Source organism: Candoia aspera, chromosome 2 (assembly GCF_035149785.1).
Source record: "Candoia aspera isolate rCanAsp1 chromosome 2, rCanAsp1.hap2, whole genome shotgun sequence".
In the NCBI taxonomy this organism is placed as follows: Eukaryota; Metazoa; Chordata; class Lepidosauria; order Squamata; family Boidae; genus Candoia; species Candoia aspera.
Genome location: NC_086154.1, coordinates 15,236,125 through 15,380,303, shown reverse-complemented (window position 1 = coordinate 15,380,303; position 144,179 = coordinate 15,236,125). Strand labels below are relative to the sequence as shown.

The 144,179-nt window shown below is 43.6% G+C and overlaps 3 protein-coding genes across 3 annotated transcripts; 2 read left to right on the top strand and 1 right to left on the bottom strand.

Moving 5' to 3' along the window:
- Positions 1-5,691: 5,691 nt before the first annotated feature.
- Positions 5,692-22,501, bottom strand: LOC134492193 (neural proliferation differentiation and control protein 1-like). The gene is made up of 9 exons (XM_063296381.1): positions 22,429-22,501; positions 18,378-18,530; positions 15,225-15,338; positions 12,840-13,055; positions 11,808-11,874; positions 11,450-11,534; positions 10,882-10,958; positions 9,106-9,199; positions 5,692-5,757 (listed from the first exon to the last, which is right to left on the bottom strand). The coding sequence occupies exons 1-9, from the start codon at positions 22,499-22,501 to the stop codon at positions 5,692-5,694; spliced, it is 945 nt and encodes a 314-aa protein (XP_063152451.1).
- A 73,325-nt stretch (positions 22,502-95,826) lies between these two features.
- On the top strand, positions 95,827-101,265 carry LSM2 (LSM2 homolog, U6 small nuclear RNA and mRNA degradation associated). The gene is made up of 5 exons (XM_063291293.1): positions 95,827-95,923; positions 97,557-97,624; positions 97,829-97,859; positions 99,279-99,338; positions 100,061-101,265. Exons 1-5 carry the CDS (start codon positions 95,921-95,923, stop codon positions 100,184-100,186), a joined length of 288 nt encoding a protein of 95 aa, XP_063147363.1. The 5' UTR covers positions 95,827-95,920; the 3' UTR covers positions 100,187-101,265.
- Positions 101,266-106,126: 4,861 nt separating this feature from the next.
- VARS1 (valyl-tRNA synthetase 1) lies at positions 106,127-140,133 on the top strand. Its single transcript, XM_063291292.1, has 31 exons — positions 106,127-106,185; positions 108,559-108,931; positions 111,140-111,283; positions 113,302-113,452; positions 113,732-113,868; positions 115,240-115,315; positions 116,367-116,467; positions 117,203-117,330; positions 118,355-118,519; positions 119,197-119,278; positions 120,201-120,320; positions 120,409-120,517; positions 120,624-120,712; positions 121,736-121,826; positions 122,343-122,467; positions 122,680-122,783; positions 124,077-124,235; positions 125,207-125,297; positions 125,755-125,860; positions 126,916-126,986; positions 127,073-127,198; positions 128,516-128,620; positions 130,757-130,825; positions 131,607-131,685; positions 131,799-131,926; positions 132,044-132,199; positions 133,637-133,846; positions 134,610-134,721; positions 136,627-136,802; positions 139,130-139,279; positions 139,906-140,133. The coding sequence occupies exons 2-31, from the start codon at positions 108,578-108,580 to the stop codon at positions 139,972-139,974; spliced, it is 3,783 nt and encodes a 1,260-aa protein (XP_063147362.1). The 5' UTR covers positions 106,127-106,185; positions 108,559-108,577; the 3' UTR covers positions 139,975-140,133.
- The last annotated feature ends 4,046 nt before the right edge of the window (positions 140,134-144,179 follow it).

The following is a 144,179-nucleotide window of genomic DNA, read 5'->3' as shown; positions in this document are numbered from 1 at the left end:
ATGGTTTATTTAACTGCAGTTTGTTGAATAAATTACAATTGGCTGGTTTTGCACAACACACTAAAGTCTATATTATCGTCTGCAAGCCACAGTAGCTAGCTTTGGACATCATGCTAGGGCATAATCTGGTTTGTTTTGGCTTGGTGTGGCTTAGTCAGGCTAAGCCAGAGTTTTAGAATAGGTGATATGATCATTTCATGGATTCCTCTCAGCTTCCAAGTCTGGCTTGCTCTGAAGTAGACAGAACTTGAAGTCAACTTCAGAAGGAGTTTCTGCAATCCGTTTAACTGCAGGAAATGCCAGGGAAAGGAGATCAAGCTCATCCACAAGAAGACAGAATTCGGTTTTAACATAACATACAAATGCAGCCAATGTACATTCACATGTTCCTGAATGAAGAGTCATCAAACCTCCTCATCTAAGAGATTGAATTTTTAAGAGATGAAAAATAATTCAATAATTTTCTAGTAACCCATGTTAGCTACAATGATTAAGGTATCTCTCAAGTCACCAAAATAAACTCATTCACTCATTCACTCATTTTAATTATATTTTCATTAAGTTAAATTAGCCAATGTGGTGAAGGCATTGGACTAGAAGTAGGGAGACACTTCAGCCACAAAGCTCCCTAGATGACTTTGGGCCAGTCATTCTCTTGCAGCCCAACTTACCTCGTGGTGGTATTGTTCGGAGAAAAATTGAAGAAGGGAACACTGTATCTCACCTTTCTCAAGAAAAGGTGGAATATAAATCTCACAGATAAATTGAATTAATTAATTTAGGGGAATTAGCCTTCAAAGAACAAGTGTAGCCCTTGGCCTGCAAAAATTCTGCATTCCTGCTGGATGTATCTACTTAGAACTAAGTTCTATCAAGTTCACTTGAGCTTCTTAACACAGAAGTATACATCCACAGTTAACCTGCCCATAGTGCCTGCCCTTTTATTATGGCTTGCTCCTGGGGGCCGGTATTGGCAATTCACCTTCTATGCTCTCCAATAAATGATCTCAGTTGTCTTTTACTTCCATCTTCTACACCAGCCTTTCTCAACCTTTTGACCCCGGAGGAACCCTTGAAATCTTTTTCAGGCCTTGGGGAACCCCTGCACGTTCAGGCTCAGATACAGGCTGGAAGTTACAAAATTATTATATTCGTTTCATGGGTAGGCCTGTCTAGATGCACGAACAGTGTTCTTAAACCAAAAATAAAGAATGAAACTGACCTCTTTAATGTGAAGTTGCGAGAATTTGAAATAATTTTTTAACTAAATCATGATCTCCCAGGGAACCCCTAGGGACCTCTCATGGAACCCTGGTTGAGGAACCCTGGTCTACACAGTGACCACTTGATTTAATTATCCAGCAAACGTGAAGTATGCACTTTGATTTAGGAAAGCTCTCCACCCTTCTTTCAAGGCGATCGTTCTCAGATGGGCTGGACTACAACTTCCATCAGCCCATGGGTCATCTTCAGTAGATGTATTCAACAATAGAAGTGCCACACTCAGGAGGACTGCCTTAAATCTACCCTGCCTGGCACATGCCCTTCCTTTGGGCTATTATTCACCAGCTTGGATGAGTCAAAGCAGGACTTGGTGAAGCTGAAGTGGGTAATGTGGTGTGGCAGGAATCCCCCACCTGTTCCCTCCTCTGTCCATGCTCGACCAGTTTAGGGAACACTCCTGGTGGGCACCTCACTTAGTCCTGCATTCCTCCCTCAGTGGGAGGAATAAAACTCCAACCCAAACGTCATAACTGTTGACGCCAGCAATGGGGGCAAATTCTAAATTATTGCTAGTAGTTCAGCTCCTTTCAGTTGCAAATGTGCTAAGTTGTGGTTTGTCTAATCATGGTTTGTTGAACAAACCCAATGGGCTGGGATTACATAAAGCCACACATCACGCTTTAAAACAATGATGGCTGGGTCCACACAATCTGGGCTGCTTAATTCAAATGACTACTAGATCGCAGCAAAGAGAGATTTGCTGTATCTCTTTTCTGCCTTCTAGTAGCCCTGAAGATTTTTGCAGCCCAGCGCCAGCAACTCTACCTTAAGCCAAAACACTAGGCCAACATTACACTAACGGGAACACCCTATTTCTTCCCTGAAGGCAAATTTAAACTAGGACATTAATTGCCATCACATGTGGAGCCAACTTCCAGGTTAAAAAGGCCTTTAAAGTACTAGACCAGTGTTTCTCAGTCTTGGCAAGATCAAGTGTAGAACCTTGGCAAATTTAAGTTAGATGGACTTCAACTCCCAGAATTCCCCAGCCAGCCATGCTGGCTCGGGTATTGTTGGGAGTTGAAGTTCACCCATCTTAAAGTTGCCAAGGTTGAGAAACAGCGTACTAAACTAATTTTGGGGTAAAGTTTTTTTTTTGAACCAACAGAAGGGCTATACAAGTAGACTGATTCCTGACCATGATAAAGGGATGGAATATGTGAAATAAAGTGATTGCCCCCTCTAAATTGCATGGGATAATGAAAGGAAAGGGGCTTTGTTGTGGTTAAGGACAGCAATGTAGCAAATTATATTATGTCTATGATAGCTTGAAGTTTTCTGGAGCGGTGCCTTCACTCAGCCAGGATCACTTGGACTTTTGGGAGGCATGGATGTGCCCATTGAATCCCCAGAAATTGAAGCTGATCCTGATCTTGAGCATATATTTGGATTACCCATGTTTGCCATCTGCTGCAGTAAGCAGGATTCTACTCTGCAGCTCGTGGGGCATCTGGATGGACCCAAGGAACAGGTGGGAACAGGTGAGATAAATGGAGGTTGCTGAGATCCACTCTGGGTCAGGAAAGGCAAAGATGGCAGTCTGGCAGTCCTGTACACACAACTGTCAGGTTGCACCTGTCTGCTAGTTTCAGCTCACTTCTGCAGGTGCAATGCATATAGAGCAGTGTTTCTCAACCTCAGCAACTTGAAGGTGTGTGGACTTCAACTCCCACAACTCCCCAGCCTAGCTGGGAAGTCCACACACCTTCAAGTTGCTGAGGTTGAGAAACACTGATACAGAGGGTCCAACATCACCAGGACTATCCCCATCTAGAATAACAGCTACTCCTCGTTTGCAAATGAAATCCAGTGAATTGCATACAGGTATCATTTTTTCCCTGCATGGCTTAGTAAGACTGAGGAGGAATAAAAACTCTGAAACAAGTTGTCTGCAACACCGAATGTATATTGTGTGCTCATGCCTTGTGTCCATTCTGTGCACACAATCTAGGTAGACCACTCAAAATTAGATGGCTGGGAAGGAGGAAATGTGAGCCCATTCACAAGACAGGGATACGAGGACAGTGCTGTTATTTGAAGTAGCAGATTAGAAGGTCTTTTATCATCCCTTTTCTCTCATAAACGAGGGTGCCTTTTCTAAGACACGAAGAAATGTGCTAAGGTTAAGATGATTCCCACTAAGACACACGATCACATTGTTTCTCAAAAGTAGGCACGTTCGTCTCCAGTTTAGAATTGCTTTTTCCCGTTTGCGTATTAGCTTGATGGAGAGCTTCAGCTAGTTCCTAACGAGTGTGTGTATGTGTACACCAGCCCACATTTAAGTGACAGACATAGAGAACATGCAAGCTACCCAGCATTTTTGGATTCCATGCGCATACTTGTGTATGCACAAATGGGAAAGAGGTCTGTCTGTGACGTCCATGCAACAGACCAGGAGAAGAGCAGATTTCATGCTTGAACGGGGCAGTTGAGGGGTGGTGGTGCAGCTGCCCTTTTTGACCAAGGTTCAGCGTTATACAGGTTGAGGGGAAAGTGGCCAATTGGGCATCAATATATGTACAATTATAGCCAACCTAAACAAACCACTCAGATGAAGCTGTTGGGACTCGTGTCTATGAGTCAATATTTTCTGATCAGAGCATTCCACCTACGGTATCCCAGGTACTATGTTCCTGACACTCACAAAGATGCAGCATAATGTGTGAGGCATGGATCCTGACACACACACACACGGATCTCTCATAAGGAGCCGTTCATGCGAATGAGAGCTTCTTGCATGGCAATTTCTTAGCCAGGGGGAAGGGAATTCCATTGCCCCAGGACCTACACATCCAAAGAATGAATTTGAAATAACCAAAGGGATCATTTCAAGGCAGAAACATGAATCAAGTTAAAAGACATAACCTGAAGAGCTCTTTCAGTATTTTGGATTCCTCTACATATTCCTATTGACTTGACCGCTGACTTCAGTAGATCAAAAATAATGAGGGAAAATAGTACATTGACATGCAAAGGGTGGGACTAGGCGTATGTGTTGGGGGTGGGGTGATATTAAATGAGCATCTTGTCCCCCAGCTTTTTGGAGTTTGTTTGCAGTCCTGAAGAAAAAGCATTCTACAGAAACATCTTACTGCTGCTCCCTCTCCCTCCTTTACACCATCCCAAAATGTGCTGCCACAAAGAGATCCACCTATTGAAAGGTCATCAAAGCAGAGAAGACTTCTGTAATCTCTTCCAAGATGGCACATCAATGACTCCAGCAACTAAGTCAAGTCAGGTGCTGCAGAGGAAGTCATAGACAAACAGGATTTAGATGGGTATGCATGTTATTAAATACTGTACAGTGTATGATATCCAATCCACACAGGGCATCTGCCACACTTTGTGATTGTCAGATAGTTGAAGAGTAGAAAAGGACGAGGAAGGAAAAACAACATCGTTTTCAGCTGGCTCAAGGGTGGGTGGAGAGACCGTCAGCTCAGGAGTGGTGGACCGTCCTTTGACTTTGCTTCCTGTAGGTCTGGCAGTTACAGCAGCTGGGATACAGCTTGGTATTTTAGCATCGGTCATTGCCTGGGGCTCTTAGAAACAACAGCATTGGTTTATAAATAAATAAAAAAAGACCACCAGGTCACTAGCCCCAGTTCTGTTGAACTTGCCAGCAAAAACTCAGGTAGAAGGACTGGTGGCCTTGGATAGATGTATGCAATATTTTTTTTCATTTAAAATGACATCTATCCAGCAACAGGACCCAGATTACTTATGCAGTTGTGATGGGATTAGGGCTGTTCCAACCATGGAGCAAAGTGAGGCAGGAGACTTAAATTATCATCATGAAAATGCAGCAAATTATATATTGTTGCTATTATTATTATTATTATTATTATTGTTATTATTGTTATTATTATTGCCAGGGAGAGGTGTTTGTGGGATTTTCTGCCTCTGATGACCAAACAAATTGAGTAGCCCAAGACGGAATGGACACCATTGATCAGCAAAATGCTTTGGGCCAACCTTAGATCAGAGTAGACATCCAAGTGTGCCTATGCATTCTCTTTTATACATGACAAATGAAGCCTTCTGCTCCTTAGATCTCCTTAGCTAGACTGGATACAATAAACCCTTGCAGTTCAAGCGTTGATGGAATCAGGAGAACTTGAATCAAGATCTCCAGATGATAGTAGAAACTCCCAGGATAATAGTTCGTTGCCAGAAGACCTTGAAATGAAGCAGAGCTATGATAGAAAATCTCCTAAAAGCCGGGAAGCGTTCCCATAGTATTAGCATAAGAGGATATAGGAACACGTGGTATGGATATGATCTTCCCTCAAAGGAAGAGGATGGAGAAATGGCACCTTGTGGGTGTTTGTAAGTTTCAATCTTCCCTATGTTGATCCAAAGATGGCAATATAGATGAGGGAAGGAAGAAAAAAGGGAATGAAATTAGGGGGGACATCGCTGTAGGGTAGAGGTGTCGAACAGAGGGTTGTGGATCTCCATTTCTCCACTCTGGAAAGAGAAGAGGACATAAATTAGTCAATTCATTCTTTTCAAAAGGGGGGAAATGCTATACTTCAGGTCAAAGTCTCCTGTGCTGCCATCTCCATCAGGGGATAGGCAAACTGCACATTTGAACATGTCCCTTTGAAAACAGTGAGAACTTGTTTTCATGCATACCCCAATAGCAACTCAAAGGAAAAGATGTTAGGTTAGCTTTATCTTCCTATGCAGGGAGAGTTTTCTGTTCATTCTCCATCAAAAGAGCATTCACAACTGATTTTCCTAGCTGTAGTGTGAGTAATGTTGTCCTGCAAAAAAGGTACCTGCCTGATCCTGCACTTAGCTAATCCCTTTGTAATGGAAAGCTACATATATTACCTATGAAATGTGAGACTTCCAGTACGCCAACAGATCTACTGTTTATCTCTTACAATTGTGCAGAGTTATTAAATCAGGGAAGCCACAGTTTCAGGCCAACTGGGCAAACTCTAATACTGGAAATTATCCAAGCATCCAAGCTGCTTACTGGCTCTCCAGATCCTGAAACCTCATGTACAGGCCAAGGGTGCTGATAGGGATTGGTACAGTTGGGCATATCAAGAGGCTCATGATCAGCCCCTGAAGCCATGTCACTTTTTTTGCTTTGCAGTTGCTACTGAAGCAAACCTGTGTGAACAAAAGAATGGAACCACAGGTTTGGCTGGGGGAAGGATGGTCAGTGAGCCCTCAAAGAGAGAATTCACTGAAGACATCTCAGCCAAAGTCCACCCAGACCTGGAGGTGAGACTTCAAGCTAGAACTTTGCCTAAACATGCAAATCATAAATATCTCTGGGTTTCTATCTTGTTCTTTGACCTCCTTGCTTGTGCTCTGGTTTTAAACGTCCTTCAGATGGGTAAATCTGGTTAGTTACTGGATGGGACTATTAGGATGGAGAAGAGGAGACCCGACTTGGAAGTTTAAAAACAGAAAAACCCAGGAAGTGGCAATGGCAAACCACTTGATTATTTTATCATTTTTTTTTAACACAAACCCCATGCACAGAGCTGATTCTGATTGACCCTTTCCATCCTGACATTATTTAATTCTGACAAACGAGAGTCCCCTTTTGGTTGTTTTGCTATGTGCTGGTCACCACTTTATATTCTGTATTTATATATTTGTTTATTGTTCTACGATGAGGTTTTTAATTTTTTTTAATGTATTGCTTGTTTTTTACTCCATATGCTGCCCAGGGTCACATTGTTTGAGCTGGGTGGCCTTATAAATCTTATGCATCAAACCAATCAATGAATGATGCAGTAGGCAAGAATCTTATAGTGGGCAATTTGTCGTCACCCTCCATTCTCCAGCCAGAAATCTGTTAGGCAGAACTTTCTCTGGACCTTCCCCACCAAAGTGGGTGGGAACTACTTAAGATTATGCAGTCCTTATTGAACAGCCTCCCCCCTGAGATTATTTATTTATTTCTCAAATTTCTATCACCGCCCATCTCCCCCAAAAAAGGGGACTCTGGGCAGTTTACAATAAAAGAACAATTAAAACCATAAAAATGGTTTTTTTATGTCTCTCTTGGCCTTCTGGAAGGCTGTTAAGATCTGGTTTTCCCCCCAGGCGTTAGAGCTGTGATGCTAGGGGAGCCCAATATACGTGTGTATGTGTCGTGGGATTGTTAGCTGTACCACAGTATCTTTTTGTTTTGGATTGTTTTCAACTGTATCTTTGTTCAGTTAAAGGTTTTTTTTTTATTTTTTACATGTTTGTGTGTGAGAACTGGCTGTGAGCTGTCCAGAGTTATGCATTTAAGATGGCTATATGATTTTTAGAAGGGAAAAAATGTCACCTCCTGTTCCATTTAGCAAAGCTTCAGCATCAAACCTATCAAACTACAGCTCAGAGAGGTGGGCTTAGTGTCACTTAGGAACAAAATATCCCATTTTATCATATAACCTGGAGCACCACAACCTGTGATACCTAGGCAAGATATTCCCTAGCTCCTTTTCTCCAGCCCCTGGGGCCGTCCGCAGTCTGACCACTGAACTGGTGGCAAACTGCCAAATTACGATGGCTTGTCTCCCTAATTTGGTTTTCAAAAATAAGCAGAAAAATAGGTGTGATTTCATGCCTCTATTTTTACTGAAAAGGACAGGAAAAAAACTGAAAGGGAATCGAATATTCTGGTGTCTCTGCTTTCACATGGTGGTGCTTCCCACCATCCCAAAACTATGTTTACCAAGGGCAGACCATGCCTGCACAAAGATTGTCCACCCCTGATACAAATATTAACCATTCTGATATATTAGAACAATTCCTCTACAACCCCTGCTATCCCTGTATACAGCTATCTAATATTACAATGCTGAACAGGCAAAGGATCTTTATCAGCAAAAATACGCAGGGGAAGGGTGGAAGAACTGTGGTTTATAGCCATAAAACTAGTTTCTTGGCTGTGCCTAAGGGTATGGGTTTGGAGGTGGGAGATGCCGGGGGTTGGAGACGGCTAAGCTGTCAATGCAAAATACATATCCCCGCAATCTCAAAAGGAACTACTAGAAAGTTAACCCAAAACCAATATTTTTCTAAGAAAAATACAGTACAGTGTTTTTTCTTGAAGGTCGTCCTAGTGGCTTTCGTTCCTGCTAGATGTTAGGCCTCCAGAGCGGATTACATAAAAACTCATTAAAATAATAACAACCAATTACATGAAAGGTAGTCTTGGAAGCACCTTCGTTGCTTATTGAGCGAGTTTGTTAGAAGTATATGCAAAGGTGTATCTCAGCTCCAGTTGTTTTGTTTAGCAGGACACCTGAGGCTTTGTTGTTGCCTCTTGCTCTCTTACCACTCATGGGCAGTGAAGCAACCGGCATGCCTGGGAGGATTTCCTGCCCAAACCCTTGTGAAATGCTGGGGTGGGGAGACCCAACCTCACCACCTCACTAACGTATTTTAGGAATGCAGGGAAGGCTTTGGGATTAGCAGGTCGATCAACATGTTAAGGACAACGTCCACCTGTGAAAGTAAAAACTGTTGTTGATCTTGCTTAAAATGAAAGCGGGCCGTTTCAGGCAGCTTGGCAAAAATCACTAAGAAGGGCTGGTCCTCATGGTCAGGGCCAGCTCTGCTATTAGGTAGATAATGGATTATCATGCAATGGTTTTATTTCTCTCTTTTGACTCTAAGGTTTTTCTTGCCTGGAAGGTGAGATTTTCTCAGGTGTCAGAATAACTTGGTGGGCATTTTGACTTTGGAGGGCTTATTTGCCTCCAGCAGCGAGAGGTTTTGAGGCAGCCGAGCCCACAACCCCAGCTGGCAGCCATCTTTGCTTGTCCAGCCCAGACTGAACACACATATACATACTGGGGCCAGTCCAGGACATTCATATACAGTGTAGTCGCCATTTTCAGTCTCTGATTCTGTAGGGAACTGCTCCACTGCTTTGGGAGAGTCTCTCCTGGGGAGGAAGACACAAAATAAAGAGGTGGGGTGTTAAGGAGGTAGAAGCAAATGACTCGAGTCCTCTTCTGTTAGCCGCACCAGGTAGACCAGACCAGGAAGTCAATTCCCCAGGAAGGCTAAAGCTCCTTTTATTGAGATTGGCTATAACAACAGGATCTTGCAAGGCTGATTGCAAGGATCTTGCAAGGCTCCTCCTTCTTATCCTCCAGAGAATTAGGGAGGCATCTGCCTGAGTTGCTTCTGAATGTTATCTCATTGTTCTGGACTTAAAAAATGTTTCAGCCCCTTTAGCCAAGGGAATGGTTCCTGCATTTCTCAGTCAAGGTCATCTTCCATTTTGTCTACACTAAAGCTCTCCCAAATCTCTGCCCTGCCTTTACTGTAACCAGAATCCTCCAATTCCATCATCCCCAGGTATCAGGGCAATATAGAGGAGGGGTGTAAGTGTGGGAGACACTAACCAATTCAATTACCTAACCCCATCTTCCCAAAACATACTTCATATGTCCTTTCATGTCATAGGTAGTCCTCGACTTATGACCACAATTGGGACTGGAACTTCTGTTGCTAAGCAAGGCAGTGTTAAGTGAGTCACGCCTGATTTTACGACCTTTTTTGCTGCAGTAGTTAAGTGAATCACCATGGTTGATAAGCAAATCACCGTGGTCATTAAGTGAATCTGGCTTCCCCCAATGACTTTGTTTGTCAGAAGCTGGCTGGGAAGTTTGCAAATGGTGATCATGTGACCCCGGAATGCTGCAACTGTTGTAAGTGCGAGCCAGTTGCCAAGTGCCTGAATTTCAATCATGTGACCGCAGAGATGCTGCAATGTTCGTAAGTGCGAGGACTGGTCGTAACTCCTTTTTCCAGCGCTGTTGTAACTTCGAATGGTTGCTAAACAAATGGTCATAAGTTGAGGATTACCTGTATATGGGCCTGGCCCTCCATGCATAAGAGAAGGAGCTGATTCAAATAAAATCACTTCATAGTTAAGCATTGATTAGGAAGCAGTATAAGAGAACAAGGAAGTTCCTACTAAGAATATGTTGTCTCAGTTTTTTTTTTAATCTTCTGTGCAAATTTATGCCAGTTTTAATTTTTTGGGTTAACACATAAAATCTTAAACAAGTGTATAAATTTTACATCATGTGGTTAAGTGTTGGAAATATACTATTCTAGATCATAGACAGATAATGGTAATGGGGCAGAGGTGAACACACTGTATATGACAAGGAGAATATTTTTAATATCGTATTATTTTAATATCTTATTTTATTTAACAAGATATGCATGGAGGTTTGTGCATGATGGAGTGTGTACCGTGTGTGTGTGTGCACACACACACACTCACACACCTATAATATTTAATTTCCCACCTATGGTCTGAAATAAAACCTATCACAGACACTGGACCCCTCCTGAAGTTAAGTGTCTCCTGAACAATCAAGAGTTCATCTGCCCAGCACTGGGAGATCTGTTTCCCAGCCCTGGAGAAAAACCTTTCAGAGAGGTCCCCAACCCAGAGACCTTTCCTCTTCAGGTAAGGGAGACAGAAGTTCTGCTCTCCTGTGCCCTCTCCCATTGAGACATGGTCCTTCCCATCCTGAACCTTGCTCCATCCTCATAGCTGTTCCATGCCCTCCCACTTCCAGGAAAGTTCTAGAGAAGAACACTTACTCCTCACCAGTAAGAAGTTTCTTCTGATGTTGGTAGTGGTGAACTTGACAAGACTGTGCTAGCCTGGAATCCATATACTGAGAAGGGTGAAACAGAAGGTGATTAAGAAGAGCCTTATTAGATCAGTAAAACTGATCTAGTCAAGCATCCCATTTCCTCCACCAACCCAGTGTCTCCTGAAAGCCCATAAGCCGTACTGTAGAGCCATAGCTTTATTTCCTCTGCAGGCAATAATGCCAGTTCAGCCTGACTCTGATCCCTGGGGTAATCTATAGCTGCCATCATGTTGAATAGTGTTTAATAGCCTCCTCCTCCTCTTCCTCCTCCTCCTCCACCACCACCACCTCCATGAATTCGTTAAATTCATCTTCATTTCCATTCAATCTAACACAATATATTAAGCCCCATTTGGCTGAGTTCATACAATACGCAAAGCCAGGAACTATGATTTCCAAAGCACAATAGCTGGCTTCACACAACAAGCTGTCAAAATATGCTACAGCTTAACATGTCCTGTGAGCAAGGCCTCCATCTTCTATTAGTGAATTCCATTGCAAAGCCAACTTACTGCACTGGGTTGATGGTATCGGTACTGGTTTCCTCGAGTAGCTGTGTAAGCCATCTTTTGAGCCAAGCGTACCTCTTTCTGAAGCCTGGAAATTAATCATAGGATATTTTGACTGAACCACAACAAAAACTTTATGAATAACCCCAATGCACGGTTCTCATTTTCCTGATTTACAGATCATTACATCTGCAGCCTATTTCATCCACAGCACTGGGAAAAATAAGGAGCAAAGGAATTCCTGAGAACATGCGCAGAGTTCCGCTCATCTCTGAATGTCGATAAGACATAGATATCAAAATAGTGATAATTACAATAATGAAGAAACAATGTATGAAAAAGGGGACAATCAGATTCATACCTGTACCAGCAAATGGCTGCAACCACCAATCCAGAGACCCCTGTCACCGTGCACATGACCACAAGAGCTGAAAGGAGCACAATTAACTCTTTGAGTGCTGCATCCACAGGGATATGATGAAGCACTGCTTTTCTAGCTGTGCAAACACACGCATCCCACCATTCAGCTGCCCCAAGCTCTCATCCTCATCCTTGCCCCAACTTTTCTGATCTCTTGAAGATCAAATTAATGACAACAGGTACCACAAACGTCTTTAGAACTGACAATGAAGTTATCAAAGTGGTGGGCGGCTTCTGCCTTTTAGGATCAACCATCAACAGTAAAGGAACAAGCGGTCAAGAAATATACCGCAGACTAGCACTTGGTAGAGCAGCCGTGAAGGCCAGGAAGGAAAAGATATTCAAATGCCGTGATGGGTCTCTACCAACAAAGATCAACAAGCCATGGCATTCCCTGTGACACTATATGGAAGCAAAAGTTGGGCTTTGAAGAAGCAGAATGGGAAGAATATTGACACTTTTGAACTTTGGTGTTGGAGGCTCAAATTATCCTACTTTGGACACATGATGCAAAGACCCAGCTCTTTAGAGAAGGATCTGATGCTGGGAAAGGTGGAAGGAAAAAGAAGAAGAGGATGACCAGCAGCAAGGTAGATGGACTCATTTACAGTGGTGATGGGGGCATGTTGGAAGACCTGCAAGACCAGGTTAGGGACAGATCCTTATGGAGAACATCTATGTATGTGGTTGCTAAGAGTTGACAATGACTTGATGGCACATAATCAATCAATCAAAATCCAAACCCACAAAACCATCCCCAACATGAGCTCACCCAGCCGCCCTATCCAACATATTTAGGTAGGACTTGGTTTGGGAAGGCTGCCTTGGACTCTTCTCTAAATCAAAGAACACAAGGCATGTTGGAAGACCTGAAGGACCAAGTTAGGGATGGATCGTCATGGAGAAAATCTTTCTATGTGGTCAGTAGGACTTGACAATGACTTTATGGCAATCGATTAATCAATCTACTCACTAAGAGTCACGGCTTTATTCATGCTAGTAGCTGGAGGACGGGACCTCTGCTTGAAGTCCACTCTCACTCTCCTTGGTGGTGTGGTGACCGAAACCGGAGTGATTTCATACGACTCAGAAGGAACTGGAGAAGTATTTTTGGAATAGGAGACACTTGTGGGAAGAGAAGTGGGGAAGCTAGTTGGAGAGCTGGGTGGTTCAAATACCTCAGTAATGCCTGTAAAATCAGCAACACATTAATTTGGAGAATGCCATTTTTCTGCCTGCTTTCCACCTCTTCTAGCAGATCCTGCAAATTTCTCTAAGACTTTGTGATAGCTTCATGGATCTAGCAGCAGGGCTAAGCCTAAAATTATGCCCTTTGGCCATAAGCCATTCTAAACGTTTTTGGAAGTGTGGTCCAGTAAGCAGTGTTGCCCCAGGAGATAAGGAGGTGACAAATATGTAACATTCCGTCTTTTAATCTATGAGTCAATTCTTACTATAGGTGATTATCCATAATAAATATAATATACATCCCTATCCACTCAATTTTTTCCTTCCTTTGTTTATTTATTTTCTATCCCGCCTTTATTATTTTTGTAAATAACTCAAGGCAGCGAACATACCTAATACTCCTTCCTCCTCCTATTTTCCCCACAACAACAACACTGTTGAGCTGAGTTGGGCTGAGAGAGGCTGATTGGCCCAAGGTCACCCAGCCAGCTTTCATGCCTAAGGCAGGACTAGAACTCACAGCCTCCTGGTTTCTAGCCCGGCGCCTTAACCACTAGACCAAACTGGCTCCCTTCATGGTGCAGAATAGAAGAGGAAACATCCGTTATCCTCCTGTCATCCCTATTCTGCTGTTGTTATGTATATAAGAGGGTTAAAACTGGAAGAACTGAAGGCCACTTCCTTTGGGCCTGGTCATGCTAAGTCCCTCCAGTATAGTTTCCTGTGGCTCTGGAAAATTCTGTCCCTTTTTGGTAGAGAGAGAATGTAAATTCTTGTCTGTAGTTCATGTGCTTCTCTCTCTCCTTTCTTTTCCCTGCCTTTTACCCTGTTTTTGCCAATTAATGATTTTTTTTACATTTGTTGATTTTAATCAATAAGCCCAAGGAATACTTTTGCTAGCTGAACTGAGTGGTGTGTGTGCTTGCTCTCATCTGGAATCAGGGAATGACTGGGAGAGTGCTGGATGAAATTTAAACTGGAAATTATCTCATTTTCCAACACAGCTAAGAGATAACAAATAGATAGTGGATGTAATCATAAGGCGTATCTATCTTACCCAGGCAGTACAAGGGTCAGGGAGATGGGGAAATAAAAGATATGGAGTGGAGAGCAAGATTTCTGATGAGTGCTTTGGGTCAAACTTTTTGAAAAGTAGACATGACCAAGTTTGGTGTGTGAGGTATGCATTAAACCAAGCTTCAAGCCCTCCAAATTCTATGCCAAAATTTCCATGACGGTGGCGATCACAAGATGCCGTATGGCCCAACATTTTCTTGAGTCATGAGTCAATTCAATGCATGGCATTGTTATGCAAATACTAAATGCACTTAGACATGAATGCAAAGCTGAATCTAATGTTATAATTCTGCATACACAGTATTTAATGCTGGTTAGATTGAGTAGAATAAACCACGCATGTTCAACGAACTGCCGAAGGAGTTGCAGAGGAAAAGGCACGTAGCTGAATATAACTATTCTGTGATCAAAGTAGGGCTCTTTGGTCCCATATCATTCCTACAGTATGGGAAATCATTGGATTATTGGGTTTTATCTCATCATGGACCTCTATTCCTGTCTATATTTCAGGCATTCATTAAAGTTGAATATGTAAATTAAACTTTTGCAGCAGACAAGTGACATGACAGATACGTTCACTGCCTATGAAGATAAATCATTTGACAACATTGAACAGAAGCAATGTCTCTGTATAGCATCTAACACGCTGCTTATCAAGGGTGAAGAGAGAGAAAACACTAACATGAACTTAAAAACAGGCTGTCTCTGAAATATAGATAAGTTCTATAGTTCAGTCCTGCAGCCCCTGCTTAGGTCCCCTGGTTCAATCCCCCCTTCGTCTGAGGAAGACCCGAGTCTAAGATCATGGGGAACTGCTCCTAAGATACACAGATCCAGAAGGTGGAACTGTACGGACACCGGGCCTTTCTAGACAAAAGCGTTCCGCTTCCATCTTTCCTCCTTCCCAGCTTTTCTATGGAAAGAAGAATGAGGGAAGAGCTGGTGGGAAAGTTAAGAGAATTGCTGAAGAGAAATGGGCCCCTTGTACCAAGTCCTCGCGTTAGATAGGGAGGTAGTGCCACACACTCCTGGAAACACCCCACACGGTCTGTTCCCTGCTGGGAGAAGAGGAAAAGTTGGCGAGTTTGCGTACCAGATAGAGTAGTCTCCATCGTGGACAGCTGCAGTGCCTTTTCATGCTTCGCCAGAAGGTAACGCAGAAGACCAGGCAAATCTTTAGGTCTCTTCTGAGTTTTCGGTTTGCTTTCTGAAAGAGAGGAGAGGGAGAGGGAAAATGAGGCCGGTAAACCCCACGGTGTTTAATGTTTGATGTCCAGTGGATTGATTCCGATGGACGTCCCACTGCACTCTTTTGAGACATGATGCTTTGCAGAGCAAGCTAAGTAATAAAAGCAGATCTCTGCTCAGCTGAGTGTGCAGCCAAGATGCCAACAGACAGACCAGAAGTGAAGAGAGGAGCAAATAGGTTGGAAGAAAGAAGAGCTACAAGAAAAAGTTGCAGTGGAAGGAGTAGGATATTCCCCTACATTGTGGCTGGAAATTCTGGGATTTTATTTGCCCTTGGCAACTCACTGTCTGGCTAAACATAGGGGAGCAGGAGATGCAAAGGCAATAATTTCACTGGGATATCATGTCCCTTTAAATGATGCATTGATATACAGTTAGTCCTCGACTTATGACCACAGTTGGGACTGGAACTCCCATCTCAAAGTGATACGGTTGTTAAATGAGCCATGCCTGATTTTTTGACCTTTTCTGCTGCAGTCATTAAGTGAATCATGCAGTCATTAAATGAATCACACAGTCATTAAGTGAGCCACATGGTTCCCCATTGATTTTGCTTGTTGGGAGCCAGCTGGGAAGCTCACAAATGGTGATCATGTGCCCCCAGGATGCTGCAACCGTCATAAATACATGCCGGGTGCTAAGCACCCGAATTTTGATCACGTGACTGCGGGGACATGGCAACAGTTGTAAGTGCGAGGACTGGTTGTAAGTAACTTTTTTCAGTGTTGTAACTTCGAACGGTCATTAAAAAGGTGGTTGTAAGTCAAGGACAACCTGTATACTGCCTTGTGTGGAAGGAATAACCTTGAGGAAGAGGAGAACAGTATACAATGTATACTGCATTGTATAAAGGAGTCAATGCAGTACACAGGTAGTCCCTGACTTACGACAACTGCAATCAAGACAACTATCAGATAAAAGAATCTGAGTCTGGGGAGAACTGTAATTTGAGAGAGCATCTCAGACAGGACCCTTCCTAGTTCTCACAAAAACAAAGTGAGGGAGGGGGAAAATTTATTCAGACTTGCAAGATTCTATTACTGTACCCTTATAATAAAAGTAATATTAGCATTCATACATTTCCTAGTCTGGTCTACCTTGAAGGGCTGGCATGTACATGCACCTGAGTCAAGATATATCTGCTTCTCATCAGAAATGTTACTTCTAAAAATCAGGATAGGAAGGGGAATGGAATGTGATGAAATTCAAATATACTTCTTAAAAATAAAACAAAAAGCCAACAACTCATCCTTTTCCCAGTGGTTAACTTTTCCAAGAGCCCTGTTTCATTAAATGGGTTTTTGCCTGTTTTTTGCTGGTTGCAAACCATTTGGTGATGATGAGTTATGAGAAGCAGTATAAAAATACTTCAGAAAAATAAAGAGATATGCCAGCATCTCTCTCTCCCCCCGCCAAAAAAAGCCCCTTCTTCCTTCTCACTGGAGGAAGGGGAGGTGTCAGAGGAAAAGAATACAGAGCCTGGGATTCCTGTTTTGACCCAGGGCTTAGATCAGGGAAATGAAGTTGATCCAGTCCTTACGGCATTTGCAGAGTTTGCAACTCTTGTTCTCTGATCCTGATCAGCAGCTTCTGACCCCTTAACAATCCTCCGATCTCCAAGTGGTGGTAGAGAGAATGCAGACTGCAAGTTCAGACTCCTGGAGAGAAAATCTCTTTGGGTGTCAGAATCATAAGCACTGAACAAAACTAGTAGCAGCTGGCTGTGGGGGACCTTATAAGCCATGATCAGAGGCAGAGATGGTTGCTGGAAGCATTCCTTTCAGCCCATCTTGCATACTAATGGCCAGAAACTTCAACTGTGAACCGTTCACATGGATGCATCGACCTTCAGCTGTAACCCAACCGTGTAAACATTGCAGTCCTATTCCGCTGCTGTGCTCTGTTTCTTGATTCTTGACCTACAGACTGGTTTTAGATGATGCTTTGGAATGAAAACATCTGTGGGGTTAATTTAGTAGCTCTTGACCTTGGTCCACAGACTATTCTCTCTCTGGCTCCCCATGTCACTTTGGGTCAGAACATCTTCCTAAAATATAAGATGTATTGCAAAGGACAAAAGCTAGAAAATAGGGAGAGTTGGAATGTATAGATGAAATGCAGAGGATATTGTACATTTACAGTGATGAAGGGCCATGCTGGCTAGACATTATAGAAATGGTTTGTTTTGGTTTGTGCCTCTGAGTCAGTGTTGACTCCTGGCAACTGCCTGGACAAGTCTCTGTAGTTTTCTTGGCAAGATTTTGGAAATGGTTTGCCACTGCCTTCTTCCTAGGGAGTGGGACTGGCCCAAAGAGGGAGGGACTGGCCCAAAGTCACCCAGTTGGCTTTGTGTCTAAGGCAGAACTAGAACTCACGGTCTCCCAGTTTCTAGCTTGATGCCTTAACCGCTACACCAAACTGACTCACACAGAAACATTGGCCCCACACATGGCCAATGGCTGTGGGTGATAGGAACTGTAGTGCCACAATACATATAGGGCTATAATGTCCCACTCCTCATGAATATTATGACTCTAAAAGCCCAGAATGAAGGCTCTGTTTAGCTGCAAATCTTACTCTCATGAAATGCTGTAGTAGGAGTTTGGGAGAACAAGCCATGACTGTGGGAGATTTTGCCATCAGATTCCTCATTCTTCAACACAATTTAATAGCACCAGCACAATTTAATACTGGAATATCATGATTTGGTTGGGGAGAGACATTCCTCCCTGTGTTTTTGCCCAGCCAATTTTACCACCCCAACAAATGAATATTTGCATCTCTAGAGAAAAAACATTACTATTTTAATTTTTCTTCCTTCAGTGCAGCAGTGAAAGATGGATTCCGCCACCAGCCTATGTCCATCATTAAACTCCGGGTTGAAAAGCCTCTTGGCTGTCATGAACTCCTTGGTAAAGTTGCCTTGTTCTTCCCAGTAAAATTTTGGAAAACTCTGTGCCCGCTAACATGTCAAGCTTCCAAAGCCCACAGGACTTACCATGCTTAGGGCCCTTTTTTGGCACACAGTTGCCACTGGAATCCTCTTCATAACCAGGGAAGCAGGAGCCACAACTTGGCGCCCCATCTGGCCCACAACCCAGTCGCTGGTGAAGTAGGCAGTTGATTTTGTACCTGGCAGGGCACAGGGGGTCTGCAAAAGAGAGCATACAAAGTGAGAAGGAAAACTTGCTTCAAGGAGGGCAGGCAGTTCTCTGTGCTTTGCCAAGAAATTTCACTCTCAGCCCAAACTACCTCCACCTCCTTCCCCATTTTAGGAATTCAGGAACCCTGACTTGTAAGGTCCAAGCAACGTTTGCTACGATGAATGCCCATGCTTGCCGGGAATTACAGGAATTATCATACAATCACAGAATGGATGAGTTGTAAGGGACATTGGAGAATATCTAATCCAAATCAATTATCAAGTGATGGTATTCCCTGTGACACTCCATGGAAGTGAAAGTTGGACTTTGAAGAAACAGGATAGGAAGCATATTGACGCTTTTGAACTTTGATGTTGGAGAACACTGCTGAGAATACCGTGGACAGCCAAGAAAACAAACATATGGTTCATCGAACAAATTGACCCAGAGTTCTCACTCAAGGCCCAAATGACCAGGCTCAGATTATCCTACTCTGGACACATTATGCAAAGACTTAACTCTCTGCAGAAGGCTCTGATGCTGGGAAAGGTGGAAGGAAAGAGTAGAAGAGAAGGACCAGCAGCAAGGGGGATGGACTCAGTTACAGTGGCAATGGGGGCACTGTTGGTAGACCAGATTAGGAAGAGATAGTAATGGACACAATCTATCTATGTGGTCAACAATGACTTGATGGCACATAATCACTCAATCAAAATCCAAACCCACAAAACCATCCCCAACATGAGCTCACCCAGCCACCCTGTCCAACATGTTTAGGTAGGACTTGGTTTGGGAAGGCTGCCTTGGACTCTTCTCTAAATCAAGGAACACAGGGGTTTTCTACACAACAACAAAACATTGGCAGCCCAGACAGTGTGCCTTTTCAGTAGTGGTGTCTACTCTTGGAATGCTGTCCCTCCTGATATTCAGTCAGCCCTGATCCTGCTGGCTTTTATAATGGCCTTAAAACGTGGTTATTTCCCCATGTTTTGGGCTAAGATAAGCAAGTTTCCAATGGAAGAGGGTATGATTGTGTGCCAGGTTCCTCATGATTATTTACGTTTACTGATCACTGTTGTTTTATCCTGACTGTTTTTTGTTAACTGCCCAAACTTGCACTTTTTGAATTAGGCAGCCATATAAATTCATTCATTCATTCATTCATTTAATCAATCAATCAATTCTTTCTGAGAGTGCCTTGGACTGCAAGAAGATCAAACCAGTCCATCCTCCAGGAAATAAAGCCAGACTGCTCACTTGAGGGAATGGTATTAAAGGCAAAACTGAAGTACTTTGGCCACATAATGAGAAGAAGGGACACCCTGGAGAAGATGCTGATGCTAGGGAGAGTGGAGGGCAAAAGGAAGAGGGGCCGACCAAGGGCAAGGTGGATGGATGATATTCTAGAGGTGACGGACTCGTCCCTGGGGGAGCTGGGGGTGTTGACGACCGACAGGAAGCTCTGGCGTGGGCTGGTCCATGAAGCCACGAAGAGTCGGAAGCGACTAAACAAATAAACAACAACAACAACAAGTTTCAGCTTCTCTTGCCTGGCACCTAGGGTGCAGTGGTTAGCCAAGTGAGTGGTGGGGTGGAATTCTCAAATCCAATTTCCTTCTCCACTGTGAATTCAAGAATTAGCCTAACCCTTCAAACCTCTCTTCTCTAATTTCAAGATGATCAAGATGAAGCATTCCAGACATTAATGATCCTGGATCCCCATCACGCAACCTGTTGTCACCAAGGTGTCCAGTGACATCTGCCCTACTCATTCTACATTTTATTTGTTTAAGTAAAAATAAGTAAACTGGACACTAGCATGTTGAAAGGCAAAGATCCACCCTCAACCATATTTATGCTTCAGCCACATGGAGACTTTCAGAGCTGTTGGAGAGTGGGTGGCCTTAGAAAACAAACAAACAAACAAACAAACGTCTTAGAAAGCAACATTATGGGTGACTGCAGATCAGTTCTCGACCAGAAAAAAAAAAAAGGCAAAGTTACACTTGAGAAAGTAGCATCCTAGAAGTTGTATTAGCAAGTTTGCCATGAGTGGTTTGTGATTTGCCAGTCTCGGCAGTGACCGTTTTGCGTGTGTGCATATAAGATGCTTTCAAAATTCCAAATATGCACCTCAGTTAAAAAATTCTGAGGACCTAATAGATAGCTATTATGGACCTTCTTGGTGGTGCCTTGCTATAATATGGTGCAACCATAGCAGTACTTCCAAATGTCAGTGAGGTTCCAGACTATCCCTCACCACTACTACTAAGTTCTTTGATGTGTGCACCTCCCTAAACTGACCAAGTGAGGCTAGGTCACATAGGGAAGCATTGCTTAAGAGAAAATAAATAATTGCATTATCTCTAATCATATTATGTGTGATGAAACAAAGCTTTTCATCAGACCCTGGAAGAATAAGTAAAATGTACTGGACAATCCTACCAGGAGAAAAGATGTACCGGAAATGGGGCGGGGGGTGGTGGTGCTTGAAAGGTCAGATCTTGGGACTCTACCTGTCCCACCTCTGAAAGGTCAGGTCCCCACCTGTCTCACCTCTGATGACCAGTGTACCTTTGCCATCAGCCTTTTATGAAATATTGCAGGATCAATAACTTCAGTGCCATCCAACCATTGTTTTGAACGGTGCACAAAAAGGGGCTGAAGACAAAGCGAGCACAAATCTTTTAACAGCAGCCCTTTCCTGCTTGATTAATTCCACTAAAATAAAAGGTAATTCCCCCCAAAGCCTGCAACAGAGGCAGGCTGACCCAGTGCTGATTCCTAGCTGCAGTCTTATTCCTCCCTTCTCTCTTAGGAGCTCTTTTTAAATGAAGATTCCCTGAAAATGCTTCTGTGTTTCTTTCCATTTTATACTAGGGTATGCACTGATACAGAGGGATTGGTCCTGTTTGTGACTGAAGTTTTGGAACAGGAGATTGGGGCTGGAAATAGGATGGCCAACTCATTCCACCCCTCTTACAGGGCCGCTGTGGGCTTTCTGCAGGCAGAAATCAAACTAGTAAAGCAGCACCTAGCCTTGCATCTCTGTATAGACATGAGCTGCACCTGTTGAACATCTCCCGGTCATCAATTTGTTAAAAGTACTTCTTAGAGAAGAGGAAAGAGGCTAGCTCTTGCTAATGGGTGAATTGGTGAAGTGGAACGAAGAGTTTTGGTTGGAGATGGAAGGTGGCATATGAAGGGTGAGTCACAAGCAGGATGCCTTTGTTCTGTAACAGCCACAACCGTTGTGCCCAGTGAATTATAAGGATGGAGGCTGGAAGCAAACTTGTGATCTTTGAAAAGGAGAGACAGTTTCCTGGGATAGAAGAACAGAATTCTAGATGGGGCATCAGCAGGAATTAAGCTGAGCCAAGTCGTTGAAGCCAAGACAAATTTCTAGAGCCTCTCAAGGACAAGGTGTCTATTGAGTGCCCCCCTCCATAATCCAGTCCCCAATCTATTTGCAATTTACCTGGAGGGTCTTCTGGTCCAAGGGCGTTGATTTGAAGAAAGCAATATTAGATCTCTTAGCATTAGTTGAGTAAGTTAAAGCAAAGATACAACGAAACCTTGGTTCCTTCTTATCCTAGAATCAAGCCTAGCTTTAAATCACTGCATTCCATTTCTCCATCCATCCATCCATCCCACCCACCAAGTATCCAGCAACCAACCTCCATTTATTCCTTCCTTCCAAATATTTACAGTTCTCCCGTTTTTCTTCGTAGCCTTCTGCTTGGAGTGGAATATTTATCCCTCCTTCTGTTTTCTCCCCGCCCTTCCTTCTGCTCTTAAATTTATCTGCTTTCTCTCCCTTCAGCAGGCACTCCCCTGCTCTCCTCTCCCAAATCCCCCAATATACATCCCTCCCCAGCCCCCACTCCCAGCCAGGTGCCCCCTCACCTGCTTCCCAGTTGGCCCCTGTAGCAGCCAGGATGGCGAAAAACCCCAGCCATCGTATGGCTTTGCTCAGCATCATCGCCTTTCAAAGAGATAAATGAATCAGAGCGGGGGAGGGTAAGTAGTAAGCTCCCCCCTTGCTATAGAGGGGGCTGTGCCCCTTAGCAGCTTTTGGCATGTGGCCGAATACGAGAGAAGACCTGCTGGCCGGCGGGCGGGGAAGGACTGCGGATATTTATGAATGAACCGAGGATTGGAGGGTGGATGGGGAGGGGGTGGATAAGGATGGAGAATTCGACTGAAGAAAAATGTCCCTGAATATTGCGCTTACCAGAGAGGGTAAAGGGGACAGAGTGATGGATGGATAGCTTTAGATTGACAAGTTAATTGGATGGGCTTATGTACTTGGCATAATGGATCAACTAAAATCAATGCACAGCTGGATACAGGTCTGGGAATCATCCAGCTACTACTGGCTGAGGCCAGGGTAGAGGGGAAGCATGCTATAATATTTCCATTGTATGTTTTGGTGCCCACATCATTCACGTTGTATAAATATTTTCTGGAATCCCAATGTCCCTATACCGTTGTGGCTGATATATCTTAAGGTAGTATTCACACTGCATTTCTGAACTAAAGTTTTCAGGAGTACCACAAGGCTTAAAAGCACCTTGTAATACTTCTGCAGGAACGTACACTTTGGAAAAATAAAAGGTAAACTTAAGTTGTACACCAGCAAGATTCATATGATTGCAGTGGTATAAAAATCTGATCAATCAATCCATCAAGTGTCAGCATATATGAACACATGAACACATGAATCACAGTTATGCAGACTTATAGCCCCATCCATGCCAATTTAAGTTTGATATGAGACATAGGCTACTATCCTATATACATTTACCTGGCAGTAAGTTTTACTGACCTCAGCGAGACTTATTTTTGACTAGTGCACTATGATCTGCATTTCTAAAACGAATGTAAACAGAATTCTGTGTCAATGCTTCATGCAACTCCTTCAAGAAGGAATTGCTTCACCATTGTAAGGCATGCAATCTTATACACATAGAGTGCAATCGTATACATATCTATACAATAATAAGTAAGCCCCATTGAGTTGATCAGAATTTACTTGCTGATAAGTGTTCATAATGTTGCAGCTTGATAACACACGAAGAAATCCTTCCTTCAGATTCTAGGATTATCCACTCACATCAAAATGAATAATTCATCCAGATTTAACAAGCAGCAACTTTATATTTGGAAGTTTGGTATCAGAGTCACTGACTGTATTCACACCTTACAAAAGTGATAACGTGCTTTGCTTTTGACTTAGAGGATTTCCCCACAAACACCTAACTGCAGAGCCGGTTTAGCGTAATGGTTAAGGCACAAGGCTAGAAACAGGGAGACCATGAATTTTAGTCCCGCCGTAGATGCAAAGCCAGCTGGGTGACCTTGGGCCAGTCACTCCCTCTCAGCCCTAGGAAGGAGGCAATGGCAAACCACTTCCGAAAATCCTTGCCAAGAAAACTGCAGGGACTAGTCCAGGCAGTCGCCAGGAATCAACACTGACTCAAAGGTGTGTGTGTGTGTGTGTGTGTGTGTGTGAGAGAGAGAGAGAGAGAGAGAGAGAGAGAAAGAATGAAGAGAGATGAGAGAAGGCCAAGAATGTATGAATGCTGAATGAGTGGGGACTAAACTGAAAAGCGTATGAAAAATACCAAAGAGGTAGGACTGGTCATTTAGAGAAAATCATAGAAACATAGAATCGTTAGGTTGAATGAGGCCTTGTGGATATTCTAGCTCAATTCTCTGCCCAGAGTAGGAATCCTTAGATCCTCCCAGACATAGGGCTGCCCAACTTTACACAGGTAGTTCCAGAGAGTCAGTTTGGTGTAGCAGTGAAGGCTCCAGGCTAGAAACCAGGCGGCCGTGAGTTCTAGTCCTGCCTTAGGCATGAAGCCAGCTGGGTGACCTTGGGCCAGTCCCTCTCTCAGCCCTAGGAAGAAGAAGAGGAAGGCAGCAAGGGCAAACCAATTCCAAAAAGCCTTGCCAAGAAAACTGCAGAGACTAGTCCAGGCAGTCACCAGGAGTCAAAAACTGACTTGAACACACACACACACATACGCACACACTATCAATAGTCCAGACATGCCCTTCATTTTATCTCTGGCCCATGAATATGAAAATTTCAATTAACCTTAGATGTATCAATGTTAAAGTAGTATTTTTGCCCTTATTCCAGCCCCTTTGGAGAGCTGTTTAAAGTATGGGAAATCTGTTATGCTTTGCCCCCATTGCCCTGGAGACAAAGTCAGTGACCAGAAGCAGGTGTGATCACAGCCGCACTTCTAGTCTGTCTCACACTGTCCTTCCCCTCCAGCCCCTGGTCAGCCTTGTTGCTGCTGCTAACTCCCTGAGGGCGGGGTGCGGCAGTGCTGTGCTGTGCTGGTGGTCAATCAGAACTGAGCCATAGCGATAGCACCAGGCTCCTCAGCTGGCAGCAAGTGCTTTAACTCCACTTCTGTACAACTTCTGTAGTATAGACAAAGCTGAAATAGCAGAATTATGGAATGACGGGACCAACTCCCTCTGCCGTTGCCTTCTAAACAGAGCAGGGAGAAATCTGGAAATTGACATTCCTAGATAAAGAAAGGAAAGAAGGGGAGAAAAATCTTAAGTAAAAGTACTGCTTGTGACTTAGCACCCTTTTCTCTCTCTCTCTCTCCTTTTCAAAACTTTATTCAGCTCAGGTTATGACAGAACAGGCTATTGGAAGAAGACACAGAAAAGAGGTTAGGGATGACAGAGAGAATCCTGCAACTAGACTTGCCCAGTTCTGCAACAGGACCGTAATTGGTGGATATTTTTTCCACCATCTGCTTACGGGCAGAAGGAACTACAGCAAAGCTGCAGCATGCTTTGCCAACTGCATGCTGCATGTGCAAAATGCAGGCCAGCACCATTCATCACTAAGTAGCAACACATGCAATACAGGTAGTCCTTGCTTAATGACCACAATTGGGACAGGGATTTTGGTTGTTAAGTGAAGCAGTCATTAAGCAAATCCGACCCAATTTTACAACCTTTTTTGCAGTGGCTGTTAAGTGAATCACCGCAGATGCTAAGCAAACCATGTGGTTGTTAAGCGAATCATGCGGTTCCCCATTGATTTTGCTTGCCAGAAGCCAGCTGGGAAGGTCAAAAATGGTGTTCACTTTACCATGGGACACTGCGATGGTCATAAATGCAAACCAGTTGCCAAGTGCCCAAATCATAATCATGTGACTGCAGGGACACTGCAACAGTCATATGCGTGAGGATTGGTTGTAAGTTGGCTTTTTCAGCACTGTTGTAAGTCTGAACCATCACTAAATGAATGCTTGTTAAGCAAGGACTACCTGTAAAGTTGCAGTACTGATCAGCAAGAGGGGAGGCAGATCTCATTGTTTTCTGCAACTCAGTGTTGAGTGAATAATGCTTTAAACACAGCAATGGGAAAAGGCCCTTGGAATGTTGTGCAAACTCAGCAATCATAAAGCATGGTTTATTTTTTTAGCTAAAGGTAGGTATCTAGCCAATCATCACGGTTGATCCATATTGGATCAACTAGCCAACCCTAACTGACCTATGAACTATGTAGGTGGTGTCCATGTAGGATTAATTCTTGGCACAATGGAAGAAAAATGAAGTAAAACGCACAGAAAAGAAAGAAAATTAGTAAGGGTTGTGAAAAGGATGAGTGGAAGAACAACCAAAATACAATTTTAAATTTGGAACGAAAAAACTGAGAGAACCAAAAGCAAAAAGAGAGAAAGGATCAGAGACTGAAACTATTTAGAGAGCAGATATGAGAATGAAAAGATACAGGTTTTGAAAGTATGGATCCTATAACAGTGAACTTTAAAACATTTTGTTGAAAATAGAAGCCACTAGCCTGGATGGATTAGTTTGGAAAGAAACAGGATGTGATACTCTGAGCATTGCAATAGAGGCCAGTGCAGAGGATATTTTCTGTACTTTCTCTCATTGCAGAAGACCAAAAGAGATCATAAAAAAATTGAAAAACAGAATCATTTAATATGAAGATAAAAGATCATATATGAAAAACAAAAGTATTCGAGTTATCCAGAAACCGAAAACAGTATTTATCGGAAGATTCTTGTTTCTCTTAATGGGCCTTGATATCTCTCTGATAAGATTAAAGGATATGTAGACAAAAACAACTTTGAACACTGCATCGGTCATCCACCTGATGCAATCAGGAAGTAGAAAGGAACATAAACGTTCTGTAAATGATTCTTGAGAAGATAAACGCTCCTTATTTAGCAATCCCACCATATAGATCTATTCCTTCAGTTTCAGGGTCCTCCTCATCAGGACTATTAATGGGACATTAACTGCAGTCTCCCTCATGAATGGAAACTTCTCAGCTAATTGCCCTGTGGCCTGATTTGAAAGATTTTCAGAGATGAGATGAGTGAAGAGGAAAGAGGAATAGCAGTTTAAATTCAGCACTAGAGTCAGGCATGTCCATTACCACAACTGTCTTCAGAATTTCCAGGAATATGGAACTGTGCAAGACAAGGCAACATTATTATATCTTGCAATGGAAGGATTGCTTTATGTAAGGTGGGTCCCTATTCACATGTCTCCTTTTGCATAGGAAAAAAGCCAACAAAAATGTAATCTCTTCCTGGAAGAACCATCAGGCTTCCTCAAAGATTTACCTTTAAAAATGTTATTAGTAACTTGTCAAGAAAGGCCCACTATTTAGCTTAAAGTGGTGGAAATGCTGCAGGTCAATGCAACAGTAGACAGACAGGTGTGTAGTACGCACAGTAGCTGTTACGGATCCTCAGATGTTAATACAGGAGTCCCTGGCTTTCCTCAGCTCAAGGGCTGGGACAGGTTTTGCATAGGATTATACTCCAAAAAAATGGATGGAGCCAAGGTTCAGTTTTGGGAGGAGCTGGGCTTTTGAAATGACTGCCTTAAGTAGCTGCAAGACCTAAGGCATCTATGTTGACCCTTAATTTCTACCCAAATGCGAAGCATCTGGAAAGTTTGGGACCCAGCTTCTCTGAGGAGCTTTGGACACCATAAAAACAATGATGTGTATTTATTTATTTTATATCCCGCCTTTATTATTTTTATAAATAACTCAAGGAGGCAGACATGAAAGTTGGGCTGAGAGGAAGTGACTGGCCCAAGGTCACCCAGCCGCCTTCCATGCCTAAGGTGGGACTAGAACTCACAGACTCCTGGCTTCTAGCCCATTGCCTTAACCAGTAGACCCAACTGGCTCTCTCATATATGTTGGGCCATATATGGGCTTCTGCCCACATTTTTTGGCAGCCTGGAGTTAGTAAGACAGAATTCAGTAAAGAAGAGGCTATGTGTTGGTTAAAGCACCAGGCTAGAAACCAGGAGACCATGAGATCTAGTCCTGCCTTCAGCATTAAGCCTTCAGGGTGACTTTGGGCAGTCCCCCTCTCTCAGCCCTAGGAAGAAGAAAGAACGGCAAACAACTTCCAAAAAACAGTTGCCAAGAAAACTGCAGGGACTTCTCCAGGCAGTCACCAAGAGTCAAGACTGACTCAAAGGGACATATTTCTTCAACTTTAAAATGGTTGTTGGTCCTTCCTTGCTCTCTCTACAAATCCAGTCAAGTCTCTTTGTCATCAAGAATCCAACTGCTTTTATTTTTGTAGGAAACCACCACAAAGAGAAATATTTATTACGGTTCATAAGTAAGACCATGGAGCAGTGGGAGCAGTTATTTCTAATTTTTTTTTTAAATTTGCATGCCATCCTTTACAATCACATTTTCCTGGGTAGATCACAAGGCATTAAAATCTCTCTTCATGAGCAGGAATCCCATTGTATTCTTTTTTTTTAAGAAAACCACCACAAAGAGAAATATTTATTCCAGTTCATAAGTAAGACCATGGAGCAGTGGGGGCAGTTATTTCTGCTCTGTCTCCTTCAGTACAGGCCCAACTGAATATTGAGACTCTGCCCATGGTTACGGCGATGGTTGAGCGGTATCTGAAGCTTCTCTTCCCCTCAGTGGTCCAGCTCCCACCAGGGGAAGGGACCTGTGTGGCCAGTCCCCATGGCGAAGGGGCCGCCACGGATGTTTCCGAAAGAGGAGCTGGGGTATTTTCAGAAGGAGCAGGGATGGGGTGTGGGGCAGAAGGAAGCCCTTCTAATAGCATGAAGAAGTAGATCCAGCCTGCCCAGATATTTTTATCTGTTATTTACGTTCATATTTTTTGCGTGTTTTGGACAGGATCCTGCAAAAAAGCATAGAAAATTAGAATTTCATTTATTTAGTCACGTTTGTATGTCACCTACCGAGGGGGGCTCTGAGTGACATTAGACGCCACCAGTATGCTTCAACAAGTTGTGTGTTACTTGGGGCCATTTCTCTTCTTCCACCGGGTAAAAGTGTAGCTCTCTGGCAGAAGCATCTGCAGGGAGGTTAAGATGGTGGCTGTCACTACATGATCACATCCCACCGCCTCATGCCTATAAAAAAAAGTGGCAGGGCTTTGTGCAGTTGCAGCCACCATTGTGACTTTTTTGACCTATCATGGGTGGCCATGCTCTCCTGCTACTAAGGCATAAAGATTAGACTCTTCACCAGAATGAAGGAAATGTTCATGGAGCAACAAAATAATTTTGCTACTTCTCCGTTTTCATTTTTATAGGAATCCAACCGGTGCTCCCCATCCCAGTACAGAGATGGAGAAAGCACTACCTGTTGAACTACTAACAGGTTGCACAACAGTTCTGGCAAAAAATGCCTGCCAGAAAGGAAACAAACAAAACCCAAACCACCCCAGGTTTTCTCCTTGCTTCACAAGGCCTGGTGCAGCCATGTCATCTGTATTTCAGTACCAATGGTTTCCATAGCAACTATTACTCCTGGTTGCCATACGTTCTTCCAGCCCAGGCTCCCTTGTTGCCATGGCAATGGAACGACATGGGGGAGGAGAATAGGCTTCATCCCTCTTGGTGAAAGAATGATGCAGTTATTGATGAGATGAGATGGGCAATAAAAACAACCATTTCCAGCTGAATATTGCAGAGAAAATTGGAGAGAAGAGGAATTCTGGGCTAATTTGGTCAAGTTAAGTAGGTTATACTGAAGAAAAAGTGGTTTATGTTTACAGTGCAAAAGTGGCCTTGGCCTAAAATTTGGCAGAAGAAGGTGACAAGAAAAATGGCAATGATGATGGACAAATAAGAGACAATAGAATGATATTTATCTCCTCATCGTGGCAGCTGAAGGCAGAAGGATCGCAGTGACGCGTATGCATAAAATTAATAACATGCAAGCAAAGCAATGAATTTCTAGTATCAAGTTTCCCCATTCTGTCCCCTGTCTTGAAAGAGAAATTCATTCAGAAATCAAGGTAAATTCAAGGTTTGCTTTCTTTTGCAAAGCAACCACCGTAAAACCAACCCTCCACATGCTAAGCCAGCTTGTTTTGCTTCTTCATAAATAATGGGAGGGAGCAGCTTGTTATTGTTATGACTGGGCATTTGAGCTGTCACTCAGAAGATGAGGACAGAGGGCATCACCTCCCATTTTATCTTCTGGGGGTTTGGGGGGTGAAGAAAGAGGGAATGGAGGAGGGTTGGTAGAAGGATGGATCTGAATGCTCCACGTCCGAGCCCAAGGAAATCACCCGACTGTCCAAGTCACAGAGCTAGGAATAGATGTTTATTGCCAAGAAAAGCAAACATTAGCAGTTTATAGATCTGTGTTTCTCAAGCGCGGCAACTTTAAGACTGGTGGACTTCAACTCCCAGAATTCCCCAGCCAGCATGGATGGCTAGGGAATTCTGGGCAACTCCCAGAAGTCACCCATCTTAAAGTTGCCACAGTTGAGAAATATTGTATAGATACTGTGTAAAATACACATTGGTAAAGGCCGTCCTGCTATGGGAGTTAAGAGCAGACTTCAAAGAAGCTAACTCAAATTGTTTACAATGCAACGTGTTAAAAGATAACGTTTTAAAAAGTGATGGTGCTGTTCTGTATTTTCCTTGGGTTCTGTCAGGCAATGTTATTTCATTCCCACACGTGTGCGCACACACAGAGCCAGCATGGTGCAGTGGTGAAGGTTCTGGACTAGGAATGGGGAGATCCAGCTTCCACTCCTCCTTTGGCACAGAACAGGATGTTAAAATATCTCAGAATCGAATTATCTCAGAACAATCACCTATCCAAATAGAAGAGAAAAGCAAAAGAATTGCCAAATTGGGAAAAGGTTTGGTGATGGCAGCAAAAGCCATAAATCTGTTCAAAATCTCCACAGAGTATTGTGATTATGCTTTAATGCTGGAAAGCTGGCAATAAACAGAAAGAAAACCATTAACAGCTAAACCTGGATTTAGCAGCAGCAACCAACTACAAAGAAGAAGAAAAAAGCAGTTTTTAGATCTTTATTTTGGAAAGGGGTGGAATTTCAGCAGGTGGCCTTGCAGAAGATTAGTGAGGAGATAGTAGCATGGACCTGTTTCTCTTAGCTCACAGAACTTTATATTCCCATGTAATGGTTGATACAGAATTAAGCAAGCATTTATGTTAAGGGCCATCCTTTGTTTTGTCCTGTCTTTGGTATGGGACCCTTGTGTCGAGTGGGGTGATCTTTCTCATCTTCAGTAGAAAACCTTGAGATGGTCTCATTGCCACCTGGTATCAACAAAGACCCTCCGTAACCTTGAGGGTCTCATCCTTGGCAAAGCATTTCAAGAACAAATTCACATAAACTAATCTTCCCTGCCCTCTGCAAAATCAAGTGAGAGGAAGCCACTGAAAATAAGTGTGATTAATTACGGTTTGGAGTCTATATAAGCTGGTCTGAAGCTCCCAGGAGATGGAACTTTGATGCAGACCTATCTGGGAGGTGCTGCATCTTTGACGGCTTTGAAGCAGGCCCACTTGCCACCATTATTTCCTGATTGGCAGAAGCAGTGTAAGTTCTTTCTTCTTCTTTTTGTTCTTCAGTATTCTTGAATATTCTTTGATTGCTGTCTTATGTTATATCATTACGTTATTTTCTCATACCGCTTTGGAGTAAAGCCTTAAGGACCCGTTCTGCTTCACCGGTGCTTCCAAATCCAAACGTACCTGTAGCCCAACCCTGCTGGGCTGGAGACAAAGCAACATGCCTTGTTACTCTGAAGTGAAAATACTCCACTCTCCCTGGACTTTATTTACAACATTCTTTAATTCTTTATTATTTTAAAAAAACAGATATAGGAAATCACAATGAATCTTGTACATTTGTACAAAAGCCACATGTCATTTTCAGTAACACAGCTAGGGCTGAATCTTGGGGCCAAAAAGACATGTCTCAAATGGACACCCAGAGATGCAAAACCTGTTGATAGATTTCCTCTTCGTTAGTTTAATATGTTGTAGTGTAACTCAGGCAATTGTAACGAAGTTCAGGTGAGGGGCTGCATTTTTCTCTAAGCTTTTCTGTATAAAATGGCTTCTCTGTTGTATTTCTGTTCATAGCATGGTCAAGCAAAGCCATAGACCAGCGTTTCCCAACTTTGGCAACTTTAAGAGGTGTGGACTTCAACTCCCAGAATTCTTCAGGCAGCTTGCTGGCTAGGGAATTCTGGGAGTTGAAGTCCACATCTCTTAAAGTTGCCAAGGTTGAGAAAACTGCCATGGACTTTTAATAACTAGCTTCTGCACTTTCCCCCTTTGCTTACTTCTGAAAATTAACTGTTTTTTTCGTGCAGTTTATGTCAAGAACTTTGTCACTTTTCCTTAAGAAGTGCTTTGCTAGGGCCAGCCATCTAGTGGGGTGTGTGTGTGTGATGACTCAGCTGATACTATCTCACATAAACTTTTGATAACTACTATTTCTTGAGGATAGGTATAAACAACCTTATAAACAGTGGCAGAACCACCACCCCTCTCGGGGATGAATTCAGCACCGGTAGAATCCAACTGCACATCATCTCCCAGGAAGCCTTCTCTAACCAGGAGGGACATGGGTTCAGCACACAGATGGCTGAACTAACAGTTCTAAGAACCCTACCCACTTCATCAGGGCCAACGGGATCGAACTCATCCCTGATAACTAGGCCAGACTGAGCTTCAGTCACCTTCACAGGCTCTGGGAAGCAAATCTGAGTGACAGTTGCCTACAATGTTCCTCACAGTAGACCCTAAAAAACCCTCCAGCTTCACCCTCCCTTCCCAGAGTAGCAGAGTCACTTCTTCAGCAGGAAGGGCCTGAAACTGTTGTGGCACCATTTGTGGTCCATTGTCACTAACTATTCTGGAACATCTGTTCTCACAAAGCCTTTTCTCGGTACAACTGTGGCATGCATGGGTGTTAATTACCCTGGACACTAGGTAAAATTTACAAGATGGGGCAGTATAAAGGATGCGCTATGCCTTACTTGATTGTTTGTTGATTGTTACTTTTGTTTGTTCAAAAGGTTGCCCTTTGTTAAACTGCGTGGTTGGACCAAGTTGTACGGTAATGAAGACTATCAAACTGTGTTTATAACTGAGCCTTTGTACAATCTTCTTGTTTGATTCTTGTACCTATTTTCTAATGTTGTAATCCATTTCTAAATTTCTCCTGTTCCATAGCAATTATTTCTGTCATGCTTTTTATACGGGAATGTTCTCTCTTGGTCATTACCGGAAATCCCTGATTAAGCCTATTGAGACATGACTTTGTCGGTTTGAATAGCCTTCCTTGAAAACTTCTCTTTTCCCCCCAGATATCCATGTTTTGGTGAAGGTTGCTTGGCCTTCACGCAGCTGGAAAGGAAAGGTTGTATCCTGCTGTGAAACTTAGGATGCTGCTCTGTAATTATCCTCAAAAGATAAAGTTAGTGATATATGATATAAACTTTAATTTCCTTCAAATCAGCCCCAACCCCTGGTGACTTCAAAGGCCCATACATGTGGCTTTCTTGGAACACTGCAACAGTGGTTGGTCATTATCTTGTTCCAGGGTGTTTATTCAACTTTCCAGTCTAGTCTACAGCCCTGGAAGTCTCTGATGGTTTGTTGTCACTGTCTTCCATTAAAGCATTTAAAGTTTACTTTCCTCACCAGTTAATATTTGGAGCCACTTCTTGGTGGTTGATGAAAGGAAAAAGAGCAGATTCAGAATTTTAACCAGTGGTTGCAGGTGAGGGAAGCAATTTCAGGATAGGAAAATCATTACAGAGTGGGAACAGCAGTTATTTTAGATTATTATGTTTAGATTTGTTCCATTGGTTTTGTATGTGTTGTTTTTTTCCAGATTTTAAATTTTTTATTATTTTTTATGATGAAACATAACCACCAAAATGTAATACATAGTAAAAAATGATAATAGTAATGATTGTGACAGTACAATATTGACAGAACAATCAAGGAAATTAATACATAATAGTGATTCAGTGTACTAAAAGATAGAAAAAATGAAAACTGTCAATCTTTTAACATATTATTAAACCCAGACTATAGTGAAACATATCGCTCCATTTTCTCATTTTTACAATAAAAGCACATTTCAAAAATAAGGAACACTTCTCTTGGATCTATTCTTTAACATTACAATAGCATTTCTTCCCCGTTATGTAGTATAATTATCTTTGCTGAACCCGGAATTGATAGAATTCATCATAAAATGTCAAATTCCTTATTTTGGGAGTATACAGTAATGCATCATATTTACATTTGAACTACTATATTTTTCCCCAAAGTTATTCTATGCTCATCATATATTGCAATGCAGGCACAAATGGGTACTTGAGTTGTGATGTCATCACGCACATGTCATCATTTTTGCATCACTGTAGTCGTCTGGTGATGCCTTTGAGGATAGCCTATCTGAGAAGGGGCAATACTATTATACCTTCTGTATTCTTCATGGGCAACTAACTGGCCTGGAAAGCTTGTAGTGCTAGGAACTCAAGGGGAAGGGGTAGTGGGTGTGACCCAGAGAGAAAGAGGTCACTGTCACAAACTCACTCATTATGTTTTAGAGTGAAAGTTCCAAAGAGAGAGTTTGTCTTATAATTGTAGGTTTTTCCCTCCCCATGACCTTCAATACTACAGGTAGTCCTCACTTAATGACCAAAATTGGGACCAGAATTTTGGTTGCTAAGTGGTCATTAAGTGAATCTGACCCAATTTTACAACCTTTTTGTGGCAATTGTTAAGCAAACCATATGGTTGTTAAGCAAATTATGTGGTTCCCCATTGATTTTGCTTGCCAGAAGCTGGTGGGAAGGTAGAAAATGGTGATCATGTGACCACAGGACACTGTGATGGTCATAAATGCAAACCAGTTGCCAAGCACCCAAATCGTGATTGCATGACCATGGGGACACTGCAATGGTCGTAAGTGTGATGACTGGTTGTAAGTCCGAACTGTCACTAAACTAATGGTTAAGCGAGGACTACCTGTACTCAATTACAGTTCTAAATTATGAGAAGCATCGCTATAAACATAGAGCAGGTATTCTGACTTTCTGTTTCCAAGCACGCACTGGTGGGAATTGTGTGACTGAGCAGTAGCAGACCCAGCTGGCTTGCTCCTGCTTCCGCCTTTCAGAATATTAAGATTGTCTGGAGGATATTCTCCAAATAAAATGGAAGAGCTTTCCATGTTTATTTATGAGCTTTCTGTCTCACTTTTCAGGGAGAGCTCAAGACAGAAAACCTGATTTTTATTCTCACTGTATCTTCCCAGTAACCCTGTGAAGTAGAGAAGCTTGTGTGATGACACCTGGCCCGAAGTCACCCAAATGGAGAAGTTGTGGAGAGCCTGGGAAAGGAATGGAAGAGAACACAGACATCAGCCCTAAGACATAGCAGCAGGTGAGTCTATTGACAGCCCATTTCCCAAATGACCGCCTAGCCTAGGTGGGGAGAAACCTGGGGGAAAATGCTTCAAATTACTCAAAGAGAGCCCACCTTAATTAGCTCACCATAAATGAGGATGGAATTTCTATCATAGTTTCAAGGATTCTGTTTATACCCCAGTCTTGCATTAAAGACATCTTATTGAAAGTGGTGTATGTCTTGTTTTCTTGATCTTGCCAGACATGTAGGGCTTCAGATCTAGTAAGCTTAAGAGATCAAGGAGATGTGAACCTGGGACTCTCTCCTTTCCCACTGGCATCTGACAGTACCAACAAGTGCTAGTCCCAACAAGGGCTAGCCACCTCTCTCTTTTTTTTCTCCTGCTGTTGTCCCTCCTGCTGTTCATCCCAACCCATGAATGAGACAGACATACATTGTCCTTAGTGCATGGATGGCTTTCCCCTCTTATCCCAACCCCATCCAAGATCAGCCTCAAGGTAGGTAAAAACGGCTAGGCTTAGTCACTAATTATCTTGGAAGGAAGTCAGGTGACTGAGAACAAAGACATAGAGGCAAGATAAGGAGGGCATCCCAACTTGGCAGTGGGGGGAAGGTCAGTGATCTGTAACCAACCCATCCTGGATACAATAGAGGGCAAATCTGTCCTGGCATCCAAAGTATGTTTTTTACATCTTGTTATTTTTATTCTGCAGGCATGGAGGGAAAGGCTGAAGAGAAGAGTTAGCTCCCCATTATGAAGCTTTTCCCCCCAGCAAGAAAATAAAGGCTAGGAGACAGGTTGCAAATCAGTGTTTCTCCTGCAGCACAGAAAAATACCTCTTTCTGATGGTTGAATTGAAGTTTTGGGCTCTTTGCAATGAATCTATGTGGTTAGACCAACGTTTCTCAATCTTGGCAACTTTATGATGTGTGGACTTCATTCAACTCCCAGAATTCTCCAGCCAGCATGTTGAATATGTTGAATAAAGTTCACACATCTTAAAGTTGCCAAGGTTGAGAAATGTTGGGTTAGACTGTTAAAGGTTGAACGTACTACTGGAATTGGAGAGAGAGAAAAAAGGAGATAAGTTAATTGCTGACTAGTAGGACCGGTTGCCTTCTTACTCCGTGATAAATCCAGTGTGGTGTCTCTTAAAGATAATCAAAGATGCCAAAGCCAGAGAGATATTGCAACAAATTCTACAAATACCAAAGGAGATCAAGCTTCTTCTACCTTGTGTTTTACACCTTTTCTTACAGCTAGTTCCTGGACACTTTCCTCTAGTTGGTTTTAAAACCTGGACCAGCTCACTACTCTCAGCAGGAGTTGCCTTAAAAACCTGACTAGGATCAGAGAATATGATACTAGTTGGCGTTTGCATAATAACCTAATCCTGATGCTTCTTGAGAAATTCCCAGTAGGGAGTTATTATGAAAGTCTCATTAGTAGAATCTGCAACAAAAAGAAGCATACTTCAGAAATATTTGTGCTAGTTTCTGATGGTATTAATTGCAATTTGTATTAATTTAGGGAAATTCTCAAGAAATTATTAGCTGCTTTAAATAAAGTAGAAAGGCATAGAGACAAGCAACAAATCAGACAAGTATTCAAAACATAAGTGCAAAAGCTGGCTTGCAGCTAAACCTCAAAAAAACCAAGATTATGGCAACCAGCTTGATTGATAACTGGCAAATAGAGGGAGAAAATGTAGAAGCAGTGAAAGACTTTGTATTCCTAGGTGCAAAGATTACTGCAGATGCTGACTGCAGTCAGGAAATCAGAAGACGCTTAATCCTTGGGAGAAGAGCAATGACCAATCTCGATAAAATAGTTAAGAGCAGAGACATCACACTGACAACAAAGGCCCGCATAGTTAAAGCAATGGTGTTCCCTGTAGTAATGCGAGAGCTGGACCATAAGGAAGGCTGAGAGAAGGAAGATCGATGCTTTTGAACTGTGGTGTTGAAGGAAAATTCTGAGAGTGCCTTGGACTGCAAGAAGATCAAACCAGTCCATCCTCCAGGAAATAAAGCCAGACTGCTCACTTGAGGGAATGATATTAAAGGCAAAACTGAAATACTTTGGCCACATCATGAGAAGACAGGACACCTTGGAGAAGATGCTGATGCTAGGGAGAATGGAAGGCAAAAGGAAGAGGGGCTGACCAAGGGCAAGGTGGATGGATGATATTCTAGAGGTGACGGACTCATCCCTGGGGGAGCTGGGGGTGTTGACGACCGACAGGAAGCTCTGGCGTGGGCTGGTCCATGAAGTCACGAGTCGGAAGCGACTAAACGAATAAACAACAACATTCAAAACATACTGGATTGGTCTTTTTTCAAAGTAAAACTGCAGGATAAAAATTCTATAAATGTTATTGAATAAATATTGGCTACAGTTTCTGATTGCCCGTGCTGAATATATATTGAAGGAAACTGGACTGGAAGAAGCTAAGTGTGGTTTTAAAATTGGGGGAAGAAGCATTAATAACTTGCACTATGCTGATGACACTCTTCCATTTGCTGAAAATGCAAGCTCAGTTAATGAAGATCGAGGAGCACAGTGAAAAAAGGAACTATGATTAATTATTATAAAAGACCAAATTAATGACAAAAGCTACAGCAACCAGCCTTAGAAGATAAAAAAATGTTGAACTGGTGGATAGCTTCCCCCGTTTAGGATTGGTGATCAACAGTAAAGGAACCACTAGTAAAGAAATACACTGTAGACTAGCACTTGGTAAAGCAGGCATGAAGACCTTAGAAAAGATATCCAGATGCAGTCATGTGTCTATACCTACACAGATCAAAGTTGTGCAGGCAATGGTATTCCCTGTGACACTCTGGAAGTGAAAATTGGACTTTGAAGAAGCAGGATAGAAAGACTATTTATACTTCTGAACTTTGGTATTGAAGAAGACGCCTGAGAATACCATGGATGGCCAAGAAAATAAGCAAATGGATCATCAAACAAATCAACTCAGAGTTCCCATGCAAGGTACAAAGGACCAGGCTGAGATTATCACACTTTGGACACATTATGTGAAGACCAAACTTCATAATGCTAGGAAAAGTGGAAGAAAAGAGTAGGATAACCAACAGCAAGCTGGATGAACTTGATTATAGCAGCAATAAATGATCTGAAAAGGCAGGTTGCATATAGATGATCCTAGAGAAAGGTTATATTTGTGGCTGCTAACCGTCAACACCAACTTGATGGCACCGAACCAACCCATCGACCAGTTATTCTCTCTCCAGCTGCCTTAATTAACAAATGAAAGAGCTAAAAGAGAGCAGATAACCCAGCTGCTCTGCATATCTACACTCCTAGTCTTACCTCATAGCTTTAGCAATTACAGAACATGGAAATACACCGAGGCCAAAGACTGTAGTAGGTAGAAGTCAAATAAATTAAAGTCTGGTCATGATTGCATATCATCTTTCCATATTTTCCCTTGTATGTTGGAGAGTGTTACATATTATTTTGACAGCTGCATAGGATTAGGTAACGTAAAAATGGTTAAATAGAATACAAGTTCGCTTCATGTATAGGCATTTTTTTTACATTTGCTTTCCTAGAGCTTGGCATCCCACTTGAAAGACTGGATTCCTATCAAGTCAAAACTGGAGTGGGCTGAACCTCTTTCAAATGGAAGAATTAAACTGATTGAAACCTAGCCTGTATACTAGCAATTTGAACCATAGATAAACTCACTTTTTACAGGTAGACTGATGCAACCAAACTCCAGTGGCAGTAGAAACCCTTGCCTGGAGCACGCCCCTTCAGACCACCTAGCTGCACTTGGTCACTGCAAAGACTGACAAATTTGTTGTTTTCATGCATCAAAACTACGTCTTGCACTATGCAGTGGAACAGAGCCAGAGGACCATAGAGGTTAAAACGTTGGACCTGGATTGGGGACCGTAAGCAATATTATGCAAAGTACAGAAGAAATTGGTTGTTTGATTGACTGATTATGTGCCATCAAGTTGTTTTCGACTCTTAGCAACCACATAGATTCTCTCCATGAGGATCTGTCCCTAACCTGGTCCTTCAGCTTTTCCAACGGTGTACTCATTGCCTCTGTAACTGAGTCCATCCCCCTTGCTGCTGGCCATCCTCCTCTTTCCTTCCACCTTTCCCAGCATTAGAGCCTTTTTCCAGAGAGCTGGGTTTTCACATAAAGTGTCCGAAGTAGGGTAATTTAAAGTAGGAGAATAATAATCATGAAATAGGAAGCAAGATAAATGAAAGGCATGAGATAAGAAAAAAAGAAATGTAGCTAAATCTAGAGGAAAGGTAGCTTGTAAATGTAACACACTTTCTTTTTTAAAGGTAGTTAATCTGATCTTGGTGCTGTGAGCTATGTTGTATTAAGAACACCTGGTTTCAAATTCTTTCTCAGCCACAACATCCTAGAGCTGATCACAAACCTGATCCACGTGTTGTTCTAAGCCTAGGTTTCTTGAACAAGCCATAGTTTTTTTGGATTCAAACATCTTAAGCGATAAACTCTGGTTTACAGACTGACTAGATTCACAAAACCAAGTGCATGAACCCAGACCAATTCTAGTATGGCTTCACTATTCTTTTTTAGCCTAATCTACCTCTGCAGTTGGCTGTTGGTACAGAATTTTTCTCCAGACCAGGCAAACGAATCTCATCAAAACGGCAATTGCAGTTGTGGGTAAATCCAATGCAGTTTCACACAACCATTTATGCGCTTTGAGGTGGCAGTGACTAACTAGGAAAGGAATCTGGCTATAACTCAAAGAAAAGGTCAACAGACTAGGATCTAGCTGCTGCAAAAAGTCAGCCTCTCTCCTGGTTCCCGTAAAATCAAACCACCGATACAGATCTACTTCCTGCATCTCACAAAGGATATTGCAGAACTGGGAAACGTGCGTAAAAGTACAGCCCAAAGGAGGTGGGGTGAGAACAGGACAGCTCCTTTGGGTGACTGGGGATTTCCAGCTTGAAGGAAAAGCAGACAGGGGGGAGGGGAGGCATCATAAAGACAGCTTGAATCATACAAGGCAAATGTGGATAGGTGGTTCTCAGTCCTTCTCCACAATGTAAAACTTCAGAGCGCTCATGAAATGCAGGGAGAGTAAAGACTAATAAAAGTAAGTACCTTTTTATACAACGCATAGTTAAGCTGGAATTTGCTGCCCTTGAGGAATTCATGCAGGACCTGCCTATCAATGGCTGTTAATCTTAATGGCTGTGCATTACCTCCCAAACCTTAAATCTCAGCTCCTACCAGTAACAATGGAAGATAAATGTTGCCTTCCTGTCCCTGCTGGTGAGTTTCCTGCTTGCAGCTGGTTATTTTTAACTTCCTTTATTCAACTTCGACACCGCCCGGCTCCAACCCACTCTTTATTTTTACGGACTTATATTTATTTATTTTACTCAGTTTACATGGCCGCTAAGTCGACAACAACTTAAGGGCGCATCATCAATTGAAAAGAGATCATCTCGCAATAGCAACTTTGGGCAGCTAACGCCGTTAAAAGGCTCTAAGTGCAAAACAAACCATGATATAAAAAGAAAAGCAAATAATGAAGCGTAAGGTGCCAACTGAGGACAACCAATCAACGGTAAATGAACAAAACCTCAGTCGTTAGCCACTGTGAGAAGCGGGACCTATGAGCTGATGGGTCATGGCCGGCCTGATCTTAACATTCTTCTGTTCCTCTAAGATTGGTGAAGTAGAACCTATCCATAGCTCACCTGCTCACCCTAGTGGCCAAGGGTTGTAACGCAGGCTCTCTAAACAAAGCAGAGCGCACCAGCTAGTAATCCCTTCCAAGCTGCTGGGGCTGAAAGCAAATCTTTTTAAGGCCTTCCAGGATGTTTTCCTTATTTTCAGAGCTGCCTGACTTTACACCATGCAGTTTCAAAGTTGAAAGCTGCAGCCAAGAAGTCAGATATGACTTAGAGTAATTGTGGGAGTGAAAAGAAATGAGCATTTTTCATTAGAACAGAGGGATTTAACATTCTGAGAATCGGAGGGGGGCTGACAATCTGACATAAAAATAAGATATTTTTTTTTATGTAAGATTTTCAGGTTTTATGTAAATTTTTTTCTTTGGGAAAAATATCTCTACGGAGCTGTATATTTATTCAAATCTGGTCACCATTTATTAGTTATATTCATGAGGTTTCTCTTACTAATCAGCTGTAGAAATATTATTCCAGGTGGAAATGCAGAACAGAAGTTTTCAAATGCCATTGAAAAAGCTTCTTTCTTTTTCTTTTTCATTTGCTCCTGTTTGCTCTGCACAGTTTCCAGATGGGATCCGTTTCTGCCTGCCCCCGTAGCATTGGCTTATTTGAATCCAGAAACAGCTTTTTTTCTGACCTTGTGGTGGTTTGTCTAAGACTGATAAAGCTTTTTTGTTTTTTCAACACCGGGGCTTGTGGGCAGATGAGTTTTCCACTGTCTTTGCTCTTGCTTCTAGTATTTGAGGGACCACCTTCTCCCATTCTGTAAGATTTGAGAATGATGGTGTACTTCACAACTCATCTATCACCCAGTGTCATCTGATGGGGCCCAGGAAGCACATCATCTCTGCCATGGCATCTCCCAAAAGTCAGATCACCCTGACCCTGGAAACCTTTAAAGCAGTGTTTCTCAACCTTGGCCATTTTAAGATGTGTGGACTTCAACTCCCAGAATTCCCCAGCAAGCATGGTTGGCTGGGGAATTCTGGGAATTGAAGTCCACACATCTTCAAGCTGCCAAGGTTGAGAAACGCTGCTTTAAACAATTTCTGAAAACATGACTTTTCTCCCAAACTTTATTTAGGGTTGGAGTGGGTCCACCTGGTGTGTATTATCTGCTCCTGTCATGATATACTTTCTGTTGGCTCCCCCGTGTTTGTTTCTGTTTGTTTGATTTTTGGTATTGGACTTGCTTTAAGTTCGTCACCACCCAGAATCAGCGCTGAGTTGCGCAGCTTTACAAATTGTAAATAAATACATAGAAATAATAAATGAATCCCACATCTCCTGAGTGGAAGTTAGGGCTTGCTGAGAATCTGCTTCCACTTTAACCAGGGCAAAAGGACAGGTAGCCTCTTCAGGGAACTGGGACTTAATCCTTCTAGTCAATTTCTAGTCAGAAAAGATAGTTTATTCACTATCACTGAATAAACTGGTTTGGTTGTTCCTGTTTGCTTGCTTGCTTGCTTGCTTGCTTATTTATTTATGTATCATATTTCTGTGGCCACCCATCTCACATAAAAGTGACTCTGGGCAGTGTACAACACTTAAATAAGCTCTTCCTCCAGGCCCTGGTACTTCTCCAGCTTCTCATACTCCTTCTTCCTGATGTTGCTGTCACTTGGCAACGCTACATTTATCACCACCACTGTCTTCTGGTCCTTGTCTTGTCCATGTATGGTTTGTTCCAATAGCCCACTTATCGTCAAATTGCCCTGGTTCCCCAACATCTGACGCAGACCTTGTTAATCTGGGCGATGTCCAAGCCGGCATGACTCTCTTAGTTCATGTCACTCTCATATTTGAGGTAGGCAGGTGAAGCATTAGGGGGTCTTTGCCCAAGGACCCCTACTGGTAAGGTAGGTACAGCCAGGATTCGAACCCCAGTCTCCTGCTTCAAAGGCGGCATTCTAACCACTATGCTATCCAGCCACTCTATATATGGGCAGACAGAGAGCTGTGTTGGAGCTTTGCAATCAGGAAGAAAAATTATTGCTTGCAACTGATGTCCATACAAGCAGAAGGGTAGGTAGCTGCTGCTGACAGCTGGAAGCTGTGGCTCAGGGCAACATGGGAGGGACAAATAAAAAAAAAATTCAAGATGGTAGATTAAGACTGTTAGAAATAAAAGGAAGGAATATAAAGTTAATTTGATCAAGGTTAAAACAAGATACGTTGTTACTTCTGGCAACCCTTTATGGACTTTCTGCTGACATCAAGACTGAAAATACGATGTGTTATGGATTTGTTTATAGATAAGAGATGGGATATGGGATGAAGAGACAAATGTTTGTAGCCTTTGATGAGGTGAAGAGTCACTAAATTTGTTTATACTTATTGTGATGAAGGTTGGAGGTCATTTCTTTAAAGATTTCTTTTCTCTTTATTATATTCTTATTTTCTCTTCTCTCTTTTTCTTTGCATTTTTTCCTCCTTTCTATTCTATTTTCTTTAAGTTTAGTTTCTATTAGATTTTATAAGCATAATCAAAATTCTTAATCAAAATTATATGTAAAACAGAAAATGATGCCTTCACACACCCAGAGAAGAAAACAAATATTAAGGGCCACTGTGTTATTTTCACAGGAAACATGTCATAAAACAAGTATGCACAACCAGCTCTACCACTCAAGAAAAGAGGCAGGTGCCGGTACCTCCCATCTTTTGAAAGATATCATCCACAGAAACTGGGGCAGATGGGCTAATTTCCAACACCAGCAACAGATCCAAGACATCTCTCTGAATAATTTTCTCTTATGGGCCTAGATTGTTCAGCGACCTGTTCTGAGTAATCATCAGCTCTGTAAAGGGACTTTATAGTGCAGACCCAAGCTTAAAGGATGATGCCTTTGACTTTGAAACACAATCACAAATAAGACCATTTATCAGCAGAAGCACATGGTAAACAGCTAACTTGACCCAAAAGGGTTTGTATGTAGCCTTAATACAATACAAAGCAAGTTGCTACTGAGAAGATTGCAATAAATCTTCTCAGATTACCTAGAATATTGTATTAAACCCAGGCAAGAAAAAAAGATGGTTTATACAGGCTTCAGAATGTACAGATGGATTCTTCAAACTTACTGAAAACACATTAAGTTGCAAAGGAGCATTTATCAAGAAGAAATGCTTCCTGTTCAGGTGTTCAGAATCAATTTTGCCGTTATGAGTTGTCCTTCCTCACAAAGAAATACACCAAGTTGACATAGCTGATATATTTTATAATGAAAAAATCAACAACTTCCTGTCCTGGGTGGCTTCAAGGCTAAAATGCAACACAAGGGAGATAAAAGATGGAGATGAATGGAGGCTAGGTAGCAAGGGAATTATGTTACTAATTTAAAAAAAATAAAAATTGCATGCCATCCTTTACAATCATATTTTCCTGGGTAGATCACAAGGCATTAAAATCTCTTCATGAGCAGGAATCCCATTGTATTCTTTTTTTTTAAGAAAACCACCACAAAGAGAAATATTTATTCCAGTTCATAAGTAAGACCATGGAGCAGTGGGGGCAGTTATTTCTGCTCTGTCTCCTTCAGTACAGGCCCAACTGAATATTGAGACTCTGCCCATGGTTACGGCGATGGTTGAGCGGTATCTGAAGCTTCTCTTCCCCTCAGTGGTCCAGCTCCCACCAGGGGAAGGGACCTGTGTGGCCAGTCCCCATGGCGAAGGGGCCGCCACGGATGTTTCCGAAAGAGGAGCTGGGGTATTTTCAGAAGGAGCAGGGATGGGGTGTGGGGCAGAAGGAAGCCCTTCTAATAGCATGAAGAAGTAGATCCAGCCTGCCCAGATACTTTTATCTTTGAGACATGGGATTTCACCTTTTAGCTCTTACAGGCAACCGAAAACAATACAAATATTTTTAAAATTGTGTGTCTCTCATGTATGCATCTGCGTCAAGTTGGATTTCCTCTGGCCTGAACTTACAACATTTGTGACTTGAAAAAAGCAACATGATTGCGTTGTTGTGCTTTATGCTTTTCTTCAGCCAGTCTTTGCTTTGTGCTTGCAGCATATTGAGCACATATGGATTGTTGTGGTTGAAGGATAGTGTGGGCCTCTTATTGCATGTGGGAATTCAGGACCTTCTTTCCTTTTGGCTTTCCATCCCTCCTGATAAAGGGTCCTAGAAATCTGATTATTTCTGTAGCCTAAGAAACCTCTCTGGAAAAATTCAGAATAGCCAGGTAATGTTGCAGCTACCTCTTTCTTGCAAGCCTCCTATCAATGTCATAATGTTAAGCATCTAACTGACGCAGATGCAGTGAATGGGAAAGCTTCACCTATTAAATGGCTAATTTGGTGTGCAAATATTTTGGCATAGGAAAGAGAAAATCAAGCACAGGCTCCTGCCCTTTGCCTTATGGTACTTAGTCAGGCCTACTTCACCATGTCGTTTTTGCTCCCTGCCAACTACTGCCATAGCAACTATCTCTCCTGGTTGCCATAGATTTCTCAAGTCGAATGCTCTTGTTGCCATGGCACTGGAATGACTTCGGGGCCAGGAATAATTCCCATCATCATTTGATGGGAGGATGATGCAGTCACTGATGGAGTGATTAGGACACCAAACATAAGAAAGAAACTTCCTCCTTAAACCTTATGTGCCAAATGTATGTTAAGCTGAATAGAAAAATCACCTGTGGAAGAAAAATATTATACCACAAAACAGGAATTGTCCTGAAATTCCTGATATTTTATCATGGGAGCAGGGAAAATAATATCCATCAGACATAAGGATTTGAGCCAGTTTGGTCTCGTGGTTAAGGCAACAGGCTAGAAACCAGGAGACTCGGAGTTCTAGTCCCGCCTGAGGCCTGAAGGCCGGCTGGGTGACTTTGGGCCAGTCCCTCTCTCTCAGCCCAACTCACCTCACAGGGTTGTTATTGTGGGGAAAACAGGAGGAGGGAGGAGTATTAGGTATGTTCTCTGCCTTGAGTTATTTATAAAAATAATAAAGGCAGGATAGAAAATAAATAAATAAATAACATTATTTATACACACACACACACACACACACACACACAATGGTAGACAAGTAATGGGGCGAATAATAATGAAATTATCTCTTTATTTTAGAACAAGGTTGTAGGGGGATCCTACTGACAAGTCTTGCTGAAAATTGGAAGTGGGAAAGCTAATCATGTGGGGTATCCTTTCCCTGTGCTTGTGTTGATGCCAGGGAAGTTCATTCAGAATGCAAGGTGTATTCAATGTCACTTTCCTGATCCATCCATTTATTGTAAATTTTTTGAATGGCAACCTTCTGTATCTTACTTACACCCTTTTGTGTCTCTTAGTAAATATGCTTTGGGTCGAGATATAGAGCTTGGATCTGTGTGTGTTCAACTGGCTCCTGAATCTTTAAGAGTTGCATTGCAGAAGGGGGCCAATTCAACTTCTGCATTCTTAGGGAAGGGTGAAAACTCCCTGCTGGAGTTTATTTTATTTACAAGATAACTGTATCATAAGATGAAAAATTATATATTACAAAACAGTATTAATCAAATTCTATTTACAAGAAAGCATCTCCAGTACAATCTCTGTCATGCAAATAAAACAACCACAGTATTAATAACCAAACCTTTGAAATGCAATGTCCTCCACATTTAAAGACATGGATTCATTGGGATTCTGAATAAAAAAAATTAAGGTGAATTTCAACAATTTACCTGTTTAATTTATACAGTGAAAATAATATAAAAGTGACAGGATCAGTTGGGATCAAAATTGGTGGCTGAGATATACAGATGACATTTCTTCGTTAGCCCAAAGGAAAGAAGACTTTAGAAAATCTAATTATGAAAGTAAAACTGGACAGTGAAAAATACAGCTTACTTAATATTAAGAAGACAAAAACTAAAGTCAACCTACATGTTTAATTAACTTACAGCAGATGGAGAAGAAGTGAAGGTGGCAGGCAGTTATTTTGTGGAGGAATGGATAAAGATAGTGTGCTGAAGAAAGAGATTAAGGATCAATGACAAATTTATAAAATTATGAAGAGTATGGAAAACACATACAGAAAAAGACAATGATAAACTTATAAGATTATGAAGGAACAAGAACACTTCAATGCCAATAAAGGCCAGAATAATTAAAGCAATGACTTTTTCAACAATACATGATCAAGGACTTCCGATGGGGACATGGCGGACTGAACAGCTGTGCCCGTGGGCTCAGCAGGCAGAACTGACAATGCGGCAGTTTTTTCGGGCTCAGGCAGGTTTTTCCTGAAGCCCAGGAGTGTTTTTCCAGAAAAAGGAAAACACCTGGAATCACCCCGTCCTCCAGACAGCTGCTTGCAGCCAGAAGATTGCAAACAGCATTTGCGTTTGACTGGTAACAGCTAACCGGGAGGCTGGGACATTACCATTTTCAAGCCGCACTGTAGCCTTAAAGAGACACTAAGACTGGCCACCCCATTTCTAAATCACCCAATTTATATTTCTTTTAAGTATGTGTACCCTAAGAGAGGCTTCCTACAGCAAGAAGTGGGCTCTCTTGGTGCTTATCATTATTTTTAGGATCAATTAAAAAAATTTTTTTTTAAGTTTTGGACTTTGTTTTCCATCCAAATATTAAGGAGGATTGAGAGTAAATAATTGTCTCCATGTTATTTTTGTACTAAATTTGAAGATATTAGCATTTTCCTACACATTGAGTTGGCTGTTTTGAACTTTCAGTTTTCTGCTACTACTTTCCCTGGGGAACTGCCTGCATATCTCACTTCTGCTTATGTAAACACATTTCAGAATTCTTTTATATCTTTGACTTCCACTGGTTAAGCTCCTAGGGGGCGCCATAATCTACTGCTTGAGACATGGAGGATTTTAAACAGACTTTCTCTGACTTCCAACAAGATTTTAAACAGATTCTTTCTGATTCCTACCAAGTTTTTATGCAAGGGATTCAGGACATTGTGGAAAATACAAGGTCTAAAATGTGTCATCTGATCAGGGATGTTGTGGATGAAACTGAGGAATTTAACAGTGACAGAAATGTCTCTCTAAGAGTAAGGTTGGGACTTCTGTTGAAATGCTGGATGAAGATCGGATAGTTGAGTTGAAGAAATTAAACGAAGAGATCGAGTTGCAAGCCATAAGTGAAATTGATCTTCTGATGGAATGCCATGGAAAAGAAGGGGTTATTGTGTATGGGAGGTCTCCTGAAGAGAAGTCGGAGTTTTTGAGGGGGGCAGTTGGGCTGTTTGATTTTTTTTAAGAAAAAAGCTCTGTGCACATTGTGGGGATATGTAAATCCTCAGGTTTGTTTTGAAGTGGGATAAGGGTTTAAGAATATTTATCTGGATTGCTTTTAGGGTTTGGCTGATTTCATTTATCTTTAACGATTTGGATTAAGATTATTAAGGTATAATTAAAAAATAATTATCTGGATGGTTTGAGGTTTAATATGATTATTAAAATTGTTGTATTAAGTACAATGGCAGACAATTTATAGTTTTTTTAGTTTGATCTTTATTATAGTAGACAGGAATGTATAGAATAGTAGGAAGGAAATAATTAAATGTTACCTTTTGGGGGGAAAGTTGATTAGGAGGTGTTTGTGTGTGTATTCATTCTCTTAATATGAGGAGAGGGAGCAACTGTATTTAGTGATTTTTATAATGTATCAATGGAATGAGTTATAGAAATAATGTGATTTTGGTTTAATATAGAGTAAAGGATTGATTATGGAAAAAATTTGTATATCCTTGCTGTTAAAAGTCAAAAGTCACCTCTTTTTGTAATTTTGAAAAATTTTCTCTTGTGTTTCTACACTTCCTTAGTTTTTTCTTTTTTCTCTTTGTAGGTTTTTGTTTTTCTGTAGCTTTTATGTTAGCTTGAAACTTAATAAAATTCTTAGAAAAAAAATAATGCATGATCAAGAAAGGCATGCACTGAGGAAGACCCATAGAAGGAAGATAGATATTTTAAAATTATGGAGGACTATGAATGGCAAAAAAAAGCAATCAATTCATCCTGGACTAAATAATAGATGTCTAGCCTTGAGGTGAGGATCCGCAAGCAGAAGCTCACATACTTTGGGCATGTGATACAAGTGAATGAGGTACTAGAAAAAGATCATTACATTTGACAAGATTGAGGGAAGAGGAAATGGAAAATAAAAAATAAAGTGGAAGGATTCAAACAGATTACTGGAATGTCCTTGGGAGGGTACAAGTTACAACTGTCAGGCAAAGAAGATCAACATTTGTCCTTACAGACAACAGAAGCGAAATCCAATTTCATGGTGTATAATTAACTGATTGGCTCTATAACAACTTGCCTTTAGACATGCATTTGTTTAAGCAAGGCTGGTGTAGCTCTCTTGTTGCATTCTGTTGTTGCTATCAGTTTCATGTTTGTCTAGAATGGTACTTATAAACTCCTTAACTCCTTCTTCTGCCTATTATTTCAGTGAAGCCTTTAGTAAGTATCAACATACAGAGAGATAATGATCAATATACCTGCAGTTCCACTCACCTCTACTTCACTTCCCTCCCCTGTCCACTCCCTCCCACACAGCTCATATAGAAAAATATGCATGCCCCTTTTAATTTTAATTTAATTCCTGAATACAGTATTTCAAAATAATGCAGTTGGGTTTTGTACTTTTTAGAATTCCTGTGTGGGGGGAAAAAATAGAACAGCAACAAATGTGGGGGATGAAATTCAGCTGCCTGTTTGTGTGACCTGGAGGTGATACTAGCATTTTGTAATTCCATTTTCTCTCTATTTTGATCTCATTTAAAGAAGCATGCTTAGTTATTTTTAGCATTCATGGCCAACTTGAGCTATTCTCTGATTAAGATTTTAGACACATCTTTGCAATTCAGAGCTTCCTGCCTCTTACACAGATGGTATTTCCACAGGGATAGCTTTTGTGCTCTTTCTGATCCCAATCCTAGGTGTCCGCAAGGAGGGAGGACAATCAATGAAGCCTACATCAACCTCTGGTGTGACACTGTGATGTAAGTTCCCTCTTTGGTACTTGCATCATAACCTCAAATGCACACTTTCATCGTTTGGACATTACTGAGGCTAGCAGTGGGGCCCTGTGCTGTGAAGCCAACCTTCTATCTTCTTTGCACCTGCCTTGAAACGCTTGAGGGCAGACAAGGAACATCACAAGCCATCAGGTTCTCCTCCACCCAACCCACAGAATTGCTCATCGGGTACCTGATGGTATGATTGAACCTCTGCCTGCAATCACACTGTTGTGACTGACAGTTTTACCTTTTTGACCATACCCACGGGGGACCCCGGAGAGCTCACAGTGCAATGCACGTAAAAAACAAGCAGATCTTGACCTTTTTTCACCATAGGTTGCAAACACCCCTGAGAGTACACAAACCATGATTCCATGCATTTCGAACAGCCACAGATCCCAAAGTTGCCAACATCCTCTTACATCCAATCCATTAAAAAAAAAAATTAAGTAGCCAGCAGATACCTCTCCCCATTCTCACTTTCAGGACACTCTGAAAGTGAGAATGGCTATGCTGGCTGGGGAATTCTGGGAGTTGAAGTCCACACAGCTTAAAGTTGCCAAGGTTGAGAAACATTGGTCCAAACACTTGCAGGAAAAAAGGAGAGAGGGAGAACGAGAAAGGGAGAGAGAGGGAGAACATAGTTGTTATAGGAAAGGAAAGCCGTCCTGCTGGGATGGTGTTATTCCTGCTGTTTGTACAAAAAAAAAAAAACTCAAGTAGCAGTGATGCCAGAAAGATAGCATGGTGACATGTCCACAACCAGCTGCTTTTCGTGATAGTTGTATAGTTGCAGCAGAGAGCCTCTGTGAGTGTGAGATGGGGAGAGACAGAATATGGACTTCCTTCACAGAAGGATGTAAAAGTTCAGGCTGCTTATAAAAGCAGCCGAATCAAGCTGGCCAGGTTCTTTCCAGGACTGTGAAACTGATGGTAAGGATTAAGGTCAGGATCATTGATCAGGCTGTACTTCAGAGTTTTTCAACCTTGGCAACTTTCAGATGTGTGGACTTCAACTCCCAGAATTCCCCAGCCAGCATAGCTGAAAGTTGCCAAGGTCGAAAAATGCTGCTGTACTTTTTCTCTAGCTTAGATAGGTGCAGTGGACTGTGACCAGGGGCTGGGGTGGGTGGGAGGTAGGGAAACAAAAGCAACAGAAAAACAGACTACCTACCATTCCTAATGTTGCAAAAAAAATAATTTAATTAATCTTTCCTCTGGGTTTAGATAAACTGGGCAAAAGCTGGAAAAATATCAACAGCCTTTGAAACAAACCAGTGTAACTGGGAAGGGATGGGCAGCTTCAGGGCCCGTGATGAGTGGTATGAAGAACATATGTGATGGGCCCCAGAGCTGAGAAGGTGAGACGTGTTAGGTGTGTCTAAGCAGCTGGAAAGGTGCATGGCTGTGCTGTGGAGGTAGAACCTAACACTTTCCATAATTTCCCCCATTTTAATATCTACCCTGGAATAGGTACTATTGCATAATCTGAACCTGTAGCTTTTGATGTAGGACAAAGAGTTGCACAAACATGAGGGTTAGCATGCTTCCTAACTTGTGGCCACATGTTTTTGTAGTTCCTAGAGCAGAATGAATTAAGAGAGATTTGTTGCTTCAGAGCCTTTCGTCCATCCGTTTGCAACTTTCCGAGCCAACTCAACTTAGCAGCTCCTTTCTTAAAGGGTAAAGGTAAAGGTTTCCCTTGACGTAAAGTCCAGTTGCGTCCGACTCTAGGGGGCGGTGCTCATCTCCGTTTCTAAGCCTTAGAGCCGGCATTGTCCATAGGACACTTCCGGGTCATGTGGCCAGCATGACGACACGGAACGCCGTTACCTTCCCGCCGAAGCGGTACCTATTGATCTACTCACATTTGCATGTTTTCGAACTGCTAGGTGAGCAGGAGCTGGGACTAGCAACGGGAGCTCACCCCGCTGCGCGGTTTCGAACTGCTGACCTTCCGATCGACAGCTCAGCGGTTTAACCCGCAGCGCCACCGCATCCCTCAGTGGTTTAACCCGCAGCTCCTTTCTTAGACACTTGGAAAAGAAACCCAACACAAACCTTCAGATCACCATGACTTTATCCTTCTTTGGAACTTAGGCTCAATATTACAAGGAGTCCTTTAACAATATGGAGGATCTCTGCACTGTCACGGATGGTGATGTTTACAGCTTCCTCAATCTGTTTTGTCAGGTTTTGGTGTGGGCGCCTCATAGGGGTGCTCAATCACTTCTGAAAGACAAATGAATGGGAAGACTAAAAGGTCAGAGGTCAGGAAAGAAAAGGAAGTAGATTTATTGAGTAAGAATATTTACTAGGTGAATGAGAAACCCCAAAGCTACATTATCTCCCATATTGACTACTACAATGCCACACTGAATAAGTGTTCTGTGAATTTAGTCCTAATATGTCAGGAAGTCCCTATATTGGGCAAGGCTGTTATAGATCGGGTTCATATGTTGTGCTAATCCATGGTTTACCTAGTTATGACTTCCTGAATAAGCCACAGGTTTACAAAATACAATAAGCTAAAACCAAGAAGTAATATGACATCTTAGTTTAATGGTGACTTCAGCCGTTCAAACAAAATGGAATGTGCATTTACAACCAAATCCTTTTATCTCTATATTCAACTGTGGATGCCCACAATTAGAAATATTGGGACTTGCTATGAGGAAACAAGAAACCAGGATTTGGAGAAGGGCCAAGGCCAACTATTTCAACATGTTACCACCTAAGTGACATAATCAAGTTGGGAGTGTTGCTACTGAACCAGCCTCCCTGCTGCGTAGCAAACTCCCTGCCCGAGCAGCTGGAGGCCGTCTCGGGGTTGGCAGTGGAGTTCCCCAGGCTTATGGCTTTGGGGACTTCAATCTGCCATCCCTGGGGCGTGCCTCGGAGGTGGCTCGGGAGTTCATGGCAACCGTGGCAGCCATGGGCCTGTCTCAGATTATTCGGGACCCAACTCGAGACAGTGGTCTCACCCCGGACTTGGTTTTCTTGTCGGAGCAGTGGCAACGTGATCTGAGGGGAGAGTTACAGCTGTCCCCATTGTCATGGTCAGACCACACCCTGGTGGCCCTGAGATTCTCCTATGCTGCCCCCCTCCGCAGGGAGGCTGGAGCCATTCAATTGGTCTGCCCCCGGCGACTGATGGACCCGGTAGGGTTTCAGAGGGAGCTGGGGGTTATACCCGAGGATCTGCTGCACGGTCCAGTGGAGGCCCTGGCTGCTGCTTGGAATAGAGAGGTGGCTGGGGCCTTGGACAGGATCGTGCCTGTGCAACCTCTCTTACCCCATCGAACCCGAAACTCCCCATGGTTCACAGAGGAGCTGAGGGTTCTGAAGAGGACTAAGAGACGTCTAGAGCGCCGCTGGAGGAAGTCAAAGACCGAATCTGACCAAACACTAGTTAGAGCCGCTATTAAGGCCTACCTGGTGGCGATAAGAGCAGCGAAGCGCCAATACTTCTCTGCCCTTATGTCAGGGTCAGCCTCGCTCCGAATAAGACACGGACTCACTTAATAGGGATTAAGGATTTCCGGTTTATTGAAACGGTACTGACAGAGAGAAAAACGGGAATGGGGGTGCGGTGGTGAGGTGCCTTGTTTATACCCTCTTGCGGGGTCCCGTGCTCCTCCACCCTTCATTGTCCCCATTCCCCTTGATGGGTTTCTTGATGGCTGTGTGGGCGTTTTTGTTGCTGTCCTTGTCTTCTTGGTTCAGGTGTGTCCTCCAGGGCACCAGGTGTGGCTTATCGCTGCTTATCTGAAGTCCTTCTATTCAGCTGCATATGATTCCATGGGTGTGGGTGCTTGGTTTAAGTGCTGATTTAATTATCTCCTTCCTCTCTTTCTTAATGATCATGATCCACGTTGTGAGGCTCTTTGTGCCTTGCAATGGGGTCATGACACCTTATCTCATCCACAGAATGCTGCCTGACGGCCCTGTTTAAAATCACTCGATCCCTTTTGGGGATGGTGGGCCAGGTGACCCACCTACAGGGCCGTGCAGAGTTTTCAGAGCATCTGCAGGATAAAATTGCTTGGATCTGCTCTACGCTAGACTCCAAGCGTGAGGCATGGTCCGTGGAGATACCAAGGGAACGGACTTACCTAGTTATCTGGGAACAGTTTGATCCTGTTGGACCCGAGGAAGTGGACAGGATCCTCCGGACAGTAAATGCCACCACGTGCCTGCTAGATCCATGTCCCTCCTGGATGGTGAAAGCTGCTCAGGTGACATGTGGATGGGTCCAGGCTATGGTTAATACATCCTTGAGGGAGGGTTTGTTTCCATCTGTCTTTGAGGAGGCGTTGGTACAGCCCCTCCTCAAGAAACCATTGCTGGACACTACTATATTGGACAATTTTCGTCCAGTCTCCCACCTCCCCTTTTTGGGGAAAGTGGTCGAGAAAGTGGTGGCATTACAGCTCCAGAGGGTCCTGGATGAAATGGATTATCTAGACCCTTTTCAGTCAGGATTCAGGCCCGGATATGTGATGGAAATGGCATTGGTCGCACTTATGGATGATCTCTGGCAGGAGCGGGATGGTGGCAGTGCATCCATCCTTGCTCTTCTTGATCTCTCAGCAGCTTTCAATACCATCGACCATGGTATCCTTTTGGGGCGGCTCAAGGAGTTGGGGGTGGGCGGTGTGGTTTTGTGCTGGTTCACCTCCTTCCTCCAGGGCCTGTCCCAGTCAGTGGTGATAGAGGGGGAGAGATCCAACCCTCGACCCCTCCATTGTGGGGTGCCGCAGGGCTCGGTTCTCTCTCCTCTCCTATTCAACATCTACATGAAACCGCTGGGTGAGATCATCCGTCACCATGGGATGAGGTATGCTGATGATACTCAACTGTATATCTCCATCCCAGGTGAAGTAAGTGATGCTGTGACTGCCCTCTCCAGGTGCCTGGAGGCTGTGGGGGCCTGGATGGGGTTACCCTTGAAGAGTATCCCGAAGCTTCAGCTGGTCCAAAATGCAGCCGTGCAGGCTATTTGTGGAGCCCCTAGAAGGGTGCATATAACACCTTTGCTACGTGAGCTGCACTGGGTACCAGTTTGCTTCCGGGTCCAGTCAAGGTGTTGGTTATCACCTTTAAAGCCCTACATGGCATGGGGCCAGGCTACCTGAGGGACGGCCTCTTCCTCATTACATCTACCTGCCCCACCTGATCTTGCAGAGAGGGCCTGCTGAGGACACCATCGGTAAGAGAATTCCATCTGGCGGGGTCCAAGAGGCGGGCCTTCTCTGCAGTAGCGCCTGCCCTTTGGAACATCTTGTCCCCGGAGGTGAGGCTAGCCCCATCGCTCCTGGCCTTTTGGAGAAACTTGAAGACCTGGCTCTGCCAGCTGGCCTGGGGCGGGGAGGAGAGGAGTCATGTCTGGGGCTGGCTAGTGCCTTGAAGCACCCCTTCCATGTGAAGACTGAATGAGATATAGGCATCTGGACTTTATTTTTATGTATATTATTAATAATATGTAATTTTATAATGTATTTTATATATTTATTGTTTTATTGATGATTTTGTTGTAAACCGCCCAGAGTCCCTCCGGTGGGAGGAGATAGGCGGTGACAAATTTGATAAATAAATAAATAAATAAATAAATAAATAATCAGCTCATTGACCTTCCTGTTGCATGCCCTGGAGGTAACCTACCTACAAAGAGGTTGTTGGATCCATGCCTTAAAGCCTGAAGTTATAGGACAGCATATAAAATCAATTCAATGCATATAATATATTTTGACATGGGAGAAGACTTATCTTTTGATCATGAAGACAGCCTGACAGTCAAAGCATATCTAGTAAATTATATTACCAATGCATATGTTTTAAGATACAGTGTTCTGTTAACTCTTTGATAAATGCCTATATTGCCTTTCATGCGTGCATTTCAATGCAGCTGGAATTAACTGATGCCCTTACAATTCAGTAAGCGAGCTTGGGCCCTGAAGTGGTTTGTGAGTAGCTGACTTCCAGAAGCAGGCTTACCTGACAAGGGATCACCTGAGCCCTTTCTGTCAAACCACAGGTAAGAGATTGAATTATGGTACTTTTTTTCCCCCTAAACTTGCACCTCTTAAAATAACATACACCTTTCGTTTTGCTTTGCTTTGCTTTTTCTTTTCCAACCTCCTCCCCCATTTCTTGATGATGCTGAAGTGGCTCCTTGACCAGGATAACACAGAGCGAGAATCAGTTGGAGACTGATAAACATAAAAAGTCTTTAGAGGGGCTTTGCATAACACTTTATGAAGGCCAGTCTGTGTACAGTATAAACAATGGTGCGTTCTCCAACAACCCCCTTCTTACCTTTGGTCTTGTCAAATATCCTCTTCATTGTCCTCAGCGCAGCCCTAACTGCATTGGCAACACACTCCATGTTACACATCTTGTTGGCTTGCTGATTTCAGCACCTGCAGACAGATTATCAGGATGAAATGCTGTCAGAACTGGGCTGTGTAAATCAGCATTGCAGTTTATTGTGGTCATGGACCAATACAAGGATAATGCTCTATAGAAGTATACATAAGGTAAAGGTAAAGGCTTCCCTTGACATTAAGTCCAGTCATGTCTGACTCTAGGGGGCAGCGCTCATCTCCATTTCAAAGCCGAAGAGCCGGCGTTTGTCCATAGACACTTCCTCTGTGGTCATGTGGCCAGCATGTCTGTCTTAAAGTATACATGGTCTATCTTAAAGTAATAAGATAAAATAGAAAGTTAAAAAAATTAAAATACAATTAAAATACATGTGTAGGCTATCTAACTAAACTCTATGGGTGCGATCTAAGGTGCAGCCTATACTGGATGAAAATATAGACATTCAGATTATATAACATATAAAGTGTAAAATATATAAGTATCTAAAATGGCCACTATGTTAATATATAAAAATTTAAATGAGTTACTGTTATATAAAATACATTACAAAAATTAGCCCATCAGGGTCTGTCGAATCTCCATTGCTGCAGCAGAAAACCTGGCTACCTGCGCTGTGACAGTGGGCTTTTCATCTATAAGCAGCATTTGGGTATAGTCAGAATTTGTGCGACCAGGATGTTTACTAACCAGAGGTGAGATGAGTTTGGTTCAGATCTCTCTATAAAAAACGCAGTGAAGAAGAACATGGTGCATAGTTTCCTCCTCTCCAGAGTCACAAGGACAAAGCCTTGCGGCCGGTGGTATTTTATTATATTTGCCCTCCAACACCGCAGGGGGGAGAGCGTGACCTCAAGCTGAAGAAAAAGCTCTCCGATGGCTGGGTATTTCGAGCTGGGTGAGGTATCTAGTGGCAGTAATGATGTATTTATTGTGTGCTCTGTGTAAATCTGAACAACCACTAGATCAGTGTTTCTCAACCTTGGCAGCTTGAAGATGTGTGGACTTCAACTCCCAGAATTCCCCAGCCAGCCATGCTGGCTGGGGAATTCTGGGAGTTGAACTCCACACATCTTCAAGCTGCCAAGGTTGAGAAACACTGCCCTGGATGGTAATAAAGAGATATAGGCCACTCTCTCTTTGCCACCATCCATCCAGTGGTCACTTGGACTTCTACAGCCCTAGAAAGGAATCATATTGGTTCCAGAACAACCAAGACAATTGTATACATCCTATATTTCCCTTAAAGTTTTCCTTGGATTTATTGAAGTTGCTCCTTTATCTTTTTACCTTTATGGGGTTGTACAATCTGCCAAACCTACGCAGCAGAACTTTCTTCCTTCAGTGTTTTGCCATACCAGGAAATTGGCTTGATTTGCCAGGAAATTGGCTTGCATGTCCCGTTGTTATAGGCAATACGAAAACCAGGTTATTAAAAAGAAAAGGACATTCCACCTTGCATCTACTTTCATCATTCTGCCCCCTCACTTAAAATCCACAGTCCATTCAAATACTAAAATACAAGGAAAGCAAATAAAAAAGTAAAGTAAAAGCAGCAGCCAGAGAAGTTCAAAACTTTTTAAAGTAGCATGTATACAGTACTTAACATTATTACAGTAATTGATTTGAAGGCCTAAAAAAGTAAAAACAGAGCAATATGTTCATAACATTCAGGATTCATGCTGCAACATTTTGTAATGTTGCTGGACCACCTTCAGTGACAGCAGGCTGTATAATGTGTTCCAAGAATCTAAATGAGAATCTACCTGGGCGTGTAGTGTAGTGGGGCTATCTCTACACAGGTCGGGTTGTAAATGGCACACCAGCCTAAACTGGTAAATAGAGTTGTGCTATCAAAGCCCTGCTCCTTTTCACACGTGCTGCATGTGCAACACACGTAAAAATGGGGCAGGGCTTCAATCATGGGGTAGCTGCCATCTTGACTGTTTTGATCTCCCTCTGCAGACACTCCTGCTGGTTTAAAGTGCTTTGTGCCACAGAGAATGTTGGTACCTCTAATGATAGAGATGGATCAAGAAGAACCTCCCCAGCTTTGATCGTTGCAGAACAGGGCAAACACCTCTTGCCACCCACCAACAGTGCCTCTGTTGTATCTAGATTGAACTTCTCTTTGTTGGTCCTCACTCTGCCCGTTGCTCCAGCCAGTTTATTTATTTACTAGATTTCTATCCCACCTTTATTTTTGATCAGCTCAAGGTGGGATACATACCTCATCTTTCCTCCTCCTATCTTCCCCACAACAACCACCTGTGAGGTGGGTTACGCTGAGAGAGAAGGACTGGCCCAAGGTCACCCAGCTGGCTTTCAGGCCTAAGGCGGGACTAGAACTCTCCTACCATGCCTGATTGGCTCTTGGGCTGAGAGAGAAGGACTAAGGTCATCCAGCTGGCTTTCAGGCCTAAGGCGGGACTAGAACTCTCCTACCATGCCTGATTGGCTCTTGGGCTGAGAGAGAAGGACTGGCCCAAGGTCACCCAGCCGGCTTTCGTGCCTAAGGCGGGACTAGAACTCTCCTACCACACCTGATTGGCTCTTGGGCTGAGAGAGGGGGACTGGCCCAAGGTCACCCAGCCGGCTTTCGTGCCTAAGGCGGGACTAGAACTCTCATACCATGCCTGATTGGCTCTTGGGCTGAGAGAGAAGGACTGGCCCAAGGTCACCAGGGCTTCTGTGCCTAAGTGGGGACAAGAACTCACGGTCTCCCAGTTTCTAGCTTAGCATCTTAACCACTACGCCAAACTGGCTCTGTATTTTCCTTCATCAGTTATTGATGACGTGCTTCCACTGCCATGCTCCAGTCTAATGGGACGTTGTTCTCCCTAACTTCAGATGTCCTTATTAATACAAAAGTAACAATGCAGTAACATTGATATGTGGGGTCCATAGAAGGCTAACAGCGTGATCTAGTACATCTTTACACAGAAGTCTTCTTTCCTAAATTAAAATGGGATCTTCTGCAAAGAAAATGTGCCTAGAATTGTCAGTAAAGTTCTAGAATCCAAAATCACAAAGAGAAAAGTCAGTGAAGAAGTCCTTTTGTCCTCCAGACAGATACAGAATGGGGTTGTTATTTGCAGGACTTACTTACATATGCAAAACTCATGGAATATTACCGCCTCAGCACAGATATGACAGCGCCCCTGACTAAATTTATAGAGGACCATCAGATCTGTCTGTTTAGAAGAGCCCTTTTATTTTTTTAATATAAATTTTATTAAAAGTTTTACAAAGAACATAAAAAACTAACACAAACTAATAAAGAAGAAGCAGAGAAAGCAAGCAAGCAAGCAAGCAAGCAAGAGGGAAAAAGGAAGTGCAGAAAGAAAGAATAAAAAGAAATAGAAAGAAGCTTCTGATGTTTTTCCAGCAAATATAAGTACTATTACAAAATAAACTCTTAGGCTATGGTTACAAAAATAGCTTCACTTCTTTCTATTATCCAGTTTTTTATCCTAATCTTCAAAACAACAAATCATGTGCATTTTTTCCCATTTCATGCAAAACGTCTATAAGGAGTTTCCAGTCAGCCATAAATGTAGATACTGTTTTTTCTCTAATGAAAAGGGTTAATTTGGCCATCTCTGCAAGTTCCACCATCTTCACCAGCCATTCCTCCATGGTGGGAGTATCGAAGCTTTCCCCTTGTGAGCATATGATAGTCCCCTCACAGTTCGGAAGAGCCCTTTCAGACCTCAAGTCCTTCAAACGGGTCAAATTACAAAACCAACTCCCCAACAGGTCTAACGCCAGGTCTGAGACAAACAGTTCAGCGCTCTTTGTGCATCTATTTAAAAGTCTGTCACGGAGTAGAAGCAACTGTATGCCAACTGTTCCTCTTCAGTATACCTCCAAATTCATTCTTTCTTTCTTTCTTTCTTTCTTTCTTTCTTTCTTTCTTTCTTTCTTCCTTTCTTCCTTTCTTTCTTTCTTTCTTCCTTTCTTTCTTTCTTTCTTCCTTTCTTCCTTTCTTCCTTCCTTTCTTCCTTTCTTCCTTTCTTCCTTTCTTTCTTCCTTTCTTCCTTTCTTCCTTTCTTTCTTCCTTTCTTCCTTTCTTCCTTTCTTCCTTTCTTCCTTCCTTTCTTCCTTTCTTTCTTTCTTCCTTTCTTCCTTTCTTCCTTTCTTTCTTCCTTTCTTCCTTTCTTCCTTTCTTCCTTTCTTTCTTCCTTTCTTCCTTTCTTCCTTTCTTCCTTTCTTTCTTCCTTTCTTCCTTTCTTTCTTCCTTTCTTCCTTTCTTTCTTTCTTTCTTCCTTTCTTCCTTTCTTCCTTTCTTTCTTCCTTCCTTTCTTTCTTTCTTCCTTTCTTCCTTTCTCTCTTTCTTTCTCTCTTCCTTTCTCTCTTTCTTTCTTTCTTTCTTTCTTTCTTCCTTCCTTTCTTCCTTTCTTCCTTTCTTCCTTTCTTCCTTTCTTCCTTTCTTCCTTTCTTCCTTTCTTCCTTTCTTCCTTTCTTTCTTCCTTCCTTTCTTCCTTTCTTCCTTTCTTTCTTTCTTCCTTTCTTCCTTTCTTTCTTTCTTCCTTTCTTTCTTCCTTTCTTTCTTCCTTTCTTCCTTTCTCTCTTTCTCTCTTTCTTTCTTCCTTTCTTCCTTTCTTCCTTTCTTCCTTTCTTTCTTCCTTTCTTTCTTCCTTTCTTCCTTTCTTCCTTTCTTTCTTTCTTTCTTTCTTCCTTTCTTTCTTCCTTTCTTCCTTTCTTCCTTTCTTCCTTTCTTCCTTTCTTTCACTTTCACCACTTCTCACAAGTGGCCCCTACCACCACTTCTCACAAGTGGCCCCTACCACCACTTCTCACAAGTGGCCCCTACCACCACTTCTCACAAATGGCCCCTGCCACCACTTCTCACAAGTGGCCCCTGCCACCACTTCTCACAAGTGGCCCCTACCACCACTTCTCACAAGTGGCCCCTGCCACCACTTCTCACAAGTGGCCCCTGCCACCACTTCTCACAAGTGGCCCCTGCCACCACTTCTCACAAGTGGCCCCTGCCACCACTTCTCACAAGTGGCCCCTGCCACCACTTCTCACAAGTGGCCCCTGCCACCACTTCTCACAAGTGGCCCCTACCACCACTTCTCACAAGTGGCCCCTACCACCACTTCTCACAAGTGGCCCCTACCACCACTTCTCTCCAGTGACATCCTGCTCTTTCAAGACTCAGCTAGGAAACTGCTACAAGACCCAGATCTGTGTGGGTCCTTCTTCTTCTTCCTGTTTATTTATTCTCACAAGACCTGAATCACCTGAAAGTTTTAGTGGTACCAATTAGCATCAGAATCAAAGATCTGTGCTAAGATTACCCTCCAGGAACTTCCCAAACAAACATCCACACCTTGTACTTTAGCAGGTAAATCACCATGGTCTTGCAATTGGGCAGGTGATGTAGCATGTTGCTTACCTACCCAAAATTCTGCTTCTCGAGAATTCAGGCTGAGGAGGTTCAAAGAGTAGTGGTCCCCACCCCCACCCCCAGTACAGGAGCACCCCATAACTACTTCTCTTCACTCCTGTTCCTCTGCTGCTAATATTTCCTTCTGCTCCCCATTCCAGGAGGCAGTGTAAGATGAAGAAAAGCAACTCGAGGCATTTCTTAGAGGGTAGTCACAGGATGGGCAGCGATGACCAGACTGAAGGTCTTTGTGAGTCCTCCTCAACCCAATGTTTAGCATTTTGGCTGGTTTCTGTTTGTTTTTGTAAAAGAGGGAACATCAAAGGACTACAAGCAATGATCACAGTGCAAGTCCTTATCACAGATTCTGCCATTAAAATTATATCATTGAACCAGAGAGAGAGAGGGAGAGAGAGAGAAAGGTGTGGGGAGAACAGGACCACATATATTTTGCCATCCATTAGAATGGAAGCATGATGGAAAGTTTCCAGCCAATCGATGATTTCAGATGACTCCTGCAAGTCCACTAACATATCCTATATGGAAAGCAAGAGCAGCCCTGGTTACTCTTTCCTCTTTGCCAATAATTTAATGTTCTTACTTATCAATTCCACTTCGATCAAAAACCCAGCTGATCCTTTAGTTCTATACAGCAACAGCTGCCTTCTCCCCTTAAGGTTTTAACTTACTCAGAAAGGTTGTCTCCGCTAATCTTCTCCTGATGATGTCCTTGAGAATTTTAGATGGCTTATGTACCCTGCTGCTGGGTCCTTCCATCCTGCCCACATTGGGGAGGGAGCAACTGTGCATGTGCGGAATCAACGGCCGCTTTCACAATCCCTCGGAAGCATCATAAACTATTCTGACTAACCTCCACTCACTATAACCTGCTGACAGGTTGTCTGTGGGTGAGGAAACATTTAATTTCAATCTAGTCGTAACCTCTTTGGGTAGGGCTGGAATGTTCTTATCTGATGCTTACCTGAGATCCATGTAGACACACAGAAGACACGTCCAGGATAGATCCAAGCCCTGTTCAGGCATTTGGTTGATTGCATGGAGGGCTCAAACTGGAGAAGGATGAGGTGCCCATGCTGGCTTTCCTTGAGCTCCACTTATTCAGTATCTGTGCTACCCGTGGCTCCAGTTTGCAGGAGTTCTGGATTGCATAGAGAAGTTCTCCTGTTAATGCCATAGACAGTGCTCCTCACCCATCATGAAAACGGCACAAGCATGAGACATATTGTCCCATTGCCCCCTCAATATCCAGCCTCTCTTTCCTCTTTTCCCATTCATTATAGACATATTACTTTCCTCTAAGGCCAACCTTGGACATTCGCTTGGGATGGCGTCAGAATAAGAGTGAAAAGATGAATGCTGATAGAACTAAGGAGGACTTAAAGTCATGGCCTGAGAATGAGATGAAGGCAACATTGTCAGGGCCCAGCAGAAAAAAGAGGTTGCGAGAGCATCTTGGTGTTGCAGTTAGGTTCAACTTTCACATCAGATTTCCAGCTGCATGCATGAAGGTTTATAGTTAAAAAGGGATGGGGCTGCATGCACTGCCCCGTTCTCTTCCCACATGGAACCCCTTCACACCTTCAGTTAAATGCCTAAACAGAATTCTTGCTGTCCTGGCTACATCAAGGGTAACCAGATCTGCATGGATAGGATCAAACATGGACGTTTAGTTGAAGCCTCAGATTGATCCTATAAAACAAATACATTGCTAAAGCCTTTGCCTTTAAGATAAGCCAGTTAGCTTTCAATAGATTATTTCAAGCCAGTTGTCATGACCTCGTTGCAAGGCACAAAGAGCCTCACAACGTAGATCATGTCATCAAGGAATAGAGGAAGAAGATAATTAAACCAGGGATTAAAACAAGCACCCAAAGCACCCACACCCATGGACCCATATGCAGCTGAAAAGAAGGACATCGGATGAGCAGAGATAAGCCACACCTGGTGCCCTGGAGGACACACCAGAATCGAGGGGACAAAGGAAGACACCGGGAAAACGCCCATGCAGCCATCAAGGATCCCATCAAGAGGGATTGGGACAATAAAGGGTGGAGGAGCCCGGGGCCCTAGAAGAGGGTATAAAATGGGCACCTCCACATCACACACCCCATTCCCGTTTTTTGTTCTGTCAGCCACTATTCCAATAAACCAGAAATCCTTAATACCCATTAAGTGAGTCTGTGTCTTATTGCAAAGCGAGACTGATCCTGACACCAGTTCCCTTAAAATAAGTAGCATAAAACATGTAATACACTGCTAGCTGGGCAGGCAATGTTGAGGATTTAGGAAGCTATTTTATAGAGGTCAGTAAACTTGGTGACTTGATATATTTTGTAATAATATGATACAGTAATTTGTAACATTAATCCTACTGGTTGGATCTTCTGCAAGTTTATAGTCAGTAATATCTGGAGATGGGGCACTGACACCCTGTGTTTTCCCCCATGAACAAAATCAGAGCTCTCCTTCCAAGATTTTAAAAAGTTTAGAAAGAAGTAACACCTCCTCTGAAGACAAGTTGGGAAAGCCCTTGAAACACAGGCACCACTTTCTGGAAAACGTGGCAGCCTTACTGCTTTGAGGAAAATCACTTCATGTGCACTGATACCCTTCAAATGCTCTGCACAGTTACAGCAGCTTAAAAAGGAAAGAGTTTGGGAATATTCTATTTACAGAATAATGAACATCTTGAGCTGAAACTTGTTTTATTTTGTCTGGACCGGGGATGCCAGGAAGATGTAAGATCATCTTAGCTTTTGCTACTTTACTGGCAGGATAAGGTAGCTCTTGGAGGGTAGAAAACGAAGCTGAGAATTTGCAGAGCTGTGCCGCAAGTTGGAGGGTTGGGAAATCATGAACTCATGGGATCTCGCTGACCAGGAGCATAACCCTTGAGGAATGGATGGCCATTTGGAGATTTTAGATCTTTGAAGGCTCCAGTAAATATATTACTTTACTGGCCTTTTCAAGCACAGGAAAAATACAGCAGAGAAACTTTAATCATGGGTTACACGTTGTTGGAAATTACATCATCAGTAAGGCATGCAAATTTAGGGTTAGCGAAGCAGTTGATTGCTACAGTAAGCTGGTTCTATAGAAAGGCTCAAAGTCAGCTGAGGCCCTTTCCTCACTGCTGGGCTAAATTGCTCTCCACCCATCCTTGAGTTGACAGAAGCAAGGCAAACATGGAATACGCTGTTCTCATAGTTGATCTCTGTCCTACCTTGGTTTCAAGTCACCTGATTTCTTTCCAAGGTAATAGATCACAAAGCCCAACCATTTTCACACATCATGAGGCTACCCTTGGATTATGTTGAAATAAGGGAGAAAATATTACTATAGCATCAGCAGGGCTAAAGATGATTTAAGCCTATCTCATTCATGGGCTGTGGATGAGATGAAGTCAACATCATGAAGCCCAGCAGAAAAAATGAGGTTGACAGAACATGTTTGTGCTATAGTATGGTGCAATGGAGAGACGCTAAGTGGTCCCAGTTCTTACAGCCTACAGTCTGTGCCTCCAGACAATTTTGGCAAGATCACAAGTTCACTAGCAACTCTACAAAAACATAGAGATTATAATGTTGGAGGACCTGGGTATGTTAAATGTTTTGTAAAAGTTTCCTCCTCCTCCAAAGTGCCAATCCAAGAAGTAAGTAAGTTGGCCTTGGGCAGTACTTGGACCACCAGGACCTCCAAGACTGACTGGGAAGTCTAAAACATGCTGAAAGATGGCAATGCCAAACCATTTCTGTAGGAAGTCGGGTGCCCACAATTAGGTAAACACCAAAACGTCAGCCTTATCTGAAGTAGCTGCATCCACAATTTGTCTGATGCAAAATACATGAAGCAAGAGGGAGAAATCCATCAGGTACATCTGTAGGAAGTAACTATGGTAAACCCAAATTTCTGCTTGCACAATTGCTCCAGAAGGTGGAGTTTGCAGAAAATTCTATGCATTGCACAAATGTACTAAGCAGAATTTGTTGGGCATCTTGATCAAATGATTAGGGGAGTTGTACCTCTTTAATTCCTGGTTAGATATACCCCCACAAGCCCAAGGTCAATGTGAAAGACCCATCTAAAGTGTGGGTGCTAGGTTCTGACTTGTAAAGTCATTGTAACGTATGAGGCTGAACAAAGTGCACAGAAGTTTAAATCCTTATATTCTCACCTCCAATCAAAATTTTAAAATATGACATTATATGTTTTTTTGCATCTAACATAGGATCGGAGTTAATACTTTGCATGAAGTCACAAGCAAGTTTAATTTAGAACTTCCCAGCTGGGCTGCAAAAATTCAGATGGCAGGAAGAAGATTGAGAAAATCTATCTCTTTGGTACCATCTAATCGTCCAGAGACACTGGGAGCCGGGCGGCATACAAATTTTATCTCTCTCTCTCTCTACCATCATCATCATATAGCAGACATCCAGAATTTTGCAGCCTAGATCTGGTAGCCATACTTAACCATAATTTATTGAAGAAACCACAATTGGCTGGATTCACACAACCTGCTAAGCCACTCAGTAGCCTATCCTACATATAAACCCTTTCAGTGGGAGTATATCTTTTCAAATTAAAATTCCATCATTCTGACAAACAGCCCTTGATTTCTGGCTTTGACCCGTTATCTCAGAAATCCATATGAAAGAAGTCTTGATTTTTCAGGCCCAAGCTTGAAAAGAAGAGGCAATCGCATTAAGGGTCACATTAATTTTACGGAATCAACTCCTTAAAGCAGCTGCATCTTTTCCAGGCATAAACAGAAATCTGAAAAAAGAGGAGCTATTTTAACAAACAGCAGAGAGGAGCCGTGTTCATATTCAAAGCACATCCTCCGAATTATTTCTGAAGCGTTTACAGCCCTCTTAAGTAGTACCGCTCTGTGTCAAAAATAAATACTGTTTTAACATTCTTGGGGATACGTACGTCCTCTAAGCTGCTACAGCTGTTTCCTGGGGAAAGAGCTGTAAAAAAAATTAGAAGTCTTCTAATAATTTGAATAGACAGTAGAAGGACTGTTATTGCAGCCAGTATTTTTAGCCAAGAAGAGGATTGTATGAGAAAACAGGGATTAACCATTTTAGAGTACAGCTGCTGTGGTTTGATTCAACTGCAGCTAAAAACTGGTGGTGACCTGGGTTTAATATATTTTGATTGTCAAAAGTCAGAACTTCACATTTGATCCTAGATTCATCTGGTTTAGAGAGGAGGAATTAGGATAAACTTTGCACTTCAGTGGCTTTGAGAAACATCATCCTGGGGTCGGGTTTAACATAGACGAAAAGTTAAATTTGTTAAACATTTTACCAAGTTGGGAGCTTGGTTGTTAGGACCCTCTGCATGATAAATTTGTTTTGTTATAAGGAATGTGGATTTGCAGCTTCTGTATGCTTATTTACAAGGTGAGGTTTTAGTTTGAAATTGAACAGAATATCTGTTATTCATCCCAAATTATAAAATTGGGGAATTTATGCCATCCAGAGTTGGCTGATTGGAATGTCCTTTAAGCCCTGAGGTGACTAAGTAAACTTGCTCAACATCTTTAAAGCATACACATTCCTGTAAATCAGCTTTAGTCTTTGAGGTTTTAATAACCCATCGGGGTCAGGGAAGGGGGAAGGAAATGATGGGTTGTGACATCACAGTGCAAACTTCCACCCCTTTTGTACTTGCATCATGGCATTGCATGGAAATTTGTAAGGGGCGGGGCTTGGACTGTGAGGTCACAACAAATGTTTTGTCATTTTTGCATCATCACAGTTTATACTGGGCCCTTCTAAAAGCCATGTCATTTCAGGCTAGCCCAGTGTTTCTCAACCTTGGCCACTTTCAGGTGTGTGGACTTCAGCTCCCAGAATTCCCCAGCCAGCCTTGCATGCTGGTTTCTGGGAGCTGAAGTCCACACATCTTAAGGTTGCCAAGTTTGAAAAATACTGATCTAGATGGATATGAGGCAGTGGAATCAAAGTGGATTCATTGGTTGGTATCAGCCCTTTGAAATAGGCCTGATCAAGATACAGACACTGCAGGGATTCTGGGAATGTTCTTTTGTAGCAGGGTATAATAAAAGAACCTTAAAGCCTGTAAGAGTTTCTCTCTGCACATAGTTTACTAACCAAAATCAAGGCGGGGTTATTTTGAGTTTCTTTCTCACACATCCTTCAGTCTCTGGACTCTGTAATCTCTTCTCCCAGTCCCTCCTTATTAATGTATTTATTATTTAGATAATAAATAGTATGACTCTGGGTGACGAGCCAAGTTTAAACCGAAACACAATATAGAATTATTATAATATACAACTCAGAACATATAATTCAAAAAAGAAATGGCAGCTGAGAGTCAAAACAGTATAATATCACATCTACCTGCCTGGGCTTCACTAACTTCCTTCCCCCCTTTCTTTCCTGTCTTCCCTAAGGCCATCTCTACATTCCTTTACAGGCAGGGACCTCGAAAGATCACAATTTTACAAGACAATATTTGGGGGGGGGTTTCCCCCAAATCAAAATATTTTTTTCTGGTAACGATACAAATTTGAAAACTGAGGCACTACTTTTTTTAAAATTATGGGCTGCTAGATTAGTAATAACAAAATATTGGGAAGGTATAGAAGGGACATACAAGAAAAACTCATATGACAAAGTATGGTCTATTGCCTTAATGGAAAAACTAGCTGAGTTCGGTTTAAGAAAATTTAAACAATACTTTTTTCCTTGTGGTATTTTATAAAATACTCTGATAAGCAATATAGCAATAAACCACCTACATCACACTATGTGAGATTATGGAAGATATAGATGTTGTGAGAGCCAGTTTGGTGTAGTGGTGAAGCCACCAGGAGACTGGGAGTTCTAGTCCCGCCTGAGGCACAAAGCCAGCTGGGTGACCTTGGGCCAGTCCCTCTCTCTCAGCCCTGGGAGGGTGAGCCCTAGGAGGGAGGCAATGGCAAACCACTTCCGAAAAACTTTGCCAGGAAAACTGCAGGGACTTGTCCAAGCAGTCTCTGAGAATCAGACATGATTGAACAGATTAAAAAAAAGATGTTGTAAAGATAGCACACCTGCAGACAGAATATGTGAAGAGCTGCCATTTTGCTATTCTTAATCACTACTGTGTAGGCCATCAGATGAACTCTTATGAATACTTGGTCGCAACCTCTTCCGTTTTTCTGCCACTGTCGCTCTGGGTGTCTTTTAGTCGGCTCCTCAGTAAGCCAAGGAGTTTCTTGGGATTGGTGGCTGGGAAGAGGCCACTCTAGAACAGTCCCATTAAGGTCTCTGGCCATCTGTGTATTCACCAGTTGACCAGGTATGAGGTGGAACTGCCTGCCAAGTGGTCAGAAATATCCAAGTGCCCTCTGGAGGTCCATTAGAGGTGGACTAGAAGTGTTTGGAGTGGACTATTCTGGTCAGTCCACCACCCTTCTGAGGTTGAGGGAATCTGTGACCTGCAGCTGGATGAGGAACTAATCTGAGCAGAGCAAAAGACTGATGTCAGTGTCCTCCATCTTCAGATCACAACTAATCTACACTGAAGGAAAGACCAGGTCTAGCAGGTGCCCTTCCATGGGAGTCAGGACTGCAGTTCAGCCACCTCGATCAGAATGGGGCAAACAGCTTAGATGAAGGGACCTGCACTAAAGTGTGGGTCTCCGTTCTCCCGTAAAAATCTACTTGGTCCCACCATGCCTTCTTCTGTCCATAGCAGTCCCCCACTCCTGCAGCTCTAGAGATCCCTAATGTTCCCTTTCCCATTCCTGTCCTTACCTGTCCCAGTTTCACACGTACCTTACCAGCATTAGCCGTCATGTACAAGGAATTTCTCTGGGCCTAGCCTGGCATCAAAACACTCACCACATTCAATAACTCCCTAAACTCTTTCTCTATTTTCACTGATCTGGCAAAGCAGCTCATAATGCTAGCTTTCCCTTCCCCTGTAGAAATTGGAAGCAAAGTGGTCCAATGGTCATGCACTACATCTTACTTAAGACTTATCATTATTTGAGTGCACAGTGTTAGCCCTATGAGGTGTACCAGACCAAGAAACAGACTCTACACAGGCCTAAAACCAATTTTATTAAGATTGTCTATAGTAACAGTAAGGGACTCGGTGGCACTGTGGGTTAAACCACTGAGCTGCTGAGCTTGCCGATCGGAAGGTTGGCGGTTTGAATCTGTGTGACGGGGTGAGCTCCCGTTGCTAGTCCCAGCTCCTGCCAACCTAGCAGTTCAAAAACATGCAAATGTGAGTAGATTAATAGGTACCGCTTCAGCGGGCAGGTAACGACGTTCCATTTAGTCATGCCGGCCACGGAGGAAGTGTCTATGGACAAACGCCAGCTCTTTGGCTTCGAAATGGAGATGAGCACCGGCCCCTAGAGTCGGACACGACTGGACTTAATGTCAAGGGAAACCTTTACCTTTACCTTATAGTAACAGAATCTTGCAAGACTGAATGGATCTTCCCTCTCTCCATTAAGTTCATCCTCTTTACTCTCTGTATCAGGATTTGTCAATCTTGGCAGCTTGAAGATGTGTGGACTTCAACTCCCAGAATTCCCCAGCCAACCATGCTTGCTGGGGAATTCTGGGAGTTGAAGTCCACACATCTTAAAATTGCCAAGGTTGAGAAACACTGGTCTAGACTATCTTTGGCAGGAAAACAAGTCCATGGCAGGTTGCATAGAGTTCTAGATGTTCAAGATGTGTGTAAGAAACTGTCTTGTAGAAGGTTGAAGCACGTCACCAATCTAAAATTACCTTTACCGTCATTCTCCGCAGTGACATGCTAAGCAGGCTCACCTATTAAACTGCTACCAGACCCAGATCTTTGTGAGCATTGCAGTTTCCTTCCTGTTTGTTTATTCTCACAGGACTTGCACCACAAGGGCTGGCGGTACCAATTAGCATTGGAATCAGAGATCTCGTCTCTGATCACCCTGCTGTGGACTTGCCAAATAAGCATCCACACCTCACACCTTAGCATCTAAATCATCACAGTCATGCGGCTGTGCAGGTGATATAACCTTCTGCTTTCTGGAATTCTCCTTCTGGAGAATTCTGGAGGTTCCCTCTGCATCAGGCTGGGAAGTCGAAAAGGGTAGTGCTTACAAACACACACACACACACCCCTAAAGTGCAGAAACAGCCAAGGGCCACCTAGTCCTGTTCCTCCCTTTCCTCTACCATTAATATTCCCTTTTCAGCAAAAAGATAAATATCCCCTCAAGCTCACCTCCTACAATTACATGGCACTTCCATGTTATTTTCTTGGCAACAACTCAGCAATGGTTTGAATGGGTGTGTGTGTGTGCTCATGCGTGTGTGCTTTTGAGCCAGTGCTGACTCCTGGCAACTGCCTGGACCAGTCCCTGCAGTTTTACTGGCAAGGTTTTGCCATTGCCTGCTTCCTAGGGCTGAGAGAGAGAGACTGGCCCAGGGTCACCCAGCTGGACTCATGCCTCAGGTGGGACCAAGACTCACAGTCTCCTGGTTTCTAGCCTGGTGCCTTCAACACTGCACCAAAGTAGTGCTCCGTCTGAAATGGGTAGCAGTAATTAGCTGTTAAGAACAGTGCTGGGAAGCAAAACTCTCAGTCCCAGAGGAAGTTGATAGGAAAATTCAGTGCAGGAAAGGGTTCAAAAAAGATGTTGGTGTGTTGGGTTGGGGGTACATCCCTGCCACAGATTATAATGTCTCTGTGGCAGGGTTTCTCAGCCAGGGTTCCATGGCACTCTAGGGTTCTGCGAGAAGTCACTAGGGGTTCCCTGGAAATAAATGGACTGGAAAACCTCCTGGCTGAGAGGGGTGGGGGGACAGAGAAAGTAGACTAAAAGGTAATTTTGTTACATGATCCCCCTTTCCCAAAACAGAGTGTTCACAAGTCTGCACAGTGCAGAGAACTGGAGACTTAACTTGTCAATGTAATAATCACCTTATTTACAGATATTCCAGCTGAGAATACAGGAGGCCCAATAACATAGGCATGGATACAAGGCAGAAATGGCATCATCCTGATGACGCATGCACATCGCATGATAGACAAGATGATTGGGTGAACCCTCTGTTTTTGCTGCCCTCCCCTTCAGCATCCCAGCCAGCAGGAAGAACATCCACGAGTCACAGCACTGCACCTATAAGACCAGAACTGCCTCTTCCAGATGGCCACATTAAAATGTTTTCCACCAGTACTCAAGCCAGCAGAAAAGGATGCTAGCAGAAATTTGCTGTTCCCATTGCCAATCCCAGCAATGCCAGAGAAGGGTGCTGTCCTATGCACCTATCGCAGACCAAGTATAGAAAGTGTAATGGAATGTGAGAATGACCTTGGAAGACAGGGGGAAGAGGTGCTGCCTAGGGAATGATCAGATAAAAGGGGGAGAAGCCCGCAACTGAGTAATGGACCGAGGAAGAAACTTAGAAAGGATCCGCCCTAACAGATCAGGTGCTAAAAAGGGACGATGGGAGATTTGTACTCTGAGACTTGCAAGATTCTGTTAATGTAGCCTAACAATAAAGTAGAAGTAGCTCATCTGGTTGTGTTTCCTGTCTGGTTTCCTGGGAGGGCTGAGAGAAGGGGACCAATGACTTCCCCATCTTCATTTCCCCTCCCACCTACTGGAGCAAAACAGCCACCAGCCTCTGTGTCTAATTGGTGGATTTGGGTTGGATGGGTGTAGGCAGGAGGTTAGCTACCTCTCAAATTGCCCAATTAACAGGTTGCAGGCATTGAGGGTTGCATGGGGTGAAGTTAGATCTAACCCAGTGGTTTCATGTAGATGTTAAACAGGAGTGGGGAATGAACAGAACCCTGAGGGACCCCACAGAGAAGGAGTTTGAGGTCAGATCTCTCCTCTCCTATCAACACCGACTGAAACAGGTTGTTGGCCCTATGATGTAGACCAGACCAAGAAATCAACTGCACTGGCAGACTAATCTGTCTTTACTAAGATTGGCTATAGGAACAGAATCTTGGAAGTCTGAAGGTGCTTTATCTCCTCCCTTTCATATACTCCTGTGAATTAGGGAACTGTCTGTCTGAGACTATTTTGCATATCTTCTGCATGACTTGGGCTAAAGCCAGGTTTTTGCCTCATTGCTTTAGTAATGGATCTCGCCTGTCACTCTCAAGGTCATCCTCTTTATTCTCTACGCTGGTCCTGGAGGAGGGAGTAGGACCATTGCAACACTGTGTTCTTCACACCTAACTCCTTGAACCAGCTCAGAAGGATGCCATGATCAATAGTATTGACAGCCATTGAGAGATCAAGGATGGATGCACCATTCCTCCCCACTCCCACTGGAGATCATCTATAAATGTGATCAATGCCATTTTGGTTCCATAACTGCCTGAGACCTGACTGAAAAGAGTTAATTCAATTCACTTTCTCCAAGGCCCTCTGAAGCTGCAGCGGGACCAGCTTCTCAACCACCTTCCCTAAAAAGGGAAGGTTGGAGACAGGATGAAAATTGTCCAACGCTGTTGGGTCCAGAGATGGTTTCTTGAGGAGAGGCCAGAGTACAGTATCACCTCCTTAAGTGTTGATGGGACCACCTTCTCCCTTAAGGATGAGTTCACCATTATCTGGACCCAGCCACATGGGTCTAATATACAGGTTGCTGAGCTCACAGCCCTGAGGACCCAGTCCAATTCCTTGGGATTAATGCATCAAACTCATCCCAGATAACAGATCAAGACTACGCCTCTGTTGATGCCACAGGACCTGCCACATAGTCAGCATTCCACTTATAGCAAATCCGAGTGATTTTATCTAATAGATGCCTAGAATATTCCTCACAATGGTCCTGCAGGCACATTTCAGACTCCATCCTACTAAGAAGGGACCAAGTCACCCTAAACAGGTCTACCAATTGACTATCTGTGGATGTGATAAAGGCAGAAAAATAAAGTCTCTAACCCATGTCCAGTTCTTCAACGTCCTCCAGTAGTACCTTAGACATCTGCTGTTTCATCACTCCGATTTACAGTTGTAAACCAAGAGGAGCCCCAGGCTCCATGGACAAGGAGAGGCTGCTTAGGCATGATCTGATCCAAAGCCGCAGCCACAGCCACAGCCTCATTCTGGGTGGTGGCCAAGGTCTCAGACAAATTATGCACCAGATATTTAGGAACAACCCCTAGCTCCTTCTGAAACCCAGCCAGGTTCATCAGGCATCTGGGCAGGCTGATTGAATAGGTCCAGTCTCCCTACAGCAGGGGGCAGCCCCAGGGCAATCAGAAAGTAATCAGTTCATGGCAAATAAATCCAGCCGGTTGGTTGGTTGGTTGGGAGAGATATGGATGGATGGATGATATGATGGATGGACGGATGGAGAATATTTTATTGAACAACCACAATGGACTACATTCCCATAACCTGCCATGAACCATAGCTTTCAAACCACAATGTTGGATTCATTTAACATCCTATCTCAAAACCACCCTCTTGTATATACAGTATATAGTACCTGGAATATGAGAAGCAGTATGATTTTTTGAGATATGATATAATCCAACTGTTGGAATTATCAGGGGTCAACTCAGCATTGTCTCATAAGCATAAGGGGGTCTTTCTAGTATACTCATCTCTATTGTGCTTGTGGGATGTCACATGGGTCACCTGATCTCCACTTCCTCCTCGGGTTTGGGGATTAACAATCTCCATTACCCTTCTGGCAGACCTGCAAGCAGGAGGTGCTGCAGAATGCAGCTCTTGTTCTTTTTTCATCTCGCTTGCACGCAGACTTTCTATTTCCATAGAAAGTGTCTACAAAGAACCAGTGATGAATGAGTGTTTTCTACTATGAAGCTACTTGTATCCAGATCTACTGAATAAATGTAAGCTACTTTTTTTTCTCTTCATCTGTGTCCTAACAGTCAGGAATCATGCTGAGACGAGGAATAGGTCTCTAGTGTTTATTACTGCAACATAAGACAGAAAATCCTAACAAACTGAAGAAGCGTGGGAAAACCCAGACAGATAACCCCAAAAGTTAAGGCGGGTCTGATCTTTGTCTCTTTGAATGGCTGCTTAATTCCTCAGTACTACGCATGCGTTTCCCCCCCTGGATAGAGGCCTCCTCCTGCTCGCCATCAGTACTCATGACATTACCCTCCCCTCCAGATTCACATTCCATTTCAGCCCCCTCCCTTCCAGAGGTTTGATAAGAGTCCATCTCTCCTTCCAAGCTCCCATGGGAACTGGGCAACGATGGAAATTCTTCAAAGGAAAATTCCTCCAAGGACGAATCAGTGCTGCTCTCCAGGCCCAGATAATGCTGCTGGAAAATAGCTAGATAATTAGAAGATTCTTTCCCCCTCCCCCTCGGTAAATGCAAGCCCGAGGTGGAGGGCTGTGGCCCTCCCTCCTCGTCTCTTTCTGGTCTGAAGGCTTCAGGCGGGGGTGGGGGCTGCAAACTTACGAACTCTTCTGCTTGGGATTCCTCTGCTTGCTCAGCCAAGTGAGGAATCTCTGGTAGAGTGCAAGGCTTGGGTTTGTGAGGGAAAAGCTGATGGAATTGATGAACCAGCGTTGGTGCATGTACATCTCTGGCATTCTCCCACGTGCGCTCTTCCTCAGGGTACCCTTTCCAGTGTATTAAATATTGGATGCCCCTTCCCCTCCTCCTAGAGTCCAAAATTTCCTCGACTTTGTATTCCTCCTCCCCCTCCACAATTACTGGAGGTGGGGGGGCAGTTGCGATCGTAAGGCACTTGGGGGAGGGTCCTTGGCTAGCAAGGCTCTGTGAAAGACTGGATGGATTTTCATGGATGCTGGCAGCTTTAAGCAATAAGCCACTGGATTTATCTGCTGTACCACAGTGGAAGGGCCCACAAACTTAGAGTCCAACTTCTTGGAGGGCCTGGTAGAGTTCAAAAACTTGGTAGAGAGCCACACTCTGTCTCCTACTGCAATCACTGGCCCCTCTTGTCTGTGAGCACCTGCAGCTCTCTTGTAAGCACTCTTTGCCCTGTTCAGCTGCTCCTTTAACAACTCCTGTGCGGCTTATTGCTCTTTAAGAAAATCAGCCGCGGCTGGAACCGTTCCCTGCTGGGAGGAGGTGGGCAACACCCGAGGGTTAACCCCGTAGAGTGCTTGGAAAGGGGACATCTTGGTCGAGGATTGCACAGAGTTGTTATAAGTAAATTCTGCCATGGGGAGCAGGGCTGGCCAATTGTCTTGCTGATAAGTGGTGTAACACCTGAGATACTGCTGTAACCATTGGTTAATTTTCTCAGCTTGCCCGTTACTAGCCAGATGGTGCGATGATGATAGGTGGATCTAGACCCCTAATGACTGGAAAAGGGCCCTCCAGAACCTGGAAGTGAACTGTGGGCCCCTGTCACTCACCAAGTGATTCACCATGCCTCTATACCTAAAAACATGGTCCATGAACAACTGCTCTGTGGCTTGCGCAGATGGGAGGCCCTTGCAAGGAATAAAATGCGCCATTTTAGTGAAAAGGTCCACCACCACTAGTATGGAAGTCAGCCCCTGGACCAGGGGTAAATCAGTGATGAAATCCATGGAGATTGTATCCCAAGGCCTACTGGGCGTGGGTAGGGGTTGCAAGAGTTCTGTGGGCTTCCCTGGGAGAGGCTTGTCTTGTCTACAGGTATGACAAGAAGCAACGTAAACCTTTATGTCTGCAGTCATCTTAGGCCACCAGTAGTCTCTCAGTGCTCTATGGAGAGTTTTGAAAACACCTCCGTGGCCTGCCGTTTGCTGGTCATGGCAAAGCCTCAGTACTTCTTCCCTCAATGAGGGGGGAATGTATAATTGCCCACTATGCCAGAGGATTCCTGCCTCCACATTAAAGGGGGAGGCAGTGTCTTGCGGGCCCCTCTGGAGGTCATCCATCCTGGCCCTGGCATACGGGTCCTGTTGCTGCTGAGCTCTGACTCTTGTAAATAGGTCCTCTGCTTGTCTGCCTGCTGCTAAAATCTCTGTCTGGTTCCCCCTCATAGACTGCTGAAAGTTGTGAGGTTGTAATATAGTAGCCTGTACCTCCTGGTGAGTGGCAGGGGTTGCCTGAATGGATCGAGACAGGGCATCTGCCAAACGGTTCTGCGCCCTGGGAACATAAGAAATAACAAAATTGAAATGGGAGAAAAACTGGCTCCATCAGATTTGGCGTGGGGTGAGGGATCTGGTGTTTTGTAGAAGCTGTAAATTCTTGTGATCGGTGCAAACTTTCACAGGAAAGGTGGCACCTTCTAGCCAGTGCCTCCACTCTTGAAATGCTGCTTTAATTGCTAGCAACTCCTTGTTAAAAACATCACAGTTTCTCTCTGCTGGTGAGAGCATGCATGAAAAAAAGGCACAAGGAAGCAATGTATTCTCGGTTTTGTTTGTATATTGCAATAACACCACCCCAATGGCAATATCGGAAGCATCTGAATGCATTATGAATTCGTGGGATGAGGGTGCTTTAAAAGTGGCTGGAATGCAAAGGTTTCCCTTGACGTAAAGTCCAGTCGTGTCCGACTCTAGGGGGCGGTGCTCATCTCCGTTTCTAAGCCTTAGAGCCAGCATTGTCATAGACATTTCCGGGTCATGTGGCCAGCATGATGACACGGAATGCTGTTACCTTCCCGCCGAAGCGGTACCTATTGATCTACTCACATTTGCATGTTTCGAACTGCTAGGTGAGCAGGAGCTGGGACTAGCAACAGGAGCTCACCCCGCCGCGCGGTTTCGAACCGCCGACCTTCCGATCGGCAGCTCAGCGGTTTAACCTGCAGCGCCACCGCATCCCTGGCTGGGATGCAAAGAGTTGCTTAAATTCTTGGAAGGCTGCTTGCTCTCTCTCCCCCCAAATGAATTTTGACCCTTTCTTCAAAAGTTGTGTGAGGGGTTTAGCCCTGTCACTAAATTTTTTTATGAATCTCCTGTAAAAATTGCAAAACCCTAGAAATCTTTGTACCTCTTTCACATTTTGGGGGGGTTGCCAGGAGAGAATTGCCTGGACCTTAGAAGGATCCATGGATATGCCTTCTGTTGATACCTTATAGCCCAGGAAATGTAATTCAGTTAAATCAAAGGCACACTTCTCTAGCTTGGCGAACAGCTTGTTCTCTCTCAGTCTTTGTAAGACATTATGTACATGGGTTACATGAGTTGTAGCATCCTCAAGAAAATTAATATGTCATCTAGATAAATGACCAGATACTTATCTAGTAAATCAGAGAAAATTTGATTCATAAATCTGGAAAATATGGCTCCTGCATTAGACAAGCCAAAGGGAAAACAAGGTACTCAAATTTACCAAACCTGGTATCGAAGGCAGTCAGATATTCATGCCCCTCTTTCATCCGGATCAGATTGTATGCATTCCTGAGGTCCAACCTAGTAAAAATGCGTGCTTTCTGTAAGCGATCCAGCAGATCAGATATTAGCAGGAGGGGATAATTTTCTTTTATCATGAGTTTATTGAGGGAACTGAAATCATGGGCCACTCTCATGGGTGCCTCCTGGTTTGCCGGTGCCAATGGGTCAGGCTTCTTTGGTACGAAGAAGGTAGAAGCAGACGCTGGGGAAGTAGATGGTCAGATGAAACCCTTTTGGAGATTAGAATCCAAGTAATCCTTTAAGGTGGCTAGTTCCTTGGGGGACATGGGATATTGTTTCCTTGCTGGAATCCTGGCTCCTGGTATCAACTCAATGGTGCAATCACAGTCCCTATGGGGGGTAGTGCTGCGGCCTCTTGTTCGCTGAAAACGTCTGCGAAATCCGCATACTTGGCTGGCAACTGGACCCCCCCTGCTTCCGTGGCTTTGTTGGTTGCTGGAGAGAGGAGAGCGGCTTGAATCTTGTGGTGCTGGCATTCCTTAGCTTGGAAGGAGACTGCTCCCATAGTCCAGTCCAACAATGGGTTGTGGATCTTCAGCCAAGGTGTGCCCAGGACTATAGGCACATTAAGTGATGCAGTAACATAAAGTTGGATCCACTCAATGTGGTCTCCCGTTCTCAGTTGCACCGGTTCTGTGAGCCTTCTAATTGGCCCTGCCTTGAGGGGCTGGCCGTCAATGGTCTCCACTTCTATGGGACGTGGCAATTCTATGGTCGGGATGTTGAAGTCTTGTACGGTCTGTACATCAATAAAATTGGTGGAAGCTCCGGAATCCACGAGGGCCTCTAGCTTGACCTGGTGCTCTGGGTTTATGTACATTATGACTGGTAAGTAGTAAAAGGATTGCCTGGAATCCTTGGAATGAGCCCTTCTTAATTGATTGATGGTCTCCCTGCTGAGCAGTGTGGAGGGAGACCGACGGAGTCTCCCTGGTTGGAAGTAGAGGCAGAGGTGGCTCTTGTTTCAGCTGCTTGCCCTGGGGGTCTTACGGAATTTGCTTGGCTTCTCGCTGGGCAAGCTCTCACCATGTGCCCCTGGACTCCGCAGTAGAAACAGAGGGCTCTCTCTCTCCTTCTCTGTCTCTCAGCCTCGGAAGTAAGCCTCCTGCTCGCCCCAATCTGCATCGGCTCCTCTGGTCCTGAGTAAGGAGATGCTGCAGAGAGAGATGGAAATCCTGGAAGTGCCCTGAGACCCCTGCCTCTCCCCGGCTGCATCCGTCTGAGCTCTTCTAGCCTGGCATCTATGACTACAGACAAACAACTGATATAAACCTTCTAGGGTAGCTGGTGTTCCCTGGCACACTAATTCATTCTTAATTTCTTCATCCAGCCCCTGTTTGAATTGGTCTTTCAAGGCACTCTCATTCCAGTCCAGATCTCCTGCTAACAGCTTGAAATCAGCAGTGTAGATTCCCACTCTCTTGTTGCCTTGCTTGAGCTTCCGAATTTCCCGGCTGGCAGTGACCTCTCTGATCGGGTCGTCAAAGTGTGCTCGGAACCCTGCCAGAAAATTCTGGTAGTTGTTGAGAATTGGGTCGTTGTTCTCCACCATGGGAATGGCCCATTTGGCTGCTGGGCCCTTAAAATGAAGGTGACTCTGGTTCTGTCTGTGGGAAACTCTGCCAGTCTGCTGTCGAAAAACATTGTGCACTGTGTGAGAAAGGTTCTCAGCTGTCCTGCTTCTCCTCCAAACTTCTCTGGTAGACTGCCCTGGGATCTCAAGACTACTGGCGGAGCTGCTGCTGCTGCTGCTGGCACCGGTTGTGGGTTAACCGGAGCTGGTTGTTGTAACTGCTGTAGCATGGCTGCTTGTAATGGGTTGATCTGGAGATCTACTTGTTGGTGGTGGTGTTGCAGGGCTGCTGCCAATTGTTGGATGGCTTGCTGAATTTCCTGGTTTTCCGAAGACATTTTCCCAAATGTCTCTCCTTTATTTATCTTTGTTCCTCCCTCTTTCAATGGGAGTAGGAGTTTGTTAGGGTTGATGTCCTAACAGTCAGGAATCACGCTGAGACGAGGAATAGGTCTCTAGTGTTTATTACTGCTACATAAGACAGAAAATCCTAACAAACTGAAGAAGCGTGGGAAAAACCTAGACAGATAAACCCCAAAAGTTAAGGCGGGTCTGATCTGTGTCTCTTTGAATGGCTGCTTAATTCCTCAGTACTACGCATACGTTTTCCCCCCTGGATAGAGGCCCCCTCCTGCTCGCCATCAGTACTCATGACAATCTGACTACTGTGTGAAGACTGAATTTATTTTTCTGAATGTAATTAAGCTTACATTAATGTGCAAGTTTCTTTTGAGTTCACACTTCTACTTTGCAAGATTGTTGTTAGCTGCTTGGAGTTCTTTTATCAACCTTTAAAAATTCCATCACCAACAAGGTGGTTTTTTTTAAGGACTGTGTTCTGACCCAGAACCATTTTAATCTGCAAATGGCTGTGAACGCTGCTGAGTCATTTGCGTGGGCAAAGCATACTGCAATTTATTGCTGAGTCATTTGGAGGTATTACTTACCTGTTTAGTGATTTGACTCATTTCAACGAAGAAAATGGTCTGTTCTGAATTAGAGAGAAAGGAGCCGTCAGAAACTGCCACTGTCTTCATTGCAAACGAATGGGGCACTCACACTTGGTTGCTGCGGTTTAGTACCCAGTGTGTTTGCATAAAATACATACAAAAATGGCACCCAGCTAGGAAGGCCTGTTTTAACCTGTGTGGGGTTTGGGGGTTTTTTAGGGATGATTTTGTAAGGAGGTTTTTGTGGAACAGGAGGAATTGGAGGTGTAGGATGGCCAAGGAGAGCTGCATTTTAGTGGAAAGAGGATTAAGGAGGAGCTGTGCATTATGGGATTTGAGGGATGCTGTAGGTAGAAATTGGATTAGAAAGTGATGAGTAGATGATGGACACTGGAAGATAAAAGGGAAGAAAAGGTGTGACTCATCAGGCCCAGAGCTCAGCTGACGTGAGTGCAGCGGAGTTGAGTTACTACCAGACAGAGATGGAAGACGTTGTGGTTCCCTCTGGAGCAGCAGCCCTGGGGGAGGGGGGACAATGTGAGGGTTGATGGAGAACTGAGAGGGGCATCCCAGCCAGGAAAGTAGAGTTCATGTTGTAGACAATGTCCCAGCAGAGACTGGTGAGGTGAATGGGAAGCTGGGGTGAGGACTGGAGAACAAGTGGCATGGATGACCCAGGATGGAGGCCAGAGCAGTGGAAGGCTGGCAGCTGGGAGTGGCTTCACTGCAGGCTTCTGGAGCCTGGCCTGATGATGGTAGCTGGAAGTTGTAAGAGAAAAGCTGGATTAAGTGACCTGGAGATCTGGCTGGAAGAATGAAGGAAAGGGAGACTTGGTGATGGACTTTGATCTCTTACTTCCTGAGTGAGAAACGGGGAGCATTAAAGTGGGCACCTCCTAGAGAGACAGAATGTTGTTCATGGCAGGGCTGCTGCTTGATCTAATCAGGCTGTGAGCAATAATTTCTACCAATTGCACCTTGATTGCAGCCTGTGTAATTCTTGACTGAAGCTTGGACCCTGTTTCATTACCTCTGGCAGTACAAATCATCACATCTCTATCCTCAGCAAAGGAAGTTGTTCCAGACTTTACAAGGCTAAGTGTTCAGAAACGTCTTTTGCAAACCTTAAGATTCTTTCTGCTGAACGATACATCCAAGCCACCCATCCTGGAAAATGTCCTGCTTTGCAAGGGATCACCCCCAAAACAGCCCACTGTTGTGCACGTTACTCATAGTTACCTGATCTTTTTCACCCCTTTTTTTTTTACTGAGACCCAGCTTTCCAGAAGCTGAGGATTCGATAACAAACTTTCTTTTCAGGTATAATTATTTATTTAAAACTTTATATACAGCTTCCCATTACATATTTTGCAGGAAATCACAGTTGGGTTTAAAAAGAGAAACCATATACCAAAGATTAAAAATATTAATATAATGCATAACACAAATGGGAGAGGAACAATAACAGGCTGTCTGTACAATTTGCAAAGGGAAGGAAGTTTAATGTTAAGTCTTCAGTAGCTGCTTCAATGATGCAGTTGGCATGCCTTGGATATCACGGGGAAGAGCATTCCAAAAAGCAGGTGCCACCATTGTCCATGGAACATAACAAGATGGCACTCCACCGGTGGATCTTTCCATTTTCCAAGTAATTGTAGTGATTGAGCAGGTATTTAGTGGGGAAGGCAATCCAGTAAGTATCCTGGTCCCAAGTTATTTAGGGTTTTATACATCAGAACACTTTGAATCCAGCCCCATAGGCATCAGCTCCTAACCATGATGACACCAAAATGATGTAATGGGTATTGTGACATCATGATGCAAGCTCCACCCTTTTATGCTTGTGTCATGACATTAGATGCCAATACATAAGTGATGGTGTTTGCGTTGCAATGTTGCAACTCATGTTTTCTCACTGAACTCCCTCACCTTACCTGGACCCACTATGTGCCTGGTCCAATAGCCACTTGGTGGACCATGTGATTGCTTTGCCCAGATATAATAGATGCATAGCCCGGTGCCCCACTCCACAAACTGGTCTACCTACATTCTGCACCAGCTGCAGCTTCTGGGTTACAAAGGTAACCCAATCCAGATCACATCACAGTAATCCAAAGGTAAGGTTGCCCATAAAGGTTGCCAAGTGTCATTCACTTCTATTGATCAGCCAGTTGACCTTATCAAAATGAAAGACAACACCAATATGCCAACATGTAAAATAAATGCCAACATACAAAGATATACTATAAATAAAGTGTTTTCAAATAAATTCATCACCTTTGTATATTACCCCAATCTATTCTATGAAGTGACTTCTCAGTTTAACAGTCTTGAGAACGAACTTGGTAGGCTTGCTCATAACAAATGAGTTTGCAGCCTGGAGGAAAAAGGCAGTCTATTGTCAGTATCTCAATAAGCTGTTCTATCAAAGTAGTGTCTCTAAGAGCTGTCCTCTTCTTGAAGCATACAGTTGGTGGTCAAACAGAACAGGCACAATGCCTACTATATTTTCTAAGGCTTTGTTGGTAGAGACCCATCACAGCATCTGAATATCTTTTCCAAGCTCCTTTATGGCTACTCTGTCAAGTACTAGTCTGTGGTATTTCCTGATTGCTGGTTCCTTTACTGAACATACTATTTCAATATCTTCATTGTCAGTTCTAAGCTGGTGGTTGTACCTGTTATCATTAGTATGGTTTTTATGGAAAATATAAAATGGGCTTCCTTAGCAGCTATTAATTTCTTATATTCATGTCTGGATTCCAGGGACTTCCAAGGGATGTGAGGACGAGACAGCCAGAGTTTACGTGAGCTTTCAGGCCTTAAATTTTATTATTATATTCATGTCTGAGCTTAAGCATATAGATATGGTAATTTATGCTGGGATATCTTTGAATCAATGGCATAACTGCCCTTCAATTCTTTCTCAGATGAAAACAATCTGGATCAAACCAGTTAGATCATATAAACTGGCCACTCCTGGCTTCCAATTTATCTATTAGAAAATTCCTTAATGTAGTACACTAAATAGCATACACAATAAGAATTTTTGGGGCTGTTACACAGAAAGAGAAATCATCTTTGTCCGTATCTGAGAAAGGCTTGAATATCCAAAAATAACTTAGTTCTATCTTCTGAAACACATACAGGTAGTCCTCAACTTACAACCACATAAAGGGATGGGAAAATTAATCATTAAGCGGTGTGGTCATTAAGTGAGGCATCACATGACCGCACCTGATTTTATGACATTTTTTGTGGCAGTTGTTAAGCAAATCACTTGATTTCCCATTTATTATGCTTGTCGGAAGCCGGCTGGGAAGATCACAAATGGTGATCACATGACCCCAGGGACATCATAAATACATGCCGGTTACCAGTGCCCAAATTTTGTTCACGTGATCACGGGGACACTGTGACAGTTGTAAGTGCAAGAGCCGGTCATAAGTCACTTTCTTCAGCACCGTCGTAACTTTGAATGGTTGCTGAACGAATGCTCATAAGTCGAGGACTACCTGTATACCGTCCAGGACACCACTGGTGTTTCCCAAGTAAATGTGAAAGGATAGATGAAACAATTTTCTTTGCCTCCAAGGATAGGAAGGTGACATTTGCATGTCAAAGAGATCAAATGGGATGCCGTGGTGTTCCCTTTAGTGCCTTTGGAGTGCCAGAAGGGATTATGTAGCTCTGCTAACTGTGTCCCACCAGCCAAAGCAGAGATCTGAGGAACATCTAGATTCTTACAGTGTTGGCACTCCATGGGGCAAAATGAAGTCAGTTTTATTGCTCAAGCTATAAACTCACAAAGATGACTGCGTGGGTGAATATATGGGCTGACAGAGAGGTGGATAGTTACCCATAATAAAGATGTAATTAGCAATAAGAACAAATAAGGGGAAGGTGTTCATCCTTTCTTCTATAGCATGCTTGGTATTCTAAAAAGGATTAAAGGCCCGTATTTCTTACCACACTGGGTTTTACTGAGATAAAAGTTGTGAGAATTAAACATGCCTGTGGTTATGCTTTCAGACTTGCAAGATTGATATTAGCCTTGCGAGGTAGTCCAGACAAGAAGTACACCCAGAAGTACTACCTCAAACTTTATTGTAAGGTACATTAACAGAACCTTGCAAGGCTGAAAGTACATTTCTCACCCCCCTCCCCGCCACCTTTACAGTCCAAGAAGCTAGGGAGGTAGCTTCTGAGACGTTGGCCCCATCCCCATTCCTTCTGAGGACTCAGCTGCCACTTGTCTCACCACTGACTAATCTGTGGCTCTTCCTCCTGTCTCCCAAGGTCATGCCCACCTACCATTACAGAGGAGGACAATGCAAGAACAGGGAGCGGGTGCTGCCAGAGAGGACCATATAATTCTGCATGGAGTGGCTACCAACTCTACAGAGCCAGGATGGAGTCACCAAAACCAGGCAATCAAATTTTTGTCAGCAATATTTTTACACATCCTAGAAGTGGTGGCTGACTAATGTGGGAAAGCTTGGATTTCTTTTATTTATGAACATCCTGAGAACCAGCTCATTGATTGAGTTCCATGATGACAAGCAAGCGAAAACTTACATTGAAGCCAGATAACATTCAAAAAGCAGCAGGTCTATATGGCAAGAGTTTGAATTAAGCAACATTTCACCCAAGAGGCACTTTATATTTGTGGATAGCTATTCTAAAATGGTTCTCCACTCCTGGGAGATGGAGGTCTAGGACCATTCATCACAATGGATGAAGGACTGGATCAAAATAAGGTCAGAAATTATCCAGGGGAGAACGAGTTTCCATTACAAGCTAATTAAAGAGACAACTGATTCCCCAGGTGCAGAGGTGATCTCGTGCTCAATAACCTGGAGGAACATTCTTGTGAGATGGGTGGCTATATAAATCTCATAAACAAGCAAACAAATAAATAAGCATAAGGTAGGTGCCATCTATTGTGTCAAACCATTAGTCCATCCCAGCTGGTTATGTTAATGATTGTTGGCAAACCGTATTCTCCAGATCACAGTAAGTACAGGGTGTTCTTTGGTGACCTACAGATGATAGAGATTGATCCTAGGATTTTCCACATGGTCAGAAGATGTTCTGTCCTAGAGTGACTGTCTCTACCCAGAATATTTCCCATCAGGGAGATGCTGAACTTCATAGTTACGAAGAACCAATTTTATCTGGGTGGGATGCTGATTCCATACATTCCCTTCACATTCAGCTTGATGTCTGAGATTTAAAAAAAATATCAGATGCAGTGCTTCAAGAAAAAAGAAAATAAAAAAGTAATTGTATGTATTTATTCTATACAATTTATCAATCATTCAATTATCAACAAGGTTCAGTGTGACATACAAAATAGAATCATTGATTTGGAAGGGATCTTAGGGATCATGTAAGGATCCACTAAAGCATCTCTGGCAGATTTATGTATTTATTTATCGACCTGTACGCTGCTTCAATCATGAAGAGTCTCTAGGCAGCTTACCCAATAGGATTAAAATATCCAATGAAAAATAGCAAATAAAAGTAACAAAAAGACAAAATCAACAAGAGAATACATGGTGGGCATTGGGGAAGGACAACTAAAGATACCTATTTTGTTGGCTAATCAAGTTTTATGACTTTATGAAAACCCAACATGGTTGGGGCCGTTTGGACCTCAGGGGGATGCTGTTCTACAAGGCAGCCCCAACTACTGATTGACCATCCAACTTTTATTTGAAAACTTCTTTTTTAAAAAAAAATAGTAATAACCCTCCTTAAAAAAGAAACACCATTCCAAGGTAATAAGAATAAGTAAATATCTTCTTCATGTCAACTCCCTGTGACTTACATAGAAACAGTCATATATTTTTCTTGGCAGTGATGTGGAAATGCTTTTTTCAACCTCCCAGTAGCAAATGAACTGATAAAAACAAAGAAACCCTACCAAAGTAAACATCTGTCAGCCTTGCTAGGTAAACCAGGCAGGAAACATGACCAGATGAGCTGATTCTACTTTATTGTAAAGCTACATTAACAGAATCTTGCAAGTCTGAACATACAAATTTCTCGCCATCTTTACAGCCTGAGAAACTAGGGAGGGTCCCTTCTGAGTCTCTTGCCCCGCCCACTATCCAGCTGTGGGCTACGCCCTCTCTTATCTGACCGTTCCCTTGGCAACATCTCTTGGCCCAGTTTCCCAAGGTCTTTCCCACATACTATTACAAGATCTAAACTCTAATCAAGTTTATCAAAAGTGTTTATATCACAAGTATAAGGAGTGTAGCCATACCACAGCCCCAAAGTATAAGCGATATATCTGGGAAAATGATTTTATGATCTACATTATCAGGGCTGCATAACATTGTGAAAATATCACTTGCATCAAGTTCAGGTCAACCCTTAATACCACCAGAAGAGAACTATCAAGACAGTAAGACATCAAGACCCCACCATCAGTAATTCAGAAAGTTACATTCAAGGTGGATGGCCTTGATTACAGCAGTAATCGGTATACTGTTGGAAGACCTGAAGGGCCATGATGGGGACAGGTCATTTTGGACAAGGTCTATCTGTGTGACTGCTAAGAGTTGACATCACCTTGATGACTCACAATCAGTCAGAAAACAATGCTGTTAAAGCCACAGCATTCAGTCTGAACATTTTTCTCTTTTTCTTTTTAAGAAAGGGGGGAACATCAAAGTACTTGTTTGGCACAAAGACATTAAGTAGATTCTTGGCAAGTCTTTCAAGGAGAGGGTGTTCTACAAAAAGGGATCACTGCTGAAGAAGCCACTCTTTCTCTTTCTTATAGACTGTGGAGGGACACTAAGAATGGTTTCATAACAATTGAATCCATCAGATAATGTTAGAATTCTTGTTCAGTTGCCAGAGGTAGTTGCGAATCTCCTTCCCCTGACTCAATCAACATTTCCATCCCAGAAGTCTGTGCAAAGTTTCTATGCATTCCAAATCCTAATCATTTGTAGGCCAGATCAATTTCATTAGATCCATGAAACACATTGAGTCATTGAAATAATTATAATAATGGTGGTGGTTATAGTTAATAACCAGTGGTTATTGTTACCATATCCTCATGGTACATCAGACATCGTGGTCAAAGAAACTGGGCATGCAAGGGATGGGAGAAGGAATCTGAGTGTCTTGCTGTTTTTTTTTCCCCTATAGCTTATTCAGCGTGGATAAAACTTCATGTATAGGAAATTTGGGTGGATTCCATAGCTTCCACAAGTGGATACAACATTATATTTTTAAGTTGAACCAGAAAATTGTTTAGGTGTTTACCTAAAGATATAGGGTGTGAATAAGATTAGATAGATAGATATAAAGCTATGTAATTGCAGATGTGTAGATCAAGCAAATAGAGAATTGGGGATGACTTCAAATTCTGGTAAAAATTCTGATGCTAACCACAAATTGGCAAGGTGGATATCATTGATTCCCTGTAATCCATGGCCATATTGGTTAGGCTGACAAGAGATGGAGTCTAAGAAGTTCATACATCCTGGATAAACAGATCATGGCCTAGCATGACATCTGAACCCAATCATCTATCTGTGACTTAAGTAACCCCCTAAAATTCTTTTTGAAAGACAAGTTCAGACATCCAAGTGGTTAGGGCATCTTTCCCAATATATTCCAGTTATATTGAATTACAGCCATATGCAACTGGTCCCAACCATGATGATGTCAAAATGTCAAAATAAATGCCAAGATGCCGTAATGCCAACCCACTGTCCTTTTGAATCATGCTGGCAGAAGAGAATGAAGTTCTAGTCATGTAGTACAGAAAGGTGCAGCCAGGAATAGCTGAGTTATGGTAGACCTGCCATATCTGGACTCCAAAATTCTAGATGAACCTTAGATGTCAGCAAAGAGTTATAAATATATCTAACTCTAATGCCATCTAGTAGTCACCTGGATTTTTGCTGTACGGATATGGTAGGCTTGGACACGGTGTTCAGTTTCAACCTTTTTCTGGAGACCCTTGAAGGTGGATGGGCTCGGTTACAGTGGTGATGAGTGGACCATTGGGAGACTTGAAAGAACAAGTTAGGGAGAGATCATCATGGAGAAAATCTATCTATGTGGTTGCTAGGAGTCGAAAACAACTTGATGGCACATAATCCATCAGTCTTGAGGAAAAGATTCTGCTTTTCTCTTACTATTAATCATTTGTATGGGAAGTTTTTAAAATATAAGGTAAAGGTTTCCCTTGACATTAAGTCCAGTCGTGTCCGACTCTAGGGGGCGGTGCTCATCTCCGTTTCAAAGCCGAAGAGCCGGCGTTTGTCCGTAGACACTTCCGTGGTCATGTGGCCGGCATGACTAAACAGAACGTCGTTACCTGCCTGCTGAAGCGGTACCTATTAATCTACTCACATTTGCATGTTTTTGAACTGCTAGGTTGGCAGGAGCTGGGACTAGCAACGGGAGCTCACCCCGTCACGCGGATTCGAACCACCAACCTTCCGATCGGCAGGCTCAGCAGCTCAGCGGTTTAACCCGCAGCCCGCAGCGCCACCGCGTCCCTTTTTTAAAAAAATATACTCACACACAAAATGAAACATTTATTTTCAAAGGGATATGGAGCCTGTGGACCTTCATTTGTTGCACAATGTCTCCTAGCATCCTTTACTACTGACCATCTTTGCTGAAGTTGGCGGAAGTTGTAGTTCAACAAGACCTGGTAGGCCAGAGGTTCTCTTCTGTAATTGAAGAGTGAGCAAATCTATAAGTAGGCCTTGACCTGGTGATAGAAAGCAGCCATTTAAGTCATTTAAAAAAAAAAACAGTTTCAAGGGATATGTGTATTTGTGTGAACCCAACTGAGTGTTTCCTTTAGTGGTTCATAGCTGCTGGTAGCTTCACAGAAATGGTTACATCCAGCAATATAAACCTACTGATACATCCACTGATGAGTTGCACACCATGCAACCATCCACCTACTCCAGGTTCATGCCATTTGATTGCATTTGTTAATTGCTCACACACATACTTGTGCCGGAATGTAATCTTCCATTGTCAATATTCCACAGCAGTAGCAGCGTCATAATGAATGGGTGTATGGAGGACTAAGTATACAGAAGAAGTCTCATGCTAGGAGGAATGGGGAAGTGGTATGAAGGAAGGAGAGAGTGAGAGAGAGAGAGAGAGAGAGATTGATTGCTAATCCACCATCTACGGTGCTAAAACAGATGGTTTGTCAGGTGCCAGCAGTGGGGTATTTGCAGCCACCAACATGCCCACTATCACCTTTCTTGGTGGCCAGCAGTTTGTGTGCACAACCTGATTTTTTTTCCTCTAGATTTTTCAGTTGTGAATGAGTGAACGAATGAATGGGAAAGTGGCATGTTGGAGAGCAAAGCAACTGTCTCTAGTATCATCTTTATTTCCAATAATGCCTCTAGGTCCCACATAGGCATTCTTATGAAATAAAAACAGTCAGTGGTAAACTAGTGCTGTGTTGGAAACCTGCCTACTTTCCTCTGTCCTAAAGGAAGAAACTATGCTTGTGTAGAGGTGTACAGATATGGCCTTGAAGAAAATATGTGGTAATTGCTGGAAAAACATGAGCTGAGCCCAGGAAAACAGGAAGGTGTGAGAAAGAAACTCAAGATTGTTCCTCCTTGATTCTCTTGGGTATAAGAGGGAAGGAAGGGGAAATTCTCTCAGGCTTTCAAAATTCTTGTATTATGGACCATAGTAATAAGGTAGAGTTCTAGTATTTCTTGTCTGTTTCCTGATTTGGCCTACTTCAAAGGGCTGACAACTGGGGTGACAGAGAATATCCTGGAGGGTTAAAGGGAAAGCTAGAACAACATTCTCAATTGACATCTTGTTGTGGCCTTTATGGTGGCTATTTTGTGAATAGGCTTCAAAAAAATGATTCTCTTCAAAGTAATCCTCTTTGGTTCACACAACAAGAGGAACCTTAGTTCAGGTGCCTTACGTGCTGCTAAACTTGGATTCATACTGCGATTAAGGCTCTCCTCCTTGGGCACATTTTGATTCAAGAGCCAGATCTTAGCAACACACCGCCTCTTGAAATCACCTGCCTTATTATGTAAAAAGGCCTGATGAATGATGAAAGGAGTTGATGATCTTTTCTCTACCAACAAGATGACTCATTGGCTTGAGTCATCCAAAATCATTTTCTCTTCCAAATACTGTTAAATGTAGTTATGAAACATCCTTATCCAGCCTGCAGAAAATAAAAGGGACCGGAGGAACAGACTCGCTGATCTTTTAACCTCATCCAACTTCACGTGTCCCCAATGCCAAGTTCAGAGATCCTGTAGTTTCTTCTGCTTTTGCTAGAAACACTTGGCTCTGGAGTTGAGTTGACGTGTCTTCAACTCTGTTACAAAACCTTGCATCTGACTGTAGCTCAGGCATTCCCTGACAACCTCTGTTTTTTGCCATATTCCCCAGGATTCTGCCTTCATCTCATCCCCAGATCACAAGCTGAAGCCATCCTTAGCTATATCAGCAAACACCAATAGTATTTCCCCCTCTTATTCCGACAGCAAAAAAGGGCAGCCTCAAGGTATATAAAAATGCTTGGGCTTTGCTACCTGTCTTCATTTCTGCTACATCCTTGAGCACCCAGAGTTGTTTTGAAAGTTGGGCAGCCATATATATCAAATAAATAAATAAAACTCGAGTGTTGATAGGTGTTATTTATTTGTTTGTTTGTTTGTTTGTTTGTCAAATTTGTCACCGCCCATCTCCTCTGACCGGAGGGACTCTGGGCAGTTTACAATATAAAACAATAAATGTATAATAAAATTCTAATAAAATCCCTCTAAAACAATTTCTCAACTAACCCAGCTCATAAAATCCAGATGGCTGTGATCTCCTTCAGTCGTTATGTAGGAGGGGCACTTCAAGGCACTAGCCAACCCCAAGTATGGCGATTCTGCTCCCTGCCCCAAGCCCGGTGGCAAAGCCAGGTCTTCAACTTCCTTCGGAAGGCTAGGAGCGATGGGGCTAATCTCACCTCCGGGGGCAAGATGTTCCAAAGGGCGGGTGCTACTGCAGAGAAGGCCCACCTCCTGGGCCCCGCCAGATGGACTTCTCTTATTGACGGGGTCCGTGCATGCCCTCTCTGCATGAGTGGGTGGGACGGGCTGATGATACGGGGAAGAGGTGGTCCCTCAGGTAACCTGACCCCATGCCATGTAGGGCTTTATAGGTGATAACCAACACCTTGAATTGGACCCAGAAGCAAACTGGTATCCAATGCAGCTCACGTAGCAAAGGTGTTATGTGCGCCCTTCTAGGGGTGCCAGAAATAGCCTGCATGGCCACATTCTGGACCAGCTGAAGCTTCTGGATACTCTTCAAGGGTAGCCCCATGTCTATATGGGAGATAACAAGGGCATGAGTGACTGTCTGAAGGGCTTCCCGATCCAGGAAAGGGCGTAACTGGTGCACAACACAAAGCTATGCAAAGGCCCATGTTTTCTCTGCTTTCTTTGCAATATGCCATCTTCCACTTTAATTCCTTTTCTTTTACTTAATTCTTTATTTACTATATTTGTTAACCACCCCAATAGTGCCTCCTAAGTAAACATTTTGAAGCAATTTAGCGGTTTTGCTGTGCTGGTATGAGTTGGAATCAGCTAACCATTTTCTGGACCACACACTTAATAGTTCAAACTGGAATCCTTAGATCTCTGTCCTGACTTGGTCAATTAAGCACATTCATCCGCGAACTTTTCTAAATGTGGGAACTGGTTTGAGGATGGATATAGAGGGTTGTGCAGTGCTTCAAATTTGAAGGCAAAAAGGTGTTTTGGATGTGCATACATGTGGAATTGCTGCTTGCAACTCCTTAAACCAGGGTTTGTCAACCTTGGCAGCTTTAAGATGTGTGCACTTCAACTCCCAGAGTTAGCTGGGGAATTCTGGGAGTTGAAGTCCACGCATCTTAAAGTTGCCAATGCTGAGAAACACTGCCTTAAACCAAAAATAGCTTTTCCCTGGATTATGCTGCCAGTGCAGAGATGCAGAAGTCCAGCTGTGTTAAAAGACCCAGCTGCTTTAAGGAGCTGCAGAAAGTTGCTCTATCTGGGACTCTGCAGGCATCAAAGCCTCTTTTTGCCTTTGAATCCAAAGCGATGCACAGCCCTAATATAAACTCCTCTAGATTAAAAGAAACAATTTGTTAGTAGTAAGGAACAATATAGGAGTCTGAAAGGATTGCTGTCTTTACGTCAAAACCAAATGTGAGTTTCTGGAATGGGATCATGGCTTGGAATAAAAATATAATATAAATGTTGCTTGGTCCTGGTGATGTTAAAGACCTGGGGAAAACATGTTCCTTAAAGGTGGTATTTGATAGGCATCTTAGATCATATATTGTGTGGGCTGGTCTTTAATCATGGCGTGTTACCCTCCATCCATTTCTGCCACTTTTCCTGGCAGTAAGCACTCTTCCAAAGTTAGGTCAAAGTTGCAGCCATTTGTCGTTTTTGCTTTCTATGAAAGTTTACAAAACTGTTTGGAAGGCATAAAGTACAAAGTTTTTCTTTACAGCATGCCTGATTCTCTTTAATTTATTAGGGCAGGGAGGCTGGGAGAGTATCCACTGATGCCAACTTTCCCCAGAATGAAAAGGATGCTTAACTTATCTTCCTGCTACTGCTCCCATCTTGTCAGGACTGTCAAGCAGTGAAACTCAGTGAAAGCTGGCATTTTACACAGCTCAGCACCCAGAGGAACTGCTCGATCACATTTTTGTATAGAATACTGCAGTGATGACACATGCCACTGCTTTAACTTTCTTCATCTTTTTCAAGCCCTTCCCTGATAGGTAGACTTGGACTGCAGTGAATGATAAGCCATGACTCAACATAGCCTACTGGCCCAGCAGGCTCCACTTAAGCCTGCAGTTTGTTACTCCAGTGCACAAGCAAATTTAGCTGTTGTATCGAGGGACACAGCCTTGGGGCTTTTTGTCTAGAAAGGAAGAGAATGAGAGGGGACATGACTGAGGTGTACAAAATTAGGCATCGTGTGGTTAAAGTAGACAAGGTGAAGCAATTTTTTTCCTTCCCAAAACACTAGAACCAGAGGTCACCCAATGAAATTGAATGCTGGAAGAATCAGGACAGACAAAAGGAAATCTTCCTTTACACCATGCATGATAAAATGTTGGAATTTGCTACCACAAGATGTGATGCTGGCTTGACTGGTTTCAAAAGTGGGTTGGACCAATTCATGAAAGTCATGAGGATCAATGGCTATTAGCCTTAATGGAGTGGGACTGTTTGTGAAGGCCATCTGTTGGGAGCCTGGTGGGCTTCCTTGGGCAGTTGGTTGGCCACGGTGAGAACAGACTGTTGGACTAGGGGTCCGATCCAACAGGCCCCTGCTTATGTTCTTATGTTCTCTGCCAGAAAAAATGAATGTCAGTTCTGAGGGAGAGTTGGGTGCAAAGTGCAAGCATTAACTGAAACTAAAGAATGTATTTACTTGATGAATTAAAACCAAACAATTGTTTTGCTGCAGCCTCTCCCACTTGAGGGGTCTCCATAAAATACACTATCCAGCCATGGCTGGGAATGATAGGATTTGTAATACAAATATACTTAGAAAGCCAGTTTGATGCAATGGTGAAGGAGCTGGACTAGAGACTGTGAGTCAGCTGGGCCAGTCCGTCTCTCTCGACCCAGCCCACTTCACAGGGTTGTTGTCATGAGTAAGGATGGCGAGCAGGGGGCTCCCATCCAGGCTGTAAAGCGCATGCGTAGCACTGAGGAATTAGGTAGCCATTCCAAGAGACACAGATCGGGCCCGCCTTAACCTTTGGGGTTTATATGTCTGGGTTTTTCCCACGCTTCTTCAGTTTGTTAGGATTTTCCTGTTATGTAGCAGCAATAAAACACTAGAGACCTGTTCCTTGTCTCAGCGTGGTTCCTGGCTGTTAGGACAGTTGTTGTGGGGAAATAGGAGGTAGAAACAATATGTACCCTAGTCCGAGTTGTACAAATAAAAGCATGACTGAGTGCCATCAAATCATTTTCGACTCTCGTGACCACATAGATAGGCCTTCTCCATGATGATGTGTCCCTAACCTGGTCTTCCAACAGTGCCCCCATCACCACGGTAACTGAGTCCATCCACCTTGCTGCTGGTTGTGCTCTTCTTCTCTTTCCTGCCACCTTTCTCAGCATTAGAGCTTTTTCCAAAGAGCGAGGTCTTTGCATAATGTGTCCAAAGTAAGATAATTTGAGCCTGGTCATTTGGGCCTCGAGTGAGAACACTGGGTTGATTTGTTCTATCATCCATTGGTTTGTTTTCTTGGCTGTCCATGTATTCTCAGGAGTCTTCCCCAATACCAAAAAGCAGGATATAAATCTAATAATAAATAAATATCCAGAAGGATGATTTACAGAGGACCAAAATTCTCCATCCAATTCAGCCAATTCCCAAAGAATGTAGCTTTCCCTTATCTTTGCTTCCAGCCTTTGGTCTTCAGACAAGGAAGTTAAAAATGAGGAGTTCAGCTCGTGACTACACAGACACATCCATTTATTTTTTCTTGGCAACAGTATAGAATGGCTTGCCATTGACTTCTTCTGACTTCCCAGTCCAGCCTGTAACACACACACACACCCTTTCTCATCCAAGCATCCAAACTCTCCTCCGAACTCAACACCGTGTGTTGCTTTTCTTGGTGACAATATTTGTCTATGTGACTTTCCAGTTGAGCCTGCAGCCCTGAGCTTTCCTGGTTGTCTCTCATCTGGCTGGAAATGAGGGTTCCATTTAATTGTCATCCTGGATGATGATGATGATAATTTATTGATTGATTGGCCATGAGTTTAATAGCCACTTAGGCTCTATTTAATCTTTGCATGCCATGCCTTGGCTGCCTGAAGACTGGAGAAAGGGAAGGGAAGGGAAGGAAGACAACGTGCAGGCATTTTCTTTGCAACAGTGTGCACAACAAATCCAACAGCTTTCTAAAAGCAACGGGGATAACTTCCTTGCACAGAGCACGCACAAAAATTTGGAGTTGGCTCCTTTAAGAATAGTTTCCTGTTTCCGGTTCGCTTCCGGTTGCTCCTGAAGTCCGTATTTCCGTTGCCTTGCCCCTTCCCTAGGACAGACGCTGTCAGCACGCATGCGCAGCCCGGGAAGTTCTTTCTTCCCCCCAGTTCTGCGCTTTCGTCCACGCGGAGTCGTTGCTTCTGCGGCGCGCAGCGACGAACATGGTGAGCGTTTGCGGCGTGGTTCCGTGCGGGGTAATAGCTTGTCTCCGTCGGGGTTGGGGGGCGGGTATTAATCGTTTATTTTGGAGATGCCTGGGTGGGTCAGCCGTTGCACTCGGGAGTCATCGCGTGTGAATCCGATTTTGCAGCCCGGTAAGCTTGTGTTAGGCACAGTGGATCACATCAACAACAGGCTCGTGGCGCCGAATCCCGAATAAGGACGTGTACGAAGTAGCTGCAGGTGTTCAAATCGCCAAAGTTTTTTTTTCCCCCCGAGGCCGTAAAAACGAACATGTTTATTAGAGTATTTATTTTATTATTTATTTATTGTTAAATTTCTCTGCCGCCCATCTCGTACCCAACGACTCTGGGCGGCTTACAGAGAATAAAAATAATATAAAAACATATAAATGCAATATAAATATCGCATATAAAATCCAAAATGGGCAAGGAGATCTTATCCTGGTACCCTGACGGGGCCAACCCCTATGAAGAGCTGTCGCCCCTCTCAGGCCAGGCTGGGTGGTATAGCCAAGCTTTTACCCCCTTTTGAAAGGCTGGGAGAGTGGGGGCCTGTCTTATCCCCGGGGGTAGCTTGTTCCAGAGGGCGGGGGCCACAGCAGAGAAGGCCCTCCTCCTGGACCCTGCCAATTGGCAGTCCCTCATGGACAGGGTCTGTAACATGCCCTCTCTTCCTGACCAGGTGGGACGGGTCGATGTGATGGGGATGAGGCAGTCTCTCAGGTAACCTGGACCCGTGCCATGTAGGGCTTTAAAGGTGATAACCAACATCTTCAATTGGACCTGGAAGCAAAGTGCAGGTCCAATGCAGCTTGCACAGCAACAGTAATTTATGTGCCCTTCTAGGGCCTCCTAAGACTGCTCACTCGGCCACATTTTGCACCAACTGTAGCTTCTGGATACTCTTCAAGGATAGCCCCATGTAGAGCGCATTGCAGTAGTCTATGTGTGAGATGAGTAGGGCATGAGGGACCAAGAGTATAAACTCTTAAAAGGGACCTACTTCTTAAGATGCAGGACAGGTTGTGTATGCATGCAGGTTGTATTTCCTGCATGCATATGCAACATGTGGGTATACATATGTAGACAGGCAGGCATTAAAAAGTTAAAAAGAATCTAATCCTGTTGCTCACTGATCCAAACCAAGAATGTAGTCAAATGGGAGCTGGTTACTGGCTGCAGATGGGAGCTGGTTACTGGCCTTAAGCTACAGAAACTGATACGCCATAATGCACTGCTCCACAGCTTCAGCAACTTTAAGATGTGTGGACTTCAACTCCCAGAATTCCCCAGCCAGCACGGCTGGCTGGGGAATTCTGGGAGTTGAAGTCCACACATCTTAAAGTTGCTGAAGTTGAGAAACATTGCCAAAATGCACAACGAGTCGAATGTCTGCTGTTAATGCATTGTGTGATGTATGGTTTTTAATGTGGATTTGTGCATGTTTAGGCACATAGGCAGTTTCTGCACCACACTGCTATAGTACTTCTTGGACTTTATAGTAATGTAAGACTACATTCTGCTTTTTTTCATGTAGTAAAAGGTGTATGTATGGATATGTTTTGCATCGGAGTGCAAAATGCCTCTTTTATGTTCATTTTTTCCTTACCCTCAGCTCTTCTACTCCTTCTTCAAATCCCTAGTAGGGAAGGATGTAGTAGTCGAATTGAAGAATGACTTGAGGTATGTTTTTATTCACAGCTGTTGGGCTGCAAATGAATCTCGGTTTCTTTGTGACTCTGGTCTTCCCTCTTCTAGCTGCTTTCTCCTTAATAAACCCACTGTTTTTTAGCTTTCATACCCTCTTTATTTAACCCACAAGATTCTGTTGTGTTTTTAAAGAACCCTTGTCACCTTAACTCCGAATGTCTTTCCTCTTTTTTGTAGCATATGTGGGACCCTGCACTCTGTGGATCAGGTATGAATTAACTCCAACCTTTTTCCAATGCTTCTAAAGAACGTATCTTTTACCTTCTGCATTCTGCCTGAGTTGGTCTGCATTACCTGTATTATTCAAAGTACTACTTTCGTGTCCTTACATCCAAAATATTTCTATGCCTCTGCTACACATACAGTCATCCTTAAGTGTATTGCATTTTATTTTCTGTCTTTTTCTTTGGAGTAGCTTAGGGCAGCAAACATACTTGTCTTATCCCCACCCACATTAAAAAGAGGGCAGTAATATGCTGATCCCAGTAATATGAACCCAAAATGGGTTTGTCATGGAAGAAATCCTTATAATAGCTTAGAAACTGCTGTCTGGACATGGTGGCACCATCAAACTGATCTTGAAGAGCTAAGGAAATGTGTGCCTTCAAGCCAGTTTTGACTCCTGGCCTGGACAAATCCCTGCAATTCTCTTGGCAACATTTTCAGAAGTGGCTTGCCGTTTACATCTTGCTTCCTAGGGCTGAGAGAGAGTCACTGGCTCAGTGTCACCCACCTGGCCTTGGGCCTAGGTTGGGACTAGAACTTCTGCTTTCTTGGTTCCTGGGCTGGTGCCTTAATCACTACACCAAACTGGTCCCCCTTGAAGAGTTAAGCAGCGTTGAATTTAGGACTTGAATGGGAGACATCCCCCCCCCCCCAAATTATAGGGTTGTCAGCTAGGCTGGGAAATTGAAAAAGTATCTCAGAAGAAGGAAATAGCAAATCACTTCCATGTTGTTGCCAAAGAAAACATTGGAACATCTATTTATTTATTTTATTTATTATTCAAATTTATTGTATTTATTCAAATTTTGCTACCGCCCATCTCCCCGAAAAGAGGGACTCTGGGCGGTTTACAATAATACATCTACCTTTTGATTTTGACTTGGGCCCCCCCTCCATATTAGTAACTTTGTGGACTAAGGTTTCTCAACCAGGGTTCCATGAGAGGTCACTAGGGATTCCCTGGGAGATTACGATTTATTTAAAAAATTATTCCAAATTTGGGCAACTTCACATTAAAGAGGAAAGTTTCATTTGTTATGTGTAGTTTAAGAACACTGTTAATGCATGTAGACAGGCCTACCCATGAAATGAATATAATAATTTTGCGACTTAGGGCCTCTATTTGAGCCTGAATGTGCAGGGGTTCCCCGAGGCCTGAAGAAGATTTCAAGGGTTCCTCCAGGGTCAAAAGGTTGAGAAAGGCTGCCATAAACCATTAACTTGGCTATGGAAAAACTCTATGAGATTGTCAAAAGGTAGATTTAAACCCCACTGAGTGAAAAAGGAAGCTGGTGATGATTTTGGATAGGCAGCCTTGAATCTCCTGAAGATACATTTCAGGATATGCAAAATACCTTGTGTGTCTGCTGAATTGCCTTTTCTTTCTTCCCTGATTCCATAGTACCTGAATATTAAACTCACAGACATTAGCGTGACAGACCCCGAAAAATACCCTCACATGGTGAGTGCTTATCTAATGGCCATGGCTGGATTTCAAAAGTAGGAATAAATGCTAAGAGGATGATGTCTATTTGCTGCTCATTTTAACCAAGGAGGCCCCATAACATATATGTTATTTTTGAATGTATTTTTAATGGTGGCTTTTCTTGATCGCTTTTAATTATCCTTTTTTTAACTTTGTAATCAGCAGTTTTGAGTGTCAAAAAGGCAGGGTATAAACTCCATGACCACCCCCATGAATATTGGGGCGGGAGCAAATTTGAGGTACCTTATTGAAATTGAGCAGTCCCACCTCATTACCTGTCCCAGCTTATTTGTTCTGTTGATCTTTTTAATTTGGTCAACTTACGACCACCTGTCTTCTAGATGTGACCCTTGGCAGCTAATAACGTACTAAGAACATTGCCAAAAAAAATATCAACATAACATAAAAAATCTATAATGGTCACGCCCTGGAGATGTGTGTTTTTAATAATGTGGCTTTTTAATGGTTTCCTTCATGGTGGCTGACAAAATTAGAAATAATTTAGCACGGGACACAAAGGTGGGAACACTTTAAGCAGTCATATCCAATACGATACCAAAATTCAGCAGTGCTAAAATAATTCTTGCTTATTTTAGCTGATTTATACCCAACTGCCTGAATAACCTGACTTTTCCAGTGCAGTTTAGACACCCTGATGCTTATGTTGCCCATCAGTGCTCTTTTCTGTTCCTCTCCAGTTGTCGGTGAAGAATTGCTTCATCCGTGGCTCTGTTGTCCGTTACGTCCAGCTTCCGGCAGACGAGGTGGACACCCAACTCCTGCAGGATGCTGCCCGCAAGGAAGCCCTTCAGCAGAAGCAGTGATGGATTCTCCTTTTCTTCTTTTTTTTTTGTAACTCTCCCTGTGTGACTTGATCTTCCCCAAGAAAGAGCTACGGCATGGCAAAAGGTCCCGTTGTCTTTTTCTCCAGGAAGAACCAGCAGTTATTATTGTAAACGTAGCCGTCCAAAGTATGTTCCTTGGATACAGAGAATGCTTGTACATGCTAATGTCTTTCTTTGCCCCTTCTGGATGCAGCAACCATAATGGTTAAAGATGTTCACACCAAGCTCCTTCATCTCCCAGGGTTGCTGGAGATGAAGCTTATGCTGCCTGGTGGGCACTAAGTTGAAGAAATCTTAGATCTCCCCTCTCCCATTTGTTCACGCGCACGTGTGAAAAATCCTTTGTTGGGTAATAGCAGCTTTTTCCCCCCACCCTCCAGGTCCTTAGGGCCAGTAATAAAATTCTTCTCTTAATGGTCCTCTTCCCTTGTTCTCTTCAGCATTCAGTGATAATCATTTGATGTTGCTGAGTAGCAGGAAAGTCCATTTTTGGCCGGGGACTAATACTCAAGTGGAGTATTTCTGTAGCTTGTTTGCCCTGTAAAATGGCCTCAACTTGCGTTTCTTCATTTATTACCAGCCCCTTTCAGTTGCCTTTTGTCTGATGCAGCACAGCTAACGCTGGTGGGATTTTTTTCATGTTGGTACATTCCCTATTTACAGGATTTGAAGGAGTGGTTTTCTTGGACTTTCAGCAGGCATAGAAAGGGCCTGCAAGCTCCTGAGTACGGAGAGTGTCAATTTTACTTTTATTAGATACACAATATAATACCATTCAGTGTCAACCCAAGCTTTCTTCACTCCGGTAAGAAATGTCAGATGTGTTTTCTCTTACCACTAGAAAGAGCTGCAGGTTCAGTCCTGCCATTTGAGTTTTAACACTTCCCTGGTTTTGTTGTTGTAAAGATTGAAACAACCCATTTGTATTTCCTGTTATCCTTATGGTATGTACAAACTTCCTTTTTTTAGGAAGAGTTTTTGGAAGTGTTAAATAGAACACTTAAAGAGCGTGATTTGTTAAATAGAAACTGGACAATTAAAAGTTGGATTTGAAAGACGGAAGTTGTTATGGGCTATTGCATATGTTAAAAAAACTATATATATATATATATAGTTCTGTGTGTGTCTCTGAATTGGTGGGCAACATCATGTTGGCTTGCAAGGTACTTTCTAGATTAGAGCTAGTTTGTATGGAAGAGCACGGGCACGTTTCGGGAAAACTGGTTTTGGTTTCTCTTAAGACATACTGGCCAAAGTATGTCAAACCTAACTAGTAATATTCTTAACGTTAGCAGGGAATGTTACGTGTGGTATGGGTATGACTAAGGCTGAAAACGTCTACATCTTCTTTATGGTGCTAAAAAGCATTATGTGAAAGCCTTGACTGACCAGAGCCATGATGGGCGGCACAGGTGCGTAACTTTGGGCGGATCTGGTAAAGAGCATGGCATGTGGAAGCCTGCAACTTGGAATGTGAGAGGATCAAAGGTCAAGGCATATCAATGAATGAATGAAAACCAGAGTGTTGTGTTTGGGAAAAGAAACGATTGTGAGAAAAAACGGACATGGAAGAAAAAGGAAGAAGTTAAAGGAACGCAAGAAAGTGAAACGACTGGAGGAGGAAGTATTAATAATTATTCTCCTTCCAAAAATGAATGCACAGTGGAAGTGAGGGAAGAGGATATGGAAGCCGGTTGGTACAGTGAAAAAACTGTGTGACAGAGTGCCGCAGATATTTGGTGGCAGAGCCGAGAGAGAGAGAGTGCTGCAAATAATGAGATAGGAAAAAGATTTGCATATACAGGTAGTCCTTGCTTAACTACCACAATTGGGACCAGAATTTTGGTTGCTAAGCAAAGCAGTCATCAAGCAAATCTGACCCAATTTTATGACCTTTTTTGCAGCAGTCATTAAGCGAATCACCATGGTTATTAAGTGAACCGTGTGGTCATTAAGCAAATCATGTGGTTCCCCATTTATTTTGCTTGCTAGAAGCTAGCTGGGAAGGTCAAAAATGGTGATCACGTGACCGCAGGACACTGCAATGGTTGTAAATGTGAACCAGTTGCCAAGTGCCCAAATCATGATCGTGTGACGGGGGATGCTGCAGCAGTTGTAAGTGCGAGGACTGGACGTAAGTCAGTTTTCCCAGCGCTGTCGTGAGTTCAAACCATCACTAAACGAATGATTGTTAAGCAAGGACTACCTGTATAGGGGAGCTGCAAAGAATTTAAGTCTTGGTTAAGATTCAAAGAGGCAAAAATTGCAATTTTGAGGGAAATGAAAAAGCAAACAATGAAGTCTAAAAGAGCCTTTAGCAGAGTGGACAGAATTAAAAATAGATGGTGAAATGATTTGGGATGAAAATGAAATGAAGGGATGCTGGAAGGAGCGTGTTTCAAGATTTGTATAGGAATGATAGTGATATGTCGAAGAAATGGGATTGAGACAACTGCTATAAAAGTTGGTGTCCAAGAAAAAAAATCATAGTCACAAATGTGAAAATGTTGAAAACTGGAGGGTGTGAGTGGAGAATGTGGTTGGCAAATGCAAACTGTACAACGTGTTTAATGTGGGTGTGAAGACCAAATTGTAGCCAGTAATAAGAACGTTCTCCTATACAAAGGGAAAGCTAGCAATGGTGAATGCAGTCACTACATAGTAATGAGTTTGACAAGTGTGCTTGGGAAGGTGTTTTGCAGAATCCTGACTGAAAGATTGTAAGAATTCAAATTAAAAAGCATCCTTAATACAAATGATTTCCATGGGGAAGCAGGCATAAAGCCTTGTGTTTCCTTTGCAGACAGCAGCAAAGTGTTAATTTTTGAAAGTCACAAGATGCCTTGAGAATCTTTTGACAGAAAAGAAAAACCTTTAAAACTCAGTCTAAATAATGTGAATGGCTTGCTATTAAAAGCATATTTTTTAAATCCGTTCAATTGTGTCCAGTTCTTGGATACTGCCTGGACAAGTCCCTGCAATGTTCTTGGCAAGGTTTTTCAGAAGTGGCCTGCCACTGCCTCCTTCCAAGGGCTGAAAGGAAGTGACTGGCCCAAGGTCACCCAGCTGGCTTCGTGCCTAAGGTGGGAGTAGAACTCAGGTCTCCCGATTTCTAGCTTGGCTGCCTTAACCACTACATCAAACTGGCTCTAAACAGAAGATTAAAAACTAACAAGAGCTAATACATAAATTAAATCTTGTATGAATGTTTTAAATGATAGCTGAGCATTTCCTAGAGTCTAGATATGGGTGCACTGACAACAAAGGTCCGCATAGTTAAAGCAATGGTGTTCCCCGCAGTAACGTATGGCTGCGAGAGCTGGACCATAAGGAAGGCTGAGAGAAGGAAGATCGATGCTTTGGAACTGTGGTGTTGGAGGAAAATTCTGAGAGTGCCTTGGACTGCAAGAAGATCCAACCAGTCCATCCTCCAGGAAATAAAGCCAGACTGCTCACTTGAGGGAATGATATTCAAGGCAAAACTGAACTACTTTGGCCACATAATGAGAAGACAGGGCACCCTGGAGAAGATGCTGATGCTAGGGAGAGTGGAGGGCAAAAGGAAGAGGGGCCGACCAAGGGCAAGGTGGATGGATGATATTCTAGAGGTGGCAGATTTGACCTTGAGGGGGCTGGGGGTGTTGACCGACAGGAAGCTCTGGCGTGGGCTGGTCCATGAAGTCACGAAGAGTCGGAAGCAACTGAACGAATAAACAACAGATATGGGTGCAGTGTATCTCCTCCCATGTGTTGGCTGAGTTGATCACTTGTTAAAGCCTTTTCTTTTTGCATTCTGGAGATTCCTGCTGCCTGAAGGAATCTTGAGAGCTAGTTTGGTGTAGAGGTGAAGGTTCTGGCCTGAAACTATGAAACTGAATTCTAGGCCTCCCTTAGGCATGCAAACTTTGAGCCAGTCACTCTCTCAGCCCAACCCACCTCAAAGGTTTATTGTAGTGGGGAAAGTAGGAGGAGGCAGGAGGATTAGGTATGTTCACTGCCTTGAATTATATATTTAAAAGGGTGGGATAAAAATAATCATTCCTCCAGTTCTCCAAGGTTGATCTGTCCAGCTGCTCCTCTCAATCAACATGGCTCTACTTCCCCCAAACCTTTTATAGGGTTTTCTTCTACTTTCAGGATTTCTCCTCATTTCCTACAATCAAAGGAGACAGTTCCCCATGAGAATTTTCCTCCACTGCACAATAATAGAGAAATAAGGCACCGCAACACTACGAAGGATTCACTTTCGTCGTGAATATCATTCTAAACTAATGTTTTAACTCTTAATATTGGATTTCTCAATTAGTTTATTCTCCATTCCATCATCAATTGTGCCTGTTTCTTAAGCTTGCAACTGCAGCCTTTCCCCAAAGGGCCATAAATTTCAGTCCTGCCCATCTGGATGCCACCAGCCAAGGGTACACCAGTCCTGATGCGTCCAACCCCAACCTTTGCTTTGTCAAGTCTGGAAGATCCCCGAGGATGAGAATTGTAGTACAACACAACTGCAGAGTACTAGGTCTGTGGATGATGGGATTTGTAGTCCAGAGCCACTCAATAGCACCACCTTCAGGGTGATGGGAGTTACGCCCCGCAGGTCAACCTGCTGAACCTGCGGCCCAAGAGCTGCAATACTTTTTTGCACCGCGAGGGGGCACTCTGCTGCTCCCTTTGCATGGAGTGTCCTGCTCGGTCGTAGCCGCAGGGGTTTAACTCGGTGGCCAAAGCTCAGCAGAAGGCAGTTGTGCGATGCCGTAGACTTTCTGGTGCCGAGTGTAGGGACCCACAACCGTGGAGCCGTCCACTGCAATCGCGCCGGTTTCTGCTCCATAACGTAAGTAAGTCTGAACGGAGCTCGCAAGAAGGAAGGTGGCGCCACCTAATGCTCGCCGGAAGTTCTGTCGGCTTTCCCGGCTTACCGGAAGTTCAAGATGCGGGCCGTTCTATCGACGTCCAAGCCGCTTTGGAGTGCGCTCCACGATCCTTCGAGAGGGTTGATCGACTTAGGAAAGAGGACCCTCCTGAGGGTTGGCTAATCAATTGCCTGTGGGAAAGTGGCTCTTTGCTTCCGCGAAGGCTGAAGCAAGTTAGTGGTAAATTTGTGCAGGAACAGTTATGTACGAGTTTATTTATTTATGCATTTATTGTTTCAATTTATGTAGCCACCCATCTCAAATACATGACTCTGGGCGGCTCACTGCAACTAAAACTAAAAAAACTCAAAACACAGTACAAGACTTATATATAAAAACAACATAAAAAGCCATACGACAACACAATCAGTAGCAATTCCTTAGTTACAGGTGGGAAGATGTGATTTATAATGTGATGGGTGGGTAAGGCTGAAAGAAATAAGCTGGATATTTTAACAGATTGCGTAGTACGTGGGATATAATCCTGGCCCACAGACTCATTCACAGAAGTCTGAGATCTCCTGCATAAATTAAATTTACTTTGGAAGAACTTCGCCCCCCAAACGTCCTCCGGTTTGCCATCTTTTGCAGGGACCTGTCACCTTGTGGTTGGAAACAGAATAACGAAATGCCTGGATAAATAACTCCCTGGTTGTGTTCCTGCTGCATCCAGAAACAAACCCCACTGCATTCACACGGCGTTGCCATTATTTGGCTCTGCCGTACCGAAGTATGTAAGTCTTTTTGAAAAAAACCCAGCAATTTTTTAAATTAATATCTTCGGTGCTAGTCATGATCCGGCCCTTGGAATCTTGTATTGCTGCTGTGTGCCAAGGCTGAGAAACACTGGGTTAAAAAAAGGACAGGCGGGGCCAGCCACCGAGCCGCACGCTTGTCAACGCGTCGCCCCGGTGAGAAGGGACAACCCGAGTCCGCCTCCTGCGGATGTGCCAGTTCGGAGCAGGCTCTGCCTCGGACGCCTGTCGGAGGGGTCCTTCGGGAATGGGAAAGTAGCACGTGGGGAGAAGCAGCAGCAGCAGCAGCTGCAGCCGGCTGGAGTGGCAGGTAGGTCGGGGAGCCCCTCCTCCCCCTTTCCCGCGGCACCGGAGTCCCGGCTCAGCCTCCAACCCCGCTAAATCCTCCCCTTTTCCAGAAAGCCCTCGTCCTGGCGTCTAGCTTTTCCTGTCCGCTAAAAGCGGCGGTCCCCGAAGTGTGGTGCGCCCAGATGATCTGTTGGGGGGCAGGAGGAGCATATCCGAAAGTCTCTTTCTCTTTAGGGGGCCACTTAAAGGATTTAAGCGATGCCAATAAGCGATCTATAAAACAGACAAAAGGTATATATTGGGGGCGGGGCGTGCTTTTTAATAGGCATAATAGTTCAGGAATGCAGGTGTGCATAATTGAACCTGCATATATTGGGGTGCTCAGGGTTTTTTTGTAGTGGTAAAGGTGTGTGATTAAAAGTTTGGTGGCCACTGCCCTGGATGATCAGATTTGGTTCTTGTCTGCTCCTCATTAACTCTGCTGCTTTTTTGAAGACCCCCCATCTTAGATTTGTGGCATCCCATTCCCCAACCTTAATTGCACCCCAAAACATCCAGGCTTCTGATAGATTGCTTCCCAAGTTCTCTGGTCTCCCTAATAGAGCTCCCATTCTAGGTATCCAAATCAGCTGGATTTGGGGTGTTTCTTGCAGAGGTGTGATTTTAATGTCCTTTTATTTACACCAGTTCTATTTACACCAGTGTTTTTAAAACTTGGCAACTTTAAGATGGGTGGACTTCAACTTCCAGAAGTCTCCAGCCGGCATGCTGGCTGGGGAATTCTTGGAGTTGAAGTCCACCCATCTTAAAGTTGCCAAGTTTTAAAAACACTTATTTACACTATCAGCATTCTCTCTAAGGGAGGACGTGAGGCATTTCCATATGTTGGTAACTATTTAGGCTTTTGAGATGTCACTGTTCTGAATCTTTGATGGAATAGTAGTAGGTATTGTGGTACTTAAAAAAAAGTTGCAATATTTGTAAGTATCACATAATCCAGGACCTATGTGCTGGCTGCCCTCTGAACCATCCCTCTCTCCCAGGTGAACCTCCCTGACAGGGTCGTTGTTGCAAACAAAAAGGAGGAAAGTATGTAGCCCTGAGCTTCTATACAAAAGGTGGGATATGAATCCAAGAAAAAAATGACAAGTTGTGAGGAGGTTTTACATTAACTGAAGCCAGACAAATTGTATGTGGATTTGAGTGTGTGTCTGTATGGAAGGAAGGAAGTCAGAAACATCTGGCCTGTGTAGGCCATTTAAAGTTGTACCTATCAAAAAAGAAACTGTTGGAACATTGAAGGCTTGCTGTGTATTGCATCATCTAAATGAAGATCACAGAACTATCTAGGCTTGAAATGAGTCAACACATCCTGAAATTAGGAGATTCTTTAGTTGCTGTTGCTCCATTATATAGCAAGTGAATCCTTTGTTTAGGTGTCTGTTGCTAACAGGTTAATTTGAGTGTGGCATTTGATTTTGTACTGTATCTTGTAAAAACCATTTGTTCTGTTTTCTGCCTTGATTAAAATACTTTCCAGGCATTTGTGCAGGGAAACTACTGCAAACTGAAAGCAAATTGATTCTTCTTCTTCAAAGGGGCTGGGCTGCTGCTAAGCTATAAATGAATAATATAGACAGGCGTAGATAGGTAGGCAAGTGCAGTGGGATGGAAAAATTGTGTGTTTGTGTGTGTGTGTGTGTGTAAAAGATTTGCAGTACTGTTTTACTTCAATAGACAATTGAACACGAGCCCACCCATAATATTTGGGGCCAAGGACTGTGTTTGGCCTTTGAATCGCATGGTGGAGCTGTACTTCCAAAACTGAGCCGGACAAAAATAAATGCTACATTTAATTTACCTGAGTTTAAACTTAAATATAATTTAAATGGAATTAATTAAGTGTAGATAATCTAGTTTTTAACCTTTCTATTTAATAAGTTACTATTCTGACTTTTTAAATATTTCAGGGCAACTTTTAGAGGGAAAGATGGGCCTCTTTGCCTCAGAGGAATCTGCCTGCATTCAGACTGAGTTGTGGCCCCTAGTTTAGTGTTTCTGGTAGAACCTGTTGTGTATGAATGAGCAGCTTTGAGCTTATATTGTCTCTTCCACTTTCACACCCTTTGATTAGAAGTGTCTGCCAGCTAAAGCAAAGAGGGAGACCCTGGGGCTCTTTAGCCATGGGGAATTCTGGGAGTTGATCTCCACACAGCTTAAAGCTGCCAAGGTTGAGAAACACTGCTTTGGAGATTGCAGAACTTCCCTTCCCAGCATCCCCTGCCTTTGACTGTGCTGACTGTTGGGAAAAGTAGTTTAGTGACATCTGGAGGGCCACCAGTTCACTGTACAGAGGATGTTTGTCTTGAACTTCCTTCTTGTTCTTGGTTTCCAGGTCACTTTGTCTTCGCATCATGCCGACCCTCTACATTTGCCCCCATCCTGATAACTTCCAGAACCTCCGTGTGCTGGTCGCAGCCCGTTATGGCCGACAGGAGCTCAAGGTGGTTGGACTGGCTCCCGACACTGAATTCAAGAATCCTGCCTTCTCCCTGCCCAGACTGCCAGCCCTGGAAACCCAAGCGGGTATTTATGTATCTGGTCCCGCAGCTGTTTCTTACCTGCTGTCTCCGGATGCTATGAGAGGGCCTAGCCCCGAAGCAGGTGCCCTGGTACGGCAGTGGATCAGCTACGCTGACACGGAAATAGGTCCCGCAGCCTGTGCTGTGGCGTTCTCTGCCCTGGGGATTTCCAGGCAAAGTAAACAGGTGAGGGTGCTAAGATGTGGTGGCTGCACTGGGGCTGATAGGCAAAACTCAGAAGGTGTCTGGTACAATGGAAGCTTATTCCTTTTAATAAAATGGGTTAGTTGGAAAAGGTGCTGTGACGACCCACTCCTTTTGGTATTAATTCAGAAACTCTCACCACAAGCCATGACAGGATATGGAAAAGTTCTTTAATTAATACAAGTGAGTAGAATCAATTCAAAGAGCAGATTGAGCAAAAGCATGCATAGTCGCTATTTTAAACAGTCCAGTTTCACTCACTCCTAATTAGCCCCTTCCTCACTGGTTCAATTCCCACAGCTCTAAACTGCCAGTTGGTTGATGATCCTGGCTAAACGACCTTGGTGTCTGGTTCTCGCCTCACCCTCCTCTCCGCATTCTAACAGTCTTGCATGCCATCCCTATTTCTGTCAGCACTTCTGACTACCTTGCAAGCATGCCATCTAATTACTACAAACCCCATCTGTCTAATAACTGCAGTACCTATCTAATACACTGGCAGGATGACATCCTGACAGGTGCCCCCAGACGACTCCTGGTTTTTGGCTCCTATCAACCAACAGCTCTCCTGCAGTCTCTCCAATGGGGTGGATAGAGTGAGCCAGTTTCCTTCAACCCGGTGCCCTCGGATGTCCTCAAATTTCCATCCTTTTTCTAATTTTCTTTTCTTTAACCAAATACAAAAAAGAGGGAAAATACATCCAATTATAAAACAAGGGAGGGAGATCTGAAAAGAGAACCAAAAACATTCAAAATATATACATACAGGCATACATACTATATGTCAATAAACAGAACTCATGATTCTTTATAGTCATTCATGATTGATCTGCATGAATCAATTCCGCAGACCCCTGAATAGTTGGAGCCATGTGTGTGTCTTTCCTTTGCTGAAGAATAGATCTTTGGCTGACTATGAGTACAGAAAATCTACTTTCCAGATGTCATCCCCCATGTGATTGAGATAGAATATAAACATCTAAATCAGTGCTTCCCAAACCGGGGTAAATTACCCCAAATTGAGTGAAAGTGGTTTTTCTTTGGGTAACGACACACGAACCCATTGCCCAATCATAACAAGGACATTTAAATTGACTTAAAGTGTTTTACCTACATTGGGTAAAAAGGACTTTCTGATAAGTGGTTTTGGGTAATGAAGGGAAATGTTTGGGAAGGACTGATTTAAATTTTCATCCTGTAGGGCCATTAGTCTGGCAGACAGGGAATGTGGAGAGTTTTAGTCCTGGTGCAGGTTACCAGGTTAGAGTGGATTGCGATGAGTTAGGAAGTCCTGGGTTCACAGAGGAAAAGGGAACAAGACATCGATCCAAAGGAAAAAAAGGAATGAAAATCCAGGTTGCCAAAAATATTGTTAGGCCCTTTGGTGGTTGGGTAGAACCTGAAGTAATTATTTTGTAAGGGAGGTTCTCTCCAAGTTCTCTTTAGCAAGATTTGTTGAGAGGAGAGAGCCTTCTCTGCCATTGCCCCCCCCTCCCCATGGAATATTCTTCCCCCGGAAGTGAGCTGGGGCCCCCTCTCCGGCCTTCTGGAAAGAGGCAAAGACCTGGCTCTGCCATCTCGCGTGGGGCCTGAGGCGGGGTAACCAGGCCTGGGGGTGGTTGGCACCCTGAAGATGCTCCTGGAAATTAAGAACTTTAACATCTATGCCTTGGACTATACTTTTTATTTAAGAATATTGGTTTTTTTGTATTTTAACAAGTATTTATTCTTGTTTTATTGTAAACTGTCCAGAGTCACTCTTTGAGTGAGATGGGCTGTAACTAAATTTGAAATAAATAACTAAAATAAAAAATAAATAAATTTGAAATAAACAAATAAATAAAGGGACTGGGAACAGTATCCAAGTGGTATACGTGAGGGATTAACCTCCACAACAAATATACCCCATTGCCCTGGTTACTCATTCAGTACAGATGTGATTTTCAAAAAAGCCTAAATCACAATAACCTAAAAAAAGCATAACGTAAGAACTCAAAGGCAACCAAAGGCATACTACATTACACTTTAAAACAAAGTTGTGCGCATGGTAAGATGAGTGAAGGAATCAAGGATGTTGTCCTGTTTCTTGGGGGAAGTAATACCTAATTAGGGGGGAAAATGTACTTTTAATCCTTCTGGGTGGTGCTTAGGAGCTATTGATAGAGCATTCCTTACTCATCTCCGACGCAGGTGCTGGATCGGGCTGTGGCAGAACTGCAGCATCTCCTTGGGGTGCTGGACAGTCACCTGAAGCTTCGGACATACCTGGTGGGAGAAGCCATGACGCTGGCCGATGTGACCGTTGCTTGTTCTCTCTTGTTGCCGTATAAATATGTGAGTTTTCCTACCTCCTTGTTCTGCTCCTTCTCTCTCCTTGCTGTGTTTTGATTCTGGCAGGAAATTTTGTACCCTTCTGTAAATTGGCTTTTTCTTCCTGTGAGGGGGGGAAAAACCAACTTCTGCAGTAAGGCAATGGGTGACTAACACAATGGCGGGCAACTTTTCTCCTTTCCACCTTTTAACAAAATCTAGTTTACGCCGACACCCTTCTGTCCTTGCAACCAACTCTTGATTCCAGCACACTTTATAATCTCCTTTTTTTCTTTCAACTTCTTACTTTTCTCTTTCTTAGGTTCTTGCCTACTTTATTCAGCCATGATTTCCTTAGACTTCCTTTGCTTCTCAATCCTTTCATTCTTTCTTCTTGCTTTTCAATTTGATCTTCATTCAGTTTTCTTGGTATGACCAAGCCACCTCAACACCAACTCACTTCATATTCAGACCTTCAAGTGACCTCCGTGTTTCTCCCAACATACTCAGCTCACACTTCCATACAACAAAATGGACAGACTCAACACTCTTATACTCAGCTTTTTCTTTTTTACTTCTTTTGACAAACACTTATTCCTCCTACCTGCTATCTTTCTGGCAACCTTTGCACATCTCAAAATTTCATCATCCATTTCCCCATTGGGGGATAAACATTCTACCAAGGGAGACAGTTTCATCTATTTGCTCTAATTGGCATACAGGTTGTCCTCGTTTAGTGACTGCCTTGTTTATCGACCATTTGCAGTTTCAATGGTGATGCAAAGTAACTTTGCAACCAGTTCTCGCATTGATGGTCTTTGCATGTCTGCAGAGCAAAGGAAAACTGAAGTAAGGTCACAAGCACAGTTGCAGTTTCACATAGCAACCGCTTCATTTAACGGCCAAGTCTCCAGTCCCAATTTTGGTCACTAGACGAGGACTACCTGTGTTTTGCAAGTCATCATATCTAAACCTGGCTTTTGACTCTTGCATGGATGTTTTTAGTGGGGCTAATTTCAATCAGTTTTAGACTTGAACTAGTTGCTCATCAGAAAACAGGAGAGCTTGCATGGGAGAAGTAACAATATTATCTGAAATAATGTAGGTCTCCATAATTTTATCTATAGCCATAAAAATATTTCCTGGACCAACATCTTCCAAATTCTGTTTTGACCAGATCACTCCTATTTATAATGGTGGTCTTCTGTCTCAATGATGGGCAAACTGTGGGGGGCCACAGTTGGCCAAGTGGAAACCTAAATGGGAAGGCCAAATCACGTATGTGAACAAGGTGGGGTTGTCTTTTTTGGCGCCAGGTTTTGCTGGGGTGTGTTTGTTAACTGAGTATAGCCTATTTAGGGCTTATATTGCCGTTTTCACACATTTCCTACTTCAAAGTAATAGGGAATGCGCTGCCCAAATTTGGTAACACTGATGGAGGCAGCATACCATGGTTTCAGGGCTGTGTGCTGCTTTGGATCTGAAAATGCCCCCCCCCCTCGAAAAACCTCTTGGTCTCATTATTCTGCTTACCTGTCCTGTCAAAGATACCCCCCCCCCATGAAAAAAGTCTGTTTGTGCCATGAGTAATGATGGCGAGCAGGAAGGGGCTCCCATCCAGGGTGGAAAACGCATGCGTAGTACTGAGGAATTAAAGCCATTCAAAGAGACACAGATCAGGCCCGCCTTAGCTTTTGGGGTTTATATGTCTGGGTTTTCCCCCGCTTCTTCAGTTTGGTAGGATTTTCTGTCTACTGTAGCAGTAATAAAACACTAGAGAACTACTCCTCGTCTCATTGTGATTCTCACTGTTAGGACAGTTTGGCTTCATCCCTGTTGCTGTTTAGAAAAGCCCTTAAAACTGAGGAACCCGCTGAGATTCCACCATGATCTTTGTAGCCATGTTCGTTTTTCACTTGTGGCATTGTTTTTAATATTGTATGTCGCCTAGGGTCCCTTAGACAATTAAGGCATCTAACCAACAGAATAAATAAAATAGCATGAATAATTAGCTTCCTCCTACTTTCGGGTGCCTCCCCCAGGTCTTCGACCAAATCCTTCGCACGTCTTTCACCAATGTTACTCGTTGGTTCCTGACGTGCATCAACCAACCAGAATTCCGCGCTGTCTTGGGCCCAGTGAAGTTGTGTGAACAGGCCCCAGGAGGAGGTATTCCCGAACTGGACTCCAAAGGTAAGCCTTGCCTGTTGTTGGCCTCTTTTCAAATCCTTGTTAGTGGGCTGAGGACAGAGTAACAGCCAGGCTTCGGTGTTGAGTCTGATGATGTGTGGACCCAACTCCCGCTGCCTGCATATAATGTGAGGACTAGCACCTTGCTGGAGACAACCAGGTTAGTAGGTACGGTGGGTTTTTGCTGTGCTGCCTGCCTCAGAAGGACTGAGCAGTGGAAAGCTCTGAGTTCACTCATCTGTATTCTCCCCCCCCCCCCAAAACCACTGGCTGGCTCTGAAGCTGAGCTGTTGGAGAAGAAGCAGCCTCAAGAGCCCCCTCAGAAAAGCGCATCACAGCTGAAGAAGGAGGCCAAAAAGAAAGAAAAACTGGAGAAGTTTCAGCAGAAGAAGGAAAAGAGTCAACAGCAGCAGGGAGAGGTAGGCCTCGTAGAAGGAGAACGGGGTTCAATAGGCCGGAAAAGCGGGACTCAACCATTTCAGCTTGTGTCTGCGTGTGTGTGTGTGTGTAGTGTGCTTTTTCGAGCTTGAAATACATTGCCTTCCCAGCAAAGCTGCCATGCTGGGGGGAGATTCTGCCCCGCTTGCAATACAGATGCTAGCTTTCTCCATGTAGTATACAATGGTGATAGACATCCCCATTTATCTGACATGGTGTTGGATGTGTATTATATGGGAAGGAGATCAGATGAGCTGCTTTTTTACTCTTTCTGCTGCACAGATGGAGGAATTCTGTCTCCCCCAGGACTGGGATGATACAGCATTTTTGCTAAGAGACAGCCTGTACGATAAGAAAGGTTGTTTCCATTTATCGGCATATGTATTATTCACGATGGTGACAAATGCAGATTTTTAAAAAAAAAAAAACCGTGCAAGGGCAGGAGCATTTTAAAAGCTTCCTGGAATGTTTCTTGCCCTGGTGTTGAAGGCCAGGTAGTGGCTACAATTCAAAGAACAGGGATGTGGAATCTTTTGGGGGCCAACTACTCTGTTTGCAAGTATGTGGCCCAAATTGGATGGGGCAGGCACTCAAGCTAAATTTGGATTTGCATTTAAATTGCATGAAAATGAAATTAAAGAAGTGAATTTGCTCCCCCAGGTATTTAAAAGAGTCCCCCTTTCTTGGGGGAGATGGGCAGTAATAGAAGTTTGAAAAACCAATAAACAAATAAATATTTGCCCCTCTCTGTCATTTTAGCAGGATTTTATTGGTTGCAGATTGCGTTTCCCAGGCCTAGAGAAATACTGCGGCTGGATTGTTTCAGAACTAATAACATAGGAATTTAGAGAATCATTTCCTCAAGTGATTTTTAAGAATGGGAAGTACATACTGTATCAGATAAATAATTTTCTTAATGTGGCCAGCGTCTAGGAAAAAAATCATACCAGAATAGTGTTCTATTCTTTCCATGCTGCCTGCCTCCCTATTTATTTATTTTGCAATAAATTCTCATTCTCATAGACCAAACTCTGTTGGAGAAATAGAGAAAGATAGATAGATAAATTATAGCTTAACTGCTGAGGTTCTTTTTTCCATCTGTTTTTTTCTGGACCCAGCTTTCTTTTGTCTTCAAGTTTTGGATTGTTGTGCTTTAATTGGATATAATTATTATAAATAGGTGGTGGTGTTTTTTTTGAGGGAGTCAGTTCAGTTTTCAGTAATACAAAGAAAACAATTGTGGTGATGTATGAGGTTTAAAATGGCAGGCTGAGCTTAAGGGTCTTGAAAATGGAGTGCGGGGAGGATGATCGTAGTATTTGGAGTTGATAAAGCATCCTGATTCTTTGCAGAAGAAGCCAAAATCTGAGAAGAAGGATCTCGGTATCATCACCTATGATATCCCCACCAAACCGGGGGGGAAAAAAGGTAGGTTGGTGCAGATAAGGGGTTGGACAGCTTCACTGTTTGGGAGACCGTCTCTTAACCAATCTAATGACCTGCCTTGGAATTGTCATCTCAATACGTTTAGAGGGGACCAAATTCCACTCAGTAGCAATGTGGCCTTCATCTTCAAAAGCTGATTGTGCTGTAGTCAAAATGGTGCTCTCCATCGCTACATCTGGCAAAACTTTAAGGTGTTCAGACGCACAAAACTTCTTTAGAGAAAAGAAGAGGCCTGAGTGTTCTGCTGAACGTAGAAGGTCAACTGACCGTTGGGTTAAACCAAAGGTGAAAATAACATAAAATATCCTAGCAGAGTTTTGGGCGGGCTGGCTAGAACAGTGAAGAGAAGCGTTCCACGTGGCGACGTTGTGTTGTGGAATGCTTGTTTAGATTTCAGAGCTGCAAAGAAGACCTACATGGAGGGGGACAGTGTAAAAAAAAGTGAGAACAGATGAGACATGGGGGAAAAACACTGATATTCAAATCCGCCTTTGCACTACTATTTCTTCTGTTCTTGCACAAATTGATCTGCTGCCCTTCCTTAGAAATACTTCTAGGGTGGGTGGCTTGCTGTGGAGGTGAGCAAAATTTAAATGCCCTGTTTTGTGCTTGGAACAGCTGTTCCATTCAGTGCTCTTCCAATTCTTCCAGAAATGTTCCAGGCTCAAAACATAAGCTCGAAATATTTGTTTCATGTTCAAATCAGGGCATTCTGAGGTTGGACTATTTCCAGAATAGTCAGAACACTTCATATAAGGTCAGACTAGCTGGTTTCAAGCATTTCAGATTCAGTATGTTTTACAACCATGGACTTTGGACCAAAAGGGTGGTGATGCTCACAGTGGTTGACAGCCATTCTCCAGGGTCTCTGGCAAAGACCTTTGCCATCCTAACTCCATGAGACCCTTTGCCTTTCCCTTCTTCTGCCCTGGTGTTCTCCAGATGTTTTGGATTATACCCCACGGTGGCTCATGATGAGTGGTGGGAGCACGCACTCTACCTGTCTTGCACTCAGAACCTTTTTGCTTTCCAGATGTGACAGGTCCAATGCCTGACTCTTACAGCCCGCAGTATGTCGAAGCTGCTTGGTACTCTTGGTGGGAGACCCAGGGTTTCTTTAAGCCAGAGTATGGAGTAAGTATGGGCTGGAATTACTGTAACCTGGGATCTCTTCATGAATTACTTTGCCCAGATGGTGTCATGAGTAAGGATGGCCAGCAGGGGGCTCCCATCCAGACTGTCAAGCGCATGCGTAGCACTGAGGAATTGGTCAGCCATTCAAAGAGACACAGATCGGGACCGCCTTAACCCTTGGGGGTTATATGTCTGGGTTTTCCCCACGCTTCTTCAGTTTGTTAGGATTCCTGTTAAGTACTAGCAATAAATATTAGAGACCAGTTCCATGTCTCAGTGTGTTTCCTGGTTGTTAGGACAGATGGGATGAGCTAAGCTTCATTAGGGCTTCCTCCTGAGCATCAGCCAGAACATAATGCTTTGCATTTAGGCAGTGTTCTTTATTTACTGTAACAATGTACAACTAAAAGGTACTTCACACCTCCCCTAGATTCTGTCTTACCTCCCCAAGGGAGGTACACCTCACAGTTCGGGAAACTGTGCTCTAGAAGATCCCTCTTATCTCATCAGATAGTCAAATCTTACAAGTTCTCAGCGTTCCATGATACCTCCTGTGATTCTACCCATGTTTAATGTGTTAGTGTTCCAAGTTGGATAGAATCACACACTAGTGCCTGCCCCTGACCCTGTGGGATGACTTCCCCCTTGGCGGATACATTTCTTCATTTGCAGGCAAGGCCCTCCTGACCACAAAGCCAAGTTTCACCTCTAAGTGATCCTTTCTCTCCTTCTCAGCGCCGCAGCATCTCTGAGCCAAACCCCAAAGGCATCTTCATGATGTGTATTCCTCCACCCAACGTTACCGGGTCGCTCCATCTTGGCCATGCCCTCACCAACTCCATCCAGGACGCCCTGACTCGATGGTGAGATCTCTCTTTCTGGGGTCATCCCACCCCCTGTTGTTACACTGGGCCTTCTCAGTCTTTTGCTAAATTTTTGGGCAGCTCCTCAGAGTCCAAATGTATCCTTTTCAAGCACAATTCTTGCGGAGTTCTCTTTAGTGAAATTAATAGGGATGAATAGGAGGGGGTTAGAAGAATTATAGCAGCGTACTGTGAGGAAAGGTTTTCTAACGAATGGAGCAGGCTAAACCAAATTGAGACATAAAGGAATGTGGCAGCAACCTTGGAGCTATCTCCAAGTCCCCCATGAGGGGGAGATGGGCGGTGAATAAATTTATAAATAAATAAAAATAAATAAAATCTCACTGCAGCTTCTGCAGCTTCTGCTAACTTTTATCAGGACATTCCTATAGCAACCCACGAATCCCTCTATTCAAGAGGTTTGCTCCCTCCCTTCTTCCTACTAAGACAGTGGTTTTCTTCAGAGTAGATGAGTAGGACAGAGAGGAACTTGAGATCTATTGCTTATGAATATGTATATTTGCCTGCATCATATGAATATGTATACTTCTATCGTTTCCTTTTCTGTAACGTATAAATATCAGTGCATTTCTTTTGTCTGCAGGGGAGGCACCCACCATCTTGGTGAGGACCCCTCTGCTGTGCACTGTATCACTAAAGACCGCGGTCAGCCTTGATTATTTGTGCTTTGAGTCCTGTGTTGATTCCACAGTGCTATTTTCTATTCAGAACCCAGATTTTCCCTTCTACGTTACGGTGAAGATTTTATGATTCTAATGAGCTACCTATGATTCGGTGAGGAAGTGGGTCTTTTCCCTGAAAGCAGAGAAGTTTGCAGCAAGCTGTTTACATCATGCTCTCCTGAATCTTTATCAGTCTGGGAACCCACTTCTAAATCCTCTTACCCTTTCTGGAATTATTTGGCTGTCTGTGTGGTCTGATTCCACGGGCTTGCCGATAAGGGTGCAGAAAGTTTGAAGACCCCTGGTCTAGAGAGCTTCCTGCTCTCACCCGTCTCTTGCAGGCACAGAATGAGGGGAGAGACCACCTTGTGGAACCCCGGCTGTGACCACGCGGGCATTGCCACCCAGGTGGTGGTGGAGAAAAAGCTTTGGAAGGAGCAAGGGAAAACGCGGCATGACCTCGGCCGTGAACCATTCATCGAGGAAGTCTGGAAATGGAAAAACGAGTGAGTCTTTTTGCTGTCTTTCTTTTTCCGAGCACCTACAGATGAACCAGGATCTGGAGAAATGCTTCCTCCCATGTCAACTTGATAATTACCAATATTTGAATCCTACCTAATCCTGCAGTGCTCGGTGGCTTGCAATGTACAGAGCTCAAAACCTCAGTAGAAACGATCCAACATTAAAGGAGAATCTACTGCTGTCCTAATTAATCTTCCTAATGGCTGGTGGAGAAGACTGTCTTCACCAGTTTCCTGGTCTCAGGACCAAATGGTGGAGACCCACCTGATCTCAGAGAGATGATGTTCCAGAATGGGGGTGCTGCTATTCAGACTATCATTCTCTGGGTCCTGGGCAGAGAATCTCATGGGTCGGTAACCAGTACATCTTCTTCCTACTAGACCATGTAGAATAGATGTCCTCCACCTGAAAGGAAGTAACAAGGATCTTCAGGGGCTATCCTCTAGGACCCACCCATGCCTAGGAATAAAATTAAGAGGCAACTGGAGAAAAATGCTTCTTGTGTATCTCCCCTCCCCCTCCCACTTTTTATAATGCATTCTGGCATGCCTTTATGTATTTTCTCTAGATTTCGTAAGCCATTGTGGAAGTTATAATACCAGTCGCATGCCTTTCCAGCGATACGCCACAGGCCGTATGTTTCCTTCTTTCTTCTCTGCAGAAAAGGGGATCGGATCTACCATCAGCTGAAGAAACTGGGTTCCTCCATGGACTGGGACAGAGCTTGTTTCACTATGGACCCTGTAAGATTTTGATCAGAGGGAAAGAGATGTGTGGGGTCACTGTTATAACTCCTATTAACATTGTTGCTTCTGTGGAGCCCTTGGTGCTCTCTGAGCCTTGTTGTTTTCTTGCAGACGTTTCATGGCCAGACTAGGCAACATCTTCAGTGCAAAGAGGGAGTGGGCCTTGCTCTCAGTTTATACACGGTGGCTTGCCCTGCTTGTGTTGGTGGGGGTGTTGTTCTCTCCTTGGGAGTTCTTTGCACTGAAGATGTTGCCTAGTCTGGCCATGAAACGTCTGCAAGAAAACAACAAGGCTCATAGAGCACCAAGGACTCCACAGTTCAACCCTGAGCTACAAATACTCAATTGTTGCTTCTGTCATACACACTTATCTTGGGGTAATTCTCACTGAACTCCATGAATAGGATTGGACAATAGGGAATGTCTTAGGGAGGCTTTTCCTGGGCCAGGAAAGGATTTGGAAGGAGAAGGAGAAGAAGATCTGCTAATGCCATTAGAAGGGACAGGGCTGAAAAGTTTTCATCCACTTTTTGCTCAATTGTGGGGTCGTCTTAAGGGCAACAATAGGAGGGCTTTGCCGCATGGAGGACTTGCTTAGCCATTCTCACCCTTCCATACACCCCAGACAAATAAAAATTCCACTGCTGGAAATTGGCCTTTGCTACCAATTTCAGCAATGCCATGTTTGAGCTTTGGAAGTCATGTCTGGAACTTACATACCACCCACCGACTGTGCATTGCCAACCCCCCGTTCAGGCAATGGGGAAGAAGAATTGCCATCCATGGGTGGAAGGGAAGCTCAGGTATGATAGCAATTTTTCAGTACAGTGCAAAAGCAACAGTTTTTGCAAGCTAGAGAACAAGAAATCATTGGGATTTTTATGTCAGCTGATGGATTGTGCTCTTGTGTCACCAACAGAAACTCTCCTATGCTGTCCAAGAAGCTTTTGTCCAATTGCATGAAACAGGGATCATCTATCGAAGCAAGCGCCTTGTCAACTGGTCATGCACCCTCAACTCAGCCATTTCTGATATAGAGGTGATTAGGGTGGAATAACCTGTTTCATGGATCGGTGTTTGGCTAAGGGACCCAGATCTGATACAACGTCCTGTCTCCTCCTTCCCAGGTGGATAAGAAGGAATTAACAGGCCGGACGCTCTTGCCTGTCCCGGGCTACAAAGAGAAGGTTGAGTTTGGGGTGCTGGTCACCTTTGCCTACAAGATCGAGGAGTCAGGTTTAGTATGACTTTCTTGGTTGATGGTTCGACAGGAGTTAGGATCTGGAGTTGGACTCTTGGTTGGTTCCGTTCATCCACGAACCTCCTCCATTTTCTTTGATAGATGAGGAAGTGGTGGTAGCTACCACCCGTATTGAGACAATGCTGGGAGACACAGCAGTTGCAGTCCATCCCAAGGACCCCCGATACCAGGTAAGGAAAATATAACTCTGTAGTTTTGATTGGGACAGGCAGCCTAGTGGCTTCTCAGATGCTTTGAATGACAGTTCTCCAAATGCCTGACCACCAGCCAAGCCATCGGGCTAGACAAGGCTGTGCTAGGCTCTCTGGGTGAATGGCTGCCTTACTGCAGAAGGGGTCAAGGTAAAAAGCTTTGGAATGGGGGGGACTTGAAAATAAATTTTTAATATTACTACTTCTAGCTAATTTACTTACATAAGTGTTACATCTTCCCAGACAGACCCAAAAGGCACATGCACTGATGCCCACCCTCTCAGGTGTTAGTTACGTCCCAGGTTTATCCCAGTTGAAAATAAACAGAAGTATGTGAACAAAAAGAGGAAAACTACCAGCACTCTTCCCTGACATTTACATGCCCATCATGAGTCACATGCAGAGAGAAAGAGAGAGATGGTGGTGTGAGATTGGTGGACAGCAACATCTGGAAAGGGGCTGTAAGGGCTTTGATACCTATGGAGTTCTGGATTCAGAAAGTGGAACTGAGGACATGCTCTACAATAGAACCTGATTTTTCCATGGCTGGCTGCTTTCCCAGATGCATCATTCAGTATGCCCAGATTGATTAAAGCTGTGCTGGTTAAGAATTTGGGAAGTTGCAGTCCCACTGTATCTGGAGAAGAGCAAGTTAGGGAAGGCTTCCTGTTGCTATATTCATTGCCCCAAGAATGAATATATGGAACAATGAACCTGCTTTACCAATGGAGCAGGGGCCATCTTGAATCATGGAGAATTGGCATCAGTGTGAGAGCAGAATTCAGATATAGGATAGCTTGAAACCAAAAGCTCTTAAGTAGAGATTGAGTGCTGTATCAGCAGAAGGAACATCAGAAAAAGAAGATCCTTTAAGGATTGAGCAGGGGATGCAGGATGCAATAAACTGGAAGTTGCAGTAGATGATCTTACCAGACTGTTGTTTATCTGGATGATTTTGGATTCTTCATTAAGTCTCTTCCTTTGATGTGCTTTCTCTTCTAGCATCTGCACGGCCAGAAAGTCCAACATCCCTTCACGGGACGGCTTCTGCCCATTGTCTGTGATGATTTTGTAGATATGGAGTTTGGCACTGGTAGGTTTTGGGCTGGCATCAAGCAAATGCGGCAAGTCCTACTTGAGAGGATAGAAGTGTTGGTGAGGAGCTGCAGTGGAGAGTCTATGAAGAGGGTGGAAGATAATCTGTGACGTAAAGCAGTCAAATTATGGAAGTGGAATAAAATGAGAAAACCCTGAATAAAGGAGGAAGCGTGTGTTAATTAGGATTAATGAGAGAAGAGTCAGGAGGAACAAAAATGGGCAATTATAACTTGGCATTCCCCAACCTGGCTCCCTTGGATGGGTTGGACAGTTGGGGGGACTGAATGCCAACCCATCTGACGGGGTCTGGTTGGAGAAGCCCAGAGTACCTAGAAAGGCCTTCCACTAGAAAAGAGAAAGACATCCAGCAAAGCTTCAGGTCTTCAGTTGTCCTTTGAATCAAAAATTTAGGTGTGGAGTAGCTCCAAAGACCACAAACCAGATTCTAGGAGGACATAATCAGGCCAGAGCATGAACTGAAATGACCTTCTCCCCTTCTTGCTACTTTCAGGTGCCGTAAAGATCACCCCAGCTCATGATCAGAATGACTATGAGGTTGGCCTGCGTCATGGGCTCGAGTTCCTCACTATTATGAATGAGAATGGCTATCTCATCAACGTTCCTCCACCCTTCTTGGTACCATTGGGATGCATTTGGGAGGGAGGGTGAAGATCAAAGGATCCCTTTAGTCTTCTCTCTGTGCTGATTGGGATGGGCTTAGTCTTAACTGGAACGGGTCTAGTATATGGGGGTGCCTCTAACTGTGCTAAGGGATTGGACAGAGGTGACCGTTCTGTGCCTTTCAACTTAATAGCTGCTTCATTTTCATCTCCTTGTCCTCCTTCCAGGGCATGAAGCGTTTTGAAGCCCGTCAAGCAGTGCTAGAAGCTTTGAAGGAAATGGGACTCTTCAAGGAGGTTAAGGACAACCCCATGGTGGTACCAGTGTGCAGGTAAGTCATCGTTGCAATGTAGAGCAGCCTTCCTCAGAGGTGGTCAAATCATAATTCCCAAGAGAAGAATGGCTGAAAACAAAAGAAGACCCACTGCTTCTCCTGTCCTCAGTTAGTGGGTCAGCCTTCTGGTGAAAAGTGATGCCTTTTTAGATCACCACTTGAGGAATCTTGGGGAAGCCTTGGACCTTCTAGATTGTAGAAACAGCTGAGGGTTTCAGTCCCTCACTGGATCCCGAGTTGTAAGTAACTATTCCCTTGTTGCTAGTTTCCTTTTGAGGGCAGAGTGCTTGAGTTGGTGGGGTTGGTAACTTCAGATGCTCCTAAAAACAGCAGGTTATCCAAACCCATTTCAATCACGTTTGTCTGAAGTTTGGAACTGAATGAGGCCTGATCATCACATGACAGGAAGCAGCTTTGGGCCAAGAGACACCCTTCTGATCACTGTGGTTCACATAATGGCTTTGGATATCTTCAGTCATGGTGTCTTTCAGAACCAGCCCTGTAATGTGGGAGGTAGAGAACATCGTTCTGCTGTCCTGTTCCAACCTCCAGGATTAATTCTGGCAAGGAGCATTGTTAAGAGTACGGTTTTGCCCCATGACAGTTAGAATCGTGGCATGCTGCAGGACTTCTGCCTTCATCTTCATGTTTTTTAAGCTGCTGTTTGAAGCCATATTGAGTCCAATTAAAACACATTGAATCCTCTGACTTACCAAGGGAACCATCTGCCCAAGGCCTCCATTTAATCTATTCCATGGTCAAGGTGAATTCTCTGCATTCCTTTATCGTATGGCCTTCCCATATGGAGGGAAGGAACTGAATAGGGTGTGTGTAATTGGGAAGTGGAGGACTGAGAAAATGGGAGGTGAAAAGTCTTGTTTTCTTAATGAAGATTGGATGGGTAAAAGGGCTTTCCATGTGAAGAATGATCCTGTTGAGCAAGACAGGAAGCACTATGTTGAATTGGAAAAGTCTTCACCACTCCGTGAAGGTTGCACAGGTAGTCCTCATTTAGTGACCACAATTAGGACAGGAAACTGGGTTGTTGAGCAAAGCAGTTGCTAAGTGAAACTGCCACTGTACTTACGATTCCTTTGCTTTACAGAACTGCAAAGGTCATAAATGCAAGAATTGATCACAAAGTTACTTTTTCATCACTGTTGTAACTGCAAATGGTTGCTAAACAAGGCAGTTGCTAAATGAGGACTACCTGCAGTTCTGTTCTAACCCTGTTGTTTTTCCGGGGTCTCAGCTAACTTTCTTTTCGGCTTTCTCTTCTGATACTCCAAGCCGCTCCAAAGATGTAGTGGAACCCCTGCTGAAGCCCCAGTGGTACGTGCGCTGCGACACAATGGCCCAGGCTGCAGCTGAGGCTGTGCGCCAGGGTGATCTGCGCATTGTGCCAGATTTCCACCTCAAAACCTGGTTCAATTGGATGGACAATATCAGGTGAGGTACTTACGTAACACCTACTGTTGTGACTCTACTGGTTCACGCATCATGCATCACATAATTAAGCCTTTATGTGATTTGTTTGGTTTTTGGCTTGGTGAGCTGTGTGAATCCACCTGTTGTGACTTAATATTGTGAGTGAGCTAAGCTACTCTGGCTTCCTCAGGAAGCGGTGATTTAAAAAAAAACAAAAACGGTTTTTAGCGATGTATCCATAGAAGAAAATCTCTGTCGCTCAGGGTTGAACTGTGGAGTCCTTGGTGCTCTCTGAGCTTGGTTGTTTGCTTGCAGACATTTCATTACCCAGCTATAATTCATTTTATTGTGAACCGCCCAGAGTCCCCCTTTTTGGGGGAGATGGGCGGTGATATAAATCTGAATAAATAAATAAGCAAACTAGGTAACATCTTCAGTGCTTTACAGACCTGCGAAGGTCATAAATGCGAGGATTGGTCGCAAAGTTACTTTTTCATCACTGTTGTTAACTGCAAACGGTCCATAAAGGAGGCAGTCACTAAACAAGGACTGCCTGTGGTTCGGTTCTAACCCTGTTGTTTTTCCAGGTTGTTTTTCCAGGATACGTGGACTTCAACTCCCAGAATTCCCCAGCCAGCATGAAGTCCACACATCTTAAAGTTGCTGAGGTTGAAAAACACTGAGTTATAGTTTAGCGTGCCATGTTAACACTGTCAGTTGTGACTCATTTTCTAACGAGCAAATTATATAACGTTAAATGTAATTGCGTACCCAAATTTTGGCGGCTGTTACAGTCATTCCAGCGGCTTCTTCGCCTTTTCATCCTGCCTAGCTTCCCTTCACCAAAAGGAACAGTTCATTTGTATGCTGTTGTCCCCCCCACCCTTTTCCCCCTATATCTGGATGTGCGGCACAGGGTCTTATTTTTCAACTTGCTAAAACTGTTAGTAATTTTGCACTGCAGTTTTGCTAACTCTTTCCTTTTCCTGTAGGGATTGGTGCATTTCTCGGCAGCTCTGGTGGGGCCATCGTATTCCAGCGTATTTTGTGACTGTTGATGACCCTTCTGTGCCAGCAGGAGAGGTGAGATTCCTGGGCTGCTTGGAACGCATGCTGGTAGAAAGGGCCTGACTATCAAGGAAAAGAAATTTAATAAATATTTGGGATATTGAAATGTAAATACAAACCTCCATGTGTTCTCTGAACTCAAAGTAATAATGGGGGAATGGTGTTGGCCAAGATTTTTTTTTTTCATTCTTTTCGCTTAGACTTCCAGATGAGACATTAAGGACTAATATAAAATAGTCCAAATTTGTAAACTTAATTTAATGTCCAATATTCAGATCTAGTATACATAACTCTTTCTTCCTTGAAGAAGGATGTTGAGGGTGACTAAGGACAGCGAACTATGATGGATATTATTTTTTTTAGACTCTGGGCGGCTTACAAAATCCAGGAAACAATATATATGTAATTTTGAGATTTTTAACAATGAACAAGGCTTTTGTTAATGGGTTACTCACCTTCCCACATTTTGCAGGATGTGGATGGCAAATATTGGGTGAGTGGCCGGAGCAAGGAAGAGGCAAAAGAGAAGGCGGCCAAAGTCTTCAACGTCACCCCGGATAAAATCTCCCTCCAGCAAGGTAGGGCGATCGGAAGTGGGGAGTGCATTGGCAGGGCAGTTATGAAGCAGTGTCCACCACTGCCTTTCCTTTATTGCCACCTCAAACCAAAGGCTGACCCCCACCACATGTGCCCTTACAGGAAAGAGGGTGGGCAATCCGAATTCTGTTTTTAATTCATTTAAGGTCGGCATATGTTGGCTTTCTATATAGGAACATTGCACCGTAAGGATGTATAGGTGGTCCTCGTTTAGCGACCACAATGGGGGCTGGCAACTCAGCCATTAAGCGAAGCGGTCGCTAAGTGAAACATGATTTTACTTCAGCTTTCCTTTGCTTTAGAGACCTGCGAAGGCAGTAAATGCAAGGCCTGGTCACAGGGTTACTTTTTCATCACCTTGGTAACTGTGAACAGTTGCTAAACAAGTTGGTCACTAAACGGGGACTACCTGTAATTTCCTTGCAGCTCTTGGCTGCATTAAGTCATTGCTGGCTGGGGTATTCTGGGAGGTGAAGTCCAGACATCTTAAAATGGCTAAGGTTGAGAAACACTGTTCTAGTCTATCAAAGGGGTTAGCTCTTTCTAGTTAGCTCCTAAAACTATGCATAACCAAACCAAATTCCCTGTAAAGGGCTCTTCAGAGTCTCAGTCAACACCCTTGCCAGCAGTCTCTCGATTTCAGGTCTTGGAACTGGAGACACTGCAGCTTAAACTAGGGACCTTGATCCAGCTAAAGTTCCAGCATTTGAAGCACTGCCTAAACATCATCTCTTCTCTTCTCCACCCTCCATATCACAAACCTTCTATTTTCAACTCAACTCTAGGACCCTTGCAGAACAAAAGATCCCCCTGCTTCTGCCCAGATGTGGTGGGATGCAACTCCCAGAATTCCCAGCCAACCTAGCTGGGTGACCCAGCCCAACCCAACATCTCTGGAGGGTCCCAAGGTTGGGAAGCAAGGCTGTGAAATACACTCTTCCCTTGACAAAAACTGAGCTCCGTAGAGGTTAAACATGGACAACCAAACACGGCTCTGATCTGTGTCCTCTGTGTCTTTCTTGTGTCCTGCTTCCAGATGAGGATGTCCTGGACACGTGGTTTTCCTCTGGTCTCTTCCCTTTCTCCATCTTTGGGTGGCCCAATTCGGTAAGTCAGTGTGTGAAGTGATGAGGTACGCGTGTATTTGTTTGCTCTTCAGACCTCGCTCACCCTTTCCAACTTGTTCTTTCAAGAATGAAGATCTTCGGGTTTTTTACCCTGGAACTCTCCTAGAGACCGGGCATGACATTCTGTTCTTCTGGGTGGCCCGCATGGTTATGTTGGGCCTCACGCTGACGGGGAAGCTGCCCTTCAGAGAGGTGAGAAATAAACTTCCATTCCTCCCAGGCGGTATGAGTTCTCCATGTTTGCATCGCTCCTTTTGGCTGTGGCCAAATCAGGGAAGCATCAGTTGCAAGAAAGCAATCTTCTGTGTGCTATAGAGTGGGCTGTCCGATCTAAAAAAAAAAGGAACTAGTCCTCCTTGAGGCAGCATGAAAACCTTGAGCCAACTAAAGCTCAGAAACCACAGGATAAGGTTTGTGAAGGTGAAGACACTCTTGAGTTGAACTCGGTGACTATGTGGGCACCACCGTGTGGCTTTCTTGGCAACAGTACCAGAGTGGTCGGTCATTGTTTTCATCCAGGATGTTTTTTGACTTCCCAGTCTAGACCAAAGCGCTGATATTCCCTGGGTGGTCCCATCCAAGTATTAACCAGGCTCAACCCTGCTTAGCTTCCCCTTGCTGACCCAGCTTTTCAAATATAATTCCATCTGTTTATTTATCTCTTTATTATTGATTCTTACTTCTGTGCTGGTATTTGATGTAACTTTAGCCCTCCTACTCTCGAAATCATGAAGAGAAAAACCAAAAACTTGTTGAAATTCCCAGCTATATACCTAATCGTTTCTGAACTTTACTGAAAGTCTCCCTGAGAGCTAGAAACTTGATATCTTTTTTTTTTTGAAGTTGCAGTTGTACCACAGTTATACTCTGCTTGTTTTCAGGCCCATACATGAGCACATATTCTGATTCAAAAGGTATCATTATAGTGAACCCTTGATTTAGCAGACCTTGGATTTGACAGACAAATTTGTTCTTTGTGCATTTGTCTGTTAAATCAATGTTTTATTAAAGTAACACCATTTACATCAAACAAGTAATTGCACAAAGGATGTAAATTGATGCAAATGATGTAAATTCAGATTTAATACACAACCCCTCCTCATGAATGGTCTATTAAACAAAAAATTTACCACCTTTGATTATTTCCTTTGTTTCTAGGAAAAACTCTGTGAGGGGAGGGTCTTGTGAGCCTAGGGAACTGAACATCATTTAGTATGCTGTGATTTACTGATTTATTTTGCAAGGGTCTTTATAAGAAGAAAGTTGTGCAAAATGAGAGCAAATCTTCAAAACTTGGCTGTCTGAGGCATAATAAATTGTGCTGTCCTGATGCATGTAATACAACATAGAAACATGTGCAGTTGTTGTTCATGAATGTTCGTGCTTAACCCCGCGTTTGGAGTTGATGCTTGAAAGATCAAGGATCAAACCTCTCAGATGGGTTGCCAACCGCTTTGCCCATTTCCAGTCCACCTCAGAATTAAATAACTGTCCGTGCTTCCTTTCCAGGTTTACCTTCATGCTGTCATTCGGGATGCCCATGGCAGGAAGATGAGCAAATCGCTGGGAAATGTCATCGATCCCTTGGATGTGATCACTGGCATTACTCTGGAGGTGACCAATTGTTTGTGGGTTCTCAGCTGGTGGCCCAGAAGATGGAGCTGCACGATGGTGTAGATTCCTGTTGTGGCTGATAGCCAAGAGGCCTGTCTTTCCCCTGAGATTTGGAACTCGATTCTTTCTCAGATCAGTTGGGAACATTTGAATGGTTGCATAGAGAAGCTTGGGCCGGACTGAAGGCAGCAACAGTCAACTGCAGCAACAGCCAGGCCTGTGTTTCTACTTTTGACCCAGGTTGTTGTGGCCTCTATCTCAGGTGCTGCAGGGCTGGGAAGACGTGGCTGCCTTTAGTTTTGCCACAATTCAGTATGATAGACATGGACCGGTTTCTGGAGGCTGCTTTCTTTGACCTCCAAAGGCTGCAAGGAGTGTGAAGGAATGTGGGCAGGGACATCCTGACATTACTAGGGAAAATTTTGTTGTCCTCTCTCCCCCCCCCCCACTCCTCCTCCTCTGCTGTTGTTTGCCTGGGTGGATCAGGAGGATGCTAAAAGATGAAACGAGTTCCTTAAACTTTCCCTAGATTTAAGTCCTCAATTTTGTGTATGAGCCCAATTTTTCATCTTTAAGGGGTGAAGTACATATTTGCCCCTTATCCCTTCCTCAAGAAGGGCCTCTAATTTTTCCCTTCCCCATTCAGGGTTGCTGTGGGTGGTTTGCGACAGACGCTTCCGCGTCGTGAAAAATGTTTCGAGGCTGAGACATTGCAAGTTCAGAATGGGCTGCTTGGACCCCACAAGGGGTGTTCTGATGTTCTTCCAGCCTTTTTGGAAGAATTCTAAGCAGCAAACAAGTGTTCCAAGTTCCAAAGGGGGTTGCTTCGAGCTGGGAACACATCCGATACAGTCAGCCTCAAAATACTTCCTGTGAGCTTGAAACATCAAGTGCAGAATCTTCTAAATGTGAAATGTTCTTCACAGGTGAATTTCAAAGACCTCTCCAGTATTGGGAAGTTTGTTTGTTTGTGTGTTTGTTTATTATTCACATTCCTATTACCGCCCATCTCCCCCGAAAAGGGGGACTCTGGCCGGTTTACAATAAAATTCTCCTTAAAACCTCAACGTCATAAAATCAGCAAATCAACACCTACGGTACTAAAATAATAAATAAATATAAATATGGAATCCGAGTGGCAAATTTCCATTCGGTAGGGAGAACTCTACAAATTGTGAGCTTGTTCCTTTAGGCAATGGAAAGTTTGACTGAACTGGGTAATGTGATGCTGCTTCTGGAGCTGTATATAGGGTGTACCAAAAGTCAGGCCACATAGACAATTTATTATAGAAATTACATTAAATATTCAAATTGCTTCCCATTTTCTTCTAAGCACTTTTTTTACTGGTTTGACGTATGACCTTGGAACATTCCTAAGTAAATATTCTCTGATATTTGCTAATTCTAATGTGATGGTCTCCTTTAGATTGTCTATTGGCCTGTGGGGCCTGACTTTTGATACACCCTGAATATATATGTTTTGATATTATTGTTATGCTTGTTTATACTGTTTTTAATTGAATTTACGGAGGTTGGGAAGTCATTCGCAGTTGGAACAGTAAATAAATGTTCTTGTCCTCTTGCTGATGGGTTAATCAGGGTATTGTCAACCTGGGCAGGTTCTTCAGCCTTTAGTGGGTGGGGACAGACAGAGGTCAGGCAGTGGACCTGCCCCATCTTGACTGCATAGTCAAAGCAAAAGATGTGTTTGGACCTCAGATGTGTTTGTCCGGGAAGGGTTTTTCTCTTTCTGCCCTCCCTGTTCCCCACCTCAACTCAGAGACCAGCCTTTTCTAAGGTAGTGTTCTCTAGAGTGAGGGCTGGAATTCTGAGTTTTGTGCTCGAACATCTGGAGAGCACAAGGTGAAAGAAAGCAGCTGGGATCAGAAGGCTGGACTTGGTTTCACCCAAGAATGGAAGCCTTGCCTGCTGGGTCCACCAACATTCTCGGAGTGGACTTTGGATGGAATTCCTTCCTTCTTTGGGCATCTAATTCTATTAGTCTCCACAGAGCTGGAGGAAGATCACAAAGGAGATTTCTCTTAGTATATTAGCCTTACTGAGCAACCTTTGGTTCTACATTCTGGTTGCTACATCTTACGAAAGACCACCGTTTCTTTCCCTCTGTCTCTAAAGGGCCTACATGCTCAATTATTAGACAGCAATTTGGACCCTGTTGAGCTGGAGCGAGCAAAAAAGGGGCAGGTATATATTTTTTTCTGTTGTCTCTAATCTTTGTTTCATGTTGATAGACAGCATACAGATGTTCCTTGGCTGTATCGGATTTGGCACACTATGGTGTCTGTGAATATATTTCCTCTTTTTCTCAGCAGCTTTAGGTTTAAACTAGACAATCTGTGACCCACTGAGCCATCATTTCAGAGATATTTCCTTACCAGATTTCTCAGTGCCTTCAACAATGGCAGAGCTTCTAATGTACTGGAAGAGTTCTTAAAAATTTAAGGAGAGAGGTATCTGCCTTGAAAGTAGCCAGTGTTGAACTGTATAGCACAAACATCAGGAGTTGACCACAGGAAATGTTTTATGACATTTTGTATTATGTCATTAAAAGTTTTATGATAATTTTTATGTCATAAAATGTTTTATAAAGTTTGCCAAACTTTAATTCCACGGGAGCAATGGGTCCCAGATTTTGAATGCACTCTGTAGGTTAGCCCATTTGAGGTACCTTGGTTCAAAAATTGTTGTGCTACAACGCACCGTTTCACCCAGTTAAAGGTTACAAAGCATCAGTCACAAGAGGTTTCGTAGTATACGGAGAGCATTCAGATGCCACACAAACACGCTCATCCAGAATATATTATTTGTATTTCAACATCTTGGATGGGGGGTCCGCTGAATTACCTGTTCTGGATTTGACACTTTGAGTGTAAGGATTAGCACGTATAATTTAGGGAGAAGGCTTTGAAAATGGAGCAGAAGACTTCTGAGATGTCAGATGTGTGTGTTGGTGCTTGCTTTGCAGAAGTCAGATTACCCGAGTGGAATCCCAGAATGTGGGACTGATGCCCTCCGGTTTGCGCTTTGCGCTTACACATCTCAAGGTACTTTTTCTGCCTCCACCTGAGAGCATGACTCAGTTTTGTAATGGAATTCCTCACTTGGCTTTCATGTTGGCTTCTGTCATAATGTCCCTCTTTTGCTGTTCTCTCTTCAGGCCGGGATATAAACCTGGATGTGAACCGGGTTCTGGGCTACCGCTATTTCTGCAACAAACTGTGGAATGCCACGAGATTTGCCATCCGTGGACTTGGGGAGGGATTCCAGCCACCCCCCAGCCCAGAGGTAAGCTTTCCCATTTTCCCCAGATATTCTCCATGGAGTGGCCATCCATGTTGCAGAGCGTTTATTATTCCGGGTGAGCAGGAGCGCTTCCTTACTCATCAGACTTGTTTGTTGCAGCTCAGTGGCTCCGAGAGCCTCGTTGACCTCTGGATCTTGAGTCGCCTGAGCCATGCCGTGGAGTTGTGCGATGCGGGGTTTCAAGCCTATGACTTTTCTGGCATCACCACAGCAGTGTATAATTTCTGGCTGTATGAGCTGTGTGACATCTACCTTGTGAGTGAGACCTCTGAGCCACAGGACTCTCACCCCCTTCATCTTGGGAGGTGTAATATTTCCATTTTTTTTTAATCCATTCAGTCATGTCTGATTCTTGGAGACTGCCTGGACAAGTCCCTGCACTGTTCTTGGCAAGGTTTTTCAGAAGTGGGTTGCCATTGCCTCCTTCCTAGGGCTGAGAGAGAGGGACTGGCCCAAGGTCACCCAGCTGGCTTCCTGCCTAAGGCAGGACTAGAATTCACCGTCTCCCGGTTTCTAGCCTGGTGCCTTAACCACTACACCATACTGGCTCTCCAATATTTCCATTCCATCTGATTAAAAATAATGCACTATTACATATAAGGTGTAATGCCTAGAGTAATTTCCCCAAGCTGGTGTCTCTTGGATAGGATGGGACTACAACGCCCAGAATTCCAAACTAGATGGGCTTCTGAGAGTCATTGTCCCAGTATATCTGGGAGACCCCCGGTTGGTTGAAGGCTACCCTTGATTTTGATATTGAGCCAATTTTGGAATCCAGGCCTAACCATTGAGTTGATTTGATTAAGTTGCAGTGACAGATAGTGCAAACTCATCTGAGTCTACCCCACAGAGTTGTTCTGAGTTCCTACTACTAAGGCAATGCAAAAACTAGTAAACATTGAAATGCATCATGAAACCCAGGTTTGAATCTGATTCTCTGCCTGGTCACCATAGGTGACACAAATGTTCTATGCAAGTGAGTTTAAAAGCTTGGCTAATTTTGGCCTTCTTTCATTAGCCTGTTTGATATAACACTTTTAAAAAAACAACAACCCAAGCCTGCTAATAAGTTAGTAGCCAGTGTTTCAAAGATGGGTGCAGAGGAGGGGAAAATCTTTGAGATGGTATGTAAATGCAGGCTACTCATCTCTGAATGGGCTAGTAAAAGATACATAACAGAGTTGGGTGGCTAATAAATTCAAATAAATATGTAATTTTAGTACAGGTAGTCGTTGCTTAACAACCACAATTGGAACCAGCATTTAGATCACTAAGTAATGTGGTCATTAAGCAAATCTGGACCTGATTTTATGACCATTTCTATGGTGGTCGTTAAGTGAATCACATAGTCGTTAAATGAACCATGTGGTTGTTAAGCAAATCACATGGTTTCCTATTGATTTTGCTTATCGGAAGCCAGCTGGGAAAGTCAAAAAAAGGTGATCATGTGACTGCAGGACACTGCAATCATCATGAATGCATGACAGTTGCCAAGCTCCCGAATCACGATCACGTAACTGCAGGGATGCTTCAATGGTCGTAAGTGCGAGGAATGGTTGTAAGTCGATTTTTTTCAGCGCTGTCATAACTCTGGACAGTCACTAAGTGAATGGTCATTAAGCAAGTTAAGCTTATTTGCTTGGCTGTGCCACCTTCTACATTTTTATCCTTTTTTTAAAATTTTCCACTTAGGAGTGCCTAAAGCCTGTGTTTGCCGGTCCAGACCAGGCTGCAATTCAAACAGCCCAGAATGTTCTTTACACCTGCTTGGATGCCAGTCTTCGTCTTCTCAGCCCTTTTATGCCTTTTGTCACAGAGGAGCTGTTCCAGCGGCTGCCCCGACGGGCTCCTTCCTCTGACCCTCCCAGCATCTGTGTCACCCCTTACCCCACCACTGAGCAGGTAACTGGGTAATGGAATCTGAAGCTTGGGGCTGGCAATGTTGTTGAGTGCAGTCTAGTCCACCCTGAGGAGGAGGCCAAAGGTTGCCACGGAAGCTCCTTTTCAAGTAAAGCCCAAAATTCATGCCATGGAAAAGAAGAGCACACAAATTGGGTCCCTGCAAAATCACAATCACAGGTACAGATAGTCCTTGACTTATGACCACAATTGGGATTGGAATTTCCACCGGAAGTCACTGCGGTCATAAGTTGAGTCACCACTTGACCAGACCCGATTTTACGACCATTTTAATGATGGTCGTTAAGTGAATCGGTGTGGTCATTAAGTGAATGGGTGTTTCCCAATGGGTGTTTTTTGCTGGAAAATGGCAAAAAAGTCGCAAAACATGATCCTGTGACCATGGGACACTGCAACCAGTTGTAAATGCGAGCTGGTTGCCAAGTGCCCAAAATGTGATCATGTGACCGTGGGAGGGTGGTGAGATGTTTTATGATGCTTGGAAGTGCATTACAGGCTATAAAGCACCTATTCCGAGGCCATGATATCTTTTTGACCATCATTAAACAAACAGTTGTGAGTCAAGGACTACCTATATGATTGTAATAAAACAGAATGATAATGCTGCAAGCTTTGGCTATCCCACGGTATGGTACTGAAAAAGGAAAATTAGTCCTGAAAGGTTCTTCTGATTAGACCATTTCATTTTGGTGTGATACTGAAATTAAAATTAAATCAAGCTGCTCATTCTTCTGTCTTCTTTCAGTTTCATTGGAGAAACGAAAGTCTGGACCACACCATTGACTTCGTGTTGAACATCATTAAGGCTGTGCGTTCTCTCCGGGCGGACTATAACCTCACTAAAACCAAAGCTGACTGTGAGTTTTTCACTGAAGGCATTTCACTAATTAATGAGAAGCTATGAATCCAGTTCTGTCTTTGGCTGAGCTGGCTTGAAATTCTGGAAGTTGCAGTCCTGCCAAATATGGACGGCATTAGTTTGGAGAAAGTTGCATGCCTGAAAAACTAAGATGTGTTAGCAAGCCAGGCCAATTGGCTAGACTTTTGGGAGTTGCTTATCTTGAAGAATCATCAGAGGAGATGGAAGACCTTTTGCATCCATCCAGTTACAAATGTTTTCTGCAGTATTGGTCTTCAGTTGGCAGAGAGTTGGAATAATGAATTTAGTGAATAGATTTGAGATGGGGCCAGTAGTTTGTAACTCCTCCGTTCAGTGTCTGGGGCCAGCAGTGTTTCTCTCCCTTCAAGAAGGTGCTGCTCAAAATTGGCAGTTTTCCCTGCAACATTTTTGGGGTGGTTTCCCCACCCCTGGAAAATAAAGTGCTAAATTAGCATTAAAACCTCTGCTAGCTTAATACCTATTATGTAGAGAGCTGGGAGCCAACATGTAGTTGCAGATGTCAGAAGACAAACACTGAACACCAAAGGAGTAAAGGGAAGGATTAATTTCATCACATTTGCCCCTTCGGCACTTTGATCTGTTGAGTTTTCAATGAAAAGATGTGTCTGACTAAAGAGAGAGACCACCTGGAACAGTGTTTCTCAACCTTGGCAACTTTCGGATGTGTGGACTTCAATTCCCAGAATTCCCCAGCCAACTATCTGAAAGTTGCCAAAGTTGAGAAACACTGACCTGGAAGGCAGAAATTTCAGTCTTTCTGGCTTTCCTGTCCCCAGCAGGCAAGGCTGGAATGCCAGCCTTAGCCGAGGAAGATGCATCACTACTTTTCCTTAAGAACAGCTGGCTCCATTTTTTCCCATCTGGCCTTCTTTTTGGGGGGAATGGTCCAGTTCTTCATCAGGAAAGTGAGCTGTCTCAAGCCTGGGCCTTTTTCAGTGGTTGGGGGAGTTTTACAGGCCTACGTAGAAGGGGCCAATAGCAGTTTCTTCCACCTTTGTTTCTCTGAGCCATCAGTTTGAATTTGCTCCCTCCCTCATTCTCACTTTCCTTGTAGCCTTTAAGTCACCAAGCATTGAGTCTGAGAATGCAACCTCCAGTCACAGACAGGCTGCCTGTCCTTGATCTCAGAGGTCATGACCAGACCAGGAAATCAACTCCACAGGAAGGTTAAAATAACTTTTATTGAGATTGGCTATCATAACACAGGTAGTCCTCACTTAACAACCACAATAAGGACCAGAAAGCTGGTTAAGTGGTGCAGTCACTAAGTGAGTCACCATGTGATCGGACCGATTTTACAACATTTTTATGACAAACGGAAGTAAATCCAGCTTCTCCAATAGATGGTTTTAGCCAGAAACCAGCAAAAAGGTCACAAATCGCGATCACGTGACCACAGGACGCCGCAATGGCATAAATGTGAGCCGGCTGCCAAACGTCTGAATTGCGATCATGTGATTGCAGGGGTGGTGTGACATTTTGCAACAGTCATAAGCGTGAGCACAGGTCGTAGAGCACTTTTTACGAGGCTGTCATAACTTCCGACCGTCACTAAAGGAACAGTTGTTAAATGAGGACTACCTGTAGACTCTGGCAAGTTTGACTGGGCTGTACCTCTTCCTTCTGCTCCTTATAGTTCAATGAATTGGGGAGCTGCTTCCGAACGTTATCTGGCTGTTCTGGAAAGTTTAAAAGTTCCCACCCTTTTCTCTAGGCAACAGCTCCTGCACATCTCCCTCAGGATCTTCCTTGCTGCCTACAATGAGGCTGTAGGGAACGATACACAGGAAAGCAGGACAACCGGTGGGCCCACGCTCCTCTTGGCTTCCCTGACCCTCTTCTTCTGTTCCTCTGTCCCCAGGTTACTTACAGTGCCGGGATCTTGAGACAGCGGAGTCTGTGACTCGTTGCTCCGAATACGTCCGGGCCCTTTCCTCCTCCAAGCAAGTGCTGGTACTAGAGCCGGGGCAAGTACCTCCCTCTGGCTGTGCTGTAGCTATAGCCTCTGACAGATGCACCGTCCATCTTCTGCTCAAGGTACTAGAAAACCAGCAGGCAGCAAAATGGCGGCCAGCAGTGGGGAACCAATGCGATCCTTGGTTTTGGGGGGCAGATTTCTTTTTTCCTATAGTAGGGACAGGGAATTCTGAAGTGGGGGGCTCACATTTGCTCTGAAGGCAAGGCTAGAAGGTTCCGATGAAGCGTCAGAAAGCTCAGTCCCAGTTCCAGCCCTGCCTTACACCGGTGAGTCCATCCTCCTGGGACTTGCACTAGCCATCCCCGCAACCCAGTCTTCCTCACAAATCAGCCTTTCCTTTTTCCTTTGTGTTCCGGTGCCTTACTTTATCCTCCTTAGCTGTTAGAACAAGGAGAATCACGGTCAGTAAATTCAGCTCCAATTACTCACTTTTGTGAAGATGCTGGAGGACATGGGAGCGTTCTGGATTCCGCCAGCCTGTGGAGGAAAGCTTTCCCACACCATCAAAAGGCTGGGAAGCTAATATACTTTGTTCTGTAACATAACATCAGACCTCCATGTTCTAAAGATGGTCTTGCATACCGTTAGACATAGAATTTGCCAGCATCCCTGCTGATATCACTTTATTCCCTCCCCCACACTGCGGCAGGTGATCAAACAAGGTAGTTCGGAGGGCCATTAATCACCTAGGCATCCAGGTGATTGAGCTGGTTCCATGGGGCAAGAGAATCTTAGGCTCATGTTTCATATACTTCACTGCTTCTAAGAGCAGGGAATGGTCTGCCATCTGGACTTAAAATAAGTCAGCCTGCACGTTCAATGCCACAAGTTCTGGATGGAAATGCTAAGACCCCTGATGGAGGGCTTGCCGAAAGAAAATATTCTGGTGTTCCTAGATCTACTGGAGACCTGCCTACATATCCCGTTGTTGCTCAAGTTCACATACCAGAGATTTAGCCATCATTCTAGGCTTTTCCATTTGGGCTCTTGTCAGCTTCCACAGTATTCAGGAAGAGGATGGTGACTGTCATGGTTCACCTCAGATCTAAGGGAATCCATGTATTCCCATAGCTAGGTGACTTGCTGATCCAGTTCTTTCCCAGCAAACAGAAGAAAATCTGGGTCACAGTGTAGAGCTTCAAGGATCCAGCTTCTTAAATCAAAGATCAGAGCATCCTTGAACCAGTATACAACCTGCAGCGACTGGCCACAATTCTGATCACCCAAAAATTGCTGAGCTCCATACCAAAGAGAAGGAGACCATCCGACTGCTCATGTCAGTCCCTCAGGCCAGCTACTGGGTCTCATGATTCTCCTCAGCTCCAAGGCCAGATGATCACCTCCATAGGCAGTACTGTAGTGAGATTCCATTCCCATCCTTCCAGTGTTAGTCCTGCCCTTCCAGAATTTCGTAGCCCAAAGATTCCAGAGAGGTCTGGCAACCCCAGTGATGGTGAGGAGCTCCCTCAAATGGTGGTTCTCAGAAGCCCTATCCAAGGGCAGGGATCGAGGCCGAGAAACCCAGGAAATCAGGATAGAAGAGATAACCCAAGATACCACAGACTTCCTGGAGCTTCATGCAGCATGACTAGGTCTGGGCAAGGTCCAGAAGCTCCACAAGTCCAGCATGTCTTTTTCCTAACAGACAACGTGACCTGATGGCAAATTCTTAACATGGAGCTGAGAAAAACATATGTAAAGCCTCCTGTGGCAGAACATACCCAGGGTATCCAACACATGACAGTAGACTGGCTCAGCTGCAAAAACCTGAACCCCAGTGAATGGAGCTTCAATCCCAGGGGATTTGAACACAGTGTCTTCATCTTCAGGAGACCAGCACTGGAACTTCTAAAGCTCCCATCAATTACAAGGGAGAGCAATTCACCTCATGCTGCCTCACTTAGGGACAAAAGCAGCACACCTTCAGTGTCTACTGAGGCCCTGGAATCCACGACAGACCTTCTTTGTCCGCTGCAACCATTTATGTTCCCCACCATCGCAGTTTTACCCTTCTGATTCTGTATAACCTCTCTCAGTTTTTAAGATGAATAAACTAAGCCAAGGAAGTATGTGAGTTTAAACTGACTTACCAGAAATCATACCCCAAAACAGTGTCCTGTCCACATCTCTTCCAAAACATCCAGGAAAAGATTTCCTTCTCACTTTCGAAGGCTTTTGCAGAAATGGTGGTAGCACTGAGTAATTTGCACATTGACATACGATTGATTGACTGATTGATTGATTGATTGCATTTATATCCCACTGCAATCTGAATTAACATTCAGGTTGCAGTGGGATGTATCTCTTGCTGAGAGTCCAGTGACTCTCTCAGTGCTACCCATTCGTATGCTTGTAGTATTGCTGTCTCTCTGAATTCCCCTGGCAGGGCTTGATTGATGCCGAGAAGGAGATAACCAAACTGGCAGGAAAAAAGGCCGAACTGCAGAAACAAATCCTATTGTTGCGTGAGCGTATGGACAGTCTAGATTACGCTGCTAAGGTACCAACCAAAGTCCAGGAGTTGGATGCAGCCAAGGTAACTCAAACAGGATTGGCATTTGGGGCCCTGCTCTGCCATAAGTCAGGTTAGGGATGGTGCTTGACCTAGTGCATCACCTGTGGGTGCCAAGATTTCCACCAAATTTCCCAAAAGATAGTTCCTTTTGTTGTTGTTGTTGTTGTTGTTTCTGTTTTCCATTTCTGAAATCTCTGTGATCATAAGACATTGAGAGATTTTAGCCATTTTGGGGCCTAGCACTCAGGACTCAGGACCAGAAAAGGCTCTTGGTTTTTTCAGAAGATCCTATGTCAGGGATGGACAATCTTGGTGGCCAATGATCCCTTTTAACATTGTGGTCCTCACTTTCCTAAAATGTGGTGGGAAGGGGTTTAGAAGGTTTTTGAGTTTTACTTGCCTTTTAACCCGGTACACTTATTATAGGCATTTACATTTTTTATGTTTTTCAGCTAAAAAAGGCAGGAAACCGGGCTCCTGGTTTTTAGCAATCAAAGGTCACAGAAAAGAGGCTTGAGGGCCATAGGGTGCCCATTCCTGGTCTGCAAACTTCTTGAGGGAATTGCCAAAAGACACTTCAGAACAGGAATGGGAGGTCAGATACGGATGCTTCACCACCAAAGTGAATTTGTCCACTTTTTTCCCAGCTGAAGCAAAGTGAGACCGAACTGCAGAAGTCAGAGGAAGCTATTGAGAATTTCAAGAAGATGATCTGAAATTGAAGGATACCTGGAGCCGCTTGGATGGGCCGATTCTACATTGGAGGGTTGGGAAAGAAACCTTTTGAGGCAGGGCAAGAGGACCTGTTTCTGTTCAGCTGTTCTTAGTTCATTATATTTTCTGTGAAGACATTAAACTATTTTGCTCAGTTAGAAGACTGAATTATCATTGGTGTTGCAGAAAGGAGTCGGAGTGGCCTCCAGCAAGGGTTGTCCCTTAGTTCTGCTGTTAGTGTACAGGAATGAATGAAGTTAGTGTCATGGAGTCATAGAATGGGTGAGTTGGAAGGATCACCTAGGCTGGCTGGGGAAGCCCACACAGCCTAAAGCTGCCAAGGTTGAAAAACACGGCTCTGCCTGACCTGAGCTCAAACCTGTCACAATCTAGCCTACATGGCCTGATCAGTGGTGAACAAGGGCTGGAGTTGCATCTGGAAAGTCCTGGTTGTCCTTTAGACTTCACAGACGCCTTTGCAAATGTGATAGATGGATTGATGGATTGATTATGTGCCATCAGGTTGTTTTTGACTCCTAGCGACCACATAGATCAGGGTTTCTCAACCTTGGCAACTAAGACGTGTGGACCAACTCCAACATGGCTGGCTGGAGAATTCTGGGAGTTGAAGTCCACCCAGCTTAAAGTTCCTGAGGCTGAGAAACCCTGGCATAGATAGATGTGCAAATGTAAAGACTAGCAGAAAATATTGGTAATGAAAGGGCAAAAATTGGGAGGTTTCAGAGCTATTTCAGCTTCTTCCACTTCCTCACTGCAGTACAGTTGTGGTTAGAGTGGTTAGTGGTTAGTGGATTGAACTAACTGGGATCACAGAATTGATTTAGAACCAGTATGCGTGGGAAGTATTCTCTCCTACTGTCTTCCCTCCAGATCATACCCGTCTAGCACTTCTCCTACGGGTAGCCCTCAGCTTACAACCATTCGTTTAATGATGGTCTGAAGTTACAGCAGCCTTGGAGTGAGTGCTTTATGGCCTGTAGAGCACTTCCAAGCACCGCAAAATGTCGCACCACCTCCCCACAGTCACATGATCGCATTTCAGGTGCTTGGCAACTGGCTCGCATTTACAACTGGTCGCAGCATCCCGCGGTCACGTGGTCATGTCTCGCAACATTTTTTGCTGTTTTCCAGCAAAAAACACTCATTGGGGAAGCTGGATTCGCTTAACAACTCCAGTGATTCGCTTAACGACCCATGATTCGCTTAATGGCTGCCATAAAAGTGGTCGTAAAATTGGGTCTGGTCGTGTGAGGACTCGACTTACGACTGCAGTGACTTACGATGGAGATTCCGCTCTCAATTCTGATCATAATTCGAGGACTACCTGTAATGCCGTACGGCAAAATAGGCTTAAGTTTAGCACCAGTTAAAATTTATCTATCTATAAACCTTCTTCAAAAAGACTTTATCTGGTTCTGGGCCTTTCCTGCTTTAGGTAAGGCCCAGAATTGTCAGGGTGGTTGGCAGCTCTCTAAAGCCAAAAACAATTATTTCCAAGCACAATTCTCACAACGTTCTCTTTAGCGAGATTTATGGAGAAGAAAAGGGCGGACTTAACAGGAATTCCAGCAACTGAACTATTTCTCATTTAGTGACAATACATCCCGTGATATGCTGAAGCAGGGGTTTTGAATTTCTTCCTAAAAGCTCTCCTGTAATCCAACAAGGAAGCAGTTCTTTTCACTGATAATGGAGGGGCTTGCAGTTGGCGGTTTACATTTCGTTATTATGAAGCTTTTACGCTGCTTCACCCATTTTAACTCTAAGCAGCCCCATTTATTTCATTATGAATGCTGAATTGCATCACACAGTCCCTTGAATATCAGTCTGGGAACCAACTTTTACAATAATGGGTCTGCCGACCCATTTGCAGCTGATTAACAGAAAGATTTCCAGCTCTTAGTGGTTTAATAACAGCAACAGCACAGCAACCCTTACCAGTCTGGAATCAGGCTGCTGAAATGTTTCGGTGCGTAGGGAGTGTGCTTTGAAATGGCAGAGCGTTCCTTTCAGTTGGTCTGGAAATAATAATAGCTAGTCCTTTGGGTTCGAAGACACGCTGTTGTGCAGTTCATCTGTCAACACAGAGGTGGCTCTGCAGTCCCACTTTGGAAGCGCAGAGTCTAGTACAACATTGGAAGTCCATTGTTAAAATTTCTGTGGGCGTTATTCTGACACCACTCACGATTTTCCTTGGAGCTTACACCACAGAGGAACACATTAAACCAGTGTTTCTCAACCTTGGCTGCTTGAGGCTGGGTGGACTTCAACTCCCAGAATTCCCCAGCCAGCCATGTTGGAGTTGTAGTCCACACGTCTAGTTGCCAGGGTTGAGAAACCCTGAACTATGTGGTATGCTGGCTGGGGAATTCTGGGAGTTGAAGTCCACCTGGCTTCAAGCAGCCAAGGTTGAGAAACACCGTGTTACGCCATAGAGCAACTGGTGGTCGTCCATTCTGATGACGCCTCCCTCCCACTGCATCTGGGCTCTGATAATCAGGGACTCAATGCTGGTAGACGCCACGTGATCCAACATCTCCAGGTTGGGGACATGGTCTTGCCAACGAATGCCAAGGACGGAGTGGAGGGCACACGTGTGAAATTTCTCCTGTTGTGCAATTCATCTCACTTGGTCTGGTACTCAAGACAAACCCCTTATATTTGTGGGGTGCTGCTTTGGGGAAGTAGATTTATTTATTATCTCCAGGTTTGAATAAAGGTAAGTTTGCAGCTGGTGGTTCCAAGCTATAAGCCTCCCTAGGTATGCAGCAAACATGGCCCCAAGTCCACTGGTTACACCACTTCACATTCACTGCTCTGGGACATGCAACCAGTGCATCTAAATCATTTCTGCGCTCTGATGTTTTTATTTTATTAAACAAACAAAAAAGCAAAGGGAAGGGTTTGGGAAAAGGAATACACAGACATATATAAAGTAAGTTTTACATTAGAGCGAATGTTGAAGTGAAAATACGATTTAAAGAAATTAAAATACAGGGTTTTTAAAGTTAAAAAGACACAGGAAAAAGCATTCTTTTTTTCCTAATTGCTACTTAAATATTTTCCAACTATGCTTTGGACATCTATGATCATTGTTCATTTCTATTTGGATTGCTTTAATTGTTTTTAAATAGTTCCTCTGTTTCTTCTAAAACTATCTTCTGCTTCTGAAACCATATTCTAAGTGTCTTAACTTACCTCACTGTATAATATGTCGTCTGTAAAGGTACAGGGCACCTAAGTAATTTCTCAGGTCTTCAAAAGCGCAATCTGTTTTTTCCTTCTCCTTGATGATGTGGACATTTGTGAAGGCCAAGATACTGTGTGGATGTGGGTGGATGTGGATGTGGATTTTTCATGATTACTTTGATTTTTTTTCCCCAATCTGCTTTGTGTAGCCTTGCTGCCAATAATCACTCAATGCAAAGGGCCCATCATGGTGATTTCACGGAATGCCCATGTATGAAAATATGGAAGTGGTTTCTCATGGGAGACCTTCTGGGATGCTTTTTCAACTTCTCAGTGTAGCCCAGCCTTTAGGGTTTTAGCCTTTTGACTTTAGCCTTTTGACCCCGGAGGAACCCTTGAAATATTTTTCAGGCCTCGGGGAACCCCTGCACATTCAGGCTCAGATAAAATAGGCCGGAAGTTACAAAATTATTATATTCATTTCATGGGTAGGCCTGTATAGATGCATTAACCGTGCTCTTAAACTGAAAATAAAGATTGAAACTTACCTCTTTCATGTGAAGTTGCCCAAAGTTGAACTAGTTTTTTAAATAAATCATGATCTCCCAGGGAACTCCTAGTGACCTCTCACAGAACTCAAGGGTGCCATGAAACCCTGGTTGAGAAACCTGGTCTAGCCTATCACCCCGGAGGTTTCCTCATGGTACCCCATCCAAGCCCAGACAAGGTTAAACTTAATGCTATAATATAGCAGAAAAATATTTTCAGACATGGTTCTTGAAACTTGCTGCCAGCCTAGGTGTTAAAAAAGCATGGCATTTCTATACTCACTCCCAAAGTAGCCAGATTTTTTTGATTACATCATAACCCTGCAAATCATTATCTGAGTAGTTCAGAAATGTTGGATCCTAAACTCCCTGCCTTCTAGGTCCTCTGCTCCTGTTCAGAAACCAAGATCCTTATTTCCAGCCTAATCCACACAAATCTATATCCCTGG

What these genes read in the sequence shown, in the direction of transcription:
- LOC134492193 (XM_063296381.1), bottom strand. Translation starts at nt 22,501, where the DNA reads ATGCTGAGCAAAGCCATACGATGGCTGGGGTTTTTCGCCATCCTGGCT. An exon ending in GATGGAGACTACTCTATCTG is followed by an intron (nt 13,056 to 15,224) that starts GTACGCAAACTC and finishes CTGATTTTACAG; the next exon opens with GCATTACTGAGGTATTTGAA. An exon ending in AATGTCCTGGACTGGCCCCA is followed by an intron (nt 5,758 to 9,105) that starts GTATGTATATGT and finishes TTCTCTTTCCAG; the next exon opens with AGTGGAGAAATGGAGATCCA.
- LSM2 (XM_063291293.1), top strand. An exon ending in GAATTGAAGAATGACTTGAG is followed by an intron (nt 97,625 to 97,828) that starts GTATGTTTTTAT and finishes TCTTTTTTGTAG; the next exon opens with CATATGTGGGACCCTGCACT. An exon ending in CCCTGCACTCTGTGGATCAG is followed by an intron (nt 97,860 to 99,278) that starts GTATGAATTAAC and finishes CTGATTCCATAG; the next exon opens with TACCTGAATATTAAACTCAC.
- VARS1 (XM_063291292.1), top strand. Translation starts at nt 108,578, where the DNA reads ATGCCGACCCTCTACATTTGCCCCCATCCTGATAACTTCCAGAACCTC. An exon ending in CAAACCGGGGGGGAAAAAAG is followed by an intron (nt 115,316 to 116,366) that starts GTAGGTTGGTGC and finishes TTTGCTTTCCAG; the next exon opens with ATGTGACAGGTCCAATGCCT. An exon ending in TCTTTAAGCCAGAGTATGGA is followed by an intron (nt 116,468 to 117,202) that starts GTAAGTATGGGC and finishes TCTCCTTCTCAG; the next exon opens with CGCCGCAGCATCTCTGAGCC.